This window comes from Coloeus monedula (assembly GCF_965178545.1).
Source record: "Coloeus monedula genome assembly, chromosome: 25".
Lineage (NCBI taxonomy): Eukaryota > Metazoa > Chordata > Aves > Passeriformes > Corvidae > Coloeus > Coloeus monedula.
The window spans coordinates 686,600-817,068 of NC_138805.1; the positions used below are offsets into that span (position 1 = coordinate 686,600).

Genomic DNA, 130,469 nt, shown 5'->3' on the forward strand with positions numbered 1-130,469 from the left:
GTGTGTGACACAGAAATAAGTTTACTCTTAGGGCTGCTGATAGTAACAAGGACATTGAATAATAGAATTACTTCTGGCTTTACAAAATGCTATTAATTTGCACTTAGACTCCATCCTTGATAATTTTCTCTTCATTCTCTCCACAATATTTTCTCTTTGCTGCTGATTAACACATGTGAAGGTGCTTTCTGTGCCTGCAGCTGGGTGTGATGGGAGGATTTCTGGTTTAGCCAGCTGAGACGTCAGGCAGCTTCTCTAAGTTAAAATCTCAGGGTAAAGGGACGTTGCCAAACAGCAGTTCTTGACTTCATAAAACTGTTGTGGTAGCAAGGGGACCCTCAGAGGGGGCACTTGGTCCTTTCCTGTGTCGGCTGTACAGCTGGCACTGACACTTCTCCAGTGTTTAAATGGCTGCAGTTAAATGAGACACATTTCCCACTGAGCTCCCACCAGTGTCTGACGGATCACTCGAGGTATCCCCATTTTGGATACATGAAACTGGAGCTTAGGGGAGGTGAACAGCTCTTGCCACAGATACTTAAGCACATGAAATCAAGCAAAATTTGGCCAGTCCACTTGCCACCAATTTGAGCCCAAGCCTTTTGCTGCTGACCAAAAGGAAGCCTGGGTGGGCTGGTGATAGGAGGCAGGGTTTGAGATAAGGGGTGTAGCATCTTTAGCTTGCTCTAAAAAAGTCACTTCTAAGGCTTGTTTTACTGTCCCTTCCTATTGGGAAGGTAAAGAAACAACAGAAGCACAAAGCCCTCAGCATCTCCTGATTCAAGGTGCCCTCAGGGTTTTCCCAAAGGAAACATCCCCCATGGCAGCTGCAGGAATCCCAAACCCTTGCCCTGTGTGGCTGGGGATTCTCCTCCTCGGAGACCCAGCAGGCTCAGAACACCCCTGTGTGAGTCTGCACTGGGAATATTTTCCCCTCAAGTTCTCACTTTGGAAGCATTTTGCCCCAGGACATGTGACCACAGCACACAGCTCATTCAGCCACTCAGAAGGATTTTGTTCAACAGAAGCTGAATAAAGAGGCACACATGGGTCCAGGGTGGCTCAGTGTGCACTGATCCAACATCCTTCCTGGCAACCAAACACATTTTATGCTTGGTGATAAACTCAAATAAATTATTTTTAAGAACATTCCTAAGTTTTGGGCCAAAATCAGGCCCTGGGATGGTCCATGAACATCCCAGGCAGTGTCTGACTCTGCAGAGCATCAGCCTCTCCCCACACCTGTGTATCTGAGTAACTCCAAGGCTGGGAATTTTTCAAATGTAGGTTGATCCAAATTCCAGTCTGAACACATCTGTAGCATTTTCTCCATCAATGACTCTTATTCCCTGGGTCTCTTGTTAACATGGCCAGTCATAAAGGACAAAACAAGAGGGACACCGAGCTATAATTCCCTTTAAAGGATCAGGTTCAGAAATCCATTCTTAGTCTCAGCATCACCTTTGTGGTGAGCTAACACCCAAATCCTCCTGCTGGAGTTTAATCTTTTCTTTTGTTCTCACCTAATAATCCTATTTGAGATGCTTGTGTGATTCCAGGGTCTGAATTTCACACCTCCAAGCCCCATCTCTAACCATGCTAAAAATAACTGCGGATCTGGCTTAATTATGCCTTCTGCATCTGCTCCCCTTTGTCCCTAAATTTCCTATCCACATCTCATCCAGGGTCTCCCAATGCTGAGATACACACAAAACTGCATCAACAGGCCAGGTTTCATCTCCTAAAAGCCAGAAAGGTCTCCAAACTCAGCATTTTCCCCACCCATGCCCACGATGGAGTTACTGCTGCTCCAGGCTTCACTTACACAACTGAGCGCAGGACAATATTAACACTTGACTGACTCGGAGTTTATTGAGCAAGCCAAAATGATTGTTTTTTGCTGGAATGCTCCTTAGGCAAGGAACTCTGGGTTTCCTCATCAGCTTACTGGAACTCTTCCCCAGCAGCTGCAGGAAAATATGCAAATTGTATAACTTTGTCCTGAACAAGTGTCTTGAGCTGTGTCAGAGTTTCCCCCTGGTCTGCAGGTCCGGGTTAAACCCCACTGCTCGTTGTTTTCGCTCTGCAGAGCCCTGTGAGCAGCGGGGATGTTCAGCTACCTCCGGGAACGCTTCACCAGCCACCTCCGGGAGCGCAGCCGGCGCCGGGCCAGGCTCGTCTCCAAGGATGGGAGGTGCAACATCGAGTTTGGCAACGTGGAACAGTCCAGATTTGTCTTCTTGATCGACATATGGACAACCATCCTGGACCTCAGGTGGAGGTACAAGATGACCATCTTCATCTCGGCCTTCCTGGGCAGCTGGTTCCTGTTCGGGCTGCTCTGGTACGTCGTGGCCTACATCCACAAAGACCTGCCTGAGTTCAACCCCTCCATCAACCACACTCCCTGCGTGGAGAACATCAACGGCCTCACCTCAGCCTTCCTCTTCTCCCTGGAGACCCAGGTGACCATAGGCTACGGCTTCAGGTGTGTCACAGAGCAGTGTGCCACTGCCATCTTCCTGCTCATCTTCCAGTCCATCCTGGGAGTCATCATCAATTCCTTCATGTGTGGGGCCATTCTGGCCAAGATCTCCAGGTCCAAAAACCGGGCCAAGACCATCACGTTCAGCAAGAACGCCGTCATCAGCAAGCGTGGGGGGAAGCTGTGCCTCCTGATCCGCGTGGCCAACCTCCGGAAGAGCCTGCTGATCGGGAGCCACATCTACGGGAAGCTGTTGAAGACCACCATCACCCCCGAGGGGGAGACCATCATCCTGGACCAGGTCAACATCGAATTCGTGGTGGATGCTGGCAACGAGAATCTCTTCTTCATCTCGCCACTCACCATTTACCACATCATAGACAAGAACAGCCCCTTCTTCCACATGGCAGCAGAAACCCTCCTGCAGCAGGACTTTGAGCTGGTGGTGTTTTTGGATGGCACTGTGGAGGCCACCAGTGCCACCTGCCAGGTGAGGACATCCTATATCCCTGAGGAGGTGCTCTGGGGGTACCGCTTCGCTCCCATGGTGTCCAAGACCAAAGAAGGGAAATACAGAGTGGACTTCCAGAACTTCAGCAAGACAGTGGCGGTGGACACTCCCCACTGTGCCTTCTGTCTCACCAACGAGAAGGAAGCCAAAGCCAAAGAGAAGAAAGGTTATGACAATCCTGGCTTTGTCTTGTCTGAAGTCAGTGAAACCAGCGACACAAAAATGTAGTGCCAGGTATTTGTGGGACTGAGTTTTCAGAGAGAATTCAGTCTTGAAAGCATTAATAAATAACTCAGTAAAACAAAACAGGAACACAGGTCTGGGTTTGCTCTAACCCAGCATTTGTTTTCTCAAAAGCCTCCAATCAAAGAGGAGCAGCATACCAGTGATCACTATTTAACTACACTACTTATATTTCATAGAATTTATATTTTTATATCTATGGGACATTTAATGAAGCTGCTATGTTGGAATGTCCAACTCACTGAAGTTTCCAGGGGCATGCAAAGGTGTTAATAAGTCTGAAAAGGTGGAAAGAAATTTCAGGATGTAAAGATACACAGCTGCTGGAATGAGAACATGAAAAGGAGAGACAGAAGGCAAAGCTAAAGAAACCTAAGGGACTTAGGAGCCAAAACCTCAAAAAAAAGTCTATTTCTGGCTGTCGAAGTCCTCTATGAAAACAGACTCTGGCTCTGCATCTTGAGCACTTTTGAATGTTCTGAAACAATTCCTTCCCTCATTCTTTGGGGCTGGTACAGCTGCAGGACAGAGCAGTAGAGGATGGGACAAGTTTAGGAAATAGAGAAGACAGAGCTTGGACCAAGCTGCTGCATCTCCAACTCCAAAATGTGACTTCTCCCCTCTGAAAGCCTTTGACTCCTTTCAGGGAAAAAGATCCAAATGGAAAGGAAAACTGAAAAACCAAGGAGAAGCAGAGCCACTCTGGGCCAAGAGGAATTCAGCAGCTCATTCCCAGCTGTCCCAGCCCTCAGCTCTTCACTGCCCCAGGAGCTGCCTGGCTGGGGAATAGGGAAACATTTGAAGACCACTCTCCAGAAAGGTGGGGAGATGAAGAACACGTTGATTCCTTCACACCTGGCAGAAAGCACTCCACGGGGAGGAGAGAGGAAATTCCCTGCTCTGGATGTATCCTTCCAAAAAATCCCCAATGCAAACAGAGCTTATATTCCCCTTTGTAGCATGAAGGTCTTGTTCAAACAAAAACACAGCCCAGGAGCCTCCTACCAACATTTTGGCTTCAGATTTCATTCCAAACTGTTCATCTGCCCACAGCCAAACATGCATCCCTACAGGAAACAAGTCCTGCTCGGTGGGAGCTGAGTCGTGCTGAACATTTTCTGGGGATGATTTTTGACATTGAAGCTTCAAATGCAACAAGAAGTTTCAATACTTTTTAAATGAACTTCTACTTTCTACTTCCTCGCGGGCAATTTTTTCCCCTCAGTTCATTCTGTTACTGAGAGTTCTAGTGGCAGACCAAAGAATTTTTGGGAGCTCTTCCCAGTGATGTAACTTGGCTCATCAATTTTCAATGCTGTGGTAAAATGGAAATAGTGTTAAAAGCTGCTGGATTAAGTGGTTCTAAAAGAAGGGGAGAACTCAGCAGGTCAGATGATGACTAGAGAAAGTTGTGCTCCAAATGAGCATGGTGTGAGTATGGAAATCAAACTCTGGGAACCAGGAGCGTTCAGGTCTCCGTCCCAGCATGGTGTGAACTCCTCTCTTGAGTCAGAACAAATCACTTTACTCTGCATCTCCAATTTGCCATCTGTAACATGGGACATAACCACTGACATTGTACAGAGAACAACGTTATGAACAGTTATGTCACTAAAGCACTTTAAAGCCAATGCTCAGCTGTGTCAATCTTTCCCCAGTGCACCGCTGCCACACCCTTCTCCACCTCTGGGTGGAAAGGTCAGCACACCAAGTTCTGCTCTCATCACACATCAGAGCTACCAAAAGTGGCTGCACTAGGGCCAGAACTGTGAATAGAGAAGCAGGAGTGAGACTTTTGAGGTAACTCACAGATACTGTCGGATATTTTAATTGTGCTGCTTTTGCAACCTTGCAAACCAAGTGTGAAAAATATTTTACAGTCTTGGTCACCACAGCACCTGAACCTTCAGCCTTAGTGCCCCTCAGACTATCAGCTTGGAAGGACAGTTTTGATCCCCCAAAACAAACATCAAGAGATCAGTGGCCATGCACAGAAATCTCGGAGGCAGCAGGGAAGGGAAATGATGTGTCCAGAATCCCAGACTGGTCTGAACCAAAAGGCTGCTCCATCCTTGAGAGCTGCTGCTGCATTTCCTCCTGAGGCTTCCTGTAGAGTTCCCTGGGGGTAATGTCCCCAGAAAGTGGCACTGTCAGTGCTCAAGGCTTGCAAGCTACACCTCTTACCCCTGGGAGAAGAGACGCATGAAGATGCCTTTAATAGAAGCAGAAAAGTGTCCCCATGGGACAAGGGAAACCCTCTCGGAAGGTCAAACCCAGCTGTGCAATGAGGAGCCAGGGAAGAGTCCTGCTTTAAGCACTGGTTTGGGATGTTAGTGCTGGTGGGGAAAAGAAATCAAATGCTCTGCAGTGCCTGTCCAAGGGGTGGTGCACACCCTCCGAAGCCTAGGGGGTCCCGAAACAATGCACTTTTGAGGAAAGCCATCTCAAAATCCTAAACTTCAACGTTCTTCCCAACCCAGCGGTGGAACCTTTTGCCCTGTTTGCAGCATGAGCATGAGGATGTGTTGTTCCATTTCTAGAGGTACGAGGTGCTACCACAGCTCCTGATCCCCCGCAGGGGTGGCTGCCTGGTGTTCCCTCTCTTGACAGCCACACCTGCCTCGGAACCTGCAACACAAGGAAACTGCAGCAGGGGAAGGGCGACTGTGTCCTTTTGCACATTTTGGTGTTACTGGAGGGGATCCAAGACCAGAGGAAATTCAAGGGGATGGATCCAAAGCTGACAGGGCCATGGCTGAGCTATCAGGCTCCCTTAGAGCGGGATCATACTGGGAGCTGAGTGGGAATCCCGGAGTGAGCCTCCCGCTGGTTGTCACCCCAGGAAGCCCTGGCAGCCCCGAAGCAGCAGCAGATAGAGCCGAGGCAGAGCCCAGCAGCAGCACAACAATGAGTGGAATTTCCTCTGGCTGTCCAGGGAGAGCTGTTTGTCACCCGGCAGATAAAGGCCGGGCCGGGAAGGAGGTTATCGGGGACAGGCCACTCAGGACAGACTCCAGAGGAAAGCTATTCTGGGGGCTGTCACCCCTGCTGCCATTAAAAGAAAGTTCAGTTAAGAGGATGAAAATAAATTTAATCTTGCTGAGCAGAAGTGGCTGGAGGGAACCACAGAGCCGATACTGGAAGACAAAGGCCGGGTTCCTCACCCCGGCAGGGCTTTGCTTGTGCAGCTCTGCCCCAGCCTCGCAGGCCCCCTCTCCCTCCCGTCCTGCCTTAGGCCTTTCCACAGGCTGGGGCACACCGTGGAGGCCACAGCCCGGGCCAAACCCTGCGAAGGTCTGAGGAGAAAGTCCTGCCCCTTCAGGAGAGCAATCAGACCCTTCCTGCTGGATTAAGGCCTAAAGGATTTCGCTGGGAAAGCCAAGCAGCCAGGCTTGGGAATAATGTGTCTGCACTAAACTTAATTTATCTTCTCATTTCACAAACAACATGTTTCTTCTACTGTATTTATTTTAAACATTCATTCAAGCTGTGCATAATATTTCAATCATTTTGAAATAGATTTACCCTCCTGCTGGCAAATGAATAAGGCATCCTGCTGACTGCTGGAGAAAGGGCCATGAATTAAAATAACTGCTTTTGGTAAACTGACATGTGCTGGTTTGCTGTCTGTCTGCACACATGCTCTGGGAGGAACTGGTGAAAAGACACCCCTAAATAATAATAATAATAACAATAATAATAATTAAAACAACCCCTGGCACACTGCTCAGATGCTCCCACTGGCTTGCACTGCTGGACTGTAGCAGACACTGCTCACAGGCTCCCAGCGAATGCCTGGGTAGCTCCTGCCTGTACACAATTCCCTGGAAGCTCTGCTGCTCACCCACAAACCAGTCAGCAGTGAGCAAAGCCTGACAAAAGCTGAGCTGTCCCATCCCCTTCCTGCTCCCCCGGCAAACTGGGGTGGTCACACCCTTGGGAATTCCACTGGGAGCAGCCGGGATTTCCCCCTCATTTTTTCCCCCTAAAAACACCCCTGCCTTGATCCACAGTCATGGGGCTGGCCCAGCTCCTGCTCCCCACAGGAGCAGGGAGAAACCACAGCACCAGGCCAGGAATGGGAGCAGAGAAGGGGAAGCACAGAGGGAAACAGCAAGTTCCTGAACCCTTTGGTGAATCCTCTTGCTGCAGCCTGGGGAACCTCTGAGGCCACCAGCACTGGCCCTAAATCCCATTTGAGCCCGTGACAGCATCACTGGAACAAGAATGAGGAAGGCTGAAGCTCTCTCCGTGGCTGCTTGAATACACACAAAAGACACTTCCTGAGGCCAAGCTGACATTCCTGTGGTGGAAGCATCTGCCTGGGGACACCTGCACTGGAACAAACTCACTGCTGCATGAAGCAGACATCAATTCTGCCTGCTCAGGGGAGGCGGACAAGCGAGGGGAGGCTGGGATGAGACAGGCTCACTTTGTGTCTCCTTTTTCACACTGCTGGCCAAATTTAAGCACAGAAAGCATTAAGCCCTCACTCTCCTGGGCAGCCATATACCAACTCAGCTGTGCAAAGTCACCACGTGAATCCGTGGTGACAGCCCAGCACGGAAGCAGGTCGGGATACTGGGGATCAGAGGGATACTGGGGATCAGAGGGATGCTGGGGATCAGAGGGATGCTGGGGATCACGGGGATGCTGGGGAGCAGAGGAATGCTGGGGATCAGAGGGATGCTGGGGAGCAGAGGGATGCTGGGGATCACGGGGATGCTGGGGATCACAGGGATGCTGGGGATCACGGGGATGCTGGGGATCACAGGGATGCTGGGGATCACGGGGATGCTGGGGAGCATCGGGGATGCTGGGGAGCAGAGGGATGCTGGGGAGCATCGGGGATGCGAGGGATCCAGCGGTGTTTTCTGTGCCGCTGCCACAGGATGGCACCGCTCACCTGCGGATCAGCCACTCCGCAGCCCCGAACTCCGCAGCGCGACCACGGCAGCCTTGAAAAGCAAAGCAGGAATTTATTGGGACTGTTCCGTGTTTTATGACACAAAGTTCAGTGCATTTAGTGGCTCGGTTTTGGCACGGGCCGTGCTAGCTGGATGTATTTAGCCCCTTCACAGAAGTGTTGGGAATTCTCGGCAGTGAATTCGGAGGTGGTGTGTGAGTGGTGCGCTGGGGCTGTAAACATCGGCTGATGCTGCATCTAAAATGGAGCGGAGGGGTCGGGAACGGCGAGGTTGGGTCAGGAGAGACCCATATTCCACAGGGAACTCTGCTCTGTGACGCCACACCAGACACTGCTCCCTGCTTTGTGCCTCAGTTTCCCCAGCTGTTAAAACCCAACAGCACAGCAGGGCTGGATTAATGCTTGGATTCCACGACCTCAGAGGGCTTTTCCAATCTCACTGATTCCATGATTCTACCACAGATCACCTCGGGAAGGCCCCGAGTCCTTGCCCTGGGTTAGTTTGGCAGCAGTGCCCAAGGTTCCTGTTCAGATGAAGCCCGTCCTGTGCTCTGGAAGTGCTCCTGGTGCAGCAGGGAGCCAACCCCCCCCAAGGAGTCACTGTCACTGTGGCAGAGCCAGAGAGCCATCACATCCCTTGGGATGGTTCTGGAAGCCCAGATCCGGTGGTGCTGCTGTGCCTGGAGCTCCGCACACACCGCTATGGAACTGGCCCAGAACCCCAGGATGGTTTGGGTTGGAAGGGACCTTAAAGCTCATCTCCTTCCACCCCCTGCTCCCCTCTATCCCTCATGGAGAAGGATGCTGCTCCCCAAATTCCCACAGCGACGTTGGGATGCCGGTAGCCCTGGGTCTGCAGAGCTTAGAATGTGCTGGCTGAGGATTTTGGGGAGCTGCTCAGCTCCTGCTCAGCTTTGAGGATCCAGAAATGGGGCATTAAGGGAAGTTTTTAAATCCCTCCCTCTTAATCTGTTTTACCTTAACATTACAGCACACTATTATATCAAATATGTATATATATATATACACAATTAAATACATATGTATATATATACTGTTCTATGACATATACATAAATCGATATGGAATCACTGAGTGCTTTAGGTTGGAAGGGACCTTAAAGCCCATCCAGTTCCACCCCCTGCCATGGGCGGGGACACCTTCCACTGTCCCAGGTTGCTCCAAGGCCCGTCCAGCCTGGCCATGGACACTGCCAGGGGTGTGGCAAGTGTACATATGTAACATATATATATATATATATATATATATATATATATATATATACTGACACCGACCCTGTGCTCCCAAGGGCTGGAGATGTCCATGCCCAGCCCGAGCTGCCAGCAGGGCTGCAGGAGGAGACTCTGCTGGCCTGAGCATGGCATTTGCAGCAGCAGGGAGGGGAGGTGCATCCAGCCCTGGACTTTACAGCTCCAGGAGACAGAAACTTCAGGAAAAGCCAAAGCAAATAACAAGTTTGCAGCAGTTCCTGGAAAGGAAGGAGCCAGCTCTGGGGGTGAAATTGCACCAAACTGCCAGAGCCCCTGACTCCTCATCCTCCTTCACCACTGCAACTTCAAATCAGAAGTCCAGGACTGAATGCCCTTGTACCTGCCCCTGGTTAGGTTCCCCTTGGGAACCTGCGCTGCCCAAAGCCCCTCCTGCTGCAGGTATTTATCCGGGTCGGGGTGGCTGCTCAGCTGCAAACCCAGCTGTGCCATCCCCTGTGGGCACAGGGCAGATCCTGGGGGCAGCTACCGCGCTGCAGGATGCAGGGCTGACGGGGTTACTGCTGTCACGGCCTCAAAACTGCTCTGCCTTTGGTCTTCACACTCAGTGGCTTTGGTATCAGGCTCTGTTTGCTGCTCTTGGAGCCTGAAGAGCTGATTTTTGCCAAGGATCTCTAATTCTATTCTGATATAACAGAAGAATCTGAAATAATAGAAGAATCCCTTCATGTGCAGGGATTTCTACCTCCGTAGTGGGAAAAATCATAACACACAAGCTAAACTTCGTGTTGTCCTTCTCCACATGACCTTAGTCAGAGGTCTCTCAGTTCTTTTCTGATTTGACAGAAAGGTCTGAGCTTTATTTGCAGCGAGTTCTGATTTCACAGATGAAAATTGTCATGTATATGTTATGCTGGGTATTGTGCAAAAATATACAAATAAGATCTTTGAAGTGGATTTATAAATGCCAGCCCCTGACGTGCCTCTGGACTGCAGCTCTAATTAACACCAAATGCAGCCACGCTCGGTTTGATGTGGAGAACAGACTTTGGTAGGCAGGAGGCTGAAGTCTCACCAACTAATTTCACAGAACTTATTAAAAATACTGGATCAGCACAGCAAAGCAGCCTGTAAAAACTCTATTATTGTAATAGGATAATGAAGTGAAGCTGGCTGCTTTCATCCAGCATTTACAGACTGATGGCTCTTTCCTTGTGACACAGAGGTGGGAAACAGCAGCTGGGTTCATCCTCCTTTGTGCACAAAGCTTCAGGCCCAGGCATCTACTGCCATTAATGTGCATGAAATATCGCTGGGCAAGGCCAGCCCCACGTTAAATATTTACCTCAGCAGAAGTTATGGCACATTTCCCCCATAATTAATGTCTCATTTGGGCTGGAGTGCACTTCTTGGGCACGAGTATGAGAAATCTGGCTTTGTCTTTACTCAGGAAAGGTCTTGGCACAGGGAAATCGTTCTCCTTTGCCACAGTACTCTGTTAGAAACCTACACTTGTTTGGAAGTCCATCCTCAGGGCTAAAATACAATTTTTAGGTATATAAAGCAGGAAGGCACAGTGTGTGCAGGGGGTGGGTTCTGGCATCCAGGGGTTCTGGACAGGAGTGATCTCAGCTGCCTGGCTCTGGAAGGATTTGTCAACCCTCAGTTTAGAGCATCTAACAAGTGTTTAAGCTGGGAGCTCCATCCTCTGGACTCCCAGCAGTGGGGATACAAAGGCTGCTACAAAATCCAGTCCAAGGCAGGTTCTAAACCTGCTGGCTGTAACTGAGCAGGAGGAATTCACACACGCAGAGGCAGGACCAGCTCAAACAGAGAAAACCAGCACAGAGATCCAGCCAAGGCAGCCAGAGCTCTGAGCCTGTAAAGCCACTGCTGACTCGACTCAAGGTACCGGCTGCACCCTCTATTTGTAGACAGAGGAATGGAGGGTTAATTCCAGCTTGGCATGTTTGAGCCAGATCCCATTCAGAGTTTGAGGCTGGTGGAACAGAAATCCAGGGGAAATACCAGATCCCTGGAAATCAGCAGCTGAATTCACCCTGATTGCAATGGGAGCTGGGTTTCCTGGGGAGCTCGGAGTCCTGAACTTTGATGCAGAGAAGGTTTTCTGCTGCCCCTGTTGACTCCCAGCTCCCAGCCATGTGATCCCAGCCATCTGTCTGGTAAACTTTCTGCTTTAAGCCTGAAATACTTGAATTCCATCTGCCTTGTTCTCCTGGGAAAAGCAGAAAGGAGCATTAGGGCTGTCAAATTCTTTGTTGTGTCCCAGTGTGCCCCAGAAACCTGGGCTGGGAGGGGAGATCCCCCTGGTCCCACCCCTGGCACTGCCAACGTGGCAAAGCCAGGCTGATGTCGAGGGGTACAAATCTACTACTCCAATCCCTGCCTCACTGCTCTTTCTCTACCTGAGGGATGTAAACTGTTAAGATCTTATGAAGATGCTCTAAAAGGTGCCTGGGAAGTGTCCCAGCAGTGTGAGGCTGTCGGGCACTCTGGGGTGAGATCTCCTTGCCCTAAGGTCTCTGGATTCCATGGGAATGCTGGGAGTGGGAGGCAAAATCTGTCTAAAGCTAAATGTTAGCAAATACTAGAAAAAAATAATATCTGAAGCTAAATATTAGTGGATACTAGAAAAGATTAATGCCAGCAAGTGCCCTGAAGGGAAGGATGAAAGGAGGCAGAGAGGACCTGAGCTGGGATGCTGCTGATCACCTCCCTTCTCAGGAGGGCTCCTTTAACACACTGCACAGCCAGAATCAGATGCTTTTCAAATTGTTGGTTATTTTCAAACGTCTTTTTTCCCCCCCAAGGTTCCTGCTGGCCAAATTTTGCTCTCAGGGACATCTTTACAGTCTGATAACCTTCAGATTCTGCCTTTAGACGCTTTTGTGCAATCTCATCTTCTGATTTTCCTATTACTGGCAGGTGGGCAGGACACAGTATTCAAATAAAACACTTGATATTTCCACTGATGTTGCCCAGCCAGAATTAACCTCACTGCTGCTGCAGTGGAAAACAACGGAGATAAGCAACAAACCACTCGCTCTTGTGACTAAATTGAGCAGCTCCGGTGGAATCCACAGAGGGAGCAGCTCTGGGGTGCTGGAAGTGGCCCTTTTCCCGAGCCAATCAAGCCTTGTCCTGGCGCTCAGCAACAAAAGCTTGTGTGCAGGAAGGAAGTGCTGTGCTCGTGCAGCCCTGCCTTCCCAAGGCTTTATCAGGTCTGCAGGGGCTCCAGATATCTCTCAGGACCACCGTGCAAAGCTGCAGGAAGTGCCTCGGCCTGACCTTTACCCACAATCAGAAGATTCCTTGGCAGTGCTTGTTTTTGCAGCCTCCACCTCAGGAATGCTGAGGAGCACTGGCTCTCCCTGGGCTTTGGGGATAGGTGTGAAACAGGAGCAGGCTGGGCACACACTGACATTCCTGAGGGCCCTGGGGCACCCCAAGAGCCACCTCAACAGCTCCTGAGCTCTGGCTGCTCTTCCACTTTCTCTCTCTCTCTCTCCACGGACAAAAGCCAGAGCCTGGGTTTTTATCCCTCCAACAACCAAATCAGGTCTGACCAACTCTGGCAACAACTTTCTGGACCAAGTGAGTCGATACTGCAGTGGCCAGGATGGGTTGCCACTACTGTGGAGCTGCTTTCTTTCCCTTTTTAGCTAAATTCAATTTCAAGTTCATGCAGGTATGGGAGGGGAGGGAGAGAGTGGGACAATGTGATGCCTTAGAGAAGAAAACCACCATTTATTTTGTCACTTTTTTTTTACATCATCTTCTTCATACAACTATTTCATTGTAACATTAATACATTTTAAAAAAAAACAACCCACCAAGATAGCTTGCAAAATTATATATATTTTAATATCCAAAAAGTACATTGCATATATATAGTAGCAAAAGCCCCATTTCCATGGGTAGTTTCTCCATACTTAAATTTTGCGATTATTGCAGAAATGTTACTTAAAAACACCCCGAAAGCACTAAGACTTGACTGGATTAGCCTGATCTTCTCTTCCCACTTTGTTAAATAATGGCATCAGTGCTTGTGTTTAATGTTCTGAGCAGACTCCAACGCTCTGGTTTCAGCCTCCCCTCCTGCAATGGGACGCACATGGACCAAATCCCGCCCCCACAGAGTCCCAGGGGTTGGTCTAGACTAGATAGTTGTGATCCTGTTAATTGGCTGCCACTTAATACAAGCCAGCTAATGGGTTGTACATGGAAATCTCGCCCCCCAGACATCTGTTCCAAACCCCAAATGCTTGTGGTTTACCCTCTGTTTACGGCACCAAACCGCCGCTTGTGCAGCGTCACATTCACACGTGCAGAGCTGGGGATGGCTGAGAATTCTGGAAGGGGTCGGATTTCCACAGAACCCCCCAGCAGAAGCCATCAAAAAGAGAAGTATTTTGTTGTTTTTTATCTATGAAGTGGTTAAGGTCTTCCCAAAGTTCAGGATTTGGGTGAAAAGCGATCACAGAATATTGCAATGGTTGCCTTGAGATGCTGGGCCTGTTTTCAATCAGCCTCAATGCAAACATGGGAGTAAGTGGAGTTAATTTGCAGACAGCTACAACAGACTAATACAGAAAATCCTCTCCTCTAGACAAACCCAGGGCAATCTGGAAGGTTTCTGGCCACTTTGGGGGTCAGTCATGGATCCAGTTGCAGGACCAAGCCTATCTCCAACAGATACATTACTCATGTCTTATTTTTTATTTTTTTTTTAGCAAAACGTACAAAGCTACAGCCCAAATGTACAGATTGAAAAGATGTACAAATTACATTAAAAAAATAAACAAAAACAACCGAGCTGGTAGTAAAAAACAAACCTGCATTTGTGACCGAGGTCAACTCGTTTTATTTACTCTTTCTTTTAAAACTGTGTGATATAGGGAAAAATAACTCTGCATAATTTATACAGTAATTTGCCTTCTGGTTTGTTGACCCTTGGTTTGACGGGCTGACAAACGCACAGCGTTCGCGAATCGGTGCTTCCAGAGCCCCGCGGCTCGGGCAGAGCCAGGGACCTGCTGTCGTTTATTCACTTCACTTCTGCTTCCAAGGAATGTCTGTGCTGGACTTTGCCTTACGCTTTGTTCTGCTTTCTGCTGCTTTCTGAGTTCAGACACAGTCGGATGAAGTTGTACTCTAGAAAAGTTCCTTCAATGCCCTTTACTTCTTAAAATATACACGTACATATATATATATGAATATATATATATTTAATTTCCAGTTGGGTGAGAATCCTCCTCTGCCTTAGAGCTAAGATTCCAGTTGTGGTCCCCTGCAGCCCAGCGTCCTCCACTGAATGGTCAAATGGCCAGTGAGAAAAACCCCATTGTGGTCATCTTTTCCTACGACCCACTGCTGGATCTATGCCTTGTCAAAAGCCTTTGAATCCTTAAAAATTCCTTTCATCCAAAAGCTAATAATCATTCCAGGCAATGGTGAACCATCTTCATTGTCACTTCCTACAGAGGACACAAGCCTTAAACCCAAAGAAAATGCAGAGTACTGGCCCACAGGAGCTTCCATCTCTCAGTTCAAGACACAAGAGGCAAAGTTACAAAAGTAAAAGGTTTGGTCCAGGAATAACCAATATCCAGTTTTAATTCTTCCCCAGAAAGGCCACAATTATCCATTAAGGGTCCCCCCAAAAACCATAAAAATCCCAGGAGTAAAGAAGAAGTCCGACCAGACTGCTCAAGGCCACTGGCAGATGAAAGCATTTAGTAATAGCTGCCCAAGTGTGGTGTGACGTGGGCGTTGGGGTGGCGGGGCACGTTGGGGTTGGGGTAAATGCTTCCTGCAGGGGAGGTCCAATAGGGGGAGGCTGCTCCAAAGAAGCTGGATGATGTGACAGGCATGGAAGAGGGGTGTGGGGGCACAAAGTTCACCTTCTGCTGGTGGGCGTGGTAGGATGGCATGTAGGACAGATCCGACGGGTACTTGTACATGGAGGACTCGGTGGGATGGGGCTGCAGGGCCTGGGCGATGCCGTGAAAGTCAAATTTGTAGGCATACCTCTTGCCATGCACCTTGGTCATAATGTTCTTGTCGTAGTAGTATCGCAGTGCCCGGCTCAGCTTGTCGTAATTCATGTTGGGTTTGCTTTTCCTCTCGCCCCAGCGCCGCGCCACCTCGTCAGGGTCCGTCATCTTGAACTCGCCGTTGGTGCCCTCCCACGTGATGCAGCTGGCGTTGGAGCTGTCCGAGAGCAGCTCCAGCAGGAACTGCCACAGCTGGATCTGCCCGCTCCCTGCAGACACGAGCCAAGGGGAGAGGAAATGACTCGGGGTTTCCTGCTCCGGGGCACACACAAAGGCAGGAAACAGAAGGACTATCTCGATCTCGACTGGGAACTGCTCCTTCAGGCCTTGGAAAGGCGGCCCTAGGAGTGGATAAACTGTTCCCAGCAAACAAGTTACTCAGCCCTTTGTTCTGGGCCCGCGCCTGAGGTCACGTTAGATTTCATAATGGTTGCCTTTGGCCTTAAAATGCTCGGGCTGTTCATAAACAGGGCTTTCAGTGAGGACACTGCTCGGCAGAGTTTTCACTGACTGGGCAGCACAGTGTACTTCACCCCTCCACTGCTCACTGTTTGCCATGGAGATTGTTTTGGATACCTCCAGGTCTCTCTCCAGCAGGTGAGCTGAGTTACACGGGATGATTTGTTCCCCAGATGACTCCTGGTTTTACTCGGTGTAGTTGTACAGGTAGTTAAGAGTAAGTTAAGAGCCTTAGGAGGATGTTTCCTTACAGGCATCCCACGTGTTCACTGTTGGTTAGTTCGAGCAGGATTTATTCCAGGCCTTACTCCCTAAAATCAGGATTATTTACTGCAGATGATGTGCTAGGGACAGCTACACTGCACCTTTCAGAGATGTTTTGTGCCTTTTTTCACGTAACCCACAGCAGGCACTGAAAAATTAACCTGTGCTGCAAATCTGAGAGACCAGCACTTAAGTCTGCTATAAAACTCTTCTTAGGGAGTGCTGGGTTTGGGGCAGAACATCCAGGATGGTTATTTTGTCCCAACAGAGGTGATGTTGTACCACTTTCCTCACTTTTCTGTAAGGATTTTGGCAAAAGCCCTTGTGAGGTCACAGCTACTGAGGCCAGGGGCTCTCACAGGCCGCCCCATGGGTGCAGGGACAGCAGCTGCTCCTCCAGTGCAGGCTGGAGCAGCAGCTCCGAAGGGAAATTCACCTCTTTGATAACAGGGGTCTGAAATGTAAAATGAACTCACCTGGATTGGCAAGACGGCTGCTGGTGGGCCCCAGGATTTGGTACGGATCTAAAATATAAATACATTTTTAAAAAATCACCTGACAAAATTTAAAGGATGCTTCATCAACAAGAAACTCCAGGTCATTATGTTTGTTCTAGAAATCAAATTTTCATTTTCTTTCTTTACTCTTTCTGCCCCTTCTCCCAGGGCCTGGAAGTGCTCCTTCTTTCCTTCTTAGCAAGCAACCACCAAGTATTTCTGGGATCCCAAATGGCGCAGGCACGGCTTCTGGCACTGCTCTCAGACCTGCCTGCTTTCACAGTCTTGGACATACCCTGCACTGTGTGGCAACCAGAAAATATCAAACGTGGAAAAAAGGAGTGTGGGATAGGAGAACAGCCACACAGCAGGAGCAAATGTATTTCTCCTCATAAAAAAGGGCTAAATAAAAAGGAGAGCAGATGAGATTTTCAGATTCACTTGCTAGCAGCTGAGCTTGCTGCCCTGGGAGGGCAGGAAATATTCACCCGAGTCTCTCTTTGTGAAACAAACACAGCATTAGAGAGATGAGAGTAACAGGAGTTTGTCGCTGGCTCCACCGAGGCTGAGTGGTTCTTGAAAACCCCACAAAGCATTTATTAGGAATGAATTCCTTCCCTTTTTGTGGGGCCTCCTCAGACCTAATCTCTACCCTTCTCCTTTGCCTCTCTCTGGTTGTGGTGCTTTGGATCTGCAGCGTTTGCTCGTGGATTGAACCGGTGCCAAGAGAACCAAGCCCTGGAACAGAGGACGGGGATGGAAAGCAGCTGTGCCGCCAGGGAAGATGGGCTTGGCCTTTGCAAGGCCCTGGGAAGGCAGCAGGAAACACCCCCTGCTCTGCCCTGTGGGGCTGCTTCCCTCCTCTGCTCCTCTGTGGCTGGGGAAACCCTGCTGGGATGTCTGGAGACACTTCCAGTGGGAAGGGACACGCTGGGATGCCCCAGGGGGCTCAGCTCATGGGGACACTGCAGATCCTGGCACAGGGATGTTCCTTTAGCAGGCAACCACCAAGTATTTCTGGGATCCCAAATGGCACAGCCACGGCTTCTGGCACTGCTCTCAGACCTGCCTGCTTTTACAGTCTGGGACCTCCTCGGACATGCCCTGCACTGTGTGGCGACCAGAAAACATCAAACGTGGGAAAAAGGAGTGCAGCGGGGCAGAGCAGCCAAACGGAGCCTGTTGGGAAGAGCTGCTGGCACAGCTCAGGCCATGTCCTGTCCCCTGCCCGGGGCTGCTCCACACGTTAATTCCACACATTAATTCCCTCATGAGTTCCCCCAGCTGCTCCCAATCCAAGGGTCACAGAATCCACGCTCACCTGGCTGGGGCCGCTGCTGCTCCGTTGTCTTATTCACATTTTGTGTCCCCGCAACAGGAGGGCCTGGGAAGAGAGAAGGGGTTTACAGGGGCAGAGAACAGGTACAGAGTACAAAATACATCCTGCAGGAATCACAGTGACTGCCAGGGAGAGGTTTGCTCAGCCTACAAGCTGATATTTTGGGGATTGCACTATAAAATTAAGAGATGTACCTAGAAATTTAAGTTTTCACTGTAAAATGAAAATACACCAAGAAGGAAAACATTGTATAGATATTTATAATTTCCTAAATAGGCAATGAGTCAAGAAAAATATTATGTAGCTACTTCATTAATTTTCTGTCTTTTACTGCAACTGAACTTCCATTCTAGTTCATTGTGAACAGAAAATTGGATTATTAAGTGTACCTCCTTCCATGTTGGAACTTTTTCCACATTTTTTGCAAATACAAATTCATTTTTAGGCAAAAAAAAATATTGGGGTTTATCAAATATTTATTTGAAAATATTGTGGTGATTTGTATCAATCCTTTCAACAGGAAGATCTGTTCCTCCTCTCTGTGTCATTTCTGAAGACAGAAAACCGTGACTCAAAGAAGAATTCTCACCTTTGGGGCGAGCACAGCTCAGGAAGCTGCAGAGCAAAGGGAGGGGCCTCAGAGGTGCTGCCACGTTGATTTACACCAGGAGGACCTGGCTGAGGGCTGAATGTGCCCACCGTGCTCAGGCAGAAGCCCCAGCGGTGGCACTGGGGACAGTGGCTCAGGGCCACCAGGCTGTGCCAGCTGCAGCACGGATTTTAGGAACAGGGAATTATCTGCGATGTCACCCCGCTGCTGGGAATCCCAGGCACTCTAAACCCAGTAAGAACAAGAACTGGGCTGAGCAGGGCTCGAGCAGAGGGGCCTCATCTGCCTGCTGGTCTTTGACTTTCTGGAAAGTTGTCAGAAACTCTCCGAATGTGCCCGACCTGTCCAGATCTGTCCCTAAAACCATCCCAGCAGGGGACAGGCCCGTGGTTATCAGGGAGTCTGTGCAGAGGATTTGTTCCTGGCCCCTTATCAAACCCTACAAGTATTACTGTGTCCAAAACATCATTCTGCTTCTTATCTGTCCCCAGTTCTACCTCGTACCTGTCCCCAAAGCTTCTGCCCTTCTGACACTCCCAGCACAGGCCAGCTGGGCCCGAGTCTCATTTCAACCTTCCACTGCACAGTCTGTGATTCCCATTGGGACACCTTACTTGGAGAGGCCAGAATTCCCATTGCTGCCCCATCCTGCTCTCCTGCCTGCCTCATAGGAGGGCTCTAGTGACAAAAGACAACAGGCACAGAGGGCTGTACATGAACTTTTCTTAGACAAAACTTTGCAAGGATCTGGCTTTGCTTTGTGGTCCCAGCGGGCTTGGATTCTGTAGGGCTCCAGTGCTCCCCTGGCCCCTCACAGAGGGTGGAAATAGGGGTGGAAATGCAGCAATGGGGCTCTTGGGGCAATTCTCAATCCTAATGGGGACAGAGATCCCGAATGGGGACAGGAATCCTGAATGGGGACAGGGATCCCAAATGGGACAGGGATCCTGAATGGGACAGGAATCCTGAATGGGGACAGGGATCCTGAATGGAACAGGGATCCCAAATGGGACAGGGATCCTGAATGGGGTCAGGGATCCTGAATGGGACAGGAATCCCTAATGGGGACAGGAATCCCTAATGGGGACAGGGATCCTGAATGGGGACAGGGATCCCGAATGGAACAGGGATCCTGAATGGGGACAGGAATCCTGAGTGGGACAGGGATCCCTAATGGGGACAGGAATCCTGAATAGGACAGGGATCCCTAATGGGGACAGGGATCCTGAATGGGACAGGGGTCCTGAATGGGGACAGGAATCCTGAATGGGGACACGAATGCTGAATGGGACAGGGATCCCTAATGGGGACAGGAATCCCAAATGGGACAGGGATTTGACCTGACACGTTCTGACCAAGTCCTGTCATGGCACTCAGTGGAATCCAGTGTGACCCATCCCAGCCAGAAGGAGACCCCCTTCTCTTATCCCAGGATTCAGAGGAGCACAGGCAGAGGAGGAGGATGAGATGAACCCTGTTATTACTGCACAGGAATTCAATGAGGATTTTAAACCCGAGGATTTGAGGTCACTATAAGGAGGCTCTTTCAAGGAGACAGAAAAAAGCATCCTCCAGGGCCATCCCAAGTGCCCCTCTGCCCAGCACCTCCTGCCTGTGGGGCTGTGGATCCACCCCAGGCCCTGGCACATTCCTGCGGCGCTGGGAAAGCCGCTGAGGCTTTGGAATTACAGCCCTGCAGTTATTGGCATGGAAAGGAAACCACAGAGAGACGGGAGAGGGGAGGGTGGGGGAGCCAGGGAGGAGGGCAGAGAGGGGAAGGGGGAAAGCAGAGCTCATGTCATCAGCCTGGTTTTATTTTTATTTGACTTGTTTGTTTTTTTCCCTTCTTACAGAAACCACAAACCCCACTGCAAATAGATCGGACTGGAAAACAAACCCCGGTGGTTCCAGCTGGGACAAAGGGTGGGATGGGACAGCTCGGGAAGAGGGAGGTGACAGCCTCATGCTCACTGTCCCAGCAGGGAGCCCTGTCCCAGAAGAGAGCTCCATTCCCCATCAGGGAGCCCTGTCCCATTAGGGATCCCTGTCCCCATTTGGGATTCCTGTCCCCATTAGGGATTCCTGTCCCATTTGGGATCCCTGTCCCCATTAGGGATCCCTGCTCCATTCAGGATCCCTGTTCCATTTGGGATCCCTGTCCCATTCAGGATTCCTGTCCCATTCGGGATTCCTGTCCCATTTGGGATCCCTGTCCCATTTGGGATCCCTGTCCCATTCAGGATTCCTGTCCCATTTGGGATCCCTGTCCCCATTAGGGATCCCTGCTCCATTCAGGATCCCTGTTCCATTCGGGATCCCTGTCCCCATTTGGGATTTCTGTCCCCATTCGGGATTCCTGTCCCCATTCGGGATTTCTGTCCCCATTCGGGATCCCCGTCCCCATTTGGGATCCCTGTCCCCATTCGGGATCCCTGTTCCCACTCAGGATTCCTGTCCCCATTTGGGATCCCTGTCCCCATTCGGGATCCCTGTCCCACTCAGGATTCCTGTCCCCATTCGGGATCCCTGTCCCCATTCGGGATCCCTGTCCCACTCAGGATGCCTGTCCCCATTCGGGATGCCTGTCCCCATTCGGGATGCCTGTCCCCACTGGGGATCCCATTAGGGCCCTTCAGTGGTTTCCACCAGCTGAGATGCTGATGTACATTTTGGGTTGTTCCATCAATAAACAGTTCTGCCCTAAGTGACACTAATGGAAATGCCATATGATGATCCCGTTAAAAGAAGGGCAGAGATTCTTTTCCCAACAGAAAAATCCTTTTCAAAATGGGGGGAAATTTCCTTCCCACAAAGTCATGGAACTCATTGAAAATTTTCAGTTTTCTCTGATTCTTTTTGGGGTCAGGTCATTGACTCAGGGGAATCAGCTGCTGCAAAGGGGCTGCTTGATCCAGAGTCATCAGCGTGTTTTGAGTAAATAAATGGGCCATGACTTGGAGAGATGATCTTCCTCCTCCTCCTCCAGAGGGAGAAGCTTTGTCCCAGAGGAGGAACCTGCTTCCCCCAGAAAGAGGGGTTTCCACCAAAAAGTGGCACATTCCAGTCGGATGTGCTGACCAGCACTGGATCCCTACGGCAGCGTGGGCTGTGCAGGATCAAGGCCTGGTTCTCCAGGGAAGTTTAGCTAAGCCTGGTCCCTGTGAACGGGTTTCCTGTAGCCTGGAGTTTAGGATGTAAAATGACAGCTTGGAAGGACGGTGTGAATGTGACTCAGTCCAGGTTTAATCCAGGCTGGCTGAGCCCCTTTGCCTCAGTTTTTCCTCTATAAATATGGATTATGGAGCAAAATGTGGGATTTATAGGGGCAACCTTGTGTTGTAGGATGAGATTTAGCCCTGAGTGTGACTTTGCCGTGGTAAGAAGGGTTCAATATGATAACCAGCAGTGTGGGCCCTGCTGTTGAAACACCACTCAGCTACTGCAAGTTTCCAACTCTTTCGCTCCTCCTCCTCCTCAAAAAAAAAAAAAAAAAAAATCCAAAGGCAGGAAGCTATTTTTATTTCACAAAAATCCCTGCAACGTGAAAGAACCACACCAGCCCTCCCAGCTTCCAGGCCAGGCTCGAAAGCTGAACGTGTTTAAAGCAAAATGGAAAAGGCAGAGCCAGGGAACCCATCCAGAGACTCGGGTTCCTGCAAAACCAGGACCATTCCCAGGACCTGACGCCCAGTGGCTCGAGGAGATCCTGCAGAACTGCAGCCAGACGGTGACAGGGAGAGTCTTATCTGTCATTAAAACCATTTGGATTTTACACCAAAACTTGCCATGGGATGGAAATTCAATTAAGACTTGGACCAGGCTTCTCTCCCGGTGTAAATCAGCAAATGGCTACAGAGAAGTGGGGGCAAATTTATCCCAGAAAGGATCAGGTCCCCATGTCTGATTTAGGCTTAAAAGGCCCCGTGGAACAAGAGCGCTATGACAAATGTGTGTTCAATACAAAATGGAATTAAAGAGCAGCAAATAAATCATAGATGCTTTCACGAACTGTCACTCTGCAGCTGTCTGGTTTATGTCCAGGAATTCCCCAGCACGAATGCTCAGTCTATTAGGAGGAAGGTAAAGGATATTAATAACGCTTTGCACTTTCGCAGCACCTTTCAACCGAGGATCTCACAGCTTTGCAAACATTCGCACTCACAGCGCGCCTGGGAAGGAGGTTAAATAGCATTTTATTTATTCTCAGGCATAAATGCACTTTCTGCAGGCTGTAGCTGCCTTTCCCAGGATCAGGCTGTGTGGGGCAGGCTGCAGCAGTGGTCTCCGTGCCCTCTTAGCCCCGCTCTCCACTTCTCACCCCAAATCTCCCTCAGCTTCTACCTTGCCACCCTCTGTGCCCACCTCTCCAGACAGCCCCTGTCCCCTGCCAGCACCTCTGGGGCATATTTAGTCTGAACAGACTGATGGATATCGCTAGGGGCAGATGGACAGACACACAGACTGCCTTTGCAGGAAACCAGCCTGAAAATCCCCAGGTGGATTCCCACACCACGATCCCAAATCCTTGTCAGTCCTTTCAGCTGGAGTGCAGCCCAGCGAGCAAGGCTTTAGGGAGTCTGGGTTTGAGATATGATGTATTAGGGAGCAAACCCTCTCTGATAAGCTTTAAAAGGTTCAAAATATTTGAAAAGAGCCCTGGTGTTTTATGAATCTGAGAGTTTGGGACAGAGGGGAGGCAAGGGGGGGTTTCACTGAACAATGGGCTCACAGTGCCTGCGCTTCCTGAGCTGCTGGGAAGTGCTGACAGCCCCTTCATCCTGCTCCCTCCGGAGGGGCTCTCTCAGCCAGGCCGAGTCAGGCACCACTTTGTGCCACCAGCCCTGGTGAGGCTTTCCAAGAGAACAACGAGCTTTGGGCCTGGAATATCTGCATTTTTTGGGCCTTTATTTTTCTAGGATGGATGTAGTAGGGTGGGGTCATTTATGGACTAAATGCTTTATGGGCACTATAGGAGAATCTTATTTGGAATTCCACCCATGCTGGCACTACAGACAAGGCTGGGGAGGAATGGAAAGCCCAGGAGTCTCTGGAGCTGATGCCTCCAAGGAAATTCGGCAGCTGCAGGATGGGAAGGGGCTTGTCCTAACTCATGGAGACAGAGCCAGGAAGGGAGACTGGGGGAAGGCAGCCCCAGGTGCCCTGGGGGATTGAGACTTGTGATGTGTCACAAGGGGCCTATTTTGTGGCAACTGCTTTATAGGGAGAGAGGAAAAGGAGGGTCAGGTACATGGAGAGTCCTGCGGAGTTCATAGCCCACTTCAGATCTGCAGCCTTCTCCTTCCCCTCTCCTGATCTGCTGCACTGAATTCTCTAAGGCCAGTTCCTGCCTGGAAATACCCGTGCTCCCAATCCAAGTGAGACAGGTCATCCCAGAACAGCTCCTCCTGCATTCCAGCTTTGGGCCATGCATTCTCCGTGCAGAACACAGGCTGGTGTTTGCAAGGAGTCCTCCTGCTTCAGGAGGAAGAAAGGATCCTGGCCTGGTGGCTGGAATTTAAATTAGCTTCCCTAAATGGGGAAAGCAGAGCCAGGTGTCCTGAGGGATGCAGACCTGTGGCTAATCCAAGTGGTCCCTTGGGGTCTCCATTTTATAGAGAGGGAGGGAGAGGAGGACATGGACCCCACAGGTTTTCTTGTCCATGTGAGGCTGTGTGGCACTCCCCTGGTGCCTTGGAAAAGTCCCAAAACAGGGACAAACCCCTCTGCTGCTGCGACCCAAGCACGTCATCAAGGTCTGTGTGTCCAGCCCTCCCACTTCCTCCTTCCACCTCCTGGAGATCCCATCGAGGAGCTGGGGTCGTGTTCAAGGCCAGCTGGAGAGCAGAAACCCAGACTGCAGCCTTCTGCAGGGACAAGGGAGCCAGAAACACCCCCAGCTCCTCCAGGAAACATTCAGTGGACTGGTTTAAATGGTGGCACCAAACACTGAAGCTGTGGAGCCCAAAAAGTCCCTCCCTGGTTCCATGGACACGTTCTGAGTGCCCCACAGCCACCCAGGACATTTCTGAGTGCCCCACACACAGTGCAAACCTCCCAGGGTCAGCAGAGAGGAGCTCCAGCTCCTCTCAGCACAAAGCTGGGAGGGCTCTGGGCTCTCGCCTGTCTGTAGGTGTGGGCAGGGATGGTGGGACAGGGCCCGGAGCAGGGCAGGCTCTGAGGACTCCTCTGGCCTTTGCCAATGGCTCTGCAACTTCCCATCACATTTACCCAGCTCCAGGGACACGTGTGTCACAGCTGAGCACACTGAGCCTCAAAACCTCACAGCATCACTTGTCCTGCAAGGAATTGCTTTTCAATTCACCATCTCTGCTAATTAAAACAATTCATTAGCACGTGTGCCACACGTCGGGCTGTTTGCCATTCCTGACCAGTGTTACCGGGACTGTTCCCATGGTTACATGAGACTTCCCAGTCCTTCAAGCACCAAACTCACTCTTTTCTCCTTCAAGACACGATGTGCTCTTCCTTGAGCTAAGGAACCCCCGCTCGGGGGGTCAGAGGTGGAAATCAGTGATTCTAAGTCTCTTCACTAAGAGGAAGCAACTCACTGAGTGCAGAATGATTTCAAAACTACTTCTATTCTACATGATCAGGCTATTTGATTATTTCACAATTGAAAAATATTATCAAACCATCTTTTGCATCCACCTGGGTGCACTGTTGGACTCGATGATCTCAGAGGCCTTTCCAGCCTCAGTGATTCTGTGATCCTCTGATCTCGCCATTGCTGTTAACCTGTTTTATAGATCCCAGATCCAGGCCTGGAACAACACTGAGTTTTGACCTGAAGTCAACTCAAACCAAGTGAGAAGGGACTGACTGCTGGATTTAGGTGAGAAATCTACTGCAGAGATGGATGTGAAGAACAGATTTAGCTTGGGGAGTGTCTGAAAGTAGCTGAGAGCCTGGTTCTGAACTGCTGCCTTTATAGAAGTACAGATCAGAGGGATCACACATTTCTGATTGAACTCCTGTTCTAAATCAGTGATGGGTTAAAGCCCTGTGGCTGAAGCCCACTGATTTCCAGAGTCAGACAGGATCTGGAGCTCAACATGGTGCAGGAACAGAACCAGGATTCAGTATTCCTGTCCCTGGGAGTGTCCAAGGCCAGGCTGGACAGGGCTTGGAGTGACCTGGGCTAGAGCAAGGTGTCCCTGCCCATGGCAGAGGTGGGACTGGATGGGCTTTAAGGTCCTTCCAACCCAGCCCGTGCTGGGATTCTGTGATCTGTGGTTTCCAGAGGGGATTCCCTGAGCTGGCCCGGGCAGGGCATGCTCAGGACAGGTTTGAGCCCTGTGCCCCTGTCCCTGGCCAGACCCAGGCACAGGGAAGGGGCTCCTGGCAGCCAAGAGCCCCGAGCTCTGCTCACCACTCAGACTTGCTCCCTGCCTGCTCTGAGCAGAGGCGACAGCCCCCAGTCGTGCCTGGGGCTGGAAAAACATCCCCAGCCGTGCAGCGCTGGCACTTCCTGAGCCACGTCTGCCTCGCCCCGTGCGAGCCTCACAAAGACACATTATGAAGAAAAGGAGGAAGCAATGAGAATATTTTTTTTCCTTGTTGTTGCTTTTTTTAATATCGGCAGCAGAAATCCCAATGCACAGCGCACAGAGGCTGAAGAATGTGTCCTGAGAATCCCTCCCAGAGCCAGCTTGGAAAAGCAGATGCTCTCCAGCCAGCAGAGATGTTCCCGAGCCACGCAGGGCTGCAGGCACAGCCAAGGCACAGCCACACAGCTGCACATCCTCTGCACACCTACAGAGCCACCCCGAACACACCCAGGCGTGGGCAGGAATGTGTCCACAGCACCGCGTGGATGTTACCCCCAGCACGGGGTGTAAAACCAAACCATCAGCGGGCTTGGAGGCTGCTCTTGTTGGAAAATGCACAAATGCAGAAGTGAAAACACCCCAAACCTCACATCCATGGAGGTTTCTCTCCACACACACAGGAGAGAAAAGGGAAGACGCACACGCACAGCGCGGCAGTTTTACAGCTTTCAAGCCATTATCAGGAAACAAATTAACTCTTGTTTGAGGAAACAGCCGAAGCACTTCCAAGGCTCTGGGAGGGAGGGCCTGGCACCCCAGCAAACCTGTGACCCCCCCCCAGTGCAATAACACTCCTTGCACTGCACCCCAGGCAGAAAAATAATGGCTCTTTTGCTGGGGGAAAAGGAAGGATAATGGTTACTTAGAAAGTGCTCCAGACAAGCTGTCAGGTTGAATTCAGAGAACTGGAGTCTACTCTGGGACAGCGCTGGCTCAGGGTGATCCCTTGTGAGTTGGGTTTCCTGCCTGCTACAGCTTAAAGACAACGATTCTTTGTTTCCAGTTTTTCTGGTGAAAAAACACACGCCTGCCTCCGAAGAGGGTCAGGGAGAAAGCAGACAAAACACTAACTCTGGAATTTCAAAGGAAAACAATTAAAAAAAAAGAAAGTATAAAAAGCAAAATCCGAGCGTGCTGGCTACTGTCTCCCCTGAACTCATAAATCCCTGCTTGGCCACACAGCCAAAATGAAAGGAGACCTAAAAAAGCCTCCCCTTCTTCTGCTGCCGAGCTAAAAATGGGATATTTCATCACCAGGCACGCAAATATCATCGAGAAATGTTTTACCAAGTACAGACAATTAGGAGGGCACAAAGCTGCAGCTGCTTTTCCTCTGCCACAAGTGAAGCTGGAGAGTTTAAAACGCTCACTGTGAAAAGGGACTGCACTGACACACTCACAGGAGGGTTTATTGAACATGGTCAATATTTTTCACTACAACCTTTTAGATCTGAGAAATGGCCTTTTCAGGAGAAGGGTTTTATGCAGGATTTTGAGAGTGTGTTCCTGGGGGAACTGTGCTCACGCATTCCCTGCAGTCTCTGCTCCTCTCTCCCCAGTCCCCCAATATTCGAACCTGTCACCCCAAATCGTCACTCAGTTTGACAAGTGGGAGAGAAGAGTTTTGAGGAGTTCCCACCAGTTTAAAGGGAACAGAGGTTGCAGCCCTGATGGTGAGGAAAGCAGCTGCACAGACTCAGGTTTTGTGAGGTACCAGGGAGTTGGTGTAAGAGAGATTTTATTGATGCTCCAACACCGGGAAACTCTTTCTTAGGGCCTCACAATGAACATTGGTACAAACCCCCGGGAACACACGCTCGATTTCAGAGTTCACTGATTTATCTTCCTAAATTTGCCAACAGCCCCACCAAACACACAAACACACACCTTGTACCCAAACATCCCCGATGTTCACTTCCATCATGTGAACATAAACATGGGACAGCCACAGACTAAACCCGTAGAATTCCCCCCGTCCATCCCTATTCATGCATTCACACAGAGATTTCTTCCCTCCGTGAAAGGTACCATATCCCTTTTTCCTGTGCTCTGCTTGAGTTCAGGTTGGATTTCTGAGACTTTGGGCTGGTTTGTCACTATTCTCAACCAAATTTGGAAGGCTCAAGAAGGATCCTGTCCCTCTCTGCAACCCCCTGCCAGGAGCCAGGTGGGGGTTGGGATTTATCCCAGGAACAGCTACAGGACAAGAGGAAATGCCCTCAAGCTGTGCCAGGGGAGACTCAGGTTGGAATTTCTCCATGGAAGGGGTTGCTAAACACTGGAAGGGGCTGCCCAGGGAGGTTTGGAGTCCCCACCCCTGGAGGTGTCCAAGGAACACCTGGACGTGGCACTCAGTGCTCTGGGCTGGGGACGAGGTGGGCATCAGGCACAGGGATGGTCTGGGAGGGCTGTTCCAATTTACATGATCCTGGGATTCTGGGACTCTGTTGCCTTGGGCCGAGCCTGGTGTGTGCAGAGGACAGACCTGTGCTGAATGCAGGTTTCGGATCAAGATCCTAAATGATCTGGAGGCAAACAGCACCAGGAACACCTCTGGTGAATTCTCACACGTGGTGCTGAGCCTCCCTTCACCCCGTCTGCCACCTCCCTGCACAAACACCCTTCCCTGGCATCAGCACATGTTGGAAAGCACCACACATCCCACCCTAGGCATTCCCACAGCTTACATGGACATGGAAAACTTCCCACATCAACCAGGAATCTGCCCCCAGCTCTGCCCTGGGTTCAGCTCCTGCACAGCATTTTGCTCATGTATTAAACACACGACTTACACAGACCCCAAACCACTAAAACCTGAGCTCAGCTTTAAAACTGAGCTGGAGTGAGGCTGGAGAGCTCAGAGCCCTTTGGGGACGTGGCCCTTTGGCCTCCCAATGTTGTTGGATGTGAATATTCTCTCCATTTCCCCATGGAAACCTGCTCAATGGCAGCATTCTGCAGGAGAGCAGTCTGGGGTCTCCCTGCATTGGGGCAGATCTGTGGGCTCAGATTCCTGTCCCTGTCTCCAGAACCTACATCAGGTCACACATTGCTCCAAACAGTCCCAGAAAATGACCCAGACCATCTCTGCAGTGGGAGGGGGACACAGCTCTTTCCATTCAGCCATCAGAGCAGGCTCCTTTCATTTCCCAGAAAATTGCTCTCCCAGCCAAAAACCACTGGTGATTTCCATTAGAGCAATTCACTCCTCAGAGGCAGCCGAAGACAATTTGTCCCAGTGACGCTCAGTCCCATCCCTTGAAGTGTTTGTGAGCTGAGAAGGGGAGAAGCTCAGGTAGGGACAGGACAGGGTTCTCGCTGTCTGCTGTGAGAGCAGCACTCAGCTGCCCCAGCTGTGGGACTTGCAGGCTCTGCTGTAAGGATTCCCAAGAGTTCTGCTGCAAAGATCTGCACTTTGGCTCCCCTAAAGCAGAGCTGCAGCTCCTTGTGTTCGCAGAGCTGGCACTGCAGGGAGGGAGAAGGCAGAAAACAGAAGGGAAAAAGGGAGTCAAGTCTGCAGCTGCAGCCAGGGCACCAACCCCAGCCCTGGGACGGCGGTGGGACACGGGCCAGGCTCCCTGTGCTCCTGGGGACGTCGTCCTGGGGGAGGGAGCAGAGCCATGTGCTGCATCTGGAACATCTGCAGCTGTCTGTGCTGCAGCTGCACTTTTTTTTTTGCCGGGTAGGTTCTTTTTTTGCAGCCGTGGATGGAACATGCTGAGTAAAGCACAGCGTAAATGTACGCAAAGAGCTCCTGTCTCTCCCTGGAACCTGCACAACCAGGTTATTTGCATTTGTTTTGCAGAAAAATTACAGGAGGAGTGAAGAGAATGGTATTTTTTTCCTATCTTTGGCATGTTTGGTACTATTTCATCACCTGCTTTTGAATCCTCAAGGGGAGGAGGTTAGAAAAAGTCGTCTGTTTTTATTCACAGGCGTAGAGAGGAGAAACATTTATAGGACTGGGAGATTCCAGATGCATTAACTCGAAGAAAAATGTTTAATCTTTTGAGAAGTTAAAAAGCTGTAAAAAATCATAATTTTTAACCTGAAATTGCTTTTCCAAAAGAATATCATCTTTTGGAGCGAGAATATCATGTTGAAGTGAGCCCATTAAAAAGGAAACACGGCAAATCTTGTTTCCCAGCAAACCAGGCTGAGGAATCCAAGTCCAGTTTTATGAGCATCACGCGTTTCTGCTGTGCTATTGGATGAGCCACTTCATTCTGCTCCCCCAGCTCCTTATCTGCCAGCCTGTCACGTTCTCCTGTCTCCTCTCCTGCCATCTTATCTCAGCAATAACCTCAATCAGCTGAGTGCGGCAGTTTGTGCTACACCAATAGCCAGTGTGGAAGGAATGACGGAATTTATGCCTTATAGGAAGAAATGGGGGAGGAATAGATGGGATTTCAACATTTCTACGTAGTTCTTAATTTTTATTTGCCTGCCCCCTGGGCGTGCTTGGTCCTTTATTGACACGTGATGAAAGTTCCATGTGAAGCTGAGGGCTCCACGCTGACAGCAGTGAACCCAGAACTCTGTCAGCTGCACTGCAGAGACACTCTCGAGGCCACTAAAAATGCAGGGGAGGGACACTTTCCCCTCAAATTTCTTTCAGCCTGAGTGACTCCAGGCCTGAGACAGAAAGTGTTTAAAAATTCAGAGGAGTGCAGTTCTACGCAGAGATTTTCTCCTTAATTAAAAAAAAAAAAATTAAAAAAAAAAAAAATCACACTTTTCTTGGGTTTATTTTTGGCAACTTCTTGGCCTGAGACAGAATGAGCTGAGGTTTGGATGTGAGGGGAAATTGTGGAGGAGCACGTGCCCTGCCTTATTCACATAGGAGCAAGCCCAGCTCGGATGAACTTTAGATGATTGTTAATGTCAAAGCATCAGTCACAGCGAAGCCTGAGTGGCTCTGCCCCTGTAACGTCCCTGTTTTGTCCCTGTAATGTCCCTGTTTTATCAGCTGGTGCTGCCTCAGGAGAGAACAGCGTGCCAGGGAGCTCAAGTGGGCATTTACATGCTGGACAAAAGCAGCTGCTGGAAAGAGCAGCCCTGGTCTCATGTCCAGGTCCAAGGGATGAAATGCAAGGAGAAAGAAGCAGCAAGGACAGGAGGCAGCCAGACCCTCCATGCAGGAGCTGTTTCATGTGGGGTCTGTTTGCTGCAGCCCCTCGGTGGAACAGGAGGTTTTGTCTCTCCAGCTGCGTCAATAAAAGACCTTCTGCCTTTCCCCACTGTTCTTTTTAATCCAAACTTGTGGCCCGTACATGCAGCCACGTTCTCCTGAGGAGCAGAGAGGTGTTTGCACCTCACAGTTCTTGTAACAGTGAGGGAAGTGGCACAGGGACAGGCTGGGTCCAGCTGGGGGAGGCAGGAGATTTCACCCCTTCCCAGAACCTTCTCAAGGGAGGAGCTGAACAGAGCACAGGGAACAAACCCAATGTTCCTGCAGTAGCACAGAGGGCAAGGAAAACCCCATTTAGGGCTCCTGTCCCTACATACGGAGTCACAGAGTCTACACAGGAGTTACAGAGCACAGGAACAGATTTTTGCTCTTTATCACCCTATTTGGCCTTCATCAATTCAACTTCTTCTCTGTTGTAGGTACGGGATGTGCTTCATCCTGTCCCTGCCCATGGCCACGGGCTGGAACAAGAGGATCCTTAAGGTCCCTTCCACCCCAAACCATTCTGGGATTCTGTGATCACACCCATCACACCAATGCTCACAACTTTATCCTGACTGAGAGTCCAGCTGGTCAATAAAAATCAGAACAAGGAGCACCTGACTGAAGGACACACAAACAGCTCCAAAGCCTGAAGGAGCCCCAAGAGGGTTATTGACTTTTAAACTTCAAGGTTCCTAAGCTATAGCCATGTGGTCAGAATTTCTACCACATAAACAAAAAATGGGTTATTTGAAACAAAAAAGAAAACCAAACTGTTCCATAATGAAGGTGTCAAAAAGATACATTTGGTCTCCCTTGCTGGCTGAAATGAGCTGCAGATCCACGGAGGGGTTTGGAATACCTGAGTGGCCTTTGCAGCAGTGAAATTTATTGTGAGAGGATTTTATCCTTTCAACTGTGAACTCAGAGAGAAACAGTGTCTGAGGCCTGCCTGTGTGAGATTCCAAACTGGTCACATCAGGAACAGAAAATGTGCCACCAGCTCAGCAAAACACCAGTGTGCCAGTGACACAGTTTGTGCCACGGCACTGTCGGGACAAGCAGAGATGGCATTTGCAGCCTGGATGGGGCTGCACAGTGGGAATTATTCCTCTTTAACCGTGCTGTGAAGGCAGAGTGGAGCAGAACATTTTCATGCCAAGGATATTATTAAAAAGGTCCAGTTTTAACCCAATCAAACCCAGGACATTTACATGCAAAACACTGACCTTCTTTGGTGGCAAGACGTGAGGAGTCTGTGTGGGATGGAGTGTTGTAGACCAGCAGTGAGCTACCTGCAGGGCAAAGAAAAGGAGTTAGTACAGTCTGGGCACGCTCTGCCACAGGGAACCATGAGGGCAGGTAGGAAATGCTGTTAATGGCATGAAAAAAACCTAATTTTGCTGCTAATTAGGCACCCATTTTCTGTGAAATTCACCTAAAAGCTTGGTAGCTGCGGGTCACACGTGCTGCTGTTTGTGCACTTGCAAAAAATAAAGATATTTGTCTCCTTCACTGAGTGCCTTGATGTCCCCCACTGACAACTGATCTAAAATGGTGAGGTCGTTCAGTGCATTTATCCAGGTACAGAATCTATCCCAGAAATGCCTGAGGCACAGACTGTGTGCCAGGATAAGGAAGAAGATTCTCTCTCTGGCTGTGATAGAGAAATTTCCTGTTTGAGGAACAGGCAGGAGAAAACACATGAATTGCACTGTCAGGACCTGGACATTTTTAGAGTGTCACATGCTTGGTTTGGGGCCAGCAGCTGCACAGATCTCACTGGGATTCCAGCATCTCTCGTGCTCTGGGGGATTTGGGAGCAGCTCTCTTGGATCAGAGAGGCCTTTCCATCCAGCCCCACGTGCACACAGGAGCAGCTCAAAAAGAACCCATTGGAAGCGTCTGTCCTGTGCAGTCTGTGATGGAAATGTTCCTTTCTAAGCATTTCCCTCTGCTTCTCTTGCAAACTCTCCTGGAAATGGAGGGGGAGACCCTGGGAGCTGAGGGAAGCCAGCACGAAATGCACATTTCCTGGCTGTCTGGTTGTGAGTGCTCACAGAGTCTCCTGGGCTCACCTTCCCTGCAGCTCCTTGGAGAAGCTTGTGCTGTGTCAGAGACACCCCTGACAAGGCAGAGGGTCCTGTGGTGTGGCTGGAGCAGCACCAGTCCTGCCCACAGACCCTTCCTGCTCTCCAGATCCCCTCAGTTCAGTGGGATCCTGCCCCTGAGCATCCTCAGACCCCTCAGCAGGGCAGGAAGGCCTCTTTGCAGGCACTACAGCACCAGCTGAGCAGGCTCTTGCGGCTGAGCCCTGCAGTCCCACGTTCCTCTGCTCCACATGATCCCAAATGACCTCAGCTGCCCCTCAGTACTCACAGAGTGTCTCTCTTTCCTGAGGGAGCTGAGGTTTGGGCAGTTCCCTGCCAGAACTGAGAGCCATTGCAGGTGGATCCTGCTGGCCCTCTGCCCCCTGCTCCAGCGGATTTCTTTCCTTCCCAAATGCAAACAAAGGCAGAGGCTGCACAAGGCAGCAAGGACACGGAGGCTGGAGGTGTTGGGAAACAAAGCTGCTCCCAGGGAGGGGAGGATGGATGGTACCAGATGCTGCAAGTCAGGGGATGTTTCCAAAGACCAGGATGGATGGTGAACGAGGAGGTAAAGAGTTCAGAGGGATCCCAAGGGCACCCTGGCTCTGGAAGCTGCCAATAGCCAAAGGGGTTGGCTGAAATATTTAGAGAGATTGGCTGCTGGAGGAATTGAAACAACTCTGTCCACGTAACTCATGTTTTCATCAGATGGTTTCTGGCTTTGGCATTTCTTTCTTGAATATCTGTGGGGAAACTCCTGTGCAGCACTCTCTCCTTTTCAGGTTATTTAAAGCAATCCTGAGTGCAACGCCCAGCCTAGCTTCCCCCTGCCAGACAGGGAAGTGCTGGGGAATTCAGAAACGTGGTTTTCTATGACTAAAGGGGCTGCAAATGAGTGGCTGGGGCGGTGGGGGTGGGGTGATGAATAGCACTGAACGAGCAGGATCAACCTATAGCTACTTTAGGCGAAAAAATGCAGCCCAAGCCTCTGGAAAGGGCCGGCGCCTCCCCAGGTTTAATTGCTCAGAGTTGTCACCTTTGCCCGGCAGTCTGAGGTTTCTGGTGGGAACACCACAGAGAGGGAAATGTGTTTCCTATTAAGGTTTCAATGGAGGAGGGAAAGGGAGAAAGGCAGAGACCCAGATCAGGACAGAGGGGAGCAGACAGACGGACAGACAGACAGACACAGGCCAGGCTGCTCCTGCCTCTCTCCTTCGGGGGCAGAGCTTTGGCTGTGATGAATTTTCATTTTTGTTCCTGTTCCCCCACCCGGGTCAGCGACACCGTGGATGGATCAGCTCTCTCTGTAGGGGTAATGCAGGGCTGCTCTCCCATAATTAATGTTCAAACGCGTTGTCTTATGGCACCCCCACCCTTCCCTTCCTTTTATTTCCCTCGCATTCATTGCAAAAAGATGGAGAAGGACTGAAAACCGGGAGAGTTATTTCCCCATAAACCCTTCCCTCTCATCCTTCAGAGGTGCAGGAACATCTTGGTTCCACAGTCTCGGGGTCTATTTAATTTGAAAGCCTTTTTTACCTTCACCTTCCCCAGGCCCTGTGGCCTTCCCTGCACAGCTCCTGATGGAATCCAGGTCCTGCTGCACTTGGCAGGATGGTTTTGTTTGGCATTAAGGCATGGTAAAAACCCCTGAGCAGTTTTCTGCTTCTCACCACAGCCTCATTCTTTCCCCTTTGGGCTCCTCTCATTTGTGCACACCCCACACCCTGACCCCCACTAGGGAGGGAAGGGATGGAGGTGGCAGCTCAGCTTCTTTTGATCTTCATCCCAAACACAGCATGGATACATCCCAAACTCCCTTCCCTTCCCTGGAGAGGATTCACCAGGCAGAGTGTGCTTGAGAAAGATCAGTCTGGAGCCCCGAGATGTGTGGGGATGGACATAAAGAAGGAGAATCAGGGCACGGATTGACAGTTTTGGAGAGTGAACTAAATGAAACATGTGAAGAAGGATGGTTGTTTGAGGGGGTTCCCTGAAAAAGCTACTGGGCTGTTTTGGGAGGCTCCAAAGGATAGGGAGTGCCGCAGGACTGGGCTCCGCACTCTGAAACCTCCTGAGGATCAGAGACGCTGGAATTCCTGCCTGCTTCCATGGCTTGTGGAAACAGGAAACAACTGCACCATTCTGATCCAGGCCTAAGCCTTGCCTGAAGACTAAAGGTGCTGTGGGATGAGTTTGGGTTACTCTCGACTGTATTACACAGCTCACCTGAACCTTCCATTGCTAAAACTGAGACTGAGCTATTGTTGAGGTCATGCAGATGTTGCTGGTTTATTTTTTCTGTCTGGACACAGATGTGCCAAAATAATGTATTTCATAGGCAGCTTTGAGGAAGTTTTCACCCTGATCAGGAGTGTAAAATGCTGAAAACCTTCTGGGAAAGCTCATTTTCAGGGGGTCTCCTTGTCTGGTGAGCAAACAGGATCAGAAAGTTCAGATCAGCTTTGCTTCTTGGAAAACAAACCCCAAAGCTGAGGATTCATGAATCATCAGATATCCAGCTTAACACCCCGCGAGCACAAGCACCTTTAGAGAGAGAGCCCGGGCAGAGGCCATCCAGCTGGGAGGGCTGCAATTTCCCCAAATCCTCCTGTGCTGGTGGCCATCACCTATTCCCTCCACTAAGCAGGAGCAGAGGTGAATGTCTGTGGGACAAACACCCTTCCAAAAAGTGCAGCTTGTGGAAATAAAAGCCCATGTCCCCATGGCACTGAGCTCAGGGCTCAGCACTGAACATCCGCTGGAAGCCGGTCTGGAAAAGCCATCAGCTCCTCTGGAAGGCGTTCCTCCGTGAGGGAGACACCCAGCACTCCCCAGAGCAGCCTGTCCTGGGGCTGGGAACAGCTGCAGGGCGGGAGGAATGCCCTGCCCAGCTCCAGCAGACAGGAGCTGCTCTGACGAGCACGGCACTCGCAGCACGTCTGGGGCTGAGCACACACAGATTCATCATCCTAAGGCTGGGCATGGGCTGAAAAAGGAGTGAGTAATCTGCCTGAATCCAGCAAAGCTCCTCGGGTTTTGCACTGGCTTAAAAGCACAGAAATCACTGCAGGCACTGCCCTGGCAGGACAGGATATTCTGATGATCATTATTAAATGAGCATCACTGAAATATTGCAGCTGCACGTGGGAGGTGTGAGGCACAATCCCCACTCCACAGATCCACCACCCCAAGGATGGGCCCAGCGAGAAGCCAGGATGGCTGGGCCCGCCTTACAGAGAGCAAAACCGAGGAAGAGGTTTATTCCTCCTAATTTCAGGTATTTAAAGGCAAGGTGTGACCCAGGGACTGCTGTCCTGAGTGTCAGCATGCCCTGGTGCTTCCTTGCTGGCAGTGTGACCACAATTCAGTGTCTAAGGGTAGATGAGATCAAGCAGGGATTTGCTCCTGAGCAAATGGGCAGCAGCAGGTGGTGAAGGTGGCCACTGAACCCAGGTTTTCAGGCTGATGCCATGAGATCAGCAGCGCAGTTCCCCTGACACTGGCTTTGAACAGCCCAGGTAACAGGACACAAACCCTGGGGATGGTCCTGGAGATGCCACCCAGAGCTAAAACAACAGAGAATTCCACCCCTCTGCCAAGCTTTCCAAATTCAGCCTGGTCCTGTGCTCTGAACCCACACAGCTCCATCTCTCTCTCAGTTCTCAGGCCTTATCAATAAGACGATTCAAGTGTCTCACTTGCGTGTTTATCTTGTGGGAATTGAGGAGCGTTTCTGGTCACAAAGCCTGATTTCCCCAGCCCCAGTCAACAGCTTTGGCCAAGGCACTGCTGGCTGCACTGAGCTGCCTTCCCTCTTCCCAGGAAAGTGTGCGATTCCACAGGCAAACCTCCGAAAGCTTCCTGCGGGGCAGCAGCTCTTTGCTGATGACACAGGATGAAATTCGCCAACGATTTTGGATGGGAAATTATTTTATTGTCCAGTCATGAGGGACAGAAACTGCTCAAATCCAACAATTTGGATTTTTTTTGTGAATCATTTCCTTGGCTCGACTTCTCAAGAAAAATAAAGGTGGGGCTTCCAGAGGCACCCATCTGTGATCTAACTCCTGTGCCACTGGAATCTGTGAAACTCCCTCTGATTTTAGGCACAGAGAGATCAACTTTGAAGGAACACCCTAAATAAATTCCGTATCTCTGCTTCACTGGCCAGAGGAGACATCTTCATCTGCCTTTGCAGCACAATAGGATTTTCTAGTGGAGAAAGTACACTATTTCCTTTCTCTCCCTGCACTCCCACCTTGATTTATGGCACCTTCTCCTGATTTTTGAGTGCTTAAATAATGATAACTCCAAAAAAAGCTGTTCCACTTGGAAAAACAGCGGAGCATGTGGGGCCCAGCTCAAGTTCTCTGGCTCATCACAGCACCATTACCCTTAGCACACCTTCGTGGGGCAAGGAAATGCTTTTAGCTCTGTTTATAGGTGAAGAGGAGACATTTGGAAACTGTGGATTTGATCATGATTGCACAGAAGTCTTGGGCAATTGGAATCTAAGACCCCCAGTGTCAGGTGCATGTGCCATCCCTAAGGTGATCATTCCTGTGTGGGTGCTGGCAAAATGCTTTTCCACACTGCTCACAGCTCCTGGGTTTGGGGCTTAATCTAGCAAAAAACGGAACTGGATCCATCCCATACTCAAGTGTGGGGCAGAAAGGAGCAATGAGGAGCTTCCCCAGCCTTTTGCTCGCAGTCCTGGGTCATTTGCACAGCGTCTGCTCCAGCACATTTACACATGGGGAATCACTCTTGGGTTTTTAACTCTCTCCAACAAACCTGGGCCTGCAGGAACACAGGGATTCTCCAGCCCTGGCCAGCTGTGGCTCCTGTTCGTGGAAGGACACAGCCCTCTAACTGCAAAGCTATGGAATCCTTTGCCTGTGCCACAGCAGTTAACGTCAGCTTTAATCTCCATGGCAGATATGTGTATTTTTATCACATACCCACAGATGCTGCTGTTATCTGTTGGACTTATCTAATCTCCTCCATAGCCCTGCTCAGTTCTTCACCTCCCTGATAGCACCAGTAGCTCCATCTGCGTTCATCTGAACTTTCCAGCCCAATTTCATTCCCCATTTCCCTGTTTGCCTTTCTCTGTCCGTTTTCCCTCCCCCCTGCTGCAGGAGGAGCCTGGGAGTTCCATACCCAGGGCAGTTTATCTCAGCAGCCTGTCGGGATGGGATGGGGTGGGATGGGATGGGATGGGATGGGATGGGATGAGCCAGGGCAATACTCACTTTCCCTGAGGTAACTGAGGTGAGAGAGCAGAACTTCTGTGTTGTAGAGGGAGGTGGTGCGCAGGAAGTCGTCCTTGTTCATCTTGCAGAGCTCTTTGCCATCCATGTTCTGGAAGATGGTGGTGTCGATCTCCATCAGGCCGTACTCCTTGATAGCCCACTCCAGCCACTGGCGCACGTGTTCCTGGGTCCAGAGGGTGGGATCTGGCAGGGAGAGCAGAGGATGGGCACACGCTGACCTCCAGCTCCCTGCAGCCCTGCCAGAGCATTATCCATTGCTTCCACAAGCAGATACACTGAATTTTCAATACATTGTTGAATTTACAGGATATTTTGATGATCGTTATTAAATGATCATCACTGAAATATTGCAGCTGCATGTGGGAGGTGTGAGGCATAACCCCTGCTCCACAGATCCACCATCCCAAGGATGGGCCCAGCGAGAAGCCAGGATGGCTGGTCAACAATATATTGGAAATTCAATAATGTATTGGAAATTCAACAATATATTGGAAATTCAATAATATATTGGAAATTCAATAATATATTGGAAATTCAATAATATATTGAATATTGAAGTGATCCCACTTTGGCAGGATGAACAAGCATCGTGCTGGAGCAGGGCTCAAGGGGGATCACCTGGCCTGGTCAGTTGTCCTGGCTGTCCCCCACCTGCCCAAACATCACTGCTCTGCTTGCTGGGAACATTTGACTCTATTCTGTCTGGAAAGAAGTTTCCCAAAGGAAGCTGATCCCTTGGAGAGGGTGTTCCTGCCCCAGCTGTGGCTCTGCAAGGCTGCCCAGTGGCAGCAGGGCTGGGTGAGTCCCACCATGGGCCTTAGGGAGCCCCACAGCTGGCACGTGAAACCCTGGGCGTGGAGGTGTTTATGGTCAGCAAAGGGACATAAAATAAATTAAAATAAAATAAAATAAAATAAAATAAAATAAAGTAAAATAAAATAAAATAAAATAAAATAAAGTAAAGTAAAATAAAATAAAATAAAATATAATAAAGTGGTGTTGCTAAAACAGAGCAGCTTGCCCTGGGTGTGAGTCATTCACCCCGGCGCAGGAACACAATTCTACCTCCACTCTCCCTGTAACCCCACCCAGCTCTGCGAGGGCAGGGTGGATTTTGGGCTGTCTGGGCATCACTGGCTGTCAGCAGAGCTCCAGCTGTGGGATCTTTATTGCTGGTGCTGACGTAAGAGACACTCTGAGCCCGGCTGGAGCTCAGGCCCCGTGGAGATGAGCGGCTGCATCAGTGGTTAAGAAAGGCTTTGAATTCTGAAAAGGGCATTAGATCAGAGAGCCCAGCAAGAGCTGGTGCCACGATAGCACTCGCCAGAGTCATTTTCAGAGCATATCTGCATTTTCAGATGTTTCCTGTGCTGCTTCTCCCCACGTATCCCGTTGCCAAACTGGAGCTGCACATTCGTGTTCTGCTGCAGCTGCAGAGGATTGCAGAGAAGTTCAAACTTTGGAGATGTCTGATGTGTCATTAACAGCTGGTCCAGCTCCGAGACAAACCTCAGACACCTCAGATCCCGGGAAGCTGAGCTCATGGATCAGGAACATGCACAGGGCTGTGGGGTGCTCTGGGCAGGACAAGAAATGCCTCTGCCTGGATTTTAGGGGGTAGAGAACAATGCCTCACCCAGGGCTGTCCATTGTGTGCCCAGGCTGAGGGCATCCCTGGGCACCAAAGGTCGGGAAGTGCCCACACCTGGCATCCCTGGGCACCTGAGCTCCGGAATTCCGGCACCAAACAGGGAACTGAGACCAAGGGGGATGAAATTATAACTGGGACCTTTCCCCACTAAATCTCCAGAAAACCTGGGCTGCTGAAAGCTGAATTCAGAACATGGAATTTACAACCCCACACCTTTGCAAGTCTGCTCTGGGAACAGCAGATGGATTTCCTTCAGGTTTTGGCAATAGTTAATTGAAATTCTGCTTTCTAAGCACTGGCAAAAGGCTGCAAATTTTACAATGCAGCTATTCAAGGGAGAATTCTTTTTTTTTTTTTTTTTTAATTGAAAGACTTATTTGTCTTGAGTTTTGAAAACAACCCAACATCTAGAGGGCAGAGTGAATTCGTGGCCTCTCTTTAAACACTGTAAATGACATTGAATGGTGTCTGAAGATCTGCCTCCTCAAAACATGGCTTAGAGCTCGTTATTGCTACTATTGTAAGCCTAATGTGACATTATTCTTGCTTATCTTCGCCCTAATGCGCTATAAATCTCCATTCTGGATTAAATTAAAATATCCAAATGCCTTTCTTGGATGACTTGGGCCTCGTCTCCTGCAGCCAGAGATCCGGGATGATGTTCATTATTGTCTTCCAAAGTCTGCTCTTAAATCTCTGCTCTTTCACAAGTATCTCAAGGGTTTCATTTGTGGATGGTCATAAGGGGGGGAAAGTCCTTTTCTTCACTTTCCTTCAGAGAGGAGATTCCAAACCTTCTCTTCCACTGGGGGCACTGAAAGTAATTTCCCCTATTTCAACAATGCTAAACTTTAGCTCACCCTTGGTCTTTTTAAACCTGTGTCAGCAGCCTGGTGAGGAGCAGGATAAATGTCCCCCCTGGAACATCTTTAATGATCCAGGGGCTGGTTGGTGGCAGCTCCACCTTTCCAGGCAGGGTGACACTGGCCACGATTGTGCTGCCATCCCCAGGCAGCTCAGCCAGCCTCTCAAACCTCAGCTCAGATGGGACTTTGAGATTTGCCATCAATCTTTTATTGGCTTCTCCTCGCTGCATTCAGTTCAGGCTTTTCCTTTTCATCCTAAGTGGCAAACAAATGCTTGGGAATTGTCATCTGCTCGTGGTCGAGCCACGCTCAGAGAAAGGAGCTGAATTCCACGAGTGCATTTCCTTCTGCCAGCGCTGTGTCTGCCCTGGTGCAGTCCTGGGAGCCAGGGCGAGTTCTGGGACGTGCACTGGGCCAGCACTTGGCTCCTTTGCTGGAAAGTTCCTGGCCCTGAGTGTTTATGTGGATGTTGTTTATAAACTTCACAGGGAAGCAGCTCCTCGTTCCCGGTTCAGGCTTCACCCGTTCCCTCCACAGCAGCTCTCACCCCTGAGTGTCCAAATGCATCCAGAGCATCCTGCCAGCTCCAGGCAGCAGATGTGGATACCAAACACAAACAGAGCTGGACAGGAATGTTTCTGTGTGACAATTTTTGGAAGGATAACACAGTTCCTGCGAAATAGAATTTCTTCTGGGTTTCTACTTCTAACAAAAAAAAAGGAAACAAAATAGCTCATTTTGATTCAATCAGTGTGACTTGAAAGTGCAGCTGGATCACTGAGAGCACCAGGGGAGTTATAACTTGGGCCCGCTGCATTCCTCTTTGATCAGCCCCTGCGTGTCCCAGGAAGCAGATTCTCCTCAACACATGACAGGAGATGGATTTGGTTCAGCATACCAAAACAACAATCCATTCCAGGAAAAAAATTTAAAAAGAAAAAAAAAGGAAAAAAAAAAGGAAAAGCACCAATTCTCTGCTGCCTATCCTGATTCAGATAATGCACTGGGGCATGGGAATTCCCACTAGCCAGAAACTCTGATATTTTCCTTAGTTTTCCCCGTGCTTTGTAAGGGAGAAAATTCCTCTGGGGGTGGGTAATCAAACTAAACAAAGAACTCTTCCAGGCAGAGCAAGGAAAGCTGCCCCAGGGCGGGGTGGTACCTGCGGGGACGATGACTCTCCTCTCGTTGGTGGTCATGTTGGGGGGAGGCCCGTTCTTCTCGTCCATGTAGGTGCTGTAGCTCATGGGGTTGGACTCGGTGCCTGCTCCCACCAGCTTCCCACACTTGTTCACGCTGCAGTCCACGGGGGACTCCCTGGAAGGCCAAGGGAAAAGCTGGGTCACCATCCCTGCCCCTTCCATCCCTGCAGCACCGGAGGGGTTGGGCTCACGGACATGGGCACGGTCCCAGGGTGGGACAGTCAGGGGAGTTCCTTTGGGTGGGAGAGGCCGTTCCTGACCTGTCACTGGGTGTCATAAGGGGGTCTGTGGGGCACAGGTCACACAGGGGATCGCCGATAATGCAACCAGGTGGAGTCTCCAGGGAAATGACTTCCAGACACGGCAATGTGTGCAGTGGCTCTGGGATAGCAACATTCCCAAAGCAGTGCCTGTCACACCAGCCTGTGGGTTATACCCGACTCCCCCATCCCTGGTTGCTCCGTGCATTCCAGCAATCCTGCAGGCATGGCTGGGTGCTCCTGGGAGCTCCTGTGGGGCTCTTCCACCCTTTGTGGCACTAGAACACCCCTGGTGTTGCAGTGGAGCCTGGCAGTGACACACAGGTGCTCTGCTCACCTGCCCTGAGGCGTTTCTGCAGAGCTCACAGGGACACAGGAACAGCCCTTTCGTGGTATTGACAAAGAACCCAAAATACCCCCCCAGAGTGACAGGGCTGTCCCTGAGAACACCCAGTGTCAGCACGGAGTCGGAATGGAACAGAGCTTGTCTGTTCTTGGAGCCTGCCAGAGCTCCAGGAGCACTTGGATAACGCTCAGGTGGCATTGCTGGGCTGTCCTGTGCAGGGACAGGAGTTGGACTCTGTGATCCTTGTGGGTCCCTTCCAGCACAGCCTGTTCCTTTATTCTATTGTTCAATTATTTGACTATTCAATTATTCTGTTATTCTGTTATTCCATTATTCTCTGGTTAACAGTGTCACAGTTCACTACCTGGTGAGGAAATCTGGGAATCTTGCGTGCCCCAGGCAGGAGTCAGGAGCTTCAGACCCCAGCACCCGGGTGTGCAAAAGGCTCTGGCCCCGGTTTAACTCCTGAGGTGCTGGAGTGATGAAGAGGGGACATCCAGCAGCTCAGGTGGCACCGTGCTAAGGCCTGGCCTAGTGCAAACCCTGGGGAAGGCTCTGGGAGACTTTGTGAGCGCAAAGCCCAGAGAGGGAGCAGGGATTGTGCTTTTCTCCAGCTGCAGGAGCAGCTCCTGCCTTTAGCCCCTTCCAACCCCAGCCCCGAGCCTGCCAGGCACACACAGCACATCCCAGCTTGAGGGACTTGCAGGGAAGGGCACATCATTGCCCTCGCCTTTCCAGGGGGGAATTAGTGCACAGCCTCTGCACAGAGCAAGGCCAGGCTTCAATCCCAGAGCCATTTCCAGGGCAGTTTAGGCCAGGCTTTAATCCCAGAGCCATCCTCCTCCTCTGCCAGAAGCCAAGAGCTTTGGGAGGGAACCGTTCCCTGCAGGGTGAGAACGGTGACACTGCACAAATCCCACCCTCCGAGCTCAGCTGGCCGGAATTCCAAGCTGGACACCAAACAAATTTGTCTCTTAACCTGAACTGGGGGGGAGGGAGCGAGAAGTGCCTGAAATTCAGTTATCATGGCTGGGAGATAAATGCTCCACTGAGATATTCTGAGGCAGACGGTAATTTTTTCCTCATGTCTGACGAAGGGAATGTTGCTGGAAAATGGAAATAAGATGTAGAACTTACACATGTTCGAATTTAAGGGTTTACTATTTCGCCTACTGTTTTTCCAGGCAGGGAACCAAAATCCGCCCTCAGAGAGGCAACTGCTGAAGGTTTCATGTCCTGAGGCAGCCGGGGAGAGGCTGAGGAGCTGCAGGGACGTGGGGATTTCACAGGGAATGGAGCTTATTCCCAGTGGGAATGCTCCTGTCAGGTGTGAAAGGTGCCTGTGCTGGCAGGGAAACGGCCCCGGGGCAGCACCGAGGAGCTGAGCCCTGCTGGGGCACAGCCTGGATGGGGAGGGCCAGCGGGGCATCGGAGATCCGGGTGTGACACCGTGATTGGGGTGTGACACTGTGATCCGGGTGTGACACTGTGATCCAGGTGTGACACTGTGATTGGGGTGTGACACTGTGATCCGGGTGTGACACTGTGATTGGGGTGTGACACCGTGATCCAGGTGTGACACTGTGATCCAGGTGTGACACTGTGATCCGGGTGTGACACTGTGATCTGGGTGTGACACTGTGATTGGTGTGTGACACTGTGATCTGGGTGTGACACCGTGATCCAGGTGTGACACTGTGATTGGGGTGTGACACTGTGATCCAGGTGTGACACTGTGATCCGGGTGTGACACTGTGATCTGGGTGTGACACTGTGATTGGTGTGTGACACTGTGATCTGGGTGTGACACCGTGATCCAGGTGTGACACTGTGATTGGGGTGTGACACTGTGATCCAGGTGTGACACTGTGATTGGTGTGTGACACTGTGATCTGGGTGTGACACTGTGATCCAGGTGTGACACCGTGATCCAGGTGTGACACTGTGATCCATGTGTGACACTGTGATTGGGGTGTGACACTGTGATCTGGGTGTGACACCGTGATCCAGGTGTGACACTGTGATCCAGGTGTGACACTGTGATTGGGGTGTGACATTGTGATCCAGGTGTGACACTGTGATTGGTGTGTGACACTGTGATCTGGGTGTGACACTGTGATCAGTGTATGACACTGCTCTGGGTATGACACCGTGATCCGGGTGTGACACCGTGATCCAGGTGTGACACCGTGATCCAGGTGTGACACCGCTCCAGGTGTGACACCGTGATCCAGCTGTGACACCATGATCAGGGTGTGACACCGTGATCCATGTGACATTGTGATCCAGGTGTGACACCATGATCGGAGTGTGACACTGTGATCAGTGTATGACACTGCTCTGGGTGTGACACCGTGATCCAGCTGTGACACCGTGCTCAGGGGTGTGTCTCTGTGCTCCAGGGTGTCACATTGTGCTCCAGGGTGTGACACCGTGCTCCAGGGGCTCAGGCTGCTCTGCTCAGTGCTCAGTGCTCACTGACCCTGGCGAGTGACCGACCTCCTCTCCTGCCCTGCCTGGGGACCGAGGTCCTCTCTCCCCCCCACTGCTCTGGAGTTAAATTTCCCTGGAAAACACCCCCTGCAGATGGGACAGGCGCTACTTCTGATCCAATCGTTCCATATATTCCACTCATACAGCTCTGTGGGGAACTGTTCCAGCACAGACCCCACCTGCAGGCTTGGTCCAGCTCTGGGGCCCCCAGCACAGGAAGGATGTGGAGCTGCTGGAGCAAGTCCAGAGGAGACCATGGAGATGCTCCCAGGGCTGGAGCCCCTCTGCTCTGGAGCCAGGCTGGGAGAGCTGGGGGTGCTCACCTGGAGAGGAGAAGGCTCCAGGGAGAGCTCAGAGCTCCTTCCAGGGCCTAAAGGGGCTCCAGGAGAGCTGGAGAGGGACTGGGGACAAGGCATGGAGGGACAGGACCCAGGGAATGGCTTCCCAGTGCCAGAGGGCAGGGCTGGATGGGAGATTGGGCAGGAATTGTTCCCTGTGAGGGTGGGCAGGCCCTGGCACAGGGTGCCCAGAGCAGCTGTGGCTGCTCCTGGATCCCTGGCAGTGCCCAAGGTCTGGTTGGACACTGGGGCTTGGAGCAGCCTGGGATAGGGGAAGGTGTTCCTGCCCATGGCAGGGAATTGGATTTGGATGACCTCTAAGGTTCCTTTCAGCCCGAACCTCTCAGGGATTCTGTGATCTCCAGACTCTTGGATGACAACACTTTCTAAAGAGCCTCTCCCTGCCTTCTGCTGGCATGGAAGGAGAACATGGACAGAGCAGAGCCCTTGGCTGGCTGTGCTCCCTGCTCACATTGCACACACCCACATGACCCTCAAGGTGAAGTAACCACAATAACCCCGGGGCTGTGAGGTCCCCTCAGTGTTTCTGTGATGATTTTTCACATCACGGCCTCTGCTCTGGCAGTTCAGACCCAGCCCATCCCTTGCTCTGTGCCTCAGCAGCCAAACCCGGACAGCCAAGTACCAGAAACATCTGGCAGAAAGGGCTGAAGAGAACTTTGAGAGGCTGAGGTGCCCCTGCCAGGCACTGTGGGCAGAGGAGCCATCCCATTAATCCTGCCGGACACAGAATGTGCTCCAGGTACCCGGCAGGGTTGTGTCCATGTGGCTGCAGAGCTGCCTCCCTTCCCTCTGGGGAAGTTTTCAGGATGGCTGCATCCAGAGCTGACCCTGCTGGACACACATAACTGGGAATAGCGTCACCCAGACTTAACTGGGCAGAGACTGAGCTGTGCCTGAGAAAACACCACAGAATCTTCAGTGGCAGCAGAAGAGCGAAAAGATCCTTGACTCTGTGTCTTCTGGAACCCAGCATTTCCTACCAAACCCAGCCTTTTACTGGGAATGGAGGCAGTTCTGCCAGTCTGAGTCAGCCCTGCCCTGCCCCAGCTCCAGGTGAGGGATTTATCCCAGCAGGAGGGGGGTGTAGCTGTGCCCACACAAGGAAGGACTCAGCCTGGGGAACAGCTGCTGTGTCAGAGGGAGCAGGGAGCTGTGAGCCATGGATGGTGTGTTCATGGAATATCGCTCCTTCCTCGGCTCGTGCCTCAGCCACAGGCAGGCTGGGATTTATAGAAATACTCCCTCATTGAGAGGCTTGTGCAAGGGGGTTTCAGATCCCAGATCGATCCCTGGCTTTTCCCAGAGACCCCTGGCATTCCGGTGGCTCTCCACGCTGGGTTTGCCAGGCTCTGGCAGGATGCACGCAGGTAAATGGATCCAGGCTGATTTCACAAACTCCCTGGAGCACAGCCCGTGTGGCCGTGGCAGAGCCCAAGGAACACGAAGCAGAACTCATTCCCACTGTCCAGAGGCTCCTCGCTCCAGCAGCTTTCTCTGAGGATGCCAAGAGTTTGGTGTTTGGGAATGTTTTTCCTAGACTGGCCAAAATGGACAAGCAGCTGGCCTGGCACTGACCAGTAAATCCGGTACAGCTCCAGCCTGGGCTCCAGAGGTGTGGGAATAAAACAATCCCTGTCCCAGGGCTCTGTCTAGGAATCACCTTTGGCTTCTGTGTGAAAGAGCAAAATAAGGGACTTCAGGAATTTCTGAACCTGGCTCAGGGGGATATTTTCTCCTTTCTATCCCCCTTTTCCTATCCTTTCATTCCTCCTTTCTTCCACCCCTCCTTTCTTTATAAATTTGCCACTTTTTGGTGTAAAGCCCCATTTTAATTTGTTGTTTCTGGGTGAAGGAAGGAAAGACAGACACTGGGATTCTGCTTGTGGGAAGAAGCAAGAGGGAACAGAGTCAGCTCCTCCAAACCTGGATCTGCCTGCGCTTCAGCCCTGCTCTCAGGAAGGCCTCGGGAGGAGGGAAACTCCCGCTGAAAGAGGCTGCAGAACTGCCAGAAGGATGGAAAAGTTCAGGTTGTTCATCCCGGACAGGTAAAGGCCAGCAGGAGGGAGATGCTCGGGCAGAAGGACCCGGCAAATCCCACTAGAGGGCTCACACGGTGCTCCAGGGGGAGTTCGTCCCTGCAGGCACCAAACAAAGTTCTTTGGCTTGGTCTGACACAGTCCCTGGGGCACAAACACCTTTGGGAATCCCCAAACCTTGGCCTCACTTTCATGTTCTGATGCAAGAGAAACATCAAATCCCAGAATCCTGGAGTGGTTTGGACTGGAAGAGCCCTTAAAGCCCATCCAGTGCCACTCCTGCCATGGCAGGGACACCTCCCACTGTCCCAGGCTGCTCCAAGCCCCAATGTCCAGCCTGGCCTTGGGCACTGCCAGGGATCCAGGGGCAGCCCCAGCTGCTCTGGGATGTCTCTGCAGAATGGCTCCAAAGCATTTCCAAAGCACTGACCTCACTGTTTCAGCTGGACAAAATCCGTGCCACAGCTGGGATTGCCCAGGGATGTTTGCCCACATCAGGAGAACGTTCTTTCACATTTGAAGATCAGACATATTTTGTAACAGTTTTTGAAAAGTCGCTCACTCAGTTTAGCTGCAAATGCAGATCTGGGGGAGCTCAACATATACAGCCAGGATTTGGGATTTCTGTTGCTTGGTTCATCTGGAATTTACGTAAACTACAAGGAAAGCTCTATTATTAACATTGGCTGTAAATTGGGTTAAACTTTACCCAGCTCTCCTCTAAATAATGCTCCTCCTTTATTCAGTGGGATTTCAAATGTGAAAGATTTTTTTGTTTACTTTGGTTTGGTTTTCAAATACAATTTTAAATGAGTTTTGCTCTGAGCAAGGTGCTGTCTGTGAGGGCAAGGGCAGATTTTGAGGCCAAAACCTTCCTCAAGGTTTGATAACAGTGGAAATTAATGAACTTTCTACATCTGGATCTTGCAATAATGCAGAATTCCCATCTTCTCCCCTAAAACAGTGACCCCTGCCTGAACATCCCCTATGCACACTTAGGGTGCACTTATCTGGGAAATTCTGTCCAGTTTGAGGGTAAACCAGGGAATCCTGACATGGGGTAGGAAGCTGGGCGGGCTTTCCATGTTGTTTAGTGGTCCTTCAAAGACCCTTCTCCCACTCTGCTGAGGACCAAACCAGCTCATCGCACCCTCAGCCCTGCTCCTGCTCTCTGAGAGAAAGGGGAAAAGCCGGGCACTGTCCCTGCTGTGCCCAGGTCCCTGAGCTGTGTCCCTGCCAGAGCACACAAACCCCCCAGCAGTGACACCCCCCGGTGACAGCACAACAAAGGCTGGTCCTGCTGAAGGGGCAGCTGGAACATGGGGAGAGGGTGCTTGAGGGACAGGAGAGAGGCAGGGACAGAAGCAGGGGGGCATTGGGGGGTGTTCAGCCTGCAGCGGGAGTTAAGTGGGACTGGGACTGGGACTGGGACTGGGACTGGGACTGGGACTGGCATTGGGATTAGGACTGGGATTGGCCAGGCAGCTGATGGGCTGGGGAATGAGTGGTTGGAGTGGCCCAGTCCATCCCCATGGACTGGGATGAACATGCAGGGAAAGCAGGAGGGGATGGAGGAGTCAGGGGAACCTCCTGTCCCGGATGCTCTGCAGCTCCTGTGCTAAGGACTTCTCCAGAGGCAGGGTGGGAGCTCTGGCAGGCCGTGGTCCTGACATTCACAGCAGCCTTCTCCTCTCTCCTGACAGGGGTTACCTCTCTCTAGGGGCACTGATCACGCATTTTGTGTCCAAGAACCTCGGAGTCTTGAGCAAGTCTGCAAAGAAGCATTTCCTGTTCGCCCAGAACCAACTCACTCCTAAGGGCCCTTCCCATGGCTCCTGGGCTCCTACAGCTGTTTGTGAATCAGTTTGTCCAGGCAGAGCTATTTCCCTTTTTTCTGAGCAGAGGAGGAAATGGGCACGCAGGGATCACCAGGGAAGGACAGCCCAGGACGTTTCATTCCAGAGCACACGGAACACCCGGACAGTTTGGGTGTACAAGCACAGACACACTGCGAGTGACACAGAGCCTGTGCTCACAGGACCTGCAGCACAGAGAGATGTGTGGCTTATGGCAGCCCAGAGGGTGTGGAGGGCTCCTTTCCCTGCCAGATTTCCCTGGGACACAGGAGGGTGAAGGGAGGAACCCCTCTGTGTGTGTGGGTCTGGCACTGTGGGTGCGAGCAGCCGCAGCAGCCACAGAAGCCCAGGATGGTTTGGGTTGGGAGAGACCTTAAAGCTCATCCCATCCCATCCCATCCCATCCCATCCCATCCCATCCCATCCCATCCCACCTTCCACTCTCCCAGGTTGCTCCAAGCCCCATCCTTGATTTGGGCAGCCTGGCAATGCTGCAAAGGTTCCTCCCTCCTTTTCCTTAGAAAACCTTGGTAGCCAAAGGTAGCCCCCATGACTATCAAAGCCTCTGGTACTTCCAAGATCCATCCTTTTATCTGTGTCATGTTTTTTCAGGAAATAACTCATTTTCCCATGTTTCAGCCCCAGTTCTGGGATTGGGAACACAGTGCAAACACCCTCATGGCTTTCATGAAGTCGAGAAGTGCTCCTGAGGTACAATCAGGGTGAGATCGAGTTCAGCCTGCAAATGATCCCCACAAGAGAGCAACTGCCACAAAGACCTTTATCTGAGGGTAGAATCAGCATCCACTGTACACTCACAAGATAAAAACAACACGCTGCTGTTTGATGTCTTTAACACCATCATCCCTCTGCAGAGGGCTGAAAGCACAAGGCTGCTTTCTCTTTCCAGCTCTGTGCTCTGCTGTGTTCTCAGAAACCAGGAAAATGTGCTGCTAAACTCGCCCTAAAGCAGAAAAACCCTTGAGGGTTTCACTGTTTAAACACTACAAATGCTGGAGGGGTTTGTGACTTTGAAATTCAAATCACATTTAAAATTAATGTGAGCTCTAAAAGCTTTTGTTAAAAACCAGAAGTGTATCTATATTATAAATATATATTCAAAATTGAAAAAAAAGAGACATTTTTACACCTAAAGATTATGTTCAAGAAGGTGAAATTTGTTTCCAGGCTTTGGACTTGCAGTAATGTTTTGAAAAGGGACAAGCTGTGCTGGGATGAAAAAACGTTTTCAAGCCATTCAATTTCCCATTGAACAGGGAAATGATTCACCTCTAGGTACAAATCACAGGGCCTGAGCTGTCCTATGGCTGGGAGCTGGGCAGGTTACACCAGCCCCACTCACCGTGTGGGGGTTCACACCCCTTCTCCAACTGCTCCTGAATTCCCTTTGTCACCAGTGTCACCTCTACCCACACAGAGGGGTGGGCACAGGCCTTTGGTCCCATAAAGCACCTCAGTCTCCTCCTTCTCCATCAAAAACCTCTCCAGTTCCAGGGGTTTGCTTATGCCCTGGTACAAATAAAAAGTGTCCTCTAGTGGAGCCCTGGCAGCCCAGCAGTGCAGTTTTCAGTGCTTCCCTGGCTGAAACTCCAATTATTGCTGTGTGAGCCCCTCTGTGAGCCCCTGCAACCACGGCACATCCATGGGGTGCTGAACTAAGGGGTGAAATATGGGATTTACAGCAGTGTTTGCAGCGTGAGCTCTGCCCTGGCAGCCTCGTGCCCAGTCTGTGGAGTGTTCATGGAAACTGGGAGGGACACACCCTGCAGAGCAGGGTGCTCAGGCTGTTCAAAACGAGCCACTGAAGAAGGAATTACGGGAGACTGGGGCTCGGTGGGACACAGAGAGGTTTGTTGGTGTGCAGGATAAGAGCATGAACGGACAGTGTGTGCTTTGCCTCTGTTTGGACGCAGGGTTTGGATTCAGGAGTTGGGTTTGATGCTCCCTGTGGGTCCTTTCCAACCTGGATATTCCGTGATTAAGACCCTGCAAGTGTGGCAAGGCTCCTTCCTTACCTGGATCCGTTCATGTGGTCATACTCCCGTTTGACGCTGACCCTCACGGGCTGGTTGATCCACTCCTGCTGGGGGGGCAGGGGGTTGATCTTGTGGGGCTGCCCGAAGTCGGGGCTGCCGGAGGCCGTCATGTCCTTGGGGAGCTGCGCGGCCGCGCCGTACGTGGGGTCAAACAGGGACTGGTCGTCGCTCACCACCGACAGAGCCTCCTGGGGAGAGACAGAACCAGCGCTCAGAGCCGTGGCTAAAGCAGGAACTGCCCTCTGCTCCTCCCTCCGAGCCGGGGAGCACCTGCAGGGCCCCGCAGCTGCCCCGTGCTGGCTGCCACTGCCACCTGCCAGGGGAACCAGAGCCCCTGGGGTCCAGGAACCCCTATGCAAACCAGGGCTTGCTGTGCTCTGCTTTGCTGGCTGCTGGCTTCAGGTGGGAGCAGCGTTCAGGTTCACTGGACCTCTGCAAACAGTGCAGGAGCTGCTGGGGCTGTGGCACCTCATGGGGGCTGTGGCACCTCACGGGGGCAGCTTCACCCCCAGTCCCAGCGAGTCCCCTGCCCACCTGCTGCTCCAACTGGTTTGTAGTGGGAACACCTCTGGAGTGGCAGTGAAAGTCTCTGCGTCTCCTTTGGGAGGGTTTGTGTGCTGTTTGTGTTTTGAGGTTGCTGCTGAAGGAGAAGCAACCAGAGCAGGTCAGAGTTACGGGTGTTCGTGGCGGGGGAAAAAATGCATTACTTTACACTTTTTGTTTATTTTGTGGGAAGTGAAGGGCTGGTGTGTTACCCAACTGTGCATTTCTAGAAATGCTTAAAAACAGGAAATTGTTATCCTTTTTTTTATTTTTAATCTTTTTCCCCCTTCTTGCTGAAACTCCAAATGTTGACAAAAAGTTCTATCTATTTCCTCGCGTGGATGTGCTCGGGTTTCCCAAGCGAAGAGTGCCGGGCTCCTGATGGCTTTGGCACAGCCCTGCCTGACTCAAAGTGCATCTGGCAAGGGCTGCCTGCTCTGGAGGAGCTCGTTAACCACACACAACACAGCTGCCTTTATGAGTGGCAGGGCAGAAACTGAAGGAGGAACCTCCCGCACTGAAAGCAGCCCCCACTTTAATGTGAGCTGATGGAGCGGACTCCAAAACAAAGCTCCAGACTCACCTCCTCTGGGCACTGAGCACTCAAAAGCCACCCAGCAGCGGTGTGTGGGCAGCAGAGGGTCACTGAACGCACAGCCTGAACCAGGAGCTCTTAAAAATAATAAATTATTGCTCTCCCCCCCCCCCCCCCCCCCCGGTAGCTGTTTCAGAGGTTTGTTTTGTAAATTCTTCTATAAGCAGGGAGGGAAACAGAAATTCAGAAAACTTAGAGAAGTGCAGCTCCTGCAGTGACACGAGAATCTAAGCACAAATCAGACACCACCAGGCTCGTGATACCATCACTAAAAATGTCAATAACTCAGAGTCTGCTGGTCAACACGAAAATCCCCCTCAGCCTGAAGTTAACCCACTTAGAGAGAGTCAGGCCAGTGCTGTGCACTCACAAAAATCAGCTTTTTTCTGTCTCTGATCTCAGCCCCCATCACAAACCCAAATAAGCCGAAGTGGTCTGGAATTGGAGTGGGCCTGACTAAGCCTGAACTCAGAGGAACCCTCGAACATCTGCATCAGTCCTGCTGAAGCTCCAGCATTTGCTGCAATTCGTGATCAACCTCTCACTCTGGTCACAGCCCTCAAACAACGAAAGGGAGGGGTTTACCCCACACTACCCAGTGGTGGTTGGTGAAAGGAGCTCACACTGTGTTCAACCTTTCCAGCAGCTTTTCCTTGGTGGATTCAGAACCTTTCAAAAATACCCCTCCCTTTTTCAGCTTAGAGTAAGGGAGGGAGCGGATTGTGTGAGAAACCCCTCAGAGGGCTGGGATTATCTCCAGGCTGCAAATATTGCCTGTGCAGGAAGGTACAAGAACAAGAGATGGTTCATTCTTCCCATCAGAGATCAGGATTTGCTGCTCCTCTGATTCACTGAGATCAGGATGCCAGGCAGGCGTTCCCAAATGATGCGTTTTCTGCAGGCTTCTGCTTCTTCCCAGTATAAAAAGTGTCAGGTTCCCTACCTGAGGTGCTGGGTGAACCCCACACCGGGCTGCTGGACTGGCTTAGGACCCTCTAGACCCAGTCTCAGCTGGGCAGAGACAAGGAAAATGTGACTACAGATTCATCAGATAAAGATTCTGAATGTTTGGATTTGGAGATCTACAGTCTAAAAACATACACAAAATTGGAGGTTTTTAAGGGATACAACATCTGGGAAAAAAACTATAATGACAGTTATCCCACAAAATCAGTGTGAGAGGTTGCTCACAAGATTTTTACTGGAACTTCATCAGGATTTAGGCAGGGGTTGGAGGGTCCTTCTGAATTCAAGCTTAGTCACGCACTCTTAATTTCAGGCTGCTTTTTCTGCCTAAAGCCATTTTTCTTCTGAAGAAAGGTTCTGGTGGTAAAGAAATCGGAAAGCAGGGATCTCTCTGGCTGTCCCAAAAAACCCCAAACCCAACAACACTCCACAGGATCAATGGCTGGGGCTGCACCAAGTACAACTCTTTACGCACACAAGCAAGTACATCCTGCTCTGTGACACAGTGTGTGACAGAGAGCTTCCTCAGATAAGGATCTTCCTTGAAAGACAAAGTGGCCGCTCAGACCTGCCTGCGTGCAACTGGTGTTAACTGGGACAGCGAGAACCTCACTGGGGCACTGGCACCAAGCTCTGCCTTGTGCTGCTTGAACAGTTTCAGTCCTGAAAACAGGAGAAGAAATCCAAATGCTCCAGCTGCTCGTGGCAGCTCCTGGGCCAGGCGTGGTTTGAGCTAAACCCGAGTTGGTGGCAGCACAAAGGCTCAGCCCCAGGGGAGCTGAGCCACCCCAGCAGATGAGGAGAGATAGGGCTGGTGACACCTGCTCAGCTCCAAGAGCTCAGCACAAGCAGCGCTGCTGACATGCAAGGGAAGGCGGGTGGCGCTGAGCCAGCCCCCTGCCACCGCCTCAGCCCTGTGCCCACATCCAGCTGAGAGAAAAAATATGGGGGCAGGCAGCAGGCAGCCTGTGCGGCCTGGGCACCCCCTGGACAATGTCAGGGCTGCCTGGGACTCGGGCTACCTCTCCTGGAAGGGGCCATGGCTCGGCTTCAGGCTGCAGGGAATGTGTACAACCTTCCCTGTGCTCACTGTGGAGCTCAGCTCCCCAGGGCAGTGCTGGTCAGGCCCAGCTTTGGGGGCCCAGCCTGTTCAGGAGGGGTTTGGCTGAGGCAGAGAGCAGCACCTCCATGAAATACCGAGCTTCTCTCCCCTGGAATCGAGAGCTACTCAGTGTTGGGAGACTGGGAAAACACTCTGAGGTGTCCCAGGTGCCAACATCGCCTGCCCAGACAGGGCACAGCCCGCCGGGGTCCCCCCACGCTGCTGCCTCAGCCTGTGGCCTTGGGCCGGCCAGCCCGGGGCTGAGACAGGGGCTATGTGTACTGCTCTGGCATATTTGTTACCTAATAGTGCCTCTGGGAATAGGCTGGCCTCAGTTTTTCCAGGTTTTAATCACATTCCTGGCATAAATGTGACCAGTGCCGTCCATGGCAGCTGGCAGCACATCCAGGTCCCCGGGCAGCCCCGGCCCCAGCCGCCCCAGGGCAGCCCACCAGTGACTGCCACAGGCGAGGCCCCCGAGGAGCTGGCACCCACTCCTGCATCCCTCAGGCAGGAATCTGTGGTGTGGCTCTTATTTATACAGCAGTTTCCAGCTGTGAGAGGGTGAATTTGCAGGTCTGCCTGTACTTGGATGAGCCATCTGGAGCCAGGTCCCAGGTGGGAGTGGGACACAGTGGGAGGGCACAGGTTGGCTTTGGCCCTGAGGGCAGGAACAGCCAGTCTGGGATTCTGGGGGAACTGACAAGCCACCAGGGCTTCAAGCAAGTTTTCCTGATCCCTTGCTGTGAAAGGGAGGTGACACACACCCTTCAGCAAAGGTTTCACTCGGTTAATGAATGGAACAGGGCATTCGAGAAAGGAGAAAGGCCAGGGGGACAAGGGCTGGTGAGGTGAGCAGTGCTGTCACCCCAGGTGTCCCCAATAACTGGGGTTATTCTGTATGTGTGCAATGAGATTTCACTGAACATCAGCTTTGAGCTCTCTACATTCACTTTTCTGGCCATAACCACATTTAAAAGGCGTTGCTAAAGATCAAAGCTTCATCCTCCTCCACAAAGGCTGACTTAGAAGAGAAGAGAGCGCCGAGTACCTGAACCATTGCGCCATGGAGAGACGACTCCGCCTCTAGACGGGTGGCTGTTTTCTTTCCTTTTTCCCCCCCTCCCCAAAATTTCACCGCTCCGGGTCCTGAGAGAAAATAACTCCCCAAATAGTTTTGTAAAGAGAATGTTGCCAACATAGCCCTGAAGATCCCAGACCTAACGATTCAAAGCACCAAAATCTGAGATCCAGCAGCCCCACACACAGCCCAGGGTTTGCACCGAGGAGCAACCCTGGAGTAGAGATGACTTTGGCACTGCAGTGTTACCATTCAGCACTTCTGCTGCCAGCATCTCCTACGAGCACAGAGATAACATCAGGCTTGCAAGAGAATGAGTCAAATAAGAAATTCAAACAGGAGCAGGGTCTGTGCTGATCTTGGGGCAGCACATTCGGATGGACCAGGCACTGGGTTGGAGGCAGGAGGACAGAGTGTTGTTCTCAACCCTGCCCTTGACCTTTGGCACAGCCTTTAGGGAGCATCCCCCTCTCTCTGCCTTCTTCCTCTTCCCTGTCCTGTGCACACTGTGGGGCACCGAGCCCCAGCATGCTGCCACTGGGACACGGACAGGAATCCTTTGGATACACTCTCATATACCCACTCTTTCCTTGCACCTAATCAAACCAAGGATTCCCTCTGCAGCTTTTCCAGACCACTTTTCCTGAGGTTTACTCCTGCTGCTCCACCTTCCTTACAGGATGTGATTGGGGCAGGGACTTGCCAGAACTCCCCCTGGGAAATTGTAATCACGAGCATTTGAGTGCCAACAACCACAATCCAATCTTGTGCCTTTCCCAATCCATTTAAGTCCTGCTTAGGAGCTTTTCCGGGCTGCAGCTGGAGATCCTTCATTCCCCCCAGTGACTCCAGCAGGATGAGCGCCGTCACTTCCAAGTGCATTGTTCTTCCCCCTTTTACCCACTTGCAGCACTGCCCAGTGTCCCACAACGTGCTGTTCACAGCATTTCCCAGCTGGGCTGCTGGGGCTGGGACACCCCAACTGCTGGAATCCCTGCCCCAGGAGGAGGGATGGGAGGAGATGCAGGCTGCTGTCAGGGAACCATGGAATGGTTTGGGTTGGAAGGGACCTTAAAGCTCATCCCATTCCTCCTCCTGCCAAGGGCAGGGACACCTTCCACTGTCCCAGGGTGCTCCAAGCCCCTTTCCCTGCTGCAGCAGCACTCAGGGTGAAGAAGGCAGCAAACCTTTAACACTGTGCCCAAGTCTCTGCAGAGCTGAGGATTTCTGTGGGCATAAAGGAGGGGGTTCATTTCATTATTTTAGGGCATCCCACACTGCAGGTTTTTGCCCCAGTCTGCACTGGAGACTTGCTCAGAGCCACAGAGCAGGACAGTGACCCGGACAAAGAGCTACCCACTCAGCCCAGGTTGCCTTTCCTTCCCTTTCCTCCCCTTTCCATCCAGGCTACTCCATCCAAGGGTAGCCTGGCAGCCTTGGAATACACCATAATTCCTTCACAATTCAAATACATGGGAAACCACAACGTGGTATCTTGTGTTAGGGGGAAACAAAGCAGGAGTCAGAGTAGCAGAAACAGCAAAAACACTGAAAAACACCAAAACCACACTGAAATTAGACAGCTCAAAATTGAGGCAAAATTATTTAGCAAAACTCCTCATAAGGGAAAAAAAAAAGTTCACTATTCCCATCAAATTTCATATCAAGTGGGTAAAAGAAGGCTGCTAAAATCAGTGTTCTGTTATTTTCATCTCAAGATCCCCGAAAGCAGCCTTGAAAAATATGAACCATTCTTCTGTACTTCACTTCTCAGAAAAGCACTTTACTTCAGGCACACTTTCATAGGATCTGGACCGATTACTTTTTTTTCCTCAGTCTAGACTTCACATTAATGGTTTGGGTTTGTTTCCAGCCAACTGGGAATAACCAGGTGACAGTTTCTCCTTCCCAGTGAGTTGCTGCATTAAGGATATTGATAAGGAGGCTTAAACCAGGCCTGGAGCTGTGGGAAATCCCCAGGAGAAGCCTCTGTGAGGTCTCAGCACAGGCCCAGGAACAGAGGTGGAATTAAAAAAGAACCTGCCCAAATTACCTCTGTGGCCCCTTGACCTCCAGAAGGTAAATGTGGTGAAAGCTGAGGCTGGAGGGTCCATCCCATCGTACACATCCCGAAATCCTGGAGCATGCTGCAGCTCTTCCTTCAGAGCACGAGCAGCAGCAGCAGCAGTGCCTGGAGCAGGGAACAGCCCTGTCAGTCCCCAGCTGGCTCATCCCATCCGCGGGCTGTGGACAGGGAATTCCCTGAGCGCTCCTGCCTTCCCCAGTGCTTCCCACCCTGCTGGGACTGACACTGGGTGAGGTGGGTGTCCATTGGGACAAACCACAGCTCCTGGCTGCCGTTCCCAGAGAATTCCCTGGCTTCTGTTCCCTGCCCGGTTCTGCCAGCCAGGACACGTGAGAGGATTCAGGATGAGGGTAGAATGTAAAACCTGTTCCAGGTGCTGGAAGCTTTGCCTTTGGCATGGCTTGGGCCAGGTTTCTTATCCTGGCAGTTAATTGCACTGAATCACTGGGAATCTGGGATCTGATAAAAGCCAGGAAATGGCTCTGCCTGGGATGGACAAGTCCTGAGGTGGAGATTTTCCCAAGAGCCTGAAGTGACACCGATCATGAAAGGATTCGCCTGCATGGATGACCCAGCCTTGCCTGCTCAGGCTAAGGACTGTATGATCCCACAGGACCTTTTCCAAGCCGTGCCATGTTCCCAGAAAATCAATCGGCCTTTGCCAGGTATTAACACTCCCCACAGCCGCTTTCCTGTGCTTGTATCACCACTCCTCTCTGCCCTCAGCTTTTCTCCTCCAAAGCTGTATCCCCTTCTCCCTGAGACTGATGCTGTTGGGTCACAGCTTTCCAGGGCTGAGCTCCCAAATCCACCCAGCTCTAGCTCACCTTCCTTTTGATTTAATTTAGTTTCTTTTCCCCCTCATGCTTTTAAAACAATTGCCTTGCTCCCAGCAGATGTGTTTGTAAACAGAGACACATGGGCCTAACTGCGAACATGCACCCTTCAGTAAATATTATTGTAGCATTTTTATGGTCTTCTCTGCTGAAGGAACAGGGAGGGAAACTGCAAGATGGTTTCAGAGCCTGGCTTGCTGACAAACCCCAACTATCCTGGATCACAAATGCAGAAATGCTGTGCTGACCTCAGCTCTGTCCTGGAGCACCCAGTGCCCGGCCCCTCGCCTTGATGTGCTGCCAGAGGCTCTTCCCAGTGGCAAATATTCCATCAGGACTCTGCAGACTGACCCAGCACGCTGTGTCAGGAAGGCTGAGCTCACTCCGAGCTGCATCTGCTGTTGCAGTGGTGTCACCTTTTCCCTCAAAGCAGAGCTTCTGGGGGGTGTTTTCATTTGTGTCACAAACTGAGACTGACAATCCTGCTGGGTTTTGTTTCCGACACACAGAAATAAATTGAAGCTTTTCAATAGAAATTATTTGCCCTGGGAAGGAAAACAACAAATGGAGAAACCCAGAAGTACTGGGGGTTTGTCACCAGAGAAGGTCTGTCCCATCTCTGGGCCTGCTCCCAGGCTGCCTTGGAAAGGACAGAAAGGAGCCTGAGGGAATAGGTGCAAACCACAAAACCTTGTCTTTTCTCTTTGGGTTCCTACTGCCAGAGCACTGGAAAGTGCAAAAAGAGTGTTCTCCCAGGAATTCAAGAGCTGGGAGGTGGCAGCTTGGGGAGACACAAATATTTCAGGTTGTGACTCATGGCTCCAGCAGTGCCCATTCATTATTTTTATTCCACTTTGATACCATTGTCCCCGTTACATTCACAACCCCGCCGCCATATCCTGTTTTGTTCCCTGCCACCATTCCCTGCACAATCGCAGGAAGCCCATCAGGAAGCGGCCATCGGGGGCTGTTTTGTTTCCATCCGCAGAGAACAAAACAAGCTCCTCCAGCCCAAGATGACTTATCCCAGACTGAGGAAAAACAACAGCATGAAAGGATCCCGGCAGCATCTCCAAGAGCGAGCGCTGCTCCCTGCGACAGGAGCCTGGGGCACCTCAGCGCCTCTTGAGGGAATGCTCAGCCACGGGAGGGCTCAGCTGAAAGGAAATGGAAGGAATGGTCCATCTCTGACATCTGCAGTGTGCAGTGAGGGTCTGGGCACCCTATCGAGGGGCAAACACAAGCCCAACACCGTCCTGCAGCTGAATCCTACACCAGATGTGGCTTGGCTTTTCCAAGGGCTCGAGTCTATTTGTGCCCTGAGCCAGGTTTGGGTTAAATCTGAGTTCAGGGTTTGAGCCCAGAGCTGGGTTTGGGTTAAATCCGAGCACAGGCTCTGAGTGTCCACAGCATCCAGAGCACAAACTCAGGGTTTGGGCCCAGAGCAGGTTACTTGGGCTGGGTCAAGGCTGCATCACAGGGAGCCCAGAGGTGAGAGGAGAGGTGAGAGGGGGGAGGTGGTCCAGGGCTCACAGGAACCTGTCTGTTCCCCAAGAAGCACATGCAAGCTCCTGATACAGCACCGGGAGTCTGATCTCTGCCTCTGGGCCAGACAAATGGTTCTGACTGGGATGGATGGGTCCTGAGGGTGAGATTTCCAAGGAGCCTGAAGTCACACAAATCCCATGCCCATTCACAGGAGCTGGGAGCCACAGTGCCTTGAATCCCTCTCAAATGCCAGGTTTAAATCTCGTGACTGGCCCAGGTTTGCATTTCCCTGCCCCAGGACACACTCAGTGCCCTCGTGCAGCACTCTGCTGGCTCCTGACCCACATCCCAGCTGCTCTCCTGAGCCTGGCAGTGGGGCTGAGGGCTGCCACCCTGCTGGGATGGCACGGATCCGTGTTTTCCTTGTGCACCGAGCCCAGCCCCTGTGGCTCCAGGGACGGGGTTGTTTCTGCCCACGCCTATAGCACAAGCAGAGATTTTGTGAACAAGCCTGCCCGTGGCATTCCAAGGAAAACAGCCCGGCAGGATTACACCGAGATATTTTCTTTGTCAATCTCAATCGAGATATTTGAACAGGAAAACCCAGTTTACACCAGTGGAAGTTCCCAGGGGCTTTGGATTTCCTTACGAAGGAACGCTGAGGTTTTAACTGGTGCAAGAGAAAGGTCCTGGAAGGATTCAGGGGTTGCCATCACTCCTATCTCTTGGACAAAAAGGCTGAATCCGATCCTGGCACCTGGGCTGGAACCCAAAGTGAACATTGCAGTACAGAAAGGAGTTGACAAGGTGCTGTTCTTCCTCCTGGTATCAAACACGGCAGAGCAAACACCACCCCAGCAACACTTCCAGGGAGCTGCAGCAGGGAACCAGCCTCTGCTGCATAACTGGAGTGAAGCTTTTGCTGAGGACAAACATTCCCACTAAACAAACACATCTAAGGCCTTCTCTAGTGTTACATCTGCAAGAACCAGGCTTGAATCAGAAAGAATCTACAAGAACCAGGCAGTGAGTGCTGGCTCCTGGCTCACCCAGCAGCAGATGTGAGAGTAAAGATGAAAAAAGGGCTTTTACACAACTGTATTAATGTCCCCATGCCTCAGTTTCCCTGTCTGTGTGATGCTGCCCCCAAAGAGCTCAGATTTTGTAAAACCATCCCCTGTCCTTGGAGAAAGAGGCTGCAGAACTGACAAGTGTTTTCACAGGGGTAGGATTGATAGACAAAGCAAAACTGACTTTCCTCTGAGACTAAGCACAAAACCCTCACCAAAATCCCTTATCAGCGACCATTAACAGAAAGTCTGTTGGCTTTATCAGCGTGGTCCTGAGAAGGGCTTTGAGCCTGGCTCAGATAAATGAGGTCCCTTGCCACCTCTAGTAATCCCAGAATCTCAGAATGGTCCAAGTCTGTGCCCAGGGATAGTTCTCTACCCCTGGGAGATGCAATGGCTGGTGCAGCAGGGCCCGTGGATGAGCCCCTGGCAGGGATTTTGGATGTTGTGCTGCAGGGAGGGCAGGCAGGAACTGCAGCAGAGGCTCCTGGTGAGTTTGGGAGGGGCTGGGAGCCAAATCCCAGCCCGGGGCCCACTCAGTGCTGGGGCTTTGGCCAGATCACTCAGCTCTGCATCCTCCCCTGGGCTGGAGGTGAGGCTAAGGATGTGTAGCCAAGGGCCAGCTTGGAGCTGATTCTGCAGGTTTCTGTAATCCCCAGTGCCTTTGCTCAGATCTCTGTGGGATCCCGTTATCCCTCAGCAGGTCCCCTCTCGTACAGTCAGTGTGATGGGTTTGTTCTGGCCTGTTTTGCTGGATTTTAAATGAAAATCCATAGCTCTGAGTTGATAACTGAAGTGGGGAGCTGTCAGGTTCTGTCGCAGCAATGATCCCAAAAGACAAAGCCACCATCTCAGGGGTGCCCTGCAGACACATCTGAGGCTGTTCCAGGAATTTTGCCGTGGGGGAACCAACACAGAGCCACCAAACACTGCTCCAAGGCACTGTGTCAGGATAACTAAACCAAGACTAAACCCCTGCCCCCAAAAAAGCTTTCTCTCCTATAGGGCAGATCTACCTTTCCCCCCTGCACTTTGGGGTGTTTCCTGAGGTGACTGCAGGGTGTTTTCCTTTTGCTGGAGAGTTTCTTACGCTCAGGCCATGCTCAGTAACATAAATAAGAAGCAGAACCCTCGGCACATCTCCACGTTCTCAGCAGAGCTGATAGGGCTGCTCTTATCTCCAGAAGGGCAGGTTCCCCGAGCGGTGCTGAAAAGCCTTTTATCAGATGCAAGGTAAGGAGAGTTCTCTCTGAGATGCAGCTCTGCAGCTCTGGCAGAAAAGTGGGGCTTCTGACTGAACCTCTTCTGGTTCTGTTTAGTGCTGGGGTGAGGGAGCAGGACAAGGTCCTGTTTGTGGGGCTGGCAAGACAGGGCTGCTCCTTGGCCTTCCCAAAACAACTCCCTGCTCCCTGAGCCAGAGGAAAGCCCTGTCAGAAATGGCTTAACGATCTTCTAATATTTCCCTGCAATTAAAGGGCACATCTGTCTCGCAGACCCCGTCCTCCTTCGCTAAAGCACAGACATGAACTAAACAGTCTGTCCTGCCGGGCCGGGGGTAACAAAGGGGCCCATTCATAACGCAGCACTCGGCCACTTTGTGTGTGTGAAGCGAAGGAGAGTTTGCATTCGGAGAATAACCTGTGCTGGAGCGAGCAAGAGACTTCTGCTCTCATAAATCAATCAGCTTTCGCTGCTAATAACCCGGCCTGCCCCCCAGTCCTGCCTGCAAGGAGCAGCAGCCACCCTGCAGAGACCCAGCTCTGCCTGCAGGGCTCGAGGGAGAACCTGCTGGCTGCGAAAACTCTCGAGGGGATTAAAAGAATTGGTGTCAATTTGGGTTTTTTAAGGCATGGAGGAGAAAGGGCTCTCCCAGCCCAAGGAATCTGGGGGTCACCTCAGCGGCCTGAGCTGTGTCCATCACTGGGTTGGCGTTTCACACCGTCCCTTCTCTCACAGCCAGGGCTGGTCCTGCTCTTGGCTCAGCAGGAGAATGGGAGCACTGCAGAGCAAACCAGAGCAAACCAGAGCAAACCAAACCAGAACAGACCAAACCAAACCAAACCAGGCCAGAGCAAACCAGACCAAACCAAACCAAACCAGACCAGACCAGACCAGACCAAACCAAACCAAACCAAACCAAACCAGAGCAAACCAAACCAAATCAGACCAAACCAGACCAGACCAAACCAGACCAAACCAGACCAAAAAAAACCAAACCAAACCAGACCAAACCAAACCAGGCCAAACCAGACCAGACCAAACCAAATCAGACCAGACCAAACCAAACCAAACCAGACCAAAAAAGACCAAACCAGACCAGACCAAACCAAACCAGACCACACCAAAACAGACCAAAAAAGACCAAACCAGACCAAACCAGAACAAAAAAGACCAAACCAGACCAGACCAAACCAAACCAGACCAAACCAAACCAACAACCAACCATCCCTCAAAGACCCATTCCTGATTTTAGTGAAACTGAGGGCTTAAAACCAAAGAAAATCAATTGAGGCACAGCTTGGCAAAGTCCCAAACCCAGCCCGTGCCTTTCCCTGCCTAAGAGTTTCGGGCAGTCCCTGCAGGTTTATCCAGATGCACTGTTTAACATTAATTTGGAAATGCCTTGGGAATGGGCTCTTAGGGGTTTTTTTCTCCTTTCTGAGCCTGACACCTTGGTCATGAGCTGTGTCTCTGTCTCTTAGTGCTGTCCCCATACAAACAAATAAAGTTCACACCTCAGCATACCTCATTTCCTTTGCTTTCAAGCGAGCAGGAAATGGCCAGGAAGCGCCCACAAGATGGTCCTGTGGTTTGAGTGCTACAGTGACATTTGGGAAATGGGCGCTCGTTTACCATCTCGGCAGCAAAGCTCTTTGCTCAGCTCTAGCCAAAGTTCTCTGTCCAAAATGAGGGGTAAAAAGGGTGTCAAGGCCACGGGGTAAGAGATGGACAAGCCTAGAATGTGGTGGGAGATCCTTGTTTTATCCTGAGAAAATTCTGGAGGCTGGGGGAAAATTTTCAATCCTGGTGTTGGACAGAAGGTCAAAACGATTATCCAGAGAATTCCACCTTAAATTAACCAGAGCTTGTTTTGGATATTCCGAGTGTTTCTTTGCAGTTTTAACCTTTCCAGTTTTCTTAAAATAATGCAATTGGTTTCCAGCTAAAGTGGAGTTTCAAAGGAAAACTTGAAAAACTTGAGAAGGCACCAAGCAGGGCGTTCAGCAGTCTGTCAGACCTCAGCCTTCCCAGGGAGCAGGAGGGCTTGGATCAGTTTGCATCTTTCTGAGGAAAAGGCACCACATAGCAAAAGCTCAGGCTGTACCTCACAGGAATCTCCTGTGCACATTCCTGGTACAAACACAGTGAGTTCTGTCACAGCCCTTGGGGACAGGGCCAAACCAAGGCTCCCCAGGCCAGCACAGCCAGTGGGAGCTTTGCCTTTGCCTTTGGGGTGATGTGTGCCCCAACCTTCCCTGCAGCTCTGTGTGTGTTTGTGTGCTTTGTGTGAATGCAAGAATGAGTCCAGCTCACACAGCATCTGTCCTGGAAAACTTTCAATATCCAAGCAGTTGTTGCCTGTAGACTCTTAATTATATTTGAAATACTTTATACAAACACCTAAAGAACACACACCCACTCTGCCTCACTGCTCTGCAGTCACAGGGAAATTGGTTTACAATGATCTTTTTAAAGAATATTCTGCTTTGAGCATTTCTCTCTGTTCCTGTGGACAGCAGCAGAGGGATCAGCTGGGCCCTGGTTCCTTTGGATGCTTAGAAATAATTTAAGAATTGATTTCATTTTTGGCTCTGACTGATGCCATTTGACTGCACAGGTACCTCAAAATCAGTAACATTTGGCATTTTGATATCGTGGTGACTAAAAGTACACCAGATTCTTATCCTGGAAGGACAATGGAGCTCTCAGGGAGACCAAAGGAAAAGTGGATCCTCCTGCGATGCCTGACACAGACTGGCCTGGGCAGCTCTTGCAAGCCTGAGTTGTGTTTTCTGAGGGGTTGACTTTTCTCAGCACTCAGGCAGCTCCGTGGGGCTCCTGTGAAGGCACCGGTTCGCCCTGGTTTGGGAAGGTCCCGCAGGAACCTCCAGGGGAAGGAGCAGGAGTGCCTCATGGCAGGTCTGACACTCACCCTCCTCATCAGCATCCTCTGAGAACGAGACCTCAGCAGTTCAGCAGCGCCTCCCTGGGAGCTGCCCTGCCTGTTCCTGCGGCTCTGAGGTGATGGCGCTGAAGGAATTTCTCCTCCATGGGGACAACAAAGAGATCCCAGACATTGCTTCAGGTGGTGTTTATAGGGTGAGCAGTAAGAAAATCAGTCTCTGAACAGAACAAAGCTTGAGAAGACCTGGGGCCTGTTTGGGGATTTGCTGACAAAACACCTGATGGAGCTACTGCAAAATAGGGGGAAGAGGGAAAACTTCAAAATTAGAATCCCGGAGTCACAGAATGGTTTGGGATGGAAGGGAACTTAAAGCCCATCCAGTGTCACCCCTGCCATTGGCAGGGACACCTTCCACTCTCCCAGGCTGCTCCAAGCCCCATCCAGCCTGGCCTTGGACACTGCCAGGCATGTGGGGAGGAATAGGCTGGAAATAGGAGTCAGCTTTTGGGGCAAAAGCCTCTATTTGTCACATTTTAATTATGCAGATAAATGCAGGTTTGGGGAGCAGTGGCTGTGGAAATCACGGCCAGATCATTTTACATATCCTACACTGGTATCATTACAGATGTTTTACTGTCCCCTCCTCCTTGTCCACGCCACCCCAGGCAGAACACGTTTGGCCAGGGCACCTCAAGACCAACCAGGAAAACAATTTTTTCCATGTCATCAAGGAAAAATGCTAGTGGGTGTTGTTAAACGTGTCAAAATATTGCCTGCCTCTCTCTCACACACTAAAGGTCACCTTTAGGGACAGATTTCACGCTGCTTTTCTCATCTCTTTTCTGTGGCACACAGTCACAGGAGGCCCAGAGACATCACTCACTGGGGGTCACACAGCACAACTGCAGCAAATTTGGGCTGAGAGCACAAGAATTTGGGTTCTCAGGGCACTGCCTCAGGTGTGCTGAGCCACAGTGGGATGTGTAAGCAAGGGGTTTTCTTCTGGGGCATCTTCAAAGGCGAAAATCTGAATCAGGCAAGCAAATCCATGTTATCCTTCATTTAAAGCTTTTCAAATCCTGCTCCCTGCCTTCAGTCAGTTCATATAAAATAGCATGGAGGTGAAGTCTCAGTCAGCCAGAACAGGGGCAGAACGTTCTGTCTCTGTTTCATTCATCAGGTCTTTTTCTCCCCAGCCTTGCCTGCAATTCCCATTTCTTTCCTTGCCCCTCACACCAAACAGCTCCATTGCACACACCCACTCTGCCTCACTGCTTTGTGGTCACAGGGAAATTGGTTTACAATGATCTTTCTAAAGAGTATTCTGTTTCTGAGCATTTCTCTCTGTTCCTGTGGACAGCAGCAGAGGGATCAGCTGGGCCCTGGTTCCTTCCCCAGTCTGTCCATGACCTCCTGAGAAATTCCCTTCCCATTTTCTCATAGAAACTGAAGGAACAATTTATAATTTCTGTAGTTCCATAAAGATGGGATTGACTCTCTGATTAGAACCAACCACAAAGATCCAAACTTAGTAAGTCTGGGCAATGCAAATCTGGGTTTGCTTTTCACTTTGGGAAGGAGCTGCTAAGCACTCAAACAGCACCGTGTCTTCTTTGGACGTGCCCAAGTTATCTTTAATGTATGACCCTAAGTTTTTAGCTCAACTTGGGTAGAAAGCCTAAGCCAAGTATTTATAACCCAGGCTTTCAGTTCATTCTGTTTAGCAAAAAGGATGTTGCCAACACTATTAAAAAAAAAAAAAATTAGTGGTTTGAATGAAATTGCTGAGTTAAAAATTCTGCAGTTGCAGGAACTTTGAGTCTGGTTCTCTAAAGACTTAATTCATACATGAGGATCCAGGGCCCTCCCCTCAGTTTGTTTCCTTTCTCCCTGAGGTATTTGTGTGATTAACAAGCAGATGGAAGTGTGACTTTTGCTTTCATTTTCACTAAAATAACAAATCCATTTGAAACACAAAATTCAGTAAATATCAGGCATAAAGCAAGCCGCGAGGAGTTTGCATTGCTGCTTCTCTCCATTCAGGTTTTATTGTGCTCGACTTCCTTTGACAGTCAAAATGAAGAATTGAAATAGCCTGGGATGGAAATGTGTATGAATGTGACAAACTGTGGCCTAGAAACTCTGAATGGTTTGAGCTGGGAGACCTAAAAATCATCCAGTGCCACCTCTGCCATGGGCAGAGACACCTTCCACTGTCCCAGGCTGCTCCAAGCCCCATCCAGCCTGGCCTGGGACACTGCCAGGGATGGGAAGTGAATATTAAAGTGTAATTAGGTGATGAAGTGTAATTAATTTAAGTGTATACAGACATTCAGGTCATCTCATCTCAACAGCATGAGAATTTACCATTTTGCTGCCCTGAATTCTTTCCGTACAGAATATTCCTGGTTCATTCAGGATGAGCACTCAGCTCAGTGGCACAAACCCCAGAGTGCCTGATTTTAGGCAGAAAAAGCTGTTTCCACTTGAGCACCGAGCGGGGGACGTGTGTGTGGCTGTGTGGATTCAGTCACACCCTCAGCCAGACACAAACCCTGTGCAAGCTGCAGAAAGAACAACAGGAAATGGCCGGGGGTATTTATAGCAGGATTGTGTTTATCCTGAAGTGATGTTCTGCACAGATTATGATGAAGCTTTTCGTGGGAGAGGACACAGCTTGTGTCAGCTGGAGGTTTGCAGGCACTTCACCCCGTGTGCTCCTGCCAGACTCCCTCATCCCCCTCGGCCTTTTCCAGCTTTGCTGAGCACCAGGAGTCCCCACCACCCCCCTCCCAGGAGCCCTGGTAACCACCAGGGTTGGCCCAAAACTTGGTTTCTGCAGGTTTGCAAATCGCCCCTGAGATGGCACGAGAGACAGATGACCTCTGACACATCAGTGTCCTGCATCGCTGGGAAATGCAGGCCCTGCTGCAACTGCACAGAAGTGCTTCTCACGTTTTGGGTCCTGTTAACAAAGAAACTGGTGGCACAAAATGCCTTTTACCAGAGCCCAGCTCTCCAGCACAGACGACTCCTCCCCTGCAATTCTCTTTGGGGAATCGTTTCTCTGTCTTTTATTTTCAAATGGGGTATTGAAGCACCTCCCCATTTATCCCTTTCTCGAGGGGAGGCATCCAGCAAAAAGTAATAATTTTCAAGGACAGATAATCCCCACATCCCCAGCCTCACCTTTGCCATCTCTCTCTGATTTGAACATGAAAAGAGACTTTTTCTAATTGATTCCCATCATCTAAATTTCCCTGAAGAGGCAAAAAAAGCCCATATATGGGAGATGAAGTAGATAGTGCAGCAACTCAATATCTCTGTGGGGTAAAGAGTTCTCCACCCTCCCACACAACCTTTGCAAGCACACGTCCATCCCTGCAGAGCAGTTTATCTCAGCCACAGATGCAGAATGGGGAACACTAAAACAATAATGATAAAGAAGTGGAACTCGAGCAGCAAAAAACCTGCTATTACTTCATTGTCAGAACAGTTTTTCCTTATCTGAGTCACATCTCCTGAGGTTTGTTCAACTCATGAACGCTCAGCTCATTTCTCTGTTTACACCCCATGATATCTGAAAGCCTTGATTAAAAGCAATCAGAAAAATCCATCATATGACACCGAGACCGTTTGCAGCCTGTGACAGTTACTAGCAAATGTTAACCTTTCCTTTGAGAAAACAGAAGGAAATCCTGCTTTAATTTAGGCTTTCAAACATCATCCTCCTCTATCTCCGCAGTAAATCAGAGCATCTCCACGAGGCCATTGTTTGCAAATATAATAAGTCCCGGGTTTGTGTGTTTAAAAAACAAACATCGAGAGCAAAGCATCAGGAAGTGCCCGTGAATGGGAGCTGCAGCTCGGGACGGGCGCATTAATTACTGCAATTGAGCCGATGCCCCGTGAATGCCGCGCGAGGCATTATCAGTGCTATTAGAGCTTCATTAGGGCGGCAGCGAGCACGAGCAGCTCCCGGGGCTCATTTGCATCCCGTTCTGACAGGTGCTGCTCCAGGTGTCCCATTGTCATCCCGAATTAATAAACACGGTCCGAGCCCCGCTCCTTTATCGGCTGGGTGAGAGAGGGGGAGCAGAGACGGGGGGCGGAACAGCGCCAGATGAGCTGAGCTCATCTCCCCAAAAGGCTCCTGCTGGGGCTGTGCCGGGGTTGATTTGGAAATGATGAGCTCGTACCTGTCAGAGAGCTCCCGTCCCCCCCCGGAGTGGGCGGCTGGGGCAGGGCTAGCGCTGGCCCCGGCTCTGCCGCAGGGATCCCTCCCCATCCAACAAATCAGTGGGGCTGATTCACCGCCAGGTGTGCCTGGTTTGGATCCTGCTCAGATCTCCTGTTTAAAGTCATCCTCGCCCAGCCCTGACCCCACAGGTTCTACGCGAGCCTCCCTCGCCAGTTCGTCACTCACAGACTAAAATTAGACCCCCAAAGCCATCCTGCTGCTGGTTTTCACACTTCTGTTCATGACAGATGCTGATGATCCTTAGCAGGATGCACACGGCAAACCGTGAAAGGCTTTGTTTTCCAGTCCCATGCTTTCATTGAACATAATCAACATAATCTTAATTGAACATGGAATTGTATTTATAACTGGCTTGTCCAACTGTTTAGGATCTCATTTTGAGCTCTTCTCGGCAATCTTAAGAAACTCAATTACATTAAATAAAAGTTGATATGCAGTCAGAGTGTAATTCAGGCTTTCCAGATGAAAACCAAATACCACCAGAGCTGGCAGCCGCACTGCCGTGTCACCCAGCGTCCCTCTCTCCATCCTTCTGCAGTCGATTGGCCCCACACTGTCCCTTTTATTGCTTCCCTTCCGTATTCCCTGATTTCCCAGAGCCTCCCTGGCCATGTGGTGTCCAGGTCCCATTGCCTCTGGCTCGTGCACTCCCATCACTCCGGGTGTTTATGGTGGCCCCAGCTCAGTGACAGGTGACTCCGACTGCGGTGGCCTTGGTGGCTGCTGTCACCTGGCCAATGGCTCCCACCAGCTCCTCACACTCCTCGGGGCTCTCCTGGCAAGCAGGGAATGCATTCCAGCCTCATCCCAGGGCTGCCCTCCCTGCCTTTGGGGGGTGCCGAAGCTTCATTGAATCTGCAATTTTTTGTCCATATAAAAATACAAACTCCAGGCTGCCCTCATTTCCTTCGCGGAGGTAACAATTGAAGCTCCTGCTGTTTATGTGCAAAGAATATTCCTGAATTTCCTAATATTCCAGAAATTCATCCCACCTTGCCTCAACCAGAGGGTGGAAAGCTGGACTTCATGGAACCTTTCTCAGCCCCTGCACTAACAAATGTCCTTGACCTTGTGAGATAATGAGCACTTTCCTAAAGCACACTGCTTTATGTCCAGACAAGCAGGTGAATGACCTCATCAGGGGACCAGCTCCTCTATGCTTCAGGTTGCCTCCCTGGATCACCTTTTTATTTACCCTGGGCATCTTTTTATACGACTTGGGCATCTTTCCATGTACCTTGTGCATCTTTTTATTTATGACTTGCATCTTTTTATTTAGGATCTGCATCTTTCTGTTTAGCTTGTACATCTTTTTATATAACTTCAGCACCCTTTCATTTGCCTTCTGCATCTTTTTGTTTAGCCCGTGCATCCTTTCTCTCCAGACGATGAAGCACCAGCCTCTCACCCCTGCACTCAGGGTTTCCACTCCTGCACCGCCCCCGCAGCCAACCAAAGCTCTGAGCTTGCTCAGAAAGCAAAACTCATTTCAGCTGCATTTTTTTCACCCCTTTGTCTTTTAAGAATCAGCTCGCCACAAATGGCACTTGCTAAATGACTGTCCGGGCAGACACAAAGGTGCAGCAGAGGGGGAAAGGCCCCGTCAGGTGCTGCAGAAGAGCCCGCGGTTCTATGGAGCATTGAGAGACAAGAGCTGTTTCTTGTTATTGCAGCCTCTTGGGAAAATTTGCCTGCCACGTTGCCGAGTGTGATCTGGAAGCAGATCTGCACCTGTCCCAGCAGCCCCAAATCAAACAATAACAGCGCTGAGAGAGCCACGGGCACGGCAAAGGGAGCTGCGCTGCTCTGCTGCTCTTGGGTTCTGGTCACCACATCATCAGAGCGCGGGTTTTCTGTGCTGCCCAGACTCCTCACACACCTCTCTGCCCAGGAAAAGCGGCCCATGGCTGACGTGGCCTTTGCATCTCCGATTGTCAGGACTGCAAAGAGAAGAAGTGTCCTGGGAGGGGCAGGGCTCAGCAGGCAGTGCTGCCTCCATCCCGCGGGATTCTGAATGCGCTCCCACCCTCCCTGCTGGGGCTGGAGGGCTGGGACTGCACAAGGTGTCCCACGAGGTTCCTGTTACTGCACGGGTTTGGGTGGTAGGGCTGCAGAGCACAGGCTGCTTCTCGCTGTGTTTCACAAGTACCAGAGCACTTCATGCCCTATAAATAGTTCTTTCCTTTCCTGGTTTCAAAAGCCGCAATTCTTGCATCCAGCTGCTTTGAACTGGATTTCAGAGAGATTTTCTGCTGACATTTCAGGCACCTGCACGTTCTTTATCCAGGGCTTACGAAACTCTTTGTGGAGATTTGTCACTTCTCAGCTTTACCTCAGAAGAGCATTTGCTGTTATTATTTTACAATTAGGAAAATCAAGGCACAGAAACCTCTAATGATTTGCTCCGGGTTTCTGGGTGAGGAGGAGGAATAAAGCCAAGGAGACTCCACTTGCACGGTTTGATTCAACACAAAGTTGAGAGTTTTTAAAGAGGGCCATGTGACCTGATTGTTATCTGCTGAGCAGAGCAGATACCAGCTGAGAGATCTCTCCTCATTATCTTCTCACTAAATAATAGATGTCCGATTAGGATCTCATATGCTAAGAAAACTTTGTCACAGATAATGTCAGGTTTCTGAACATGTTCTCTTCTAGAAGTATCCTCATCTCCATAACCCTGTAACTAAGTCATAACATAGGGTGAATATCCAAGGGCAGCTCTTGGACACGATTCCTGGGGAAATTCCCACCCCCCAACTCAGGATGAGCAGCTCTCAAGTTGCCCCTGTGCAAATACACCCCGGGGGATGGCTCCTGTTCCAAACAGCTCAAGGAATGAGCAGGCAGGAGATGAAAAGGAATGACCAGGCCTGAGAGTTCATTGCCTTCTCAAGGCTGCACAAAAAGTCACTGACAGAGCCAGGAAGGAACATCAAGTGTCCTGGATTTGTGTTTTGAGACCTTGGCACAGGGTGCCCAGAGCAGCTGTGGCTGCCCCATCCCTGGAAGTGTCCAAGGCCAGGCTTGGAGCAGCCTGGTCTCGTGGAAGGTGTCCCTGCCCGCGGCAGAGGGTGGAACAAGGTGGTTTTTAAGGTGCCTCCCACCCACCCCATGCAGTGGCTCTGTGATACACAAAATTAGCATTGCCTGAGACTGAGACAGTTTTCAGCTGTTTGCCCAACTCCACCACTTTACCCTGCTGTTTGTACAGGGGGAGGGCACAACCACCCTCCTTCAATCCCCTCCAGCTGATGGCACTCCAGGGCCCTTTGTTTACTCAGGGAATTGCCCTGTGTGCACCAAGCCTGCAGTGCCCACAGCACCTGGATCAGACCCTGCTGCGCTTGCAGGTACCCCAAACACCCAGGCAGGGTGAGAGGAGCCTGAGGAGGACACGAAGCACTGATGGAAACGTGAGGGACCACAGAGTGGTTCTTGTGTGGTAGGAGAGGCTGTGAAAGCAGCACACATCTCGTGGAGGCTCAGCTCAACCAGAACGGAGCCCTCGGGACCTGAAAACAGCTGAGGTCATGACGTGGGTGAGGAGAGGCCTTGGTGGCATTGGGAGAATGGTCTGTAGGACTTGGAGGGATTTCCCCCCACAGCCAGCTCCCTCTCTGCTCCTCTGCCACCCCGACCTGTTCCATTCACGTTTCCCCTCTCTGCCGGAGCGCACACACCTTCCACATCCCACATTCCCCAAAGGTTTGCCCGGCCACCTGAGCTCCCCCAGCCTGGCACAGAGCTACACGTGGTGAGCAAAGGGCTGCTCACAAGGTGGGGTTTCTGTGGCTTAGGGTTATGTTAATTAATGAATTCTCTTTTATTTTTGGAAGCCTGCAGCTGTTAGTTTTGAAACGACAGAACCTTGTGCTGCAAAGGGCAAGAAATGGATGAAGAAAGAGAGAATCAGAGCAGGGTCCTGAGCCTGTGCTGGCTGCTGGGTTTTAAACACATCAAGTCTGGCTTATGCAAGAAGCCATCTGGTATTTAGACCCTGCTGGAACTCTGGCTGTGCTCTGCGTCTGGATCCACGGAGCAGCTCCACAGGCACACACGGACTCTGCTGCCTCCTCCTCCTCCAGGGACCTTGCTGCAAACCCCTGGAAGACCTGTGGGGCTTCACACCCTGCCTCCTCCTCTGGAATGGCCTTTGGTTCATGGGAAAACGTTCCTGGATTCTCCAAAGCCACATTGCAAATATGGGCAAGACCCCAAAGGTTGGGAACTGCGCCCATCTCCCAGGACAGGCAGAAGGCTGTGGGACACTGATGAAGGACAGTGATGGGAACATCACTGATCTCTCTGTCCATGTCATGGCACTGCAGGATGGGCCTGCACTGAGATCTCTGCTGCTCCTGAACAGAGCCAAAGTCATTCCCAGCTTGGGAGAGCATCGCTGCAACCAGACCTGAGCAGGCAGGGAGGGAACAGAAGGTTTGCTGAGTGCCACAGAGGAGAAGCTGAGGTACAGAGAGGTGAGGTGCCTGAGATCCTACAGAGGCACAACAAGTGACTGAGCCAGGCTGGGCACTGCTGACACAAAGACTGCAGTCAATTAACAGCACAGACTTTTCTGATTCACCGGAAGTTAAAAAACCTGAAGCATCCCAATCCCGGGATTGCATCAGGAGGGTCCTTCCAGCCAAGCCCTGGGAACAGCGTGGGCCACTCCAGGGATGCTGAGAAAAGGCAAATTCAGATGGGATCAGGTGCAGCTGAGGGCTAAGGAACAACCAGGAGAAAGAAGGGATCATAAGGGTTTTGTTTATCCCAGCAAAACCAAGAGGGAGGTACAGCAGTGGTCTGGAAATGCACTGGGGACAGAAGTCCAGGGAAGGGAAAGTGCTGCATGAGAAAGGCGTGAATCAGTCGTGAGCAAATGCCAGCCCCCAGTCAGAAGAAAGCGTTCAAACCTCAGAAGGAAGAAGTTACAGAAGTCCTGTTCAATGGGGAGCAGTGGGGGTGGAAAGAAAATCCATCCTTTACGGAAACCTTGGAGAATTTGGGAAAGGAGTGACAGCACGTGGTCCTGTCTGACAGCACAGCGGAGCCTAAGAACTGCTCCCACTCTGGAGTTCAAATTAAGTGCCTTAACTTTTCTTCACTGCTCAGGAATTTCAAGGAAGACTCTCCTGTTACACAAGCACAGAGCACACTGGTGTCTAGGCACTGCTGCAGCACAGATAATTCCTCACACTAACGACCAACCATAATTACATCCTTCCTGCAGCACAGATGACATAGGAGAACACCAAAACTGAGGAGCAGGGAGCAAACTGCAAGTTTATTCCAACCATTCCTGACCAGCCTGTGTCCTGTGAGGATGAGAACACGTCTGCTCTTGGATGCCGTGGTGCAAGTCCCGAGGATTTATCGCAAGCGAGCTTGAACTTCAGGGCATTGCTTTCCCTTTCTGAAGGGGATGGACTCTGCCCCTCTGTTAAAACCTTTGCCTGCTGCTCTGGGGCTGCTGTGAAGGGAAAGGATTCCTTTGTGAAGCTGGGTTTGGGATGCCCTGTGGAAACCAGCGAAGGGGAGAGCCAAATTTAACGCTGACAGACAGAAAATGTTGCCCTGGTAGGAATGAGTTTGGGTTTGGAGTTAAAAGTGGGTTCACACTTTTCCTGCCACAAAAACGATTGTATCTACATATTGAGTAAGGGTTTTACACAGCCTCCCACACTCTGCCCCACTCCAGAGGATCTCATTGCCAAGGGCAGCACAGAGGAAAGGCTGCAGCAAAGTCCTGTCCTGCGTCTTCCCTGTCCAGTTCCTGGGTGGGTAAGGACACTTTTCCTTCTGGACCTGCCCATGCTCCTGCTGCCCTTTCTGCAGCCCAGGCTGTGCACAGAGGCAGGGCAGGAGCTGGAGCTGGGCCCAAGCCATCGCATCTCTCCCTTCGGGTCCTGGAGACATCCCGGATTTCCAGCACGATCCGAGTATCCCAGGGAATTCACCATCGCTGGGGTACAGCGTGGCACACATTAAACTTACACACACTCGTCTGGCAGGAAATTGGATTCAGGAGAAATGTGTGCAATTCAAAGCACCCCAGACCCTGATCAGACACTCAGTGCTCTTTGTCCCTCTCCTGGGCTCGTTCCTTCCCCTGTCACTGGAGCTGTTAAAGACAATTTTGGTAATATTTGCAGGATGAGAGTCCTGGCCTAACAAATCACTCCAGCGAGTGCTTGTTTTAAAGCCTGATTGGTTCTAACAAAGTCAGATGGACGAGTTTAGAAATATCAGCAAAATATAAATATTTGTGTGGTAGAAAGATATACATGGGCATATTAGAGCTAATTAAGGAAGGCTGTTACATCTTGTGTCATGTGAATTCTGCTTTCGGTTGGGAGTGTCACCAGCACAAAAAATGTCCCTGCTGCAGCAAAGTGGCCCTGAAGGACCTCTGGCTGCCCAGACTGGTCTGGATCCTCAGTGGCCTCAGAGACACCCACAGCAGCTGCTCAAAGCAGCTCTCAGGCTTTTGGGATCAATGCTGAAGGGATCTGTCCCCTTTCAGCTCATACTGTATCAATCCTTTCTGCCTCTGGTGATTTTTCAGTGGTAAAACCATGGGAGGTGTTTAAAATCCACCAGTCTCAGGGCAATTCTGACACCAGGAACTTGTGAACAGAACCTTTGCCTCTCTGCTGGTGCCTTGCTGAGTGAGCAGATGCTTCCTGCATTTCATCTCCGGGCTGTTTTGCCTTTTCCCTTTGCCTGCTTGGATTTGGGGCTCTTGTTCCATCTACATGCCAGGGTTCTCCTTGATGGCAGCCTCTGGGGACAGCTCCCAAAACACAGGAATTAATCATAGAGCCACGGCTTCTGGTTCTAATCAGGAGTCAGAGCTGCAACACAACCCTCACAGACAAATTCTCGGAGTTTAATAGAGATTAAATCAATGGAGTTTTTATGGAAATTGAGTTATACTGGAAAGAAATTATTCCATAAACAGAACACAGCAGAAAAGGCGAAACTTCCTTGATCTTCCCCAGGATTTTACAGCAGGGATATAATTTTCTGATACCTTTTGTTGGGCAATCCAAAGTGATTCGATTAAAAATGACATATTTGACTGCAAAGGTGCATGAGAACACCTCAAAGCAGTGCACAGAAACCTGCAGAAAGGCAGTTCTGTAGGGGGGAATGATGTTCATTCTTTTCCTGGATTACAGTAATGCAGATCCTGCTGCTTCCTTAGTCCTGGGTGAGCAGGGTTCCCTGGAAACTCTGCCTGCTTGTCCCTGGATGCGGTGCAGGAATCCTCTGCTGCCTCAGCCTGGTGTAACCAGTTCCTTGCTCTGGCCACCCTCCCACCCCACAGACACACAGCCATGTTCAGGAAACAGCCAAGCCCAGAATCTCCCATCCTATTCCCCATTCTGCCATTCCTGATGGTTTGAATAAAGGAACCTTGGGTTTCAGCTGCCTGCTCTGGGCAGGCTGAGCTGGCAAATTCCCTTTGCCCCACACTCGGGTGGCCAGGGGGCTGCACAGCCCAATTTCCCTTCTCCTTCCTAATCCTGCTGAGCTCTGGGGTTTGGATGAACAGATAAAATCTAAGCATGAACTCTTCACGCTGATTTCAGTGGGAATTTGCAGATATCCAGTGTCTATTCCTCAGAATCAGGCCCAGCCTTGCTCTGAGCTCTGCACTCACATCAACTCCACACTTCTCCAGTGGATTTTGGTTGTGTTTGAAGGATTTTTATGGGCATCTACTGAGTCCTGCTCTGAGCTCGTGTTCCTCTGTCTGAACAGGAAAACAAGGGATTCTTGTCAGTCAAATGAACAAGAACTTGGGATTTTTCTGAAGAAAAGGCCTCAGCTCTGAGCTGTGGGGTTATAAAGGGATGGAGCATCTCAGCAGAACAGCCGGGGAAAAGGACTTTCCCAAGGAAAAGGATCCTCCCTGCAGGGCAGAATTTGGATTTCGCATCCACAGGCTGTTTCTTGTGTGGATGGCAGGACTGAGGGAGAACTGCAGCCCCTCACAGCTGAGGGAAAACCAGTGCAAGAAGAAGGTAATTGCCCTTGAGTGCAGTGGTTTGAAAATAATCCAAATTAAAATATATTGTAACATGTAGGGCTGCCAGCTCCAGCGTGTGCCAGGGCAGTGACTGTGCCTGTGCAACCTTTTTGGGGAGCATTTCCACCAGTGGCCCACACACTTCAGGACACAAATTCCCAGGCTCAGGTATCAAAGTTCACAACGCCAGCCTGAGCAAATCACTGAGACCTCAACCCCCGATCTTTGCTTGGGCAGGACATTAAAAATCCCACATCTCCAGCAGCACACTGGGCCTTTGGGTGAAGAGTTTCCCTTTCTGCCTCATTACATTTTAGCCACTAAAAGCCGCTGGTGGTGGCAGCTCTCGCAGTGGTTTCCTTTCAACAGCACCAAGGTCTTGCCCGTGTGCAGCTGGCAGAGATGAAGAGGGCACTGGAACTGCGGGCAGAGAAAATACAAGGCAAAGGTTGGATGGGGAGAGTGTGTGGAGTCCCGAGGAGATTGGGAACAGGAGCAGCAGAGGAGTTACAGTTTCCTTTGTTCTGTTGAAAGGAAAAAGGAAACACATCAGGAAACCAGACTGTGGAGCACAGGAAGTCTCACTCTGGCTGATAAAAAGGAACTGATGTGAGGTTGGTTCAGATGCAGTTATAAGTCAATCAAGCTTGGAACAACAAGAAGAGATATTCAGAAGAAACCAGAGAGCCAAATTCTGCACTTAGCTGTAAAAAGAGTATTTTAACCTCTCCTAATCTTTTCCTTATCTTCTTTTTTTTGAAGAAAGGCTGCTATAAAAAGCCATTCAAATAAGCATTTTCTCATCATACAGAAGTCGGTTTCCTGAACTCACCACACCTTCCCCTGACCCCACCATACCTTACTCCAGTTTCTTTCTTTCACTCATCAACCAACTTAAAAAACTGTATTCTTGCTGATTTATCTCTTCCCCTCAGATCAAAACCAGTAGTATTAAGAAGGGCAGTTTTTTGCTGAATGAGGAATCAGCAGATGAGTAATGAGAGGCTCTGCTGCCTGCTGGGTTATTTTTCACTGCCTCTGGATGATTGACAAGGATGGTAACGTTCAGTTCCTGGGTGTGCAGCTTTGGCAGGCTGGGCTTAAGGCTTTCTAATTTATTTTAATTGTTTCTGACTCCTGCACAGCCCTAGTGGAGTCCTGGGTTGGTCTATGCTGTAAGAACAAGATAAATGCAAATAAAGGAGGAGGCTTCTCCATGGTACTTCCTCTCCTGAGCTGTGTTTCTTACTGGATTTTGGTGAAAAATCAGGAAAAGAAAGAATGCTGGCTACACAGGAAGGGTATTTTCTGTACAGCATCCTGAAGAGAAGCAGTGGATAGGATTTTGCACAAGCCCTGTGTGATTGAACCTTCCTCCTCTATTTCCCCTGCTCCTGGTCAGGGTGGTATTCCCAAATTTTGCCTTTGGAGAAGCAAGAGGTTTGTCAGGAGAGCCTGAGCCTCCAGCACCCAGTGCTGCACGTCCCTTTGGTTTGGGGCTCTGAAGGAAAAGCTTCTGGTGGAGGAGGAGGAGGTGGAGGAGGAGGAGGTGGAGGAGGAGGAGGGAGGCACCGTTTGTGGTAAGTTCAGCACCAGAGCCAGGTTTCCAGGTGGGTGTTACTGGTGGGGAGATACACATCAGTAATTATGTGGCCTGGTAATGAGAGGAAGGAAGAAAACAAGCAGAAAATGCATCAACATCTTGAAGGCTTTGATACCTGCGGTTCAGCAGAGCAGATCAGGCACTGTCCTGTCACACACGGTGCTGTTCATACAATTTTTAGGGTGATAAAGGCACCCAAGACTCTTGGGTCCACCTCAGACAAATGATTCCCAACAGAGGCAGAAACCCACATTTGGGGCTGGTATTTTTGTCTGTATTTCAAGCCCAGCTATAAAAGTGCAGCCACAGCCTTGTCTGAAAGTGTTTGTTGGCTCAGAAGTGTCTTTGGGCCTCACCCAGGGTTGTGTGACGGCCCCCAGGCAGCTCTTTTTAGGAGCCAGAGCTTCATGTGCATGGGGCACGTGAGTTCAGGTGTGCATCAGAGCACAGGAGAGGCACGGGCAGGGGAGCAGACCTGCTGTCCAGGCCAGGTGAGGGATGTGAAGAGAATTTCCCATTTCTGGTGGAAATTGGCTCCAAATCAAGCTGTAGAACTAAACTTGATGTGTTAGAGCTGCTTTTTCTGGGTGCACATCCATGCACACCAGGCTTCTGCAGCTTTAGGGGTTCGGCAAACCCACGAATATCTGAAACCCTGAGGTTAAGGCTCCCTTGGCTCCTTTGCCTCTCCTGCTGGTGTGTGTTTGTGCTGAGGTGGGACACAGGGTCTCTGTAAGGGCTCAGGTGAACTCAGGCACAAGGAGAGGTTTTTGTTTTTCAAGGGCAGCTGATGAGGGGCTGTAAAGGAACCTCAGCCTCTGATGGCTTGTGGGGAACAAAAGACTGGGAGATGCTCTGTGCTGAGGATGTACATTGACCTGTTCTAGACCTGACCCCTCAGAGCAGATGGGAGCTGAACTCAAGAGGAAAAACCTCCTGTGAGTCCAGGAAGGAGAGCCCTGAAGGAAATAAACTCTGCTTCCTGCAAACCTTGCTCAAAATGCCCTTCCCCCAGCACATCGCACCTCTCTGTGTCATCTAAGAGCTCAGCCCGAGGTGCAGCCTCCCCCCTGCTGCTCCTGACGGTGACACTGCAAGGAACAGCATCCTGCACCCCACAGAACTCCCCACAGAGATGCTGCCAGCAGGGACGGCAGCTGTTCCCTCCCCCATCCCATGGAAGGAATAGCCCAGAACTGAAATCAATAACTAAAATAAAGGCATGAAATCCTCAGGACATGCATTGCTACTCCTTCAAGTGACCACATCCTGTGAAGGTAAAGCAAATACACCAGGCTCTCAGCACCTCCTTAAAGCCTTAGAGCAAAGCTCCAAGGGCTTCAAATCCAAGCAATTGCATTGTTTTGTCGGGTAAAGGTTTACCTCAGAGCAATCATCCTGTTCTGAGCAGGAGAAAATACACTGCAGGCTCGGAAAAGGCTTTCCCAGTGCTTGCTGGCAAGTGGGAGTCAGCACTGAGCGCTCTGAGCTGGCAGCACCCAGCAGGACACCGAGGCTGGAAGTTCGTGCTAAGGCAGGAGATGTCCCTTTGCACGTGGATCTCGAAGGGAAAATGAAGCAGCAACATCAAAATATCCCCATCAGAAAACCTTCCTAAATGGTTTTTGCTGTTCCACGTTAGAAAGTTATTATGCAATATAAATACCTTCGAACGGGGGTCAGGGGAGGAGGGAATATCACTGCTCATGCCCTGGAAATTCCAGGTGGGTTTGTTCCAAATTGCTTTTGAGGGACAGCACCACGGAAAGTCGTCTCTCAAGTCTTTGTGATTTATTTAATATTTTTCCAGCGTGGAGATGAGGAGCCCGGCCCCAGGAGTCAATGCCCTTTAGCAGGAAAGGCCATCCCTCAGGGGCCAAAGCCGGGGCCGTTAAAAAGAGCCAAACAGACACTAAAATTGCTCAAAAAGGAAACATTTTCTTAGTGTGAGATCCCGACGGCCAAGTTTGAGAGCGAGAGCGGACGCCTCCCGCTCAAAAACGGCAGCGATTGCTTCAAAACCCAGCCCCACCCTTCGCTATGGCAACGCCAACACAGGAGTCCTCCCTCCATTCAGGGACACGGCTGTCCTCCGCTTGAGTACTGCAGAATCCTCACTGAGGGGCTCTCCGATGGCCACAGCATCAGGGTAAATCGGTTTTCATGGAATGAAGGAAACAGCTAAACAAAATGTGCTTTTGCATGAACAGGCAGGCTCTGGCAAGTGTATTTACTTTAATTATTCTCCACGCATAAAGTGGAACTGAAACAATTAAAGCAGCCTGAAACCACACCATTTGTTATTGTGAGGAAGGCCGTGCATGAGCATCTCGCTGATGGTGAGATGGGCCCTTTTCTGATTTACTGTGAGACAATAAAAGCCAAGTCCCCCAAACACAATGCAAGTCAATCAAAGTGGGGTGTTAACCCAAAGAAGATGGGATTTGAATGTCTAGAGGCACAATAAAAATGTTGGTGACTATTTAAAATTAGTGCAAACACAAGAGTCAGGAGTTTCACTGGCTCCCATCACCATCTGCCAGGGCTGTTCACAGAATACGAGCAGAATGTGGAAATAACTCAGATTTCCTGCACTTCTTCCTCCACAAAACTCTTTGAGCATTGCTCCAGGGAGCACTTTCCCAGCCAGCCAGTTCCACTCCTGCCACGTATTAAACAGATTACTCAGAGAATGCAGCAAAAATCGCCACCAACCTCCTCAGCAGGTGATCTGATTCTCTGTAAGATAAATAACCCTTTGTGAATAAATAAAAATTTGTTCTAGGCCTGGTGCCCTGGCTCAGCACTGTGACATGGGATGTCAGTCAGTGCGTGGTGGGGAAGGATGACTTCAAGTCCTGAGCTGATCCTGCGTTTTATGTTTATATCCATGGAATTCCCTGTTTGGGCTGACAGCTTGAGGACAATTCACACTTGCACACAGTGCCCACAAGGGATCCACATCCACAAGGACCATCCCAACCACATTTATTGCCTGGCCATGCCCTGTTTCCCCAGCATGGCTCTGAGCCCTTGGGACAGCTCAAGGCTCCAGTGGATTTATCCCTTCCCCTGCAGCAGGGCAGGTGTGCAGTTAAATTACTCCAGGGAGGTAAAACCAGCAGCCAGAGAGTCATCAAAACCCTTTCTGATAAAAAGATGAAGAGCAAAATACAAACCAAGTACTGGAGATTTCAGAGAAAGGGAGAGGTTTGCAAAGCAGGCTGGACCCAACCCCTGCACCCGCCTCTCTGCAGTGAAAGGCTCCAGCTCAATTAAAACAATTAGTCTGTGGAATAGTTTTGCATAGGCTTAAAAAACCAATCACTTGTCAAATTTAAATTGCTAAAAAAGAAAATCATCTGGAGTGCACAGCCCTGTCCCAAATCTAACACTTGTCCTCTCCCAGGTCAGGAATATTTCTGAGTTTGGGGTGGGAAGTGCCTGTCCCCACACCGGAACTCAGATTTCATCTGGGCCCGCCCTGTGTTCTTGCTGCAGATGATGAAAGAACCTTTCCCTGTGCTTTTCTTGCTCTCCAGTCACTGATGTGCATCTTTCTGCCATACTTTCCCCAACACAAATGCAGAGCTCTGAGATAAATCAATGCGTCCGTGGGAGAGCAGAGCTGAGGCCACGATTGCTGTCAAATTGCTTTGCTCAGGATGTGCCCGGGTTTGCTTCACTGTGCCTTCAGAGCCAGACCCACCCTGTAGCACAGGTTAAATATAGAGCTCAGCACACCAAAAACATTGCAGCACCTCAAGCCACATCCTCTCATGCTGCCCTTCACCTGTGAGAAGCCAGGCAAGGGGGTCTCACTCTTCCTGCAGCAATTCTCTTAGTGTGAGGAGCTGGCACTCCTTGGGACCCACAGTTTTGCAGGAAAATTTGCAAGGAATCTCAGCTAATCCTTTGGGCAGGACAGGAGCACTGATCTCAGTGCATGGCACAGAAAGAGGGATCTCAGTGCAAGGCATTGTCAGAGGGGACATGGGGACATGGGGACCTGCAGAGTGCTGCTGGTCCTGGAACGGCGCAGGGAAGGAGCCCAGGAGCAGATCCTGCCCCTGGATCCAGTTTCTCCCAGCCCCGCCAGTTCCGTGATTCCCGCAGCAGCAGGGCAGCAGGGCAGGAGCAGAGCTGCTGCAGAGCAGTCCGAGGGCAGGCCCAGGCCCGGGGCAGTGACCTGGGATGTGGCCGAGTTCCTCCTTTGGCCGCAGCCTCCAACGTGACTGAGCCGAGCTCGCAGTGTCGCAGTTCCTCATCCTCAAACCACAGCCTGGGGGGAGCAGCTCAGTGCAACGGGGGACAGGAGCAGCCCCAGGGGCTCCAGGAGTTTGGGGGCAGCTGGGAACGGTGCAGCTCTGCTCAGGGGATGGTGCAGGGGGCTCCTGGCCTGTGCAGAAAAGCAGGTCCATGTGTGCGCCGCAGCAAAGGCACAGATGGGGGATTTCTGCACTTTCACTGCACAATATTTAGGGCTCCACAAATCAAAGAAGGTTGTGGTGCATTAAATGTATCCCGAATGAGGCCCAGGTTACTTTTTGCTACAGATCTGAGGAGGTGGAGGGGAAAACCTGTCTTATTCCAGCCATACCTCCCAAATATTTGCTTTCAATGCTCCTGCTTTCTCCCTTCTTTTCTGACATTCACCCTTTCATTCCCTCTTTCCATTTTCTCTTCCTGCCCATCTCCTCCTTCCCTCCCCCTTCTCTTGAAACCTTTCCAAACCGTGCACTTGTCACAAGCTGCAATCTAGGGGAGACAGTTTCAGTTCCTGCCCATTTGCAGCTCCGTTCTACCCAGGTCAGCAAAATAAAAAAAAAAAAAAAAGGAAAAAAAAAAAAAAAGAAAAAAAAAGAAAGAAAAAACACTTTTAAGATGAGCTCGACACCCCACCCAGCCAGGCGATAGGCATCTTTCGAAATCCTCCAACCCAAACACACCCACAGCGTCTCTCGCTTCAAGGCTCCTCTGTTCGAGCGGCTTCTGTTCCGCAGCACTCCCTCAAGAAGAGCCCGTCAGTATCACACGAGGGTCCCCCAGAGCCAGCCCTGTGCTGCCTGGGCTCCGAGAAGCACCTCAGGGAGCTTGGAAAGGCTTAGTTTATCTTTCCAGGGACCGAAAGAGCGGCCGGTTGGCCGGGGGACAGGAGGGGGAACTGCACTCCCAGCCCCAGCAGCGTCCCTGGTTGCTCAAGGCCACCAGAGGTTGGTTATGTTGGTGGTTTATTTGCCACACTCCGCTTCCTTTTTCCCCAAGCCGGGGTGATGTTTCTGCTCCAACCCGGGGCTTTTTCCGCGCCAAAAAACCCAAAAAAGTTGCTGGAGGAAACGCACGGGCGACCACCAGAGCCAGGGCCGGGCGAGGGACCGGGGCCAGGGGCACATCTGGGGCAGCTCCGAGCCACGCCGGGGACAGGAGCTGTCACTGCCCTCCGGAACCGGGGGACGGGAGCTGCCCCCTCCGCGGCCTCTGGCCCAGGGGTACGAGCCGGCTGCGAAGCCCCGAGCACCGGGGAGGCGACGGGAGAGCCCCGAGACGCGGCGGCGGCGGCGAGAGAGGAGGAGGAGAAGAAGGAGTAGGAGGAGGAGGAGGAGGAGGAGGAGGAGAGAGCCCGGCCGGAGCCGGCCCCCAGCCCCGCGCCCCTTTCCAGAGCCCCCCCAGGCAGAGGGGACCCCCAGCCCCTCCTGCCCCCTTACCTTAATAGTGCCGTCCATCGGGAATAACTTCCAGCCGGGACCAGCAATATTCCACACATTGACCCGGTTTAGCCTGCGACTGACGCCTCCTGAAGTTTTTTATCCTTCTCTCTCTTTTCGCTCTTCTCGCTGCCCTTCCAGCGGTTTCGTTGCTCTCTCCGTACCCCCTCTCCCCCTCTCTCCCTCCCTCCCTCCCTCTCTCTCGGTCTCTCTCTTTTTTTGACTTTGGTTGTTGCAGCAGAGCGAAAAAGAGACAGTTAACCGGATGAAACGTTTTTTTCTGCTAATTTTGGGAAGTGAAGTCACTCGAGGAGGAAACCTTCGTCTCTACGCTGGTCCTGCCTTCTTGATGAAAATATATATATTTTACATACAGGATATTTGCTCCATTTAGATAAGAAGGGGCAGAACAATGGCCACCTCTGTCACAGCTCTTGTTTGTCGCTGGGACAGCTCGGCCAGCGCAGCGCTTGCCTCGCACCCCAGCCCGTGTTAGCCCGCCTGTGTCATCCCCCAGTTTAGTTTAACGTGGGTTTTTGCCATTTTTTTTCCTTTTGGCTGGAGCAGCTTTAGCCTGACTCACTGAGTTTCCGTCTCTTCCCACAGATTTTTTTATTAATGCGTTTTCCAGTCAGCGGGAAAAATTAAGGGGAGAAAACCGTAAATGCGACTCAGTGACGGCAGGCGGAGGGAGAAAAGAAAAACCTGGCGATTAAAACGCATTTAAAGCGTATTTCGAGCCCTCTCCTTCACGCCTCCCAGCACGGAGCGTGAGCCGAGGGTGCCAGGAGCGAGCGGTGAGTCCCATAATGCAGGACAGACGGACGGCCCAGGGTTAAACAGAGGCTGCGAATGGGGCTGGGGCAAGCCGAGGCTCTCGGCCACTTTCGCCCCTTCCCTTCACTCCCGCTCGTCTCGCCGGGTGGGATACGGGGCTCGGAAGGGAAAACCCTGGGATGGATGGTTTTCCATCCTTCCTTTCAGGTGCCGGGAGTCCTTTCCCAGCCTCCTCTCACAGTGCGAGCTCCTCGCTGAGGTGTTAAACCCCACGCAGAGCGGGGGGACACCCCCCCACTTGACAAAAATGTCAAAACCTCACAATAATCGTCAGAAGAGCGGAATTTACCGCTCCTGACGGGCACAGCAGACAAAACCCCTCAGCCAGCAGCCTGTAAACCTCGCCTCAGACCTGGCGTGCAATTCTGCCTCTCATTCAAACGGGAGCGAGCAGCGGAGGAGAAACGCGCGTTTTCCTTTTTCCGGGAAAAGCCGAACCCTTCCAAAGGAGCCGGGGAAGGGAGACAATGCCCGCCTGTGCAGCTCCCCCGCTCCCCCCGCCCTTGCCAAAATAGCCAGCGGCGGAGCACATCATGCAACAGCCGGGGCGTCCCTACTGCCCCACTTCCACAAAGCGGGGGGCAGAGCAGAGGGGGGAAGAGGAGGGTGAAGCCACGAAAGAAAAGTGTCAAGGCGGGAGGACACCCTGCACATCGCTGGAGAGCATTACCTTGTCCAGTGCCGGTTGTGTCCAGGCTTTTTGTTTCCCCCTGTCTTTAGTCCAGCCACGGGGAGGGGGGTGAGGGGGGGCAAAATGATCTCCAAAGTGATCCTGCCCCTTCCAAAAGGGAAGTGCAATAATGCCACCGGTGTTTCTAGCCGGCCGCGGCAGAGATGCCTTATTAATACTTTATTTCTCCAAGCCGGGAGCTGGCAGGAGAGAGCCGCAGATCCCCCTTGCCCCTCCCTCCCTCCCCCTCCTCTGAAATTAGCCTCATCAATTCAGCTACAATTTTGCAGTTCGGATGCAGACACGGGGCTGAACGTGACCAGACCTGGAGGTTTTGGGCTCGCTGCTTGCCAGCGATTGAGGCCGCCCGCAGCCGGGAGGTGAAGGGGGAGCGCAGGGACAGCGCGGCCCCCGCACCCCCGGCCTCCCCCGTCTGCCCCACAGTCCCGGGGTCTGCGCCGGGGTCCCCCGAGAGCAGCACATCTGGATGCTGCTAGCGGGGTCAGGTCCCCCCTCGCCTAGGGCCACAAAACTGGAGTTCAATTAAAAGAAATCACGGTTAACCCTTTGCTTTCCTCATTCCTCTTTGCTTTTCCCTGCCCTCTGTCCTGTCCCCCCGCCAAAGCTCCCGTCCCGGCTCCCGCCTCGGCGTTCCCACATGGCAGGAGGCTGCAGCGAGCAGAAAAGCGAGAGGTTAAAGGGAAGAGTGAAACGCATCCTTTCAAAACCCAAATGGTTTCCTCTCTAGACAACGCTCTCCACCAGCCCCGACAAACACCGCGGGTGGGGGTGAGGAAGAGGACAGGCTGAGGATCCGAACCGCGAAAGGAAGGAGGGAAAATCCCCTGGAAGGAGCCTCTGTCCCCCACGGACCTCACTCGGCGCTTTGAGCTGGGGCTGCGGGACCGACGGTGGGGGAGAGCCGGGGATCCGGGCGAGAAACCACCTGGAAACGCGCCCAGCTCACGGGAGCGGAGCCCAACACCCTCAAAAGCCCCCGAGCCCAACACCCCGAGCCTCTCCAAACCCCTTTGCCCAGCTCCGGACTGGAGGGACAAACAAATCCGGCCCCCGCCGCCCATCCCCGGCGCTCCCAAAGACGGGAAGGTGCCAAACAGACCCCCCGCCATCCCACCGGGAGGTGTTTTAGGAACCCAACTCTACATTTTATGGCCAGACGGGCACCGTGACCCCCAGGGGCTTATTTTGCATGTCTGGGGATGAATCGAACGGAGCCTGCTCGGGTCACTCGTGGTACCGGGTCTGCCAGGGATGCTTCGCGCTTCACCTCCTGTGTTTGGTCTAAAATAACATTTGGGAGAATCCAAGAGATAAGGGAATGAGCGAAGCTGTTACACACTCTTAAGACAAGAGGAACACTCTGCTATTTTCCTCCCAAATAACGAACGATAGAAGCTTTGCTTTATTTTTTTCTGTTGTTTTTTTTTTTTTTAAACACCGCCCCCCCCCCCCCCAAAAAAAAAAACAAAAACCAAACAAGCAAACCAAAACCCCCTCAAAACCAAACCCAAAGCCACCCTGGAAGTTATACCAAAGTTTTTGGAAAAGGCTGGAATATTCCTAACCTCCGTGCGCCAAGCTCTGAATCATCCTAGGTGGTTGTGCCGTGACTCTGGGTATTTAACTGTTCTTTAACTGAGTATTTAACTGAGGTTTGAACTGCTATTGAACTGAGAATTTAACTGTTATTGAAGTGAGAATTAACTGTTATTGAAGGGCATTTAACCAAGAAGAAGGGAGCCGAGACAGGCGGGGGAAAGCCGGGCACGGGGCTGAGCGATGCGCGCCACTCTGGGTCTGTTGCTCGCCCTTTGGATGCACATGTACGTACAGCAGAGGAATTAGGATCTGTTTAATGTGGTCACCACCAGACATCTGGAAAATCATTTGATCTTGGCAACCACGGAAGATTTCAAATGCTTACATCGGGACAGGCTGGTAGAAATCTGTTACTCCTCTATTATTATTATTATTATTATTATTATTATTATTATTATTATTATTATTAATATCTTTCACTCCGTTAATGAATGTAACGGAATTGTCGAGCGGCGTTTTTAATTAGTTCAATATCGATCTCAGGCGCTCGGCACGTCCCCACCTCCTCTCCCCGTCCCCAGGGCTGGGTCCAGGGGCTGCAGCCCCACACGGAGAAGGTGAAAACGCCGCGCTCGGCGCGATCCGAACGAAAGGAAAGAGGATCCACTGGGGGGATGTGGCCTGGAGCTGTTTGGTGTCCGGACCCAAAGGAATTAACCCTCGGTGCAGTTCGGTGCCAGTCCCTCACAGAACCCCAAAGATTTGGGTTTTCTGTCTGTCACCCACACGGTCTTAGTGGGCATCGCTTCCTAACTAAACCCGCCAGTTATTCCCTAGGAACAAACACAGTGAAAACCTTCCCCAGCCCCACTGCAGGGTGCGAATCTGATTTTGTGAGGATGGGAGAGGGGATTGGCTTCTGTCACCCTCTCTGACCCCAACAGCATCAGCTGAGCTCTCGTTGAGCCCAGCCTGGAACTGTCGCTGTGAACTAACGCGGTGATGGGGAGGGCAGCTCAAAAGCCCCCAGACATCCACGCCCTGGCTTTGTCGCTAGCAAGTGCCTCGTTTCCCGCTGACTGTGGCACAGTGTCCCCTTCTTTAAAGGAGCTTCCAGTACACGCGTACTCACAGAGCCTGCGCTGGGTACATTGTGTGTGTTATCCATCTAATAATATGATTTTCTCCATAACTTGCTATACATTTATTCACTCTACACGTAATTCTCATCATTCTGTACTTGCAGGGGGACAGAGTTCATTCTTCACTGGAGGGAAACTCTCCCCCAGCTCCAGAGAAAGTTTAAAATCCCCGGCTCTGCCTTTCCTCTGGCACCGACCTCGCCGCAGAAAGAAAAACGCGACGTGTTTTGTTTGTGTTCTAACCCCACATTCTTACGAGCAAAAAGCCCAAACTGCAGCCCTGGGATTCGATCCCCAGAAGCGAATCCCAATTTTAGACCGAACTAATTGGGCAAACCTCCGCTTTTCAGCTGCAGCAATAAAAGGGAATCAGGAGAGGCTTCCAGCCGCAGAACTGAAGGATGGGGTCCCTCCTCCCCACAGGAACAGCCCAGGGGATTTGGGAACCTGAAGCCGGGAAGTTATTCCCCGCTAATCGGTACTAAGTAAAACTTAAAGTCTTAAAAGTGGAGTGGAGAAGATGCAGGAGCTTTGAAGCTGCTTGGCAATGAGGGGCGAGCGGGGCGAGCGGTGTCCTGGCCGCTTTTATTTGAGTTCCATGTCCCAATAAAACAGCCCCCGCCCTCCCTCCCTCCCCCATCCCGCAATTATTGAAAAGCTGAGGCACAAAACACAAAAATACCGAAGGCCAAAAAAACAGACTGCAGTGCACTAGCTCCGAACGTCTGGCCCCTCGCTTGAGGCCATAATTAATTTGAGATTTATTTTTATTGGAGAACCCAGTCTCGTCTGACCTTAGCCAAACAAGACTTCAGCGAGACCCTTGATGCGCTTGAATGGAACAGAATATTTCTCTCGAACTTCTCTTCAGGCGGCCGTGCCTGCTTTGAATTTGTTCCTCAGACTTCATATGTTTGGAGATTTACAGGAAAGATTTAAAGCATTTTTTCCCCTTAGCATTCACTCTCCCTTTTCTTCCCTTTTTGCTGCCCTTTCCCTCCACACCTCCTCTCCTCCTAAACACGGGGCCGGAGAGCGTAGGGAGGGCTGGGATACGAAATTCCCTGGATCCAGCATATTGGGAGGGGGGCGTTTTTCTGTAAATCGGGAAAGAATGGAGCCATTAAAAGGTCGCGGAGCTGGGGAGGGGGGTTGGTTGTTGCTGCCTGAAGACGGAGGTCACTGCAAAAGCTCGTCCCTTGTGCCCGGGAGTCTGGTTTATTTTAGAAAGCTCCAACACGTCACAATTCCAGGAGAAAAACAACTTTTCTCCCACCTCGACTTCGATTCAGGCCGTGTCCTGAAGGTAAAGCGGGGAAGGAGCAGTGCCAGCCCTTCCCTAACAGCGCGGGGCTGAGCACGGGGAAACGGCAGGACACGGGCACGCGGAGAGGGGTTTTCCTCTTTAGGGCACAGGGTGCAAACGAGACCGAAAATCCTTACGCACGGAATTGTCACAAGGCGTTCATCAACGAGTTGTTGAAGCCCGACAGTTCAGCAGCGTTTGTGATCCCAGAAATGGGTGTCAAAAGGGAAAACAAAGAGAAACGGTTGGGTGCACACGGAATTAGTGATCGCGGAGGGTGAGTGGCGTGGGAGTTCACAGCAGCTTCTGCCCCCGAAGCCGCTGCGGTCCCCACCTTCTCTGGAGGGGCCTGTCCCGTCCTCCCGAGCCCAGGGAGAGGGACTGGAATCCTCCGGGATGCCAGGAATGGGAAAAAGGGAAACAAGAATGAGCAGAAAAGGATGAAGCGCTGGAGGATGCACTCAGTAGGAACATCAGCACCCGGACCGGGGAAAAACAGTCCAGGGAGGTTTTGGTTTTCCCTTTCCTGCCGGGCTCAGGTCGTCCAGCTGCTCTTGGGAACACGGGCAGGTTTCCACCCGCGCATCCCTGAGCACCTGCGGGCTGACCCCCCTGCAGCGCCTTCCCCTCGCTCGGTCCATCAGGCACCAATCCCGCCGCAAAACCAACGAAATCCCGGGGTATTTTTTCCTGGCAACCTGTCCCCTGCTCCTGTTCGGCGGGAAAGGGACGTGTCCGTGCCAGGGTTTGGCAGTGCCCGCCCCAAAGAAAACCTCACTGTTTTGTCCTTAAAAAAAGAATTTACCCCCTCTCTCTTTAGGGCTTCTGTAAACTTTCCAGGCGGAGGGAGAGCAAGAACAAGCCCAATATTGTTCCCAGCCACGCAGCCCCTTTTCCCTCCATGAATATCCTTCTTTGTGCTGCACCACGAACCTTAGGGCTGCGTTAAAGCCGGGCTTAAAGGGGGAGCCCCGCTCCAGAAGGAAAAGAACTCCAGGAGAAGGAAAGGAGTTCCAGAAGAAGGAAAAGCATCTCCAGGAACAGGAAAGGGGCTCCAGGAGTGGGAAAGGAGCTCCAAGAGAAGGAAAAGTATCTCCAGGAGCAGGAAAGGGGCTCCAGAAGCAGGAAAGGAGCTCCAGGAGCAGGAAAGGGGCTCCAGGAGCAGGAAAAGTAGCTCCAGGAGCAGGAAGGGAGGGAGGCTCACCCCGGCCCCGGCTGCCTCGGGGAGGGCAGGGCACGGGAAGCGAAAGCAGAAGCACCGAGTGTGCGAGGAACAGGCGCTAAAGGGGCACACGAAGCGTTCGGACGTTGCCCAAGGGCAGAAGAAAAGCGCGGGTGAATCATGAACCCCCAGAATTGCTCTCGTGCCGCCTTTCCACGGATCTGAAACCACCGACTGGCGGGGCAGGAGGGGAGCGAGGGCTGCTCTAGCCCTGAGGAGCTCGTGGCAATGGGAATAATTCAAAAATCAGTATTCAGAGGTCACGGTGCTATGCTTATGGCCCTAATTCTTCCCATATCCCTCCGGTCAGGATTCCAGCTCTGTCTTCTTTTAACATTTCATTTCCCGATTATATTCCACGTTTCATTCCGTAAAGTCAAGTCCCTGTGTTTAGATGAGATTGGCGCCCTCTGACACACGGTGAACTACGAAATACTCACAGGTCAGTCAGTCCCTAATGGTCTGAGGAACAGAAATTCTTCAGCAGTTCTGCAGAATCAGCCATGAAGGATCAAAACTCTTTTTTATTTCTACGGATTCCCAGCCTTCCACTGAGTTAAGGCCCCCACAAGAAGTGGATATGAGAGAGAATTCAGCGTCAGGAGTTCTGTGGGATTGGGCTCCCCTGTCAGGAGTTCTGTGGGATCTGGTATCAGTGCTTTCCATACTCCTCCGTGCTGTGATAGAAATGGAGGTCACAGCACCGAGAGGCTGAGCTCCAATCCGAGTGACTCCACGTAAAAGTCCTTGTTAAAACAAAGTGTTTTCGAATGAAATCCTCCTGCAGCTCCCTCACCTCACCTCACCCCTCAGTCTGCATTTGGAAAGCCATGGCAAGAGCTCCGTGGCCTGGAGGTACTCACGGGATATTGGGTGAGTTTGTTCCTCCTGGGAATTCCTGTGGAACACCCGCTGGGCTCCAAGCCACAGAGACGAGGCATTTTCTGTCCAAGGCACAGAGTAAACCTGGAGTTGATGCACCCTGTCCATCTGTCGGGGAGGATTTGTAGGAAAGATCAATCCCAATCTCTCTTTTTCTGGTGGAATCCCACCACATCCCACAAAAGTAATGAAGAAAATACTTCTCCCATAAGACAGCAAATAAGGTTTTGTGGAGAAGGAGTGACGTGAAAAGTAGTAAGAATAGACACAGAAAGAGAGAGGAACTGGGACTCAATCTTCTCTCAATCTTCTGCTTTTCAAACCTTGTGCTCCCCAGAGCTTGGGAAGCCCTCCCAGGTCGGTGTGGGGAAGCAGGAGGGGAAGGAAGGCAGCGGGGTCTCAGTGGGACCAGCCCCTGTTTGGCTGCAGCCACACTGGGAGACGGGGAAATGAGGGGCCCTGCTCAGGAGCACCAAGCTCCCTCCACCCGGGAGTGCATCCACAGCCACATTTCCCACTGCCTGGAACATCCATCAATCCCAGCTCTCCTGGGAATAACTGAGGCACCGTCAGCACCTCTCTGTTCCCTCTGGACGCGTTTGAGTCACTGGAAGCTGCCACCAGACTCCGAGGGGCAGAGACTGACCTCACCCATGTGTTTAAGGGTCAAACTTCCCTGGATTTCACCCCATTTCAACTTTTTTGAACAGCTCTGAGTGAGCTGCCCTGGTACCATTTGGTCCCACTGTGACAGAGCTGCCCGACTCAAACCACTGAGGGCTGGTGGCAGACATTTCCTTTGTCTCCGGAGGATTTTGGATCAGACTCCATCAAAATCCCATTGCTTTTTTTACGGACAGGAACAAATCCTTTCCCCAGTGCCATCGGGGTGGAAGAAGCTCTGCAGACAAACCAGCAGAGACAGAATCCTTGCCCAAAACAACATCAGCTGAGGAAGAAGGGTTGGGTTAGAGGCAGAGCCCAGCATCCCACAGCTCATCCCTCCCTCCACACTGTGAGTCCCACCTGGAGAGCTCTTCCTGGTGGATATGGCACAAACTCCCGGGAACAGAGCTCTGTCCCAGCCTTTTCCTGCAGAGCTGAGCTTCACGAGGAGGCTGACAGGGATAGGGACAGGCTCCCCCAGCTCTGCTGGAATGTTCCGTTATTCAGCCCTGGGTCTCCGTTCCACTCAATTCAAAAGGAATTTTCCTCCTAACTGGAGCAGCCCAGGATCTGCCTCCACACCCAGGGCAGTGATGCCACACTGGAGGATGTCCCAGGGCCTTCATCTCCTCCCTGCAAACAGAGCAGCCCGGAGCACTGCCCACATCCCCAGCTCCAAAGGGAACCAACGCCACAGCCAGTCATGCACTGGGGAACATCTCCCTTCGCTTGGACTCGGAGGGATTTGCCTTCCCCAGACCTGAATTTCAGCTGTTTTCCACAAAATTTCTGGTGTTCCAGAACCTGGTCCAGAGCTGTGCAAACTTAACGAGCAGAATTAACTCATCAACATGCCCTGAAACACCGAGATGGGAGTGGGATCTTGGGGGATATCAACCCAACAGGGAATCCTGCCCATTCCTGGTTGGATCTGCTGTAGAAACGTGGAGCAGCTGCACGAGTTCACCCAATGCCAGCTGACCTGGGATCATCCCAAGCTGGCACTTCCACTGCTGACTGTCCCAACAAGCCGCCCAAACTGAGCCATAACCTCGGGATTATCCGCAGGAATCATCCCCAATAATGTGGATGCACATGAAAATCCCAACTGGGGCACGGATCATTGAGAGAGGGAAAGGGGGAAAAAAGAGAGAGAGAATTCCTGTAATAAATTATTCATTACAAATTACCCACCCAGCTCTAGTTAACACCCTCCTGTGTTTCTTCAGGGACAGGAGAGGTTGTGGTTTAGATTTTCCCTAAGTGCTGCTGCATGCAGGGTTTGCCTCAAACGTGTAACCCAGATGTCCCAGGCTTGGTTTATTTACATTCTTGGGAACTGTTGTGAAAAACCCCTATATGATGTCAAATATAATAGAGAGCTCAAGTGAGGTACAAAGGGACAAGGCTGTGCCAACCCTGCTTTGGTTTTTGTTTTAATCTTTAGAACAGAAAGAGGCAGAAGTGGGCCATTGAAAGAATTGTAAGATCCATTTTTTTAATGAAAAAAAAGAAAAAAAAAATATGTATGCAAGCAAGTATTTGGAGTGCAAGGTCTGGTAATATCAGTTCAAAACCAACAACTGAAGTTAATTTCCCCACTAAATTGCATGGAAACACTCAAGGAAAACCACCAGGAGCACGGAAAGAAATCTGTGTTACACAGCACTGCCTGGTGTGACAATCCATTGCTTCAGCAGCTGACAGAGATGTTTGCCTTTGACTCATTCAACATTTCCCCCCTCTAAATCCATTCTGAAATGGACCTTTCAGAAACCGCACAACTCCACAGATCATCCTGCACCTGGAATTAAGGAGCTGGCACGGCGGAGAAGAGAAATGAAATTTAGCTCTGGTTTGGGACTAAGAGGGGCTGGGAGAGCAGAAAATTGGGAGGAAATTCAAGGAACCACTATGAGAGAAGTCTGGGATTTAACCCAGCAGCACAGCCCCATGGTGGCGGTGGTTCCAGAGCAATAAAGCAGGACCACACTGGGATTTAGGACACCCTGACTAGAGGATAACCCAGCAAACGCAGCATCGATGCAGGAGAAAAGACAAGCCCACCTGAACTCATTGTTTGTCCCCAGTGAGACAACTTTTGACTCAGCCCTGCACATTTCCAAAATTAGAAATTTGATATTTCAGCCTCTGCCCCCTCTCCCACCGAAGATCAAGGGATTTTTCTCCTGCTAAATTCAGTAAGAAAGGGAATGAGATTTTCAACCAATACAAACGACCGTGAATTTGGGAGGATTGGAATTTTTGACATTACCTGTTTAAAGATGCTGTCATGTCTTACCTTGACGTAAGACGAAGTGTCTGGTACAGTCTGAAACATCCTTACTGGTTTATTAGATATTTTTAAAGGTCCTAAATTTGACCTGAAATAAATCATACAAATACTCCAGGTCATATATATGCATACAGAAAAGTAAAGGAATAAAGCCTGGTTTAAAGATAAGATTGGTACTAAAATTCAGAGGGGAATGATCAAGCATTTAAGCGTAGCTTTTCAAAGACAGTGAACCCCATCAACACAGCAACTAAAATCAAGTGAGAGACTCAGAGAGCAGAGGTTTATTTCTGGGTTATTTTGGTTTTTCCTTTGGATTCCCCCTCCTGCTCAGGAAAAGAGCCTTCTTCACTTTTGACCAGAGCGGAGGGAAACGTTTGACATTTGATTAACTGAATTTCTTAGCCAACAATTAAAAGCCAGCTGAAATACTCGTGTTTTCATGTCGAGCCTAGTTAACCCCATTGACTCGTACCCCGAGGTTTCCCTGGGCTGAGTGAGGGGCCCTTGCCTTTCCCGGCTCATTGAAACCATCCCGAGCCATTAACCCGCCGGCCCCGACTGATTTAAAGAACCTTCCTCACCAGCAATAATTAAACCGTAAATTAAAAAATATCCCGAATGGAAGCATCGCTGCAAATATTAAAAGAACTCTCGGGGTTGCCAATCCCATTTCTATTTCGGGTCCTGCTCAGACTTTATCTCAGACTTTCTGCGCTCCTGAGACTCGATGAGCTCCTGATGAACAGGTTTTTTGGTTTTTTTTTTTTGCCTCCAACCCCCAAAATCGTCACTACAGAGACGCAGAGATGAACCACAATGGTGAAAAACGGGACGATGAGTGGGAAAACAGACCCGCAGCCACCAAAACATCCGACAACCGATTTTATTTGTCCTCCCCGCTCCTCTCGGGGTCTGCAGTTCTCCTGGAACGCGCCAGAAAACAATCAGCTAACTGTAATTAGCTAAGTGTAATTAGTGCCTCATTAAGAAGCATCCCCAGCCTGCCGCTCCTAAGCGCTGCTGCTCCGTCCCGTTTTCCCGGGATGGAAGGCGAGAGTCGGACATTGACCCGGGAATTACCGCAGGAAAATGATCCGACAGGATGGGAAGGATGCGCCAAGAGCAGCGCACGAGCGGCCCGCGCTCCGGGCTTGTTGCTTTGGGGTTTTTTCCAAGCTCTTGAGGAAAAGCTGTGGGGTCCTGACTGCGCCTTTAGCGCCGCTTGTCCGGGTCTAACCCGAGCCAGCCCCGGGGTTAATTACAGAGCTCTGTTAATGAAGCTGCCCGGCAGCTGGAGCTGCGCCCCTGCAAAGCCCCGGGACACCCCCGCGCCCCCGAAACATCGGCGGAGTTACGGGAAAGAAAAAAAAAAACCCAAAACCAAAAAAACCCAAACAAACAAAAAAAAAAAAAACCAAGAAAAGAACGCCACAGCCCGACAACTGGGAAAGAAAAGTTCTGTATCTGCACGTAACCCCCCTTTTATTGATTTCTCAAGTATTTATTGCGCGTCCAGCTGGCACGGGAGGGCAAGCGGCTCTAAGGCGGACAATGTGTTTCTGATAAGTACAATTCTTTTTTTTCCTGTCGTCCTCCCTCCTAACACATTCCAGTTTCTTTCGCTTCTGAACTTGCGCCGGGGGGTGGGGGCAGGCAGAGTGGAGGGACAAGGTAATTTTGCCTCGCCAGTAAATTTTCTGGGGTCAAGGATTCCCATATTGGTTTCCCCCGCTCCCCTCTTTACCCCTGATTAGCGTCCCCCCCCCCCCCCGCCTCCTTTACCTCCCTGTTGTAATTACGCCTGTGCATGTAAATAAATCCATCTGCATATTTTGGAGCCGGTTCTCGAGAGTCTGCACTGGATTATTTATCAATCGTCTCGTCCTGCCAGCGTCAGCCGCGATAGAAAAAGGCCTGTTAAACTCCTTTTAGAATCGCTTATTCTCATCGCTATGATTGAAAGGACTCACCTCTTAGACCCTTTGCCCTCAGCCAGTGGCAGAGCAGTTTGTAAAGATCCAGACTGAGACCAAACCCAAGCTCCCCGCCAGCTGTGGATCCCTGCCCTTGCCGCTGCAGTTTTGCAGGGAGAAGAGAGATTTCAACTTGTTGGATCCAAAGCAGCGCTGAAGTTAAAATTCCCAGCCCATCCAGACAGGCTGCATCAAGCAGGCATTTCCTCAGGGGGCTTCTGTGCTGCTCGCAGCTCCAGGACGTGCTTTGCTTTCCTTTCCCTCGCTTCTCTGCCCTCTACTTTTCATTTGATTTCCGTTTGCCCCCCTTATCAATATTCCAGCTGTTCCCTCCGATTATTCGTGGCCATGGGACATCCTCGCCCCATGAGCCCTCCTGGCGCTGTGAGCGACTTTAAACAACACACCGAAAAAAAGGAAAAAGAGAAAAAAAAAAAAACAGGAAAAAAATTCAAAACTTTTTAAAAAAACTATTGCTGAGGAGTCAAGCCGAAAAGAGACGCTGAGTGGAGCTCAAGTGCTACTTTAAATCCCCCTTTTTAAAATCAGGAAGTTTCAAATATCCGTTTTTAAATCATCGTTCCTTATTTTGAGGGGTTTTTTCCTTACTCTTACCTAGAAAAGAGTTAACCCATTTCCCCCTGCAGCAGGACCGAAAGCATGACGGAGCACGCTGCAGATGCTCGTGGCTGGGAAAGCGGGATGGAATCGGCTCCAAACGATTCCTTTGGATCAAGAATTCCGCATTTCTCCCTGCAAGCCGAATCTCCAGCTCTTTTTAGCTATTTCGTAAGAGCTATCAAATAGTAACGCGTTCAGGAGGGAGAGGGAACACATCTTCAATCCAGGGATGTTTTTCTCCCCATCGGAGTCACGTTCCTGGTGCATTTTGTCATCTCAGAAGCCTTCGCAGACAATATTTTGCGCTAACCTGGGCAAAAAGTTCCAGGGATTTTAGTACAACATCAATTTTAAAATGCAGCCCTCAGAAGGGTTACCAAAACTATTTGGAAAATGTTCTCCCATTCTCTATTCTCCTTCTCCCTTTCCCGGCTTTGCCCCAAATTCCAACATATTGAAACATTTTTCTCCTTAATAAGAGGAACATATAAAGTGAAGGGGTGAAAGGGCAACCTGGGAGCCGTGCCTTGAGCTCCGCACACAATTTACTCCCTGGTAGACGAGGCGTTTAGCATTCCTCCCAATTTCCAAGGAAAACAGACTCAGACCTGCACCCAGCGATCAGGGAGCTCGCCTCTTTTTAATATAGAAATTCTTGGGATTCTTTGTTGTTGTTATAATTGTTGTTGTTTGTGGCGAGAGAAACCCTTTCCCTCAAGGTGAGGGGACGCGGATTTTAGGGAGAAGCTGCTTTGGGATGGAAGGAAAAGCAAAGCGACCGGAGGGATTCGCGAGGAGCTCAGGAGAGAAGGGATCGGGGAACAAATAGGAGAGGAAGGGAATACGGAAAAAACCCTTTAAAATCAAAAGCAGCGTTGTCATCATTAAAGGCTTTTTAAAAATCGCGTGCACGGGGTTCAAAATGCTTTTTCCAAGGCTTAATCTCATTATTCTGCGGGGATTGGAACAACTCTGCCCAGCCCAGCCGGCCGGGGACCGAACGGGCTCACGTTTCAAAGTCCTCGCTCATTCTTTTCTCACGTTTCCGCGTGTGAATTACGCGAACACGGCGCACGGGAGGAACCCCGAGGGCTCTGCTCTTGTGTTCCCTGACGCCTCGTTCCGTTTTCCTGGCGGGGCAGGGAACCCGCGAAGGCATCTCTGCCCCTTCCCCTCATTTTCCTCTTATTTTCCTGCACTTTTCCAGCAATCTCAGCCTGGCTCCGGCAGGGACCCCCGAGCACACGCACAACCTGCAATGAAACAACCTTTAAAGGTTGGCGTTAACAGAAATTTTGGGGTGTAAAGCACTCCCAAGTTCAGGGGAAACGCCTGCCCCGAATCCCGAGCTGGGTTTGCTGCCCCTTGTAACCAAACCCCACAGCCGAGGGGAGAAACCCATGTGGCCACTTCCAGCCATCCTGGGAGCTTTACTAGCCCAAAAGAAAATTGCTGGCAAATTGGAAACAGCTGGAGCGTCGGGGACTGAAAAAAAAACCCCCAAGCCCACCGCCCCCCTGCTCTCCTGGGCAGGGAAAGTTGCAGGGGTTTTGTTTACACGAGCATCTCGGAGGCAGAGCCCGCATTTCAAGCTTTCCTCCCCAAACCGCGGGTGACTTGTTCGTAAGCAACATTTCAGCATCCCTCAGCGGCGGCGGTGTTTTAAAGGTGCCAATGAAATCCTTCCCGCAGCTCCCGCTCAAGGGAGAGGACAGTGTCCCCGTCCCCTGGAACGGGGTGCGACACAAAACCAGCGGCTTCAGCCGCACAAAGGGTTTTAGCCCAGGGCGCGGGGGAGCTGACAAGTGCCGCGTTCCCATGAGACAGCTGCTGCGACAAACGGAACGCTGCAAAAGCTCCGAGCCCCGCAAAATGTGCTCTTTTCATGTTTTCTATTTATTAGCTCCGTTAAGAGAAAACAGACTCATACGAGTCCCAAATGGAGGCAGGGTATTAAAAGAGGCATGTGAATGCTCCAGCAATTACAGCTGAATTTGATTAAAAACGTCATGAGGGCTGCAAAAGCAGGAGTTACCTGATCCACTCACCCCGCGGTTGCTTTAGGATGAATTATAACACAATTCATTTTATTTTAATAGGTCGCTATAAGATTAGCTGTTTAAGGATGGAGCCGCGCTGTAAATGTTTACATCAAACCGGAGAGCAGCGAGCTTTCCTTTCGGCTTGTTTAGAAATCATGTTTATTACATTTTAAAATTCCTCAACATGTTAATTAGGAAGAAGGGGAAGGTCTGGGAAGGCAGATGGAGCTCCAGTGCTTGATATGGAACCACACACACGCTGCTGGGCTTCAGTTTCTCTCTCCTGGCAGGAAAATGTGGGGTTTTGAACTGGCCACCCCCGTTCCCACGTGCTATGGGGAAATAATGACAACAACTCGTTCTGCCCCTGCTCCTCTCCCAAAATTTGTCGGCACCTCAAAACCTGGGCCCGTGGCCAAGGAGAGCAGCCACAGGTGAGGTGACGACTCTGTCCCAGTGAAATTGGCCACCACGACACCCAGATTTGGGTGTTTGGGAGGGAAAAACGGGGAGATCCATCGGTGACCAAGGGCAGAACCCCACAGGAATGGAGGATCCCAAACACGTTCCACATCCTGCTCCCTCTGCAGGGACTGGCACTTTGTGCTTCAGGGGGCACAAACTTCGTATCCCACGGGTAAATCCCGGAGGAGGAACAAACCAGGCTCCCGAATTCCCCTGGATTCAGGGAAGAAATAGTGAAACAACTGCCATGGAGAGGTGTCCATCCGGGTTTGCATCTGCTGTGCTGCTGGGGAGTTTGGAGACAAGCTAAGAACCCTCTGTGGCTGCAAACTCTGCCTTTTCCCTGTGCTGTCTTTAAGCAGCATCTGCCACAAAGGTACTTTTGCATAGGTGAAGCAGTTAAATTGAATTAAAATTAGCCATATTCCTGAAATTGCATTATTAGTCTGAGAGGGAAATCCTCCCTGCTAACATTTATTTTCGTTTTCCATCGATAAGAAGGACAAATTTAGAATTTTAGCATGAAAAAGATTTTCTGTCATAAATTACCATTGCAAAAAGGTTTCATTCAGAGAGCTCAGAAAGCCCCATTTCAGTGAGAATCTGCTCTTTCATTGCCACTTATTAATTTAATCATTAAAGGCACTTTGATGAACTCCACTGAAAATCAGCAAACCCACTATAAATATTTTTGGGAAAAACATTTCAGCTCTGCTGAATCACTCTCTAGCAGGAAAAACACCTTTAAAATAGAAAGCACTTCACCCTAATATTGGTGATGTATGTGATCAGAGTACTCAAATAAATAATCATAAATTATTGATAAAATCATTATCACAACACGGGGAAAGCTTTAGTTCCAGGGATAAAATGAGGGCATAGGAAAAAAGGGATTGCTGTCATTGTTGGATTTTATGTTATTCCTGAAAAAGGAATGTTAGGTGAAGGTTCATGAGTGCCCCAGGAATTTTAATTTCCTTCTTCCCTGTCTGTTTAATGGGAACGAGAACCTTTCTCTTTTCACTGTCTGGGTTTGAGGACACGTTTGGAGTGTTTATTTTGAGGAGTGTTCATTGGGAGGTTACAAAAAGTGGGAGTTTGGTGTTGTTGTTAAAGCCCTGATCATTTACAAAACAGCGGCGTTTCCACTCCTGTTGTTTGTGAGCATCCAAGGAAATGATTTACTGTCTGTGGGATATCACAGAACTCCCATTAAACCAGTTTGGGGTGGGGACCGGTGTGAGCCTCAGTCCATGTGGGTTTTTACCAGTCCTTAGAGAGATCCTCCCAAGGTTGTGTGGGATGGGATGGGAGGGTTACAGAGACGTTTCCTGGACAAGGAAAGCTTCACGGACAAAAGGCAGGAAGGAAGCGTAGGGAAGGGGTGATAAGACCTTGGGACCCATGGCAGTGGGGTAGGATGAGGTGGGACAGGAATCCCAGGGCAGAAGGATCTAATCCTGTAGTGGCAAAGGAGGGAGAGGAATTTCATCCCTGTGGCAGAGGGATCTAATCCCTGAGGGGCAGAGGGAGGACAGGGATTCTTGTGGCAGAGAGGTCTCATCCTGGAGTGGCAGAGGAGGGACAGGAATTTAATCCCTGTGGTAGAAGCAGGACAGGAATCCTACAAACCCCTTACCCCCCACGAGCTCTGCTCCTCCTGAGCAGGCCCCACTCTCCTGGGACCTCTCTGCCCTGGAGACTCCTCTTTTTTCCCAGGATTTTTGTGTTCAGCCCCTCCAGCATCCATTCTGTGACAGAGCAGCCGTGGGCCGTGATGTCACCCCTCACAGGGTCACTGGGTGGCCGTGGCCCCTGGTGACAGCACTGCCACCCCTCCGAGGTCCCTTCCCCACAGAGGTCCCTGCCCAGCTGATGCTGACCAGAAAAAGAGAAGAAAAGAAGGAAAAGAAATGAAGAACAAAGCTCTTCCTCCAGCAGAGTTTTGCCTCTTCGGAGCAGAGAAGTGGCCATGACCCCACGCTCCCGGCAAGAATGGCTTTGCTTTGCTTTTTAGTAAATTTTACATGAAGCATGTCTTGTAGAAGAGATGAAAATCTTCTTTTTTTGGGATGTAAAACTCAAGGTTACCCTTGCCTCTGGTACAGCTCCCCCTCCTTGTATAGCCTTTGCTCACTCTGGATTGCTTCTTTCCTCTTTTCTTTTAAGCAAAACCATAAATTCTTGTCCTGATTCTCCCTCGGAGCCTCTGTGGCCAACCTGGGCTTGAGCTCTCCTGCTCAAGAGAGACCAGGCAGCCCCTGAAGACCCTTCTGGAGCTCTGAAGGGGCTCCACCTGCTCTGGTCTCCACAGAAAAACAACCAACCAAGCAAATGCATCCATGAATTCTTCCCAGAGATTAATTCCTTGGAAATATCTCACCTTGTGAGATCCACTGTGGATGCTACAGGAGGGAAGGGGGGGAGGAGAAAGGCAGCTCCACCAAAGGGCTGCATGAACAGCTGGAGGAATGAAAAGGAATAAAAAAGCCCCAACCCCAAGGTGAATTAGAGGGAAAGAAATGCCTAAAGCAGGAGCTTGATGTGATTCCAAGGCTTTGACATGGAAATGTTTCCCACTCCTCTGCTGAGGAGGTTTCTCTTTGAATCAGAGAAATCATAAAATAAAGAGGGAATTTAGAACAATCCAGAGAAATGGAGTTTTCCAGCCCTTCCTGTGCGGGGCTTTCCCTCGAAGAGCTCAGATACCTCAGCCCTTGTCTCTCCACTGTCCCCAACAGCTCAGGGGGCTCCAGGCAGATTAAAGGGTTCCCTGCCCAGTGCTGCTGGAGCAGCCTTTCCATGGGAAGGTGCTTTGTGGGGGATAATGCTCCCGGCCGGAGAGGAGCCGCGATTCGGGAAATCTCCCTGGCTAATGTTATCGAGTGAGAGTTGGTTGAAATGGCTCCGTGTCAGGGCTTTGTCATGCATTGACGGGGCCTCCTGGACATCCCGACTGGGACAGGGACAGCAGGAAAGGCTGAGGGCAACCCTGACCTATTTATGAGCCAAAGAAGCTGTCTGGGACAAGAAGGAAGTGCAAGGAGAGGAGATAGGAGAAAGGCAGATTTGATAGAAGGGTTTGGGTTGGAAGGGAGCTTGAAGATCCCTGCTGTGGGCAGGGAATCTTCCACCAGCCTCTGGCAGCAAAAGCGTGGAGGGGATGAAACCGGGATTCAAAACATTCACAGGGAAAGGCGTGGGGGTGAAAGAGGAATCTGCAGGAAGGGGGAGGGGAGGCTTGTTTTCCTCTGTGCCAGTGATGGAAAGCACCTGAGGAACACCCTGGGATCCACGGCAGGGATGGAACTGGAGCTTTAAGGTCCCTCCAACCCAAACCATTCCGGATTTCTGTGAATGCCCTCAGAGGTGCCTGGGCTAGGGACAGTTCCTGGAGCCCTGTTTGGCTCCCATGGCCTGGGCACAGCAATGCTGGGACAGCGGGGCAACAGCGGGAGCAAAGCTGAAGCTGCTGGAGCCAGGTAAGTGCAGAACAGCAGCACCCAAAGCAGGGCTGGGGCAGGGCATGAGGAAAACCCCGCCAGCCAGCCACATGAAAATGCCGTGCACTCAGAGCTCAGTCAGTAAAACCTGAGCCAGGACAGAGCTGGGGTGGCCCAGGCTCTGCAGCTGGAGGTCAGTGGCCCTCTGCTCTCCATGAGGCTGCTTTTCCCCTCAGTAGCTCGGATGTGAAGAGTCTGTCCTAAATTACAGTGTTTAAGGTAAAACCAGAGCAGCTGTCCCAAAGAACGGAGTTTGCATCAGTTTTCCTGCTTAGAAACAACCATCAGAGCATGAAAGCTTCCTCCAGCTGGTTTTCCAGAGGAAGAGCACACAAACCTCACTTTTCCATCCCACAGCCATGCTTAGGACAGTTTTTGGGCTGCCAGAACAATGTCAGCTGCTGTTCTTGGATATAATTAGCCCAGATATTTTTGAGTTTGAAATACATTACAGACGAGCCCACACACTTTTCCAGTTACCACCAAACCCCTTGTGCACATGGGGAAAACAGGTGGTTATAAAAACATCCCGGTGGTCATAAAAATCTCCTGGTGCCCATGTGAGCAGCTCCTGCCTCGTGCTGTGGGTTCTGAGCCTCACTGGTGGCACATGGACAAAGACCAGGTGGTCCTTTGGGGCCCAGGGAGCTTCTGGATTTACACAGCACATTATAAACCCCAGGTGTGACCCCTGAGCCCAGAGCTGGGCCCAGCTCATGCTCCTAGTCCTGCAGAACCAAGGGGTTTAGTTCAGGATTGAGGAGCTTCAGTTTGGGCTCCCCACTGGAGAACATTCCAAGTGTGTAAAGAGATGAGGATGTTTCCCTTCTCCACGGCAGGCATGGACCGCTCCAGGCCTGCTTGCTGGGGAGCTGCAGTGGTGACACTGAGTTGTGACACTGAGTTGTGACACTGAGTCGTGACACTGAGTCACATCCTCGGGACTCCGGAGGTGTCCGGTTGCTCGCTCAGCTTTGTTGACTCTGCTCCAGCCACCAGCCCCATTTCCTGGACTTATCTCCCCCAGCAGATTTCCCCTCCTGTCCCTCCCTCCCGTGGCCCATAAACACTCGAAATCTCCCGCAGGCCCAATCTGGGCCCGCAGCTTGTCGGGAGCAGATAGCAGCAGATAAGGGGCCAGGCCACATTGTCTTTTCCCAGTTCACTTTTAAATCTGAAAATTGTTTGCTTAAGGAAAAGGAAATGTGCCTGTGTGTGCTGGGGGGCAGCAGGAGGGGAGGGGGAAGAGGAAGGGAGCTGCTTCAGAGACCAAAGTGGGGCACACGAGAGGGAGGATTCATGGAGATTGATGAGGGAGGTTCAGCGAAGGTCCCGGTGCAACAGGCCCTCGGAAGCCCTGTGCTCCCGTTATCCTGCCCTGTTCCCAAACATCGGGCCATTCCCAAAGGGAGGGGATTCTGCAGCAGAGCCCTGGGATGAGCATCTCCCTCCAGGCTCTCCAGGGCCGGGTTTGGCTGGAGTGACACCCAGTTCCTCAAGCCTTGGGAAGGACTTTGGGCTGCACCTGCATGAGAGGAGTTCTGCCAAGTCCTGTGGTGGGACTCGATCCCTAAACCAGTAAAAATTGCAGTGCAAACACATTTATACCCAGTGCTCAAACTGGGACGGTAGGAAACAGCTATCCCTGCAATCTGTCACCCATGGATGAAAAATGCTCTTTATTCCATGTCCCTGCAGCGCTGGGTGATGCCTTGTCACTTGTTCTCATCAGCAGAATGGACTTATTTCACTTCCCAGGTCCAGAGCAGCTCAGGACTCACTGCAGGATTTGGGAAGCACAGGAGGAGCTCAGGACCTGTGATATCCTCATTTCCATGGATCAGATAACGGCTCAGGGCCCGAGGCAGCCCAGGGCTGAAGGGAATGATAAAGAGAGTTGGTGAGCTCTGCATAGGAAGTGCTGGGTTAATTTATGGATTGATCTCCTGAAGGTGCTGAAGTCAACAAACCCCGCTGCTATCTGCACTGGGTGCAAGTTTTAGACCCTTTTTGGGGATAAATTTGGAGATACAGATGGATATGTATTTCCTGAGAAGCTGGGATACAGCTGGGATGCAACCAGCACAGGGAAACCTGAGGGGCTGATCTTCCTCTCTGGACACACTAAGATCCAGGCTCTGAGGTGCAGGGAACACCCACATTTTACACAGCTTTGGAAACAACCAACCAGAAACAGGGGGAAATTATAATGGAATCCCAGAATCCCCGAATGGTTTGGGTTGGAAGAGACCTTAAAGCGCATCTCGTTCCAACCCCTGCCATGGGCAGGAACACCTTGCACACCTCATCCATTATGGGGCCTAAGAAAGCAAAGAAGAAATTGGGATGGCCCTTGATACCTTCCCTATCGATGGGCTGGGCATGCCTCATTTGGAAAACTCATTTCCTGGGATCAGAGAGGCTCTGATGAAGCTCTAGGAGCTGGGAGGCGGATGTGAGCTGCGGACTGAGCTGGTGACCGTGCAGCAGCTCCTCAACCTGTGTGCAAAGGAAAGTCTGAACCTCTGGAAGCTGAGGGGTCCTTGTGGGACTGACAGAAGCCCCTGGATGCAGGGAATGGCTGTGGGAAGGAAGCGCTGATGTGCTTTGTCCCAGGCAGTTTTTGTTCTGCCTCACAGAATGTTCTGTCCCTCTGCAGACTGGAGATGAGAGCAGGGCTCCATTCCCGAATCCCTGTGGGGATAACCGTGCCCAGTGCCACGGCAAGCACAGCGGAGTGCTGCTGGATGTGGGAATGCTGAGGGCAGAGCTGGGAAAGGATGGAGGGAACAGCAGAGCACCCCTGCTCTGTGCTTTCCCAGAGCAAGTGGCCAGGTCTCACACAGGGGGTGCCTGGAGCATCACCTGGGGTTATTTTAGGAAGGAAGAGCAGCTCAGACCATGGGGATTCTCTGCTCCATCATCTCCCCACACCATCTCTGGCCTCCCCAGGAAAATCCTTCACCTGCTTGTGTTTCCACAGCGCCACTGAAGGAGAAGGGCAATGAGAACAGATGGCAGGTGCAAACTCCCAGCTTTTATGGCTGAGCCATCAAAAAATGGCCTCAAAAACCCCAAAGTGGAATTCTGAAGGGCTGGGGAGCTGCTAAAATACCACCCTGAGTCCCTGGGTGGCGACAGGTGAGGTCTGTCCGGGTTTCCCTGGCCTGACCCTCCGTGGCAGAGGGGTTCCAGCTCCTGTTCTCCATCCTGGCCATTTCCTGCTCCCACTCCCACACTTTGATTCACGGTGCCCGGCCACCCGTGACCAGCCAGGGAAATGGGAGCTGGCCCAGGCAGCCAGGGCCCATCATTGTCCCTGCAGGGGGAGGAACAGAGGCCACGATAACATCACTTCATTTCAGCCACAGCCCATTTGTCACTGGCCCGTTCCCGAGTGATCCCTGCGGGAGGAGCTGCCACTGTCCCCAGCACAGTCAGCACCCAAACTGGGGGGAGAAGGGGCCCTCAGAGCCACCTTCCCTTGGCTGGACTCCCAGGTTCTTCCTGGGGATCAGGACATTCAGCTGTGCCAAAGACCTGTGCCTCAGTTTCTCCATCCCTGTTCATCGGGACCTTTGAGGTACAAGGAGCTTCCCGTTGTCTGAGCAGCCTGGCAGAGAGCTTCTCCTCAGCCTGGCACCAGCCAGGCTCTGTCCCACTTCCCACCCCACTATCCTCCTCATGCAAACGAGCTCTGCTCTGGCCCATTTCCCGATGTTTGGGTTTGGTTTGCTGCTGTAGTCCCCAGCAACGAGCAGCAGCCAGATGGCAAAGGCAGCCTGAGCCAGCTCTGAGGAACTTCCCCAGGAGCTTCTCAAGGTCCTGGCTAAGACCATGACACAATCGAGGGCAAATAAACAGAACCAGAGGAGCTGAAAGTCAGTGAGAGCAGAGCCCCAGGGCATGGGAGCAGCAGGGCCCAGCCTGGATTTGGGATCAAAGAGGAGGCTGCAGCCTGGTCCTGGTCCTTGCCCACCCCAGCTCCCAGCAGAAGATGCTTCAGGAAAGGGTTCCAGGAGTGTCCTGGAGAAATAGGAACAGCATTGCATGGACATCACTTTTTGGATTCTTTCTCTGTTACAGATGTTCTGTGGACAGTGAAATGAATAAAGCCTGTGTTCCTGTGGGATCATATTCCTTGTCCCCCACTAATCCCCTTCCTTCCACCACCCAGGGCTCGGCTGGCCCTGCTGAGCCAAGCAGAGGGTGGCACACCAGAGCCCTGCCTGGCTCTCCCCTCCACCCAGCTGCTGATTTTTATAAAATTTCTAGAAATTTAATCATGATTGGGACAGACTTTTGAGTGTGGCTGGAGTCGGTCGAGGAGGTGGAGAGGAGGGGGTGTTAAAGCAGATGGGTGAGCAGGGAGATTGCTCGAGGTTCGGGAGCCCAGCTCGGCTTCCGTGCAGCTCTGAAATGCCTCACAAATATCGCTCCATTTCAGACTTTCTTCCCAGTGTTTTCAAACCTGAGGTGTCCTGATTTGATAGGTGTCAAATGCTTATATTTTTATTTCCATCCTGAGAACCATTTGGTTTTAAAAAGTCTTTTAATTCCACATCAAACAATACCACAGCTCAGGATTTAGGTGGTTTGATTCTGTCAAAAATATTTTTATTTTCATGATTCCTTCCCTGCTTTATTTTTTTTTTAAATCTGGGAAAGTCAAAGCTTCAAAACCACTGATGAATCAGAAAGTTCATTTTTCACCCTGCTTGGTGGAGCTGCCTGTGCGGAATTGGCCCGTGGCTGCTCCCTCTCCTGCTCCCAGGACCAGGACACATCCAGGTGTCAGGCAGCGGGGTCTGGAAGCTCAGGGATGGTGGCACTGCTGCCACAAATACAAAGATTTACCAAATGTGCTTTGTTTCCAAGGCATCCTCGGTGTCAGAGGGCTTGGCAAGGGTTGGGGTGAGGGATGAGGATTGCCGGGGCTGAGCCTCGGGCAGGGCAGGGCACTGTGGGCATCCTGTCTGCCTGGGAATTCTGGAATACAGCCCTGGTGTCAGCCAGGGTGGGCATTTGCGTCCGGCAGCAGGAGATTTCTCCTGGGCAGCACCACAGGGACAGGTCTGTGAGGGAAACCAGCATCTCCCACCCCACACCTCTCCTTTCCATTCCTCTCCAAAGCCAAGCCCCAGGTTTTGCCCTGGAATGAACCCGGATCCCCCGAGGGTTCATTCCCTACCTGCACCAGGAAAACAGGCACAGCTCCCAGCTGGGCTGACCTCGATGAGTGCCCCACTGAAACTGCAACACTTAAGGAAAAACGTGACCCCTCCACTTTAGGGCTACCTCAAACCTATGAAAATCCAGATTTCCCAGCATCACTGGGATCACAGCTGTTTCCTTTTCAAGTTTCCCCACCCATTCACACACTCTAAATTCAGATCCTCTGCCCAGGTTCACCCTCCCTGACGAGGATGATCCCAGCTCCAGAGATGTTCCTGTCCCCGCACAGGGCCACAGCCAGCTCCTCTAGAATCAGATTTTTCTTCCTATTGACAGAAATTCAGTCACCACGAGCAGGGTTCTGCACTTGGTGATGTGTGGAAATACTGGGAAACGCCTTCAGTGAGGCCAGGAACTGGGGCTGATCCCTGCCTTGGTCAGACTCCTGCTCCACTCATGGCACATCCACAGGAATCCCTTCCAGCTGCTGGAGGTTGTTCACTGCACCCCAAACTGCCAGGGAAAGATGCACCCCCTGATATGTTCCACTTGGCTGGGCAGCATCAGATGGGCCTGGCTGGAGCTGAGGAGATGAGGAGAGGAATGTGAAACTCCCTATGTGGGGCAGGGACAGGACAGCAGCACCCAGAGGAAGAAATGTTCTTTGTGCCAAGAAGCCAATTTCTGCTTCCTGAGTATCATAACTCTGATTTTCCTTATTTATTTTACCCAGCCCCTCACTCCAGGGGACTTTAGTGATGCACAGAGGAGAGTTCTGACCAGGGTAGAGTGGCAAGGAAATCAGGTTTGCTGGGGCACAGAAATCTCTGCATTTCTGCCTGGGCCTTTTCAAATCCCTGTGCAGGAATGGGCAGGGCAGGCTCCAGAGGGGCTGGTGGGAAGGCTCCAGGGGAATACCTGGGTGTGCTTCAGCTGGAAGCAGCTCTGCTGTCACCTCTCCACTGCCCACTGAGGTCACCTGTGCAGCCTGCGGCTCCTGGTGGCTCTGGTGCCCATGGGAGGGGTTTTGCTCAGCATCAGCAGGCCTTGGTCTGTCCAGGAGAGCTGCTGGAAAGCCAGAGCAGAGCTCCACCTCTGCCAAAGGATCCATTTCTCCTGATTCCAGACATGAAATGCATTTACAGATGGATATTTGCAGATGTCAAACCCACCACCACAGTGGCCGGGGGGTGTGAGTGTCCTGCTGTCCCCTGGCTCTGTTCCAGGGGTCCCAGTTCCCAGCCAGGGCTGCGATGGGGCTCCTGCTCCTGGGTTCAAATCCCAGCTGCAGCAGAGCTCAGCCCAAGCAAGACAAAACCTCCCCTCCCCTGCCCCCAGCCCTACGCACGCAGAGCCCAACACCCCACTGGGGAGTGAACATCAGGCAGGAGGATCCAGACCCTCCAAAGGCATTTCCAATGTGAATGATTCCATGATTCCGTGAGTCTGTGACCCAATCCCAACCTTCCAGCTGTGGTTGCTGGGCTGTCTTTAACCAGCCCCATGCCCTGACACAAAAACTGAGAGCAGAATCAGGCTCCTGAGGCGGCCAGGGGTGCTGTGAGCACACGGAGGCAGGGGCTGGGTTGGGGTTTAATGTCCTGGGACTTGTTACTGGCTTGGGAAAAGATGGGAATTTTCCCATGGATTTACACCCAGATGGCTCAGGGACTGAGCTTAAATCGGTGAGTTTGAGCCAGGGCAGGAGCTGGGCTGGGGGTGAGGCTGGGAACAGGCCCCATTTCAGTAGGGCTGAGGTCAGGCTGTCCCCATGGGGGAGGACACCAGCTCAGGCTGTCCCCAGAGAGGAGAGCACCAGCTCAGGGTGTCCCTGCAGGAGAGGACACCAGCCCAGGGTGTCCCCACAGGGGATTTCCCCAGAGCTGGGGTCACCCACTGTTGTTTTCCTCTCTGGGGCTGTGTCCTCCTGCCTCCAGATTGGGGTTTGTTGTTTTTAGGGCTGCCAAGGCAGCGGCGTTTCCCGGCGGGCTCGGGGACACCCGTGGTGTTGTCCTGTGCTCAGAGCATCCCGGATCATCCCAGCAGGACCCAAGGCTTGGCTGGACACTCCTGGTTTTCCATTCATCATGGGTGATCCTGGGTGAGGTTTGGGCCAGGGGCCACCAAGGCCCTGTTGATCCCCAAATGACATTTCCCTGGAGCAGCAGCGCTGAGCACGGGGCCTGTTTGCGCTTTGGGATCAGCCTGCAGGAGGGGATGAGGACACGTCCTCAGCCCAGGGTCGCTGTAAATCCAGACCTCATTATGGCATGTGCCCATGGAAGGGGCCCTGAGTGTCCATCCGAGACTCACAGGCAGCAGGAGGGATGCAGATCCCCATGGATGGTCCCAATCCCCCTGGAGGGACGCAGATCCCCATGGATTGTCCCAGTCCCCCTGGAGGGATGCAGATCCCCATGGATGGTCCCAATCCCCCTGGAGGGATGCAGATCCCCATGGATGGTCCCAATCCCCCTGGAGGGATGCAGATCCCCATGGATGGTCCCAGTCCCCCTGGAGGGATGCAGATCCCCATGGAGCCACTCTTTGGAGTGTCCCAATCCCCCTGGACTCCATGGCCTGTCACAGGGCTGTGAGTGCTGTCCCTGGGAGCAGGGATGTCACTCCCAGCTGAGCTGTTGCTGTGCCACCAGCCTTTCCTGGGAAGCCCCAGCACGTCAGACACATCCTGCACCCTGCAGCAACCATGGATGCGCCTCCTTACCCCTTTTTTCAGTTATTTGTTGTTGTTTTCGCTCTGTTGGGGCGAGCAGATGTTCTGCACATCTGGCCACAGCGTGCTTGCTCGGCAGGCTCGTCTGCGCTGTGCTGGAGACACAGCAGCAGGGGAAGGAGCAGGAATGGCTCTGCCACATCTCCTGCCGCACAACCCAGAGGTTTTGGTGCCTTTGCTGCTGCCCAGGGGTTAAACTGGGCAGCCTCCAGGATTCCCAGTGCCAGGCAGCCTGGCTTGGGGGTGTGCTACCGAATGATCAGTGCGGTGAGGGCTGAGGTTTGCTCTGAGGTGTCTCTCCAACTTGCCACGCACCAAAGCTCTGGCTGGAAGTTTTCCCTGAGGAAAGCTGATGATGAAATCCTCCTTTATTTTCTGAGTGCAAAGACTTCTCAGTCTCAGCTTCAGAATGGAAGTATTACCAGGAAACCCCAAATCAATAATTTTGGGTTGCTTAAAGCAAGAGATAAGTTGCTCTCTAACAAAAATAAATTAGGAGTAGACAGTAAAACATTCGGTTTTCCACTCTGGAACAGAGAAGTCCATTTTATGTGAGTGTGTGTGGAAAAAAGATCCATGTCTGAGCATCCCTGTGTGCCACAGGCCAGCCCTCGCTGGCAGCTCCACCTGAGGCTTTGAACCTGTGGTGAGCAGGAAAGGAATTGTTCCAGAGCCCCATTCCACAGCTCTCCTTTATGGAGACAGCATTGTCTGGAAGCAGTGTCTGCTCCCTTAAACATTCCCTGATAAAGCTGGGGCTCACTGCTGCAGGAGTGAAACAGGAAATTTATCCAACACCTCTATGGAGCTGTGGAAAGCAGAGTTCTGGGAGACTGGGAAATGTAAAAATCATGGCAAAGTACAAAAAGTCCTTGGCCTGGGCTCCGGGCTGTGCAAATTGAGTTCCTTGCTGACATCAATCCCGATTTGCTGCAGAGAGGTGAGGAATTTCGTGATTGCAAAGGCAAATTCCCAAGGAAAATTGTCCTCCTGTGCTGTGGTCTGGGCAATAAAGCTCCAAAGCAGCTGGCTGCCCTCAAAGCAAACAGGGATTTGGGTTTTTAGTGTATTATCCATCAGCTCCAATTATCTGCCTTATCCCTCTGGGTGGGAAAGGAGATCTGTGAAGTGAGAAAAAACAGGAAAGGAATACATTTATCTATAGAAACAAAGGTGTTAATCGTCCCATCTCCACATCTCTGGGGGAATGGACAGAAAAGAGGATCAGGATCTTATTGGAGAGCTTTTGAGGGGTGCTGAGGGGTGTCCTGCAGCCCACTGCCGCTGTGGATGGAGCTGTCAAGGAGTCACAGAGGAATTGTGGAGCCCCGAGGGTTTCAGCTGCCATGGACAGGTTCCTGCTCCCCCTTTCCCAGCAGAAGGGAGGGGCTGGGAAGGCCCACACGGGCTTTGGGATGTTTTTAGGATTAGGGGAATTACCCGAGGCTTGCAGGGGGCTGCTGGTGAACAAGGGGGGTCAGCAGGTTATCGGCATGAGGGAGGAGCTGTATTTCTTCCATGTCTTTCCACAGGAGGCAAAAAGCTCATCTGAGTTGGGAAAGCCCCGTCAGCTGCTCCTTCTCAGTGGCACTCTCAGGTTTAGGGACATCCAGGAGTTTTGTGACTCCTGAACGAGAGCTGGGCCCACAAAGTCGTTCTTCTCCCGCTGGAGGTGGAGCAGGTGGGGCAGGAACAGAACTGAAAGAGAGCTGGGAGCTCCCCAGGGATAACTGCCAGGGATAACTGATACGAGAAAACGGGGAACTGCCGCCTTTGGCTCTCTCTGTTTGGGGAAGTGAGGGAAAACTCCCACTGCGAGTGCCTGGGGATGCTGAGGGAGAGGTCCAGAACAGCACGTGCACGGTTCAGGAGGAGGAGGGGGAGGATTCCTTTGAGCCCCCAGGCTCAGGGTGTCTTTCCCTGCACCCCTGAACCCCGGGATGCGCCCCAGAACTGGGGAGCCAAGGGCTGGGCACCGCCAGGGAGCTGCAGAGCTGCTGAGCCTGCTCTGCCTGCAGCCCAGACAGCCACGGCTTCACCTCCCAGGAGGGGGCTTTCCTCCATCTCCCAAGGAGGTGCTTTCCTCCATCTCCCCGGGAAGATGTTTTCCTTCATGTTTCTCCCATGGAGATTCTTCCCTCACCTCCCACAAAAATGCTTTTCCTGCACCTCCAATGAAGGCTCTTCCCCCCACGTCCCACGGAGACGCTTCCCTCCACCTTCCCCATCCTCGTCCCCTCTCCCTGAGGAGCCGGAGGGGCACCGTGACATCGCGGGCGGAGCTGGAGGAGCAGAGGATTCTCCCGGGGCTGCGCTCCCTCCGCCCGGCTCGCGGCTCAGGAACTCTCTGAAATGCTGGCATCTTGTGGCAGCTTGGGAAAACAGCATTGCTGCCGAGGCCAGAGCTGCTGCTTTGAGAAATCCCTGATTGTTTCGGACCCCGATGGATGGGGAGGGAATTCTGGTCAGCAAAGAGAGAAACTGGGTGCATTTGTTGGGGGAGAAGAGGGGATGTGGCACTCCTGCTCCTCCCACCGCCCGATTTCTGCAGCAGCCCTGGCCCCTTCAGAGGATGTGGTTATCCAACATCGAACTTCCCAGATGGATTTTGACTCCCATTCTTCCTCCGTGCCATATTTTGCCCTCCCTGCCTGTGGTCTCTGGGCTGGGGGGTTGTGTCAATCAGCCGAGGAGCTGAGACCACATGAGACATTTTCCCTCATCCTGGAGATCTCCCTCATCTGATTTTGGGAGATCTGAGGGAGCTGAGATTTGGTGGCAGCTCCGTCCTCTCCAGCCAGCGCCAGAGAGGGGTGAAAAATCTCTGCGGGTTTGGCTCAGATCTTCCCCAACTCCTTTTGCCAGATGGACTCTCAGCCAAGCCCAGCTGCAGTGCTGGGAATCCTCATCCAGCAGGGGAAGGGTTCTTCAATCCATTGGAACAAGGGAGTTCCCACAGCTGCCGTTTCAGGTGGATTCACCCAGGTGCTCAGTGGGCACCAAATCCCCTCCCTCAGAGCTCTCCTGGACACACGGATTCTCATCTCAGAGCATGAAATCACCAAGAGCAGCTCCCACCCCTCCCTCCCTCCCTCCCTCCCTCCCGCTCCTGGCAGGGAGATGCTCTGGGATGCTCCAGGAGCTCCTGTGGCCCTCGCTGCTTTGAGAAATGTCTTGGGGACCTGAAACCCTTTAATGAAACAGGAAACATCAATTATTCCAGGGATATAAATAACCCGGGAAAAGCAGGCTACGAGAACATCTGGTTCTGCAAGGTCTGATGGCACCAGGACAGGAGCTGGGAGAGCTCCCGGCTCTGGTCCGTAGCAGGACACTTCGGGCTGTCAGCAGGGTCCTCTGGATCAGTCCAAGCACAATTCCCTGTCAGCTCCAACGGGAATCCAGGATTGAGGATGAGTCCAAGGCAGTAGCACAGTGAGAGGACACAGTCCCACTTGTCATCAGCTCTCCCAAACCCTTTTCCTGACCCTTTTCCTGCTGCCCCATGCTCAGTGTCCTGTCCAGGTGAGCTGAGCCTTGGCCAGGGGCTGTCCCTCTCCGGTGCTGAGGGACGTGAGCTCAGAAAACCTGGAAAGGAGGGGGCCGACCCAGGTGTCCATGTCTGCCCTGATAACCCAGCGGGGCTGTGAGTGGCGGGCTCTTCCCTGCTCCTCCAGGAGGGTGGGAAAGGGCCGTGGATTCACAGGGACTGGGGGAGCCTTGGGGGTGTTTTCTGCAGAACTGCTGCTGCTCTGGCAGCCCGGGGGGGCTGGAAGGACCAGGGTGGCTGAAGGCTCCCGGGGAGGATTCCTTGTGTGCATTGGCAAAACGTGCTGGGATTTTTTCTCAGAGAAATAAGCAGCTTCTAAGGAACGTGCTGAGGGAATGTTTTCACAGCCACAGTGGGCTTCAGAAGATGATGCTTGTAGAGGAAAGACCAACTTAAGATACATCAGCTGCAACACTGGGGAGAACAGAAACCCTTGGGGGCAAATCCTTCTTCCGTGAGTGCTCTGCGCTTTTATTTGAGGGGAGGCAGCCTGGGAGCCATCCCATACCCAGAGAGGCTTCTGACATGTGAGCCCAGCTCTAAATTGCTTCCTCCTTTATTAGGAATAACCATTGGCACGAGCTGCCACGGGAAGTGATGGATTCTCCATCTCTTGAAGTCTTTAAATCAAGACCGGATGCTGTTCTGGAAGAGATGTGGAGCCAGGCAGGAATGCTCGGGCTCAGGGCAGGAATAAGGGGATGGACTCATCTGGCCTGCGTTAGATGGGAAGTCAGCCTGGATAATCTATGGTCCTCCCTGGCTCTGAGATCTGTTCAGATCTGCAGCCAAAGCGGGGGGCTCCTCACGTGTCTCTGACAGAGCAGCGCCCTGGGGTGCAGGAAAGCCTCTGAACTGCCTGGAAAGCTCCCAGTGCGTGTGGATTTATCCTTGCTGGCACCTGAGGCAGTGCCATGTTCCAGGAAATCTCTTCTCTGGGCTTAACTTGGTTCATTCTACCCCAAAACCCTCCAAGTGTTCCCAGCTTCCTGCTGCCAGCTTGGGCACTCAAAGGTTCTCCACCATCCATCCCCTTCCCAGCTTTTCAGCACTTGGAGGTGGCTCTCCTTTGCCCTCTCATCCCAAGCAAACTCATGATAATTAAACTTGAGCTAATTAAAGCAGCAGGGGAGGCCGGTGCGACTCCCCCAGCCCTGCAATAAAAGTGGCCAAAAGGAGCCAAGCTCAGAGAATTTATTTTTGGCTCCTTCTAGCGCTCTGGAGATGGATGTGGAAAACAAGCCAGGAAAGCCAGGAGAGAGGGAATTCTTTGAGCTCAAAATGAAGATGAAGAGCTCAGCCTAGGCCTGTTAACAGCGACTTTGTGCTCCAGGTCTTGCACGGGTGAAGTGAAAAGCACAGAGGCCCAAGTTTGGGAGTTTGGGAGATTTAACCCTTGGACATGTTTGCCATGATTTAATAGGAAAAAAAGCGTCTCACTTGGGACTTCTGCCTCCCTGGAGGAGAAAAGGGGAGAGCAAAGGAGTCTTTATTCAGCCCCAAGACCGTCTGCACCTGCCAGACCTCGTGATGGAAGGTGGCTTGTGCTGCCCTTGGCTGGGCTCGCTCATCCCTGACCTTCCACAGGAGCGGGGGGCTCCATCCCCATCCCTGCCCTTCCTGGGAATTCGGGCTCCATCCCCATCCCTGCCATTCCCTGGGAGCACGGGGCTCCATCCCCATCCCCATCCCCATCCCCATCCCCATCCCCATCCCCATCCCCATCCCTGCCCTTCCCGGGAGTTCGGGCTCCATCCCCATCCCCATCCCTGCCCTTCCTGGGAATTCGGGCTCCAGCCCTGGCTGCTGGATGCAGGCTTAAAACAAGCCCAGAAACACAGGGGAGCAGAGAGTGTCACTGAGAGAAAAGCAAAATGTGAAGTCTCTGCATACATTTAGCCCTGGAAAAAAAAGGAAAATACAGCAAAACGTAACGAGAGATGCCGGGAAATGCTGCAAGTGATGAGACGCACCCGGAGCGCTCCCGGCTTTGCCGCTGCGCCGAGGATTTTCAGGTAGGATTAAGGGTTTTAAGTGAAGTCGACAGTTTAAAACTGCCTTAAAGAGCTCAGATCCACCTGAACCTCCCAAACAAGCTGCTCCATCAGCGGAGAAATGCCTCAACATTTCCTCCTCTCTTTCTGTTAATTTAAACAAAACCATAACTCTGTAAGGCAAGCGCTCGTGCTGATGGATGAGAGCTTGGAAGCGGCACTGACGGAATGTTGGGAACAAGGGGAAGTGAGAGGGGGTAAAATGTGTTCTTTCATTAGCCAGGCAGAGAGAAAGAGAGAAAGGGAGGGAGGGAGGGAAGGAAGGAATTCGGAAGGAAGGAATTCAGAAGGAATTCGGAAGGAAGGAATTCGGAAAGAAGGAAGGAAGGAATTCGGAAGGAAGGAAGGAAGGAATTCGGAAGGAAGGAATTCGGAAGGAAGGAAGGAAGGAAGGAAAGAAGGAATTCGGAAGGAAGGAAGGAAAGAAGGAAGGAAGGAAGGAAGGAAGGAAGGAAGGAAGGAAGGAAGGAAGGAAGGAAGGAAGGAAGGAAGGAAGGAAGGAAGGAAGGAAGGAAGGAAGGAAGGAAGGAAGGAAGGAAGGAAGGAAGGAAGGAAGGAAGGAAGGAAGGAAGGAATTCGGAAGGAAGGAATTCGGAAGGAAGGAAGGAAGGAAGGAAGGAAGGAAGGAAGGAAGGAAGGAAGGAAGGAAGGAAGGAAGGAAGGAAGGAAGGAAGGAAGGAAGGAAGGAAGGAAGGAAGGAAGGAAGGAAGGAAGGAAGGGAAATGATTTTTAGGTGTAAAAATGGAGGGGCTTTGCTGTAACACCGGTGGGGATTTTATTTGCTCTTGGTTTGAGCTGGAAAATGGGCTTTTAACACAATTTAAGTAAATATCAGCAGTGTGTGTTTGCTGGAGGGGCAGCACTGGCAGAGTCCTGCACTGAGCCTGGGGGGGTTTGCTGAGCTCAGGAAACTCAGCAGTGACTCTGCCAAGCAATGGGTGATGGTGGACAAAGCCTCCCTTTCCTTGTGCTCCAGTTTCCAGCTGAATAAAGGGGATAACAAAATCCATAAAGGAGCCGCTGGCCTGTGCTGGGGGTGAGAATTGGGCAGACCTGGGGCTTTGTCCTGCGCTGTCCCCATGGGTTCTGCTGTGGATGGATACCCTGCATGGGGCGGGTTGGTGACCCTGGCCAGGTCAGTGAATCCTGCTGCCCCTGGATCCCTGGCAGTGCCCAGGGCCAGGCTGGACGGGGCTTGAAGCACCCTGGGACAGTGGAAGGTGTCCCTGCCCATGGCAGGAGGAATGAGATGGGCGTCAAGGTCTCTCCCAACCCAAACTCTTCTGGGACTCTGACCTCTCGATGTGCTGGGATGCTCCAGCGCTGCTCCCTGGAGGTGCCTGCCCTGGCACTGCTGGTTTCGGAGCCAGGCTCTTGACCTCTCCCTGAAGCTCAGCTCCCGACCTTCGCAAAGTCAATCCCCTCCTTTCCAACTTCCCTGCCCTACAGATGCGCTGCAGAGATAAACAGCCCGCAGGCTCTGAGCTTCTCCAGATGCTGCCAGGGGGACAAAAATAACTCAGCAGAGCGGGACAAACCCCACCTGGGCGCTCCCGACCCATCCCCGGGAGCACAAACCTCACTGCAGCACAGGATCGTCTTGGGCACAATAGATTTGTTCTGTCGGAGGAGTGCGGATCCTCCTTGTTTGGCCCTGGGGAGCTCAGGGGGGAAGCCTGGGCAAGGATCGCCTTCAGGAGGCGTCCTTGTGCTTCCCGAGCTGCTCGGGAGGCGCGGCGGGGACGCGATGATCGCTGCTGGTCGGAGCGAAGCCTCTGCCGAGCGCGGCAGCTGCGGCGTTCAGGGAGGCGCTGCGGCCCCGCCGCCGTGAATTCAGCGGAAGGAGCGCTTTTGGTGGGAGCTACAGAGGCTCGGGGCCTGGAAGATGCGAACCCAACTTTTAGGATGCCAAACTCCGGGCTGCCAATAACTGCACTAAGGGTCTGAGCTCACTGCCTGTGGGGTGTGGGGTCCCCAAAAGCATGTTCTTTCCTCATTGGGATGGAGGCTGAGGTCATGGGGTGGTTTGCAGGGCTCTGGGTCACTCTGGGTGCCCTCTCCTCACCTGCACCGTGGCCTCGGCAGCGGAGGGAACACCTGGTCTGAGTGGAGGGAGGGAGTGCCTGGGAAGGACTGAAGGAAAAATAAAAATAACTTGGCGAAAGTTTAAGTCTCAGCCCCAAATCCCTTTATTTCTTTCTCCAGGGCTGCATTCCTTCTTTGCATCCCCTTCTCCAGCCTGGGAAGCAGTTCTGCCAGTGCTGGGATCCATGCTTGAGACTTACAAATTTGTGATGTCTCTGAGCAGGACCATGGAATTCCAGAATGATTTTGGTTGGAAGGGAATTAAAGCTCATCCAGTTTCACCCCCTGCCATGGGACAGGGGCAGGGACACCTTCCACTGTCCCAGGCTGCTCCAAGCCCCGTCCAGCCTGGCCTTGGGCACTGCCAGGGATGGGGCAGCCACAGCTGCTCTGGGCACCCTGTTCCGGGGCCTGCCCACCCTCCCAGGGAAGAATTTCCTCCTGATTTCCAATCTGAGCCTCCTCTCTCTCAGTTTCAGGATCACTGGAACCAGACGGAGCTGGGGGCACATGGCTCTGATTGGACTCTGCCCTTGATGAGGAGCAGTGGGGTTCTCACCCGTGGGGCAGACTGAAAGCAGGGCCTCAGTGCTGGCTCCTCGTTATTAAATTGCTTCTGGTTCTCGGCAGTGTCCCAAGGCCTGCCAGGGGCTGCGTCCATCACACAATAAAATCCCAGCCATCAGAATTAATAAACCCTAATGGGAAGGCACAGAAGCCAGAGCACAGGTGAAGGACAGGGGCACAGGAGCCTTTGAACATCCCCAGGACTCGCCCTTCACTGCCCTCAAAGCCAAATGCACCACAGGTATTTTCATAAAATCCAGGAATGGGCCTTAAATCCCATCCCACCCCTGCCATCTCAGGGACACCTCCCACTATCCCAGGCTGCTCCAAGCCCTGCCCAGCCTGGCCTTGGGCACTGCCAGGGATCCAGGGGCAGCCCCAGCTGCTCTGGGCACCCTGTGCCAGGGCCTGCCCACCCTCCCAGGGAACAATTCCTTCCCAATATCCCATCCAGCCCTGCCCTCTGGCAGTGGAAGCCATTCCCTGTGTCCTGGCCCTCCATGCCTTGTCCCCAGTCCCTCTGCAGCTCTCCTGGAGCCCCTTTAGGCCCTGCAAGGGGCTCTGAGCTCTCCCTGGAGCCTTTTCTTCTCCAGGCTGAACAATTCTCTCAGCCTCTCCTTCCAGGAACACCATTCCACATTCCTGCCTTATCCCTTGCACTGCATCCCCACACAAACAGGGCAGCTGAGATTCCCAGGGCTGCCATGCTGGCAGCATCCACGGATTTGCTGTTCCAGGTTAGCCTGGAATGGGCCAGATCCCACTGTGGAGCCAGGTTGTCCTCTCCTTTCCTACCAACCCCAGCCCAGAGCACCCCTGGCTTTGGTACCAGGGTGAACACGGCCAGAGGAGATGGGGAGGGTGGGAGGGCTGGTGGCCGCTGGGACTGGGAGAAAAGGGACATTCAGGGCACTGGAAATAACCCCAAATGCACAGTGAGTGTTATTGCAGCCGTGCCGGGTGAGGCCGGGGCTGTGTCCCTGGAGAGGAGCGCTGGCTGCCAGCGAAAATCCTCTTAACAACAATTAATGGCACCTAATTACTCTTTCTTTTGTCTTCTCTTTAGCAGCGGGGCTCAGCCCAGGAAGCCCCGGCTTCCACTGCCACAGTGTTTTGACTCTGGGCTGCAAAGGGCTCATTTCTTGCACAAACAAGGTCCCCAAGCTCCTGCTGGTGCCCTCCTGTCCCCCAGGGGGTCACAGGGACATATCCTGCACTATCAGCGCCCCCTCCACTGCCTTGTGTCTTGCCATGGAAAAATTCCCTGCCCAGATCCCTTTTTCCCAGAGTTCTGTGTCTATCCCAGGGAAGGAAGCCCCCAGCTCAGAGGTGTGCGGGGAAACGGTTCTGTTCAGCCAAACCAGTGGCTCCACTCTTGGCTCCTACTGGGAACCAGGGATAAAAGCAGGAGAAAAGGGCCTGATCCATCCCAGGGATCCTCTCCAAGCTCCAAGAGCCACAGCACTGGGATTTCCTGACCCAAAGCTCGTTTCTTTAGTAGCCCTGGGCAGCTTTCTCTTCCTTGAATTTCTTGAGCTGGTTTCTGGTCCCATGTCAGCCTTTCATCTCTCCCGGCAGTTTCCAGTGGCATCTGTTTTGTTGTCCTCCTGGGGTGGACAAACGGCCTCGTGGGCGGGATCCAGCCAGATCTGGCTCCTGGCTGCTGGCACAGCATCACTGCAGGTCAGGGATGAAGGACTGGGAGCAGAGGACCACAGGGATCTGTTAAAACTGCTCGGAAGTTTAGGCTGAGCATCAGTGCAGCTGGCACGAGCAAGAAGAGGTTTCAGGGATGCAGAAATGGGTTTTTTGGGAAATGGTGAGGGATAACCACAAGCCAATCCATTCCAGAGGAAAAGGCTGCAGGGGCTTCCCACGCCCGGCAGCGTGTGTGGAAAAGGGGACACGGGGATTTGGGGTGAAGCCATGTTTGGGGAGTATGGGGGGGCAGAATGGGGATGAAAACGCGGCCAAACTCTGCCCTGGAGCTGAGGGCAGGACGGTGACCCCTCCTCTGCCACGGACAGGGCATGGGAGGGGACCAGGGCAGGGCAGCGGCCACACGAGCCGGCAGGAAGAGGCAGCTAAAATAAGCAGAGGGGTGGAAAAAGGAGGAGAGAGTATCAGGGAGATAACAGAAAGGTTAGCGAGGAAAGGCAGAGGAAGTGAGCTGAAAACAGCCCGAATGTCATGGAAAGGTGAAGCTGCGCCTCCCGCCCAGCGCCGTGATCAGCCCAGCCCTGTCGTGATGCTCGGGGCTGCGTCAGACGCACCGAAATCTGCCCTCTGCCCTCCCCCTCCCCCCGGCAGCGACCCGGGGGCACCTGGAAATCATCCGGGCTGTCCCCGGGGCTGCCGGGGGCAGGAGGCGGGCAGGGGCACCGCCTGTGCCGGGCAGGCTGCTCCTCTCTCGAGGGAATGCCTGTTTGCTCCCTCCGAAGGACACGCAGTGTGCCACTGGCATTTGGGAACGAATCCCAAATTAACGATTGGCTCCAATCCTTTCTGCGTGGGATGTTTTTTATTTCCACGGCTCATCCCGGTGTGGGAACAGAGCGGCTGCAAACTTCGCCGCTGCTTCCACCTGATCGTGAGCCAGTGAAATCCTCGGGGGGGATTTTGTGTTTCCAAAAGCGGAGCAGGCTCAGGGCTCGGCCCCAGGTGCCATTACCTCATGGCTGTTTGCTCGGGCTGGGAATAACCCGGCAGATTTTGGCGTCAGAGCCCTGCCAGACACCTTTTCCCTGGCTGCGATCCCGGCGGCAGCACCCCAGCGCCGGGATGGAGGAGGGAGGAGGGAGAAGGGAGGACGGAGAAAGGAGGATGGAAGGAGAATGGAGGATGGAGGGTGGAGGATGGAGGATGGAGGATGGAGGGAGAAGGGAGGATGGAGGATGGAGGATGGAGGGTGGAGGATGGAGGGAGAAGGGAGGATGGAGGGAGAAGGGAGGATGGAGGGAGAAGGGAGGATGGAGGGTGGAGGGAGGATGGAGGGTGGAGGATGGAGGATGGAAGGTGGAAGACAGAGGATTGAGGGTGGAGAGTGGAGGATGGAAGGAGAATGGAGGATGGAGGGTGGATGATGCTCTTTGGCCCCCACGCTTTACTCCCATTTCCTGGCTGCCAATCTTGATTTAACTCCTCATCACGACACGGCCGGGGGGGATGAGCCTCGTGGGCTCGGAGAGGGGCTGGAGCTGCAGCAGCTGGAGGGAAAGGAAGGGGAGAGATAAAGCCCCCTCCCCAGCAAGGCTGCGCTGCAGCTGATAAGAGCCCTGGCGGGCTGTAATGGGAGCCCTGGCTGGCTGCTTCCTCACAAAGTCATGACTCAGGGATAATGTTCACATCCTCCGAACGGCGAGGGAGCTAAAAATACAGCCAGGAAAATGAGAATGAGCGAGCGAGCATGAATGAGAGCGTGAGTGAGAAATGCACTGGGGAAAAGAGAGAGGAAGCATGAATGAAAGAGCCTGGGAGAGGGAGAGGGAGGGAGAGAGTGAAAACAGCCGGAGCCGGCCAAGTTTCCAAGCTGCGAAGCTTTGCCTGCAATCAGCGCTCTGGCAGAGGCAGCGCGCGGGAATGGAAACCCAGCCCGGGAATTGCAACACTCCTGGCATCACCTCCAGAGGCCAGGGGCACGGGACACCCCACCCGATCCCGGGGGACACCCACGGGACCCCTCATACCACCCACGCCCCAGCTTTGGGGTGTCCTGCCCGCTGGGGTGCCCTTGAAGACACAAGGACGTGTTTGTGTGTCCGTGCGCAGATCCAAACTCGGGGCCAGTTCTCCCAGGGATCCTGGGTGGGTTCCCTGGGAAGCAGGGATGCACCTCTGCCCTCGCTGAGGCTCCTCAGCGGGGTGTGGGGGCCCTGGGGAGCCCCACTGCTCCCCCAGCCGTTTCTCCCTCAGTTCCTGTGGTTTTTCCCAATATTGCTGTGAGTCCCTGCCCTCCCCCTGTGCGAGCCCCAGCACCTGCACACAGCCCCGAGCTCATTGTCCTGGAAAGACAAATGATTTTGCCCCCCACCGCTGCCCTCTCATCTCACAGACATCCCTTTGGAGCTGAAATGTGTTTTACAGATTTATCCCGGTGCTGGGGTTCCACCACAGCCCCCCCTGGCACGGGGCACTTGGCCCCATCCCCTAGAGCTCCCCTGTGGCAGAGCCACGGTGGATAAAGGGGCCTGGGAGCAGGTCTTTAGGGTCTGGAGACCCCTCTTGTCTGGAGGAGAAGGTGCATTCCAGAGCACGAGGATAAGAAGTGGTTCTGGGTGCTTGGGAAGTGCTGAAACGCTCTTTTCTCTCTGGCTTTGGTGGGATTGAGAGGAATCTCCTGGGGAAAGCTAAGCCCCTTCCATGCAGACTGAGGATTCAGTCACAGAGAGGTTTCTCCATCAAAATGCATTTTCTGGTGTCTCCCTTCCCTCACCCTCTCGTGGGCTGGGGCAGGGGAGTGGCTGCTCCTGCCTGCAGTGCCCGGAGAGAGCTGGAAGGGAATGTCCCCTGGCACATCCCATCCCCCGGCACGTGCCGGGGCCTTGTTCCAATTATTTCCTCCTGAGGATCCGGCTGATCCGACACAGGCCCTCGCCTGCCACTTCCCCACTCCGGGTTTCTGTTCTGAGCTTCTTTTGTCCGAGGTTTCCTCGGCTGGGCTGGGCTGGCAGAGGGATGCTGAGGGATGCTGCTGGATGGCGCTGGGAGCAGCGGCTGTGCAGAGCCCGGGGGAGGAGCCCAGGGTCTGCCCAGGATCTGCCAGAGCCACAGCCCTGATGGTGTTTGGTACATCCCTGGGAGCAGCTCTGCCGTGTTGCGGGGCTGCTGGGATCAGGGGGCTAAAATACGGGGGAAAAGGCTCATGGCTGATGGGAACGTGTCACCCCAGTCCCTGGTGCTGCTACAGCGGCTTTGTGGCAGAGCCCCTCAGGAAAGGACCAAATGTGAAAAGAAATCCCACGGGACAGGAGGGGCTCTGCCACCACCTCACCGGGATTTGCCTTAAAGGAGCAAATCCAGCCCAACCTGTGCTAAATCCATAAAAAAAGCGTAATTCTTGTCCCTCCTCCCCAGCCCGCGCAGGAATAGGGATGCACGCTCCCGAGCAGCTTTTTTAGGGGGATAAATAAAACGGGGGTGCTGGCTCCGGACTCACAGGGTTCCCACAGGCAGTGCAGGCTCCGGCCAGCGGGAAGTCGCTCCCGGCCGCTGTCCGGGCGCTGGATGCCCGCGGGTCACGGAGGGACGGGCACGGCCGGGTTAATCCAAGCCCGATCCCAGATGGGAAGCGAGATTAGCTCCTTCTCCGTCACCGCTGCCGGGCCCGGCGCTCCTGACAAAGGCCCCGGGGGGTGAGCCTGGTGCTGATCCAAGGAGCCAATTTTAGAGCCCGCTCTCCGCAGACAATCTCCGATTGTTTGGGCTGGTTTGAAGCTTTTCCCAGCCGCGCCGTCATCGCATCCTGTGACTTGGCAGGAAGGGCCTCTGTGCACAGACCCCGCTGCCAAGGAGCCCGCGAGGTGTGACAGCGTGGGCTGCACGTCCCCCCGGGGGCTGCACGTCCCCGCCCGTGGGCTCTGTGTCCCCCCCGGGGGCTGCATGCCCCCTGGGGAAGGGGCTCCGTGGTCTCGGTGGAAAAGGGAAAAGCAGGGAAGAGCAGGGAAAAGCAGGGAAGAGCAGGGAAAAGCACGTTTCTCCAGGCAGGGATTGGCCTGAGACTGGCAGGGGCCCAAGCACAGATGTGGCAGCTCAGGGCCACCCACCCTGGTGTTGGCGATGCTGCAGGTGGGTGGAGGTGGCCGCAGCTGCGGGACACCCCGAGGAGCTCAGCTGGACCATGGGATGCTGGAAGGAGCAGGGAATTTTCTCCTGGGTGGGGAGAAAAAGCCAGCACATTCGAGCACAGCTCCTCTTTCTTCTTCCTGCTAAATAACTTTGGTTTTCCTCCTCCACGACTTCCCTGTGCACCCCCAGCCCTGCTGCACCCCCTTCTATCCCCCCTTCACCCAGGCAGATCCAGCCCTGCCCGTGGCTTTCCCTCGGCTGTCAGCTCCCTCTCGGAATGGGAAGCGGCCAAAGCAAGCAGAGATACCTGAACCTGCCATCCACCCACTCCTTGTCTGGACTCAAGATGTTTCAAAGCTCCCCCCTTTCTATTTCTATCCTCATTGTCATCCTCCTTTGAGAGGAAGGTCTATTATTCCCCTCCTCCTTTTCTCTCTACAAAAATGGGACATTGTTTCTTCTTTCTTTGATTTAAAAGCCAAAAACAGTTATAGGAAACTGTTCAGCAGATGTTTTACAGTACGAACCTAGAGAAAAAAAAATTAAAGAAAAAATAAAAGCTCTCGGATTTTGCATGAGGGGCTAAATTTAGCCTAATGCTTCCTCCCATTCAGGGTTTGTGTTGGCATAGGCAAGGCATAGGTTTGAGCACTTTGATTGTAGCATTTATTTTATTTCTCTCATTTGCTGCATCCATGAAAAGCTGGAGCTAGTGAAGCTCACTGGGGAAGGAGGTGAATCCAGCCTGAGCTGGGGCTCAGCACGCAGGATGGGATTGAAACAAAATAATTCCTCATCCCGTTTGCACTGGGATAAGCCAGGCTGTGTCTGCGCCCATGGCAGTGTCCAGCAGGCCAAATGAGATAAAACTCCCAGCTGATGCTGATGAAGTCTCAGGGGAAGATTTCCAGGCACTGAAGGAGCTGGTGGTGGAGCCTGGGCTCATCTCGGTGTGCTGGAAACGGCACTCGCTGATTTCTGGAAACAGCTCCAGTCAGCACAGCCACAACTCTCCCCACAAACCTGCCCCAGGCCGGGCTCCTGCTGACTGCAAAAGGGCCAGGACGGTTCCAGCTGAGCCCTTCTGGATAAGGACAAGGACAATGTCTCCAGCTGGGTGTGCTCCTCCTGCACCCAGGAGCAACGGGACAAACCTTGGCTCTGCACCCGGAGCTGGGGCTGTGGGTGGGACACAAAGCAGCCATCTGCTCCCTGCAGGGCTGGGAAAGGCTGGCCGGGGATGGCATTCCCCTGGGAAATCCTTTCCCTGCCATCCACGGGCACCGCCATCCCCAGCGCTTGCAGGGCCACTTGACGTGGCAGATCCAGTGGAAAAAGGGAGGAAAAGCAAGCTTGGATCTCTCCCACGGGACAGAGAGGAAGCTGATGCTGTGTTATCACTGCCTGGTGATGGCTGGGGTGTTTTCCAGCTGGGAAAAGCCTTTGGAGCAGGAGTGACAGCCCGGTGATGCTGCTCCATGGTTCTCTCCATCACCCTTCCTGTGAGCTGGGCTCCCCTTCTCGCCCACTCTCAGCCTGAACCAAAATTTCCATATCCTGCTGCAGGGCATCCAGCTGGAGCTGCTGACTGTGCCTGGGAACATCCAGGGAAAACCTGGGGAAAACCTGCAGGTTTCCACAGGCTGGCACCCCGGATATGTGCCCAGGGGTTTGGGTTTGGGCAGAGAGCCTGCAGGCAGGGAAAGATGGATAAAGCTTTGGAATTATGGATCAGGCTGCCCCATCCCTGGAAGTGTCCCAGGCCAGGCTGGACAGGGCTTGGAGCACCCTGGGACAGTGGAAGGTGTCCCTGCCCATGGCAGGGGATGGCTCTGGATGGGATTTAAGGTCCTTTCCATCCCAAACCATTCTGGGAGTCTGTGACTTGCCAGCAGAAGAAACCAGGGGTTATTCAAGGCACAGAGGATTCCTGTTAATGAAGATCCAGCAATTATCCCAGAGATCCTCTGCAAACTCCCTTATCCCAGGGAGAGCCAAAAGGGGTCAAAAGCAAAGCCTGTGCTTGCTCCCTATTGGAAGTTTTCCATCAGGAAAAGGCACAGTGGGATCTCATTTGCAGAGCAGTGAGCCCAGAGTGTCTCCACTGGGATGGGAGGTGGAGGTGGGCAGGGAGGGATTAGTGAGCCCTGGGACGTGGGATTGAACGTGGCACTGGGCATCCCGCAGGGATCTGAGCTGTGCACGGGGAGTGGGAACCCAGGCTGAGCTTCCAGACATTAATGGCTTGTTTGTTGTCTAAGAGGGTGGAAAACCAGAGAAAATCCGAGGCCCAAAGGACCTGTTTGATTGCAATAGGGCACTGTTGGTCCGGCCTGTGCTGGAGAGCCGGGCAATTACCAAGGGGAACTCCCCCAAATCCATGGGTTCGGCTCTGGGGGGCTGGCAGGATAAAGCTCCGATTCATGGGCACGTCTTTGGCTCCTTTCTTTGGGATCTCTGTATCTTGCACATGCAGACAAGCAGGAATGTCATTTTTTCCAGACTGCTTTTTGCATAAATTAGGATTGTTTGCTGTTCATCAGCTCACCCCGCCGTGACCCCTGCCTTCAGCCTTCAGCCTTCAGCCCTTCACCCTTCTCTGCTAGAACCCCACGGTTCTGGGAAGTGGGGAAAGCAGCCTGGGGCATTCCCAGCTGGCTTTTTTGGGAGCTGTGCTGAGGATGGGCAGGTACAGGGAGCACTCAGAGCAGGCTGTAGGACAACGGGAAGGGTTTTCCCTCTCCAGGGTGGGTGTGCCTGCCCCTGCCATCGCCGAAGATGGATCTGGGATAAGATCGTGCCCTTGGGGTTCTGCAGCACGGCCTGGGAGATGTGAAGTGCTCCATGAGGCAGCCTGGATCCAGGAAAGCTGCTCGGCCTCGGGAGCGCTGATAAATGGGATGCTGCTGCTTCCCCTCCCACCCACACACTTCCACTTTCACTTCACATGTGGGACCCAGCCCTGCAATTCCCAGCCCGGCCATAAATAACCCCCGCGGCACCAGGCAGCCACGGGGACAGTGTGGAACGTGCCTTATTTATCTCCTTTCTTCCTCTGGAGCTCTGGGTGTCCTTCACGGAGGGGACGTCACACTCTGGGGATGTCACCTGTGTCCTGTTATCCCTGACCACCGACAGAGGAGACAAAGGAGAATCTGTCCAAACACCCTTGGTGCAGCTCAGGAATCAAATATGAAAAGCCACAGCTGTTCCCAAAGCCTAATTCTTGTCACAGACAAACTTCCCTTGACCTGGAACCGTGTGGAAAATAAACAGAGAGGTAAAGGACACGTTAATAACTCATTTCCACAAAACCCAGCCCCACTGCTCTGCTACCGGAATTTTTCCCTCTGCTGCTTGCTCCCATAACAAAAAGTGTTTATTAAGGTATAGATCATTTTGCATTGGTTTAGATGTGCACATAAAGCATTGAAAAATGTCCTGTTCCTGTTCCACTGGGATCATCTCACACCTTCCCTGCCCTAGGGGAAAACCAGGATAACTTTTCCTTAGCTGAGCGTGTCCCTGGCATTCCTGGCCGGATGGTGGGACCCAGGAGGGCTCAGCTCCCACCTCGGCCCTGCTGAGGCCATGGCACCAACCACGGAACCCTCACTGTCCCTTGTGCCTGTCAGCTGATGGAGAACACAAAGGTCACTTTGAGACTGGGAAAAGGCCTCGGGAAAAGGAGAATTTCCCAGGTTTATCAGCTCCCTGTGGAACCCAGCGCAGAGAAATCTCTTTGTTCCTACGTCATCCAAGTCCTTTCTCCTCCTCCCCCCCACACCACAGAATTTCTGATGGGAAGAGACGTGAGCCGCGGAAGGAGAGCCCAGGGATTCAAAGGATGAGCTGGGCTGGAGCTGAGCCATGAGTCCTGAAAAATGGAGATGGAACCTGGGATCACCCCTGGGGAGCAGGAGCTGGTTGATGGATCCAGCTGAGACCTGTGCTGGGCACTGCTTGGGGGTGTCCCTGTCCTGGGGGGAACAGACCCCACGAGGCCTCCAGGACCACCCTGAGTGGAGCCACGTGGAAAGCCTGGGCTCTGCCTTTGCAGCCCCTCCTCCAGAGGCTGCCCCAAGCCCCAGGCTCAGGGAATAACGGGATCATTTGGGGTGGAAAACTCTCTGAGACCATTGAGTCCGAGCGTTCCCCCAGCACTGCCAAG

The 130,469-nt window shown here is 51.9% G+C and overlaps 2 protein-coding genes across 4 annotated transcripts; one reads left to right on the plus strand and one right to left on the minus strand.

The window, feature by feature from the left end:
- Window positions 1-2,108: 2,108 nt before the first annotated feature.
- On the plus strand, window positions 2,109-3,224 carry KCNJ1 (potassium inwardly rectifying channel subfamily J member 1; the record flags this gene model as incomplete). The annotated part of the gene is made up of 1 exon (XM_082296940.1): window positions 2,109-3,224. One exon carries the CDS (start codon window positions 2,109-2,111, stop codon window positions 3,222-3,224), a length of 1,116 nt encoding a protein of 371 aa, XP_082153066.1.
- Window positions 3,225-13,139: 9,915 nt separating this feature from the next.
- FLI1 (Fli-1 proto-oncogene, ETS transcription factor) lies at window positions 13,140-97,842 on the minus strand. 3 transcript variants are annotated; one of them, XM_082296912.1, is made up of 9 exons: window positions 97,716-97,842; window positions 95,749-95,830; window positions 51,641-51,849; window positions 42,212-42,366; window positions 38,512-38,715; window positions 32,393-32,458; window positions 18,014-18,076; window positions 16,672-16,719; window positions 13,140-15,681 (listed from the first exon to the last, which is right to left on the minus strand). In XM_082296912.1, exons 2-9 carry the CDS (start codon window positions 95,785-95,787, stop codon window positions 15,152-15,154), a joined length of 1,314 nt encoding a protein of 437 aa, XP_082153038.1. In that variant the 5' UTR covers window positions 95,788-95,830; window positions 97,716-97,842; the 3' UTR covers window positions 13,140-15,151. The 3 variants fall into 3 exon arrangements, with proteins under 3 accessions (XP_082153038.1, XP_082153040.1, XP_082153039.1); XM_082296914.1 differs by lacking the exons at window positions 95,749-95,830; window positions 97,716-97,842 and adding an exon at window positions 86,669-86,681; XM_082296913.1 differs by lacking the exons at window positions 95,749-95,830; window positions 97,716-97,842 and adding an exon at window positions 85,162-85,314.
- Between the last annotated feature and the right edge of the window lie 32,627 nt (window positions 97,843-130,469).

Excerpts from the sequence above, each read along its gene's own strand:
- FLI1 (XM_082296912.1), bottom strand. The coding sequence starts at position 95,787 with ATGTTTCAGACTGTACCAGACACTTCGTCTTACGTCAAG. Across the intron at positions 32,459-38,511 it reads CCTCAGTTACCTCAGGGAAA|GTAGCTCACTGCTGGTCTAC; the intron begins GTGAGTATTGCC and ends TTTGCCCTGCAG. Across the intron at positions 18,077-32,392 it reads ACGTCTTGCCACCAAAGAAG|GCCCTCCTGTTGCGGGGACA; the intron begins GTCAGTGTTTTG and ends CTCTCTTCCCAG.